Below are 144,179 nucleotides of genomic sequence, written 5' to 3'. Positions count from 1 at the left end.
AAAATATTCTGAAATGGGAACGTGCTGATAAAACCACTGGACGCTGAGTGGTCTGGCTGCCTTTTAAAGATGCCTTTTCAAAGTCTCCTGATACTTATCAAGGAAGATACAATGGATTGTGGCTCCGGCGGCCCTGAGAAGTGTCACTAGTGGAATCGGTCTTTTCAGTTGCTATGGAGTCGCAGGTTGGAAAGCCCATGAGACCGGCAGTACTCAAGCAGTGGATGGGAGAAAACCTGAATCTGCGCATAATATGGCGCTTCGGAATAATGCTGACCTAAAAACTCTTTTAAGAGGCACATAAATTATTGTCAAAACTCCTGGAGGATTTTAAGTTCCTGAGGGACTCTGGAGACGGTTACACTTTGAATTTTACAAACATCATTTTCAGGGGACTTTTGATTTTTTTAATAAATGAGTTGTTTTCGGGTAAAAGGGTAATAATTAAACATTGCAATTTTCATTTATCGCATCATTTTTATTAAAACATATTAATCTGCACTTTTATTTGTACTTTTTAGCCTTCACATATCACTGGTGGTTGCACAGAATAGCATATGTCATTCTTTCATTAATTTATAAAGTAAAGAAACCAGTCACTGTTAAGCCATTTTAACCCTATCAACGTCTACCAATGATACATGCCAATAAACTCACCACTATTTGCCCGTTTTCTTGCCTACTTACTTACAACGAGTATCTTTAAAGACTTTCATATTGGCTAAACCGTTAAATCAGTCACTGTTTAGCCATTTTGACCATGTCAACACCTACCGATGACACACTGCATAATATACCAATAAACTGACCACTATATGTTTTTTTGCCTACTTCCTTAAAACGAGTATCTTGAAAGACTTTCATATTGGCTAAACCTTTAAATCAGTAACTGTTTGGCCATTTTTACCATATTAAGATTTACTTTACTTAATATTTTACTATATTAAGTGTTACTTTGTCAAAATTTGCTTTGTGTGAGGAGACAAATAGATCAGCTTACCATAAATCAGATATAATATTCAATAAACTGGATAACCCAACAAAAATGTACAATTATTGGATGCAATTTTGATGCTCAACCCTTACAAGACCCTTATTTATACAGAAACATGCTAAACATAAACATATACAAACATATATGTAGTAATGTTTTTTCAAACTATTTATACCATGTTGTATAACCACAATTTTAGCTATGGTTAGTGTAGCAAAACACTGGTCAGTTTGAAGGTACTCATTTAAAATATTTGGGTTAATAATAACCCAACAGGCAACCCAGTGATGGGTCGTTTTGGCACCAAACTGTTGTTGGTTTATTTTAACTCAATCCATTGAGATGTTAAGATTAACCCAACAATGTGGATTACAAAAATAACTCATTTGTTGGCATATTTTGCCAAAAAGTGGCTTAACCACTATATAATAAATTATTATTATTATTATTATTATTAATATTATTGTGTTGATGTCTCAGCTGGGTAAAGGTGAAAATGACAAGAGAATGTAATTTTTTTAAATGAACATGGATGTAGAGAAAGCGTTTTTGTCCATATATATCTGAAGCGCGCGTTTGTATCATCTTTAATCTACTTTTTGACATTTTAAATTAATGCAAGCTCTAAATTTTAAATGATTAGTTTTCCTAAAATGAATTTACAACTAAAAAGAATACATATATAGTTCAAAGACTTGACTGCTGGATATTTTATTTTGTAATAGTATTGTTACATAACATTCCATTATTATAATATTATATTTGATTGTATATTAAATCATATTAATTATGTTTAAATTGTATTTACCTCTCACCATACAAAAAATGGTAGAAAACCATTTTTTTGGTATATAGTTTATAGATATAATTTATACTTCTAGATATTTATTGGGGATTTCTGGGTGCCCTAAGCAGCCACTTACTTGGCTTATAGGTAAAATCCTCCCCTAGTTAAACCTTTAATAAACTTTATAATGCAAAAACAAGTTATTTACACATTTAATACAGCTGTTCTGTGTCAGTTAAATCAGGTGACTGTTGAAATTCAAAATTTTTAACCCAACTGCTTGAGTTATTAATAAATAACCCAATAAAGGTTAAAAATAACCCCAAAAAAGCACTAAATATTTCATCAAATATATTGAGTCATCCTTGCTAAATAAATGTGTTGGCCAAACAAACAAACAAAAGTCAGCCAATATCTTCACAATATCTTCACCTACCAGCAATTATGTCGATAGAATATTTTTCTATGTACATTTGTGCATGTACTATAATTACATAGGCTCTCTGTAATAACTGATTCTTGGTTATACAGTGATCATATATTTATGCATAATGACTGTTTCCATGGCAACACCATATAACCGACCACTTTCCTAGCTACTTGTGTTCTGTCCATAAGTTATTTGTAAAAGAAAGCCAATCGATATTTTATAAACAAGCGTCGCTTAACTAGCGGGGTTAAGTAACGTTAGCATCTTAATGGAATAAGATATGTCCAGTCAGGGGGTCACTATTCTAAAATAAATCTCTTCAAGCTGGTTATGTCCTCCCATATATTCTGGCCAATCTTCTTTTCTTTATTTTTTATCTATTTTTTTGTACCCGCCATTTTTTTTTAAAAAGTATAACGTTAGGTTATCAGCTAACGTTAGCTAATCTGCGTCTTAGCCTGAACTACTTAGCATTAAAACCAAAAAGTTTGTTGCGAAATGGTTAGTTGAAACAAAATGAGTTTTTTTAAAAAATTTCGCACATATTATCAAGCTATTTTAAAGACTTATATTGATAATATTATTCCATGTCCTCTCGGAAGTCTAAAGTTTTTGGTTTGGGATCTTCAGAAGTAACGAACAAACTAGCAAACCTTCAAATGAACAGTCGATCTCACAGGGGAAAATAGAATAGCCTATTAATGAAATCCAGCTTGTGTGCCATTTATGCCTATGCATCACAAGTTTTACCTACAGAAACAGGGCAGTAAGTTGGCTATTACAAAACGTAAGCTATTTGACTTGTACATACTTACTAAAATACGGAGCAAGTTGCCAAGCTTGTCCGTACCTCACATCTCTGGCATCACCGCCTGTCAAGTGAGTCCAACAATAGAGCTACAAACTTCAGAGTTCCTTGAATTTACCGCTTTATAAAAGCAACAACAAAAACTGCATTTTGTAATAAAGAAAGTGCAGTGATAAAAACGGACGCGTGCCAGAGTGAAAACAGAGGTGCGTACTTACAGCATCCAGCGCACTTTCCCCTTTCTTTGGCTCTTTATCCTTTGTCCAGAGAAATGGAAATCTCCGTAGAAAATCTCGGGTTTGTCGAGTAGTCCGAACAGAGATGGGAGTGACCCCTTCAGCACTTCTTCAGGGGAAGAGGACTGTGTATTCCGCATGTGTGGACAGTGTTAAATGCGCAACATCGACCCGAGCGCGCAGCACACGCAGGGGAGGCTGGAAACATTTGCGCTGGATTCAGGGGCTCTTCTGACCAGCGGATCCAGCACTAGAGGGGTTTACTAACGCAGGCGGGGCCACAGTCCCTCAGCGCACCTGCATCTGGGACAAACCCGCCTGAAATGGGGTTTTGTAGGATTCATGAGTGCTGAAAAATTATTTGCCATTTAAAAATGTCTGTATTAAATGTATTATTTTATAGGATTTGTATACCAAAAATATATAGATGATAATTTTACGTTGATTCTGAGACTGCAAAAGTGCCCAAAAACGTTTGTTTTTAAACTTACTTTTAACAGCCGTAAGTCTATAGAAAAGTATAATTTATAATAAAAAAGTGGGTAGGCAGACAGACAGACAGACAGATGACATGACTGATATCCGTCTCCTCTCAGCATAAGTGATGCACTGCTGTGTTGGAAAGGATCAATTAGTAAAATCTCCTGTGGTTAATCAATACGTTGAGTCAGAAAGTTTGGTATCTGCACTCTTGTACAGTGGACTATTGAGCACCACGTCCCAATCTGAGCCAAGCACTAGAAGACTGCAATGTTCTGCGCTGATAATGAATGTGCTGCATTGTGTGCGAAATAAAGGAGCAGCGAAATAAGATTTTAATAAGCATGAATAGATTTCATAATGGAACCAAGCCTGCTCCGTGTTTCTCTTTCTTCCCCTCCCTCTCTCCCATTCCTCTCCCTTTCTCTTGTTGTCTAGATGCATTAATCACTGTAACCTCCCAGATGTCTCCACCTTCATTTGTCTTTGATTTCTCCGTCAGTCAGAAGTGGGGCAGCATCTGCAGTAATAAGTCTGGCTTCTTAACCCTCGCCCACTGTACACCCTTTACAACCCACATCGTCCAGAACCCACAAAACTGGGTCTCGGTGATATAATTGGAAACTCAGGGTGATAGAAGACATTTGAAACATACTCTAGATGAGAGTCACTTACACACCCTCATGTTGTTCCAAACCTGAATTTCTCTTTATACTCAACACATACGGAAATATTTTGAAGAATGTGGGCACAACCAAAAAGTTGCATTCTGCAGTATCAAAAATCACCAACATAGCTCATTCTGAAAACATAGCACTATACATTTCAGGAGATCACGAATTATGTAGCCAGAAGTACCTATGGCTGCATTTCGTCTTTAAAATCAACGCTATGTGGCGGTATGATGCCGTTCCTTTTCTCACAGGGTGAGAATGTGGTAAAATCTGAAAACATGGTTAAAATCAGGCGAGGGCTTTTCTTTTTCTGGATTACTTTTTAAAACTGTCGGTTGGGTTAGGGAAGAGGGTGGGCAGGTCAATTGGTGCTTTTGAAAACATCATCGGTTGGGTTTAGGGAAGGAGGATGGTGGGTCAGTCTATTAGTCAGTCAAACAATCAATAAACAGCGGCCTCTGGTGGATTTACGTGAGAACAGCAGTCACAAATAGCAGTGGCGTGAAAAATTTGAAAAAAAAAAAAAGCTTACACAGGTCCTGTCACGAAACCAAAAACTGCAAAAAAAGTAGCTCCTGGGACGTATTTGGCGCTCTCCAGAAATGGATATATTGTTTTCAGAATGAGCTTGGGTTGAAACTCACAGACAGTGCTAAGAGTTGACTGTTTTATCTTGCTTGTTATGAATGTTTAAGTTTGTGCACACATACAAATGTACAGTAGGATACTTAGAACAGCTGTGTCGACTGCATGTGTACACACAAAAAATAACTACACTGTTAACAACTTTTGTAAATTACACAGTATTTAACTGTAATATAAACTGTATTTTACTGTAGGACAGTTATGCAGTATGCTACTGTATTTTAAATTTACATTGTGTACAGTAAAGCTATACAATATTGTACCGCAAGATAAAGGGGGATGTAAATGTAAATACAGTATTTTTGCTGTTATTGATTTACAGTAAGTTACTGGTGAATAGCTGCTAGTAATTTACAGTAGATTCCACAGGAATTGGTTGACAATGTATACTTGGAATTTAACTTGCATTCACATTTTAACATTTTAAACAGTAACCAGCGAATAACCCTTGTCAGAAAAGTGGCTTATTCATAGAAATTAATACAATTTTATTCATATGAAAACATACGAATTTTAATAGGAGGTGTGCCACTAAACTCCACCCCTAACCCTAGCCCTCATTGGCAGGTGAGCAAATCATACTAAAATATACAAATGAGATCGTTCAAATTATTGCAATATACATGTGAGCTCATTCTCAAAATGTAGCCCTATATACGTTTCAGGAGATCGCAAATTATGTAGCCAGAAGTACATATGACTGCATGTAGTTTTTAAAATGAACACTACAGGGCGGTATGACGCCATTCCTTTTCTCGCTTACAGTTAATCGTTTACCTCCGTGTGGACGGCATTCCTGGTGTTACCAGTTTGTCCAGTCAGCTCGCCATGTACGTCAGTGGACCATTTTTGATTCAATATTATAAGGCCATTCATTAATTTTTTTCGGCTTACTGCCGACTTATCCAGCAACCCATAACTGGGAAACACCCATACACTCCCATAAATGGAGAATTTACGCAGCGGATGCCATTTCAGCTGCAACCTATCACTGGGAAACACTCATACACTCCCATTTACACACATACACTACAGACAATTTAGCCTACCAATATTCATCTATACCACATGTCTTTGAACTGGAGCACCTGGAGGAAACCCACACAAACACGGGGAGAACATGCAAACTCCACACAGAAACGCCAACTGACCCAGCTGAGGCTTGAACCATTGACCTTCTTGCTGTAATGCAACATCGCTACCCACTGCGCCACCGCACCGCCCATTATGAGGCCACATTATTATTTTATTTTTAAAATAAAGATGTGCAAAATATTAATAAAAAAATATTGTTTATATATAAACAATATTTTATATTTTTGTTACTGGGGTTACTGGATTTTGTTCTCTGGGAATTAATAGGATGGTTGAGGTTTACTACTATCTCATGTGAATAATAGGTTGCCCCGCCCTCACACCAGTACACACATCATCATTTTGGACCCCATTTACTGTTATGAATGAAAATGTATCATAAAGTTAACTTGAAGCGCTGTTGCAAAAGCTTGTATGGATTTAATTTTTTTTTTAATTTGGGCGGGACTTTTGTCAATTAGTAATTGATTGGATGCTTAAATGGTGGTGGTTTGCTATTGGTCAATCCCATGCAAGTGCCAGTTTGCGACATCACGGCACCAATATCATCAGAGAAGCTAAAAGAGTGAGAGGAAGGTATTATTTGGATGAAAAATAATGTTGAATTTTAACATGAGACTGAGTGGCTCAGTGGCTAGCCTTGTCGCCTCAAAGCAAGAAGGTCGCTAGTTCGAGTCCCAACTGGCTCAGTTGACATTTTTGTGTGGAGTTTGCATGTTCTCTCTGTGTTTGTGTAGGTTTCCTCCAGGTGTTCCGGTTAAATTGAATAATCTAAGTTGTCTGTATAGTCTATGTGTGTGATTGAGTGTGTATGGGTGTTTCCCAGTACTGGGTTGCAGCTGGAAGGGCATTCGCTGTGTAAAACATATACTGGATAAGTTGTCGGTTCATTCTGCTTCATTATTTATCATTCCTGATGAATAAAGGAAATAAGCCGAAGGAAAATGAACGAATAAATGAACATGAGACCAGGCATAGTTCCCTCATAAACTGAAAATTCTTTCATCAGTTACTCACCATTACTTTCAACAAACCTGTTTGAGTTTCTTTAGTCAGTTAAACACGAAAGAAGATACTTTGACAAATGCTGAAAGCCTGTAACCATTGACTTCCATAGTAATTGTTCTCTACTATGGAAGTCAATGGTGTCTAACGTTATTCAAAACAACTTCTTTTGAGTTCAAGAAAGCTCTGAAACCACTTGAGGGTGAGTAAACAGTGAGGGAATTTTCATTTTTGGGTGAACCATCCCATTAAACAGACAACATTTTAAAAAATCATGTTCTTAAACGTCTCTCAGAATGTTTCTGGTTCTTATGTAACAAGATGCTTCTAGAGGGATTTTAAGGATATTTATACAAAGTTCTGAAACAAACTGTTTCCTCGCCAAGTCAATAATAGAAGCCTCTGCGATAGTATTCTTTACCTCACATTTTTCTGCCCTAGATTGGAGGGTTTCAGCTGTGAGACGCAGTGTACTATTCTGTTGCTCAGCCGGAGAGTATCAGCTGCGCCTCTGGCCTACATTAAACTGACCTGTTTTCTTATCATCATCATCATCATCATCATATATTCAGGGCTATTGATGATCGCAGCTCAACTCCTCAGAGAGCCAGATCAAAACTGCATTACTGCTAGCTTAAACCGGATGGTTATGCGCGATCAAAATGCATTATAATTTGGTCGAAGCAGGTTTGACGCAAGTTGTTTTGCATAAATTTGTTGCAAGTTGGAACACAGATCTCAAGGGGTGGACGTGGGTAATTTCACAGCAGCAGTCTGCCATCCGGTGGCCCTGCTGAAAAATGATCTCAGACGTGCAAGAAAAGTGCAGGGGGAAAGCGTATTGAAAATATGTACAGTAAATGTGTTTATTGAGCAATTTATTGTGGCTGGAGATGCGAGTTGTTGTACAGGGGGATTTCGAGACACAAGATGCAAGAGAAGGAGGAGAGTCCAAGATGGAGGTGAATGAAGAAGAGAGGAGGGGGGTTTAGAAGCACTTCCTGTGGACAATGGAGGGTCCGGCCTCTTCGTACTCATCTTTGCTGATCCACATCTGCTGGAAAGTGGACAGGGAGGCCAGGATGGAGCCGCCAATCCAGACAGAGTATTTACGTTCAGGAGGGGCAATCATCTGGAGTGGACAGAAGAGAATTGTATTACTGTCAGCACCAATATCAAAAAACAATTATAATTACAAATGAACAAAAAATAATCATTATAACAAATGTCTAAACAATGATACCATGGACATTAAATTTAAATAATCATCGCAATTTATTATTATAATTATTTACAAAAAGAATCAATAATAATAATTATAACATAGAAAATAATTACGAATGTCAAAAATTCTATGTAGATATTTTGATATTAACTATAAGTTCCACCTATAATAATAATGATTAATAATAATTAATAATAATAATATAATTATTAATAAATTACACATACTTTTAATTATTTATAATATTATTATTAAAATATAATATAATATAATATAATATAATATAATATAATAATAACAATTCATTACAAATGTCAAAAATTCTATGTATATAATTTTATATAAAGAAATGTTTGACTATAATAATAATAATAATAATAAAATAATAATAATAAATAATAAAATAATAATAATAATAATACAAACAATAATAATAATAATAATTTATTATAAATGTCAAAAATTATATGTATATAAATTTAATATTATTAAATGTTCAACTATAAAATAATAATGATAATGATATTAATAATAATAAGACTTATTATTGACATAATTGTTATATTAATACTGAATAATAACATATTTTATTATTTATATTAATAATTATAATGTATTACAAATGTCAAAAATTCAATGTATATATTTTAATATTAACTAAATGTTCCTCCTATGTATTAATTATTATTATTATTATTATTATTATTACTATTATTAATAAATAATAAGACATACTTTGTATTATTTATAATATTTAATAATAATAAAAATATTAATAATTTGTTACAAATGTCAAAAATTCGATGTAAATAATTTTAAATTAAATAAATATTTGACTATGATAATAATTTATATTATTAATATTAATAACAATATTCTATTAAAAACTAATAATACGACATTTTTTTTATTTTTACCCATTTATAATAAAACTAATAATATTAATATTAAATATTATTATTAAATAATACCATACTTTTTATTATTTATAACCATTTATAATTTTAAAAATAACAATTAAATTAATAACATCAATTCATTATAAATGTCAAGCATTCCATATATATATAATTTAATATTAAATAAATGTTCGACAAAAATTATAATAATAATAGTAATAATAATAATAATAATAATAATAATTTATTACAAATGTCAAAAAGTCTATGTATATAATTTAATATTTATGAAATGTATAATTATAATAATAATGATACTTATTATTATTATTATTATTATTATTACTACTACTACTAATAATAATAATAATTATTATTATTATTATTTTTATATTAATATAATAATAATATAATGAATAATAACACATTTCGTTATTTATAACCATTTATAATAATAATAATAATAAACAGTAATAATTATAATAATAATAATATATTACAAATATTCACTGGATATATTTAATTATTTACTAAATATTCCTCCAATAATAATAATGATTATTATTATAATTAGTAGTAGTAGTAGTAGTATTACTGTTAATATTTTTATTATTATTAATAAATAATAATACATATTTTTTATTATTAATAATATTTAATAATTATTATAATTTATTTCAATAGTAAAAATTTAAATAAATACATAATTTATTATCATATAAATGTTTGACTATAATAATAATTATTATTATTATTATCAATGATAATATTATTAATGAATAATAACAAATATTATTATTATCAATAACCATTTATAATAATAATATTAATAATATTAATATTATTTAAAAAAAAAATAATAATGATAATAATTCAAATATGCCTTTTATAATAGGTATAATATTGTAGCATTGTCAAATAATTCCTTATTTATTATTGTATCATTAAAATATTACTAACCATCAACTATATATTTTATTTAAAAAAAAACAACTAATGACCAGGTCCAAAATGAACCAGTCCTAAACTGTACCTTGATCTTCATAGTGCTGGGAGCCAAAGCTGTGATCTCTTTCTGCATCCTGTCACCAATACCAGGGTACATGGTGGTACCACCAGACAAGACGTTGTTAGCATACAGATCCTTACGAATGTCAATGTCACACTTCATAATGCCGTTATAAGTTGTCTCATGAATACCAGCAGACTCCATACCTACAGACAACGACATTTAGAAGAAGAATGAGAGACATGAAACAGTAATCCATTCAAATACATTATACAAGATATAATGTTACTGTAATCCATTGTAGCGCATGCTACATGGCACAGATTTCATTAAACATCCACTAAAGTGTCTTTAACTGCGCAGCTTTGTTCCGTGTCTGACATAATTTCCACTGTAATATAAAGACAGGGTGGGGTATATTGAGTTGCTCATCCTCCTTAAGAAAAATTAGCCAATAGCATTTTGTTTCATTGAGCTGAAGTGTTCGGACATTAACATTAACATGAAACTAGCTTTCATTAACCTCAATTGAAAGCATTTTCACATTGTCCAAAATGCTTTTCTCTATATAGCACATTATGCGCTTCTCACTATATAGAATCGTAATGTATATTGTAATACTATAACAAACTATAAGTGTAACTGCCTTCATTTTAAATCTCCTACAGTAGCTGCCATTTGGGATGCTGACTATGTTTGTATGTGTGAAAATACCAGCCTGATCTCACAAGGAAACAACTATTTTACATTCTCTCAGTTTACTTGTTAATTCGTTCAGTCGTACAAAAATGTACGATTCTAAAAGAAGGCGTGGCACCAATCCCCACCCCTCAACTATCATTGAGGTATGAGCAAATCATACTAAAATGTGTGAATTAGATCAGTGGTTCTCAAAGTGGGGGTCGGGACCCCCCGAGGGGTCGCGGGGCAATGAAGGGGGGGGTCGCCTGGTTATTTCCAAAAATCTATTTATTTTTATTAAACCATAAGAATTAACATATTTTATCCATAACTATACTGAAAATAAAAATAGTCGTTTATAGTTACTATATACTATATAGTTACTATAGTAGCTTATAGTTACTAGTTCTATTGGATTGCGACCCCTGGGGTAATTACATTATATTAAAGGCAGCAATAGCGTCAGATGCATTTTGATTTTATAACATCAGGTTATACTTTCTGGCACATTTAAAGCACTGACACAAATTTAATTGGTGTGTCTGCGTCATTGCATGCAAGGTTTCTGTATTTATAACCACCTCAGAGGATATTGGGGGTCGCAAGTCACTGGCATTGTTATTTTGGGGGTCGCGGGCTGAAAAGTTTGGGAACCCCTGAATTAGATCATACAAATTCATGCAAATTAGCCACTAAATCAAAAGAATACGAATTATGAGATAACTGTTTTTTTTTTTTTTTTTTTTTTACTGTTAACATGTTTAGATGAACCCTAAAATTAAAATGTAAAATGTTTTTTTTTTTTAGCACAGGTTTGTTATTCTTTAGGTGAACAATTTATTTGTGCAAGTTTATCCACTGATAATAAATGTTTGTTTTAGTAATCTTCAAAGTCTGAATACTTGGATCAAATTTATACAAATCAATTAATACGACTTAGCGGCAAAATCAAAAAGTTACAAGTTAGCATGAGATAGCATTGTACATACTATGTTAACGTTTATTATTTTCTTACTGTTTAGGTGAACCCTCAGAGTGAATACTTGGTTACATGATGTGACTGAATGACCAATTTTAGCAGCGGCTTATAAGGGCGGAGCATTTCAGAAACTACAGAGCATTTGATGGACAGATGTGAATCTTAAGTGCAAAGTCAAAACAGTTCTTGATTTTTATTTACATTTCGATTGTGCATCTCTTCTAAATGAGAATTTTGTTTGGTTTTGGAACACACTAGCTTAAAGATAACCTTATAGTTATTGAAAATTAAAATGTACAATGTTTATTTTGTTAGCGCACACTGCTGTTCTTTAGGTGAAAAGTAAATTTGTGCAAGTTTATCCACTAAGAAAAAATCTTCAAAGTCTGACCATTTGCTTCAAATTCATAGGAATTCATACGAATTAATTCATACGACTTAGCGACAAAATCAAAATGATATGAGTTAGCATGAGATAACATTTGAAATACTGTGTTAATGTTTATTATTTTCTTACTGTTTAGGTCAGGGGTGTCCAAACTCGGTCCTGGAGGGCCGGTGTCCTGGCGAGTTTATCTCCAGCTTGCTTCTACACACCTGCCAGGAAGTTTCTCATATATCTAGTAAGAGCTTGATTATCTGGTTCAGGTGTGTTTGATTAGGGTTGGAGCTAAACTCTCCAGGAAACCGGCCCTTTAGAACCGAGTTTGGACACCACGGGTTTAGGTGAACCCTCAGAGTAAATGCTCGGTTAAATGATGTGACTGAATTATTCATTTCAACAGCGCCTATTAGAGGCGGAGCATTTCAGATACTAGACAGCATTGGATTGGACAGAAGATCTGAAACAGTTCTTGATTCTTATTTGCAGAAACAGGAGATTTACAATTTGAATGTGCATCTACTCTAAATGAGAATCTTGTTTGTTTTTAAAGCACACTAGCTTAAAGATTACCTTAAAGTTTGCGTAAAATTAAAACTTACAATATCTATTTTGCTAGCACACATTGCTGTTTTTTAGGTGAACAACTATTCGTGTAATCCACTGAGAATTTTTGTTTTGGTAATCTTTGATCAAAGTCTAATCATTTGCCTCTGCGTTTGAAATGGCGGCTCTTCTATGATGACATCAGTTTGATGGCTTCAGCCGCAATATTCCTAACCACGTCCCTCATACTGTTAGTTTGCTAAGAGGTTAAGATGCACAAAAGGACCACCCCCCCCCCACTAACATTTTGTTACAGTTGAAAGTACATCGACACACTAGTGTTGTCATGATACCGGAATTTGATACCAATCGGTACAGAAATTTCTAAAACGTCTATTTCCTGCTAACATTTGAGCACTGTTGAGCGCGTTCTTAAACAGCGCTGAGTTGCCGTTGTGTTCACGTGCTCAACATAAATGACTGTGATTGGCCGTGAAGGTCATCAGTTCACCGAACTCACCGCTGTTTACTGAGTGTAACTACAGATACAGGGACACTGTAGCGTTTTAAAGCTGTAAAGATCAACCGATTCATATATCAGTATGTCAGCTTATAAACAAACCAGCTGATCATTGCAGCTTTAAAATGCTCCAGTGACTGTATATCTGCGTTTACAGATGTTATGCATGTTAGCCCGAAATGGAGGTCTTTAAATTTTAACCACGAAATTAGTATCGAATTTCAGTGTTGTAAAAACACTACAACATACTAAAATATAATTCTCAGCAACTTTCGATTCACGCTTACTTTAAGACTAGCATATTGATGCTAACCCCCCAAAAAACTTTCAATTTGATTTCATGTGGACTTTAAGAGAAGAATTGCCAGTTAGCCATTGTGCTATCAGCTCTATCGGATGAAGAAACAGTGATTGATGTACAATGTCAAGACTAAGAGGCCTGTACACCATAAATAGCCCCTCAGCCTCTGGCCATTTACTGAAACACTCCTAATTAGTTCCTGACAAAAGGTGATCCGTCACCGTGTCACCTCTCGAAAAGTGCACTGTAATGGTCAAAATCTCGCCTGAAAGATGCAGTGCTTTGAATCTTTCTCAGTGGGAAGCTTGACCGCTTGCTGTGCCCGTGGATGTTGGGTTTAATTGTGTTGCTGAGCATGGGCCCATGTGCAAATGATTGAGAATTATTAATAATATGAATTTTTCATCAATGAGGATCGAGGCTTGGCATTGGCTCAAAAGGGAGAATGTATTTTAAGTGTGGGCTCCACATTTCAGCGTAGAGCCTAGGATTTTATGAATAATTGATAAAAAACAAGGCATAATGTAGGGATATTCAAAGCACTTCTGTCATTATGAAGATTCAGATCTGTAAAGGAATGTGCATGATACTGTGGAAGCACTATAGGAAGATATGCACAATTGTTTTTTGCAAGCTTGTTTTCTTAGAAACTATATGATAATGGCATTAAAAATAATTATTTATTAGAATAAATAATTTAAAAAATTGTTTGTAGGTGAAAAAAGTCCATTAATGTTTGCACAAAGCTTTGTTTTACATATATTTGAAAATAGAAAAAAAAAAAAAAAAAAAAAATATATATATATATATATATATATATATATATATATATATATATATTTATATATACATATAGTATGGGGGGAAGGAGAGGGTTTAAGTTGTGGTAATACTACCATTTTTATATGTCATTTTAACAATAAGATTTAAAAAAATAAATAAACAGGATAATTATTATTTCACAACAGGAAATTGATTATTATTATTCAATTTAGATGATAAAAGTTTGTAGAAATAAATGTTAATGTATGAATCAATAAATATCAAGAAATAGTGTGTGTACAAATCTTTAAAAAAAATAAACTATAATCATATAAAATCATTTAGATACAATCAATTGAATATATTACGAATAACTATTATATAAAAATAAAATAAAACAAAACTACATTATAAATGATAAAAAATCCGTATTCTCTATAATAATTTCTATACTTCTAATCTTTTTTAAATAGTTTATATCTTTTCAAATTCAAATTACTCATAAAATGAAAGTTTTTAATTTACAAATAAATCTTAAAACAAAATTGAGTTCTAATACTTATTAAGTTTGATGCAAGATTTTAGAAATCTAGTCGGGAAATCCATTCTAAAACAGTTGCATTGTAGGCTAATGATGATCCTACTAATGAATTCTTATTCTGGCAGTATAATTGACCACAAGTAGAAAGCATTCATTACCAAGAAGTGTAAATATGAAGCGGTGAATAGATTATGCATATTCAAATGAACCAGTGAGAAACTGACCGATGAAGGAGGGCTGGAAGAGGGTCTCAGGGCAGCGGAACCTCTCGTTACCGATGGTGATCACCTGACCGTCGGGCAACTCGTAGGACTTTTCCAGAGAGGAAGAGGAGGCGGCGGTGGCCATTTCATTCTCGAAATCTAGAGCCACGTAGCACAGCTTCTCCTTAATATCACGAACAATCTCCCTCTCGGCTGTAAAAACGAGTTAGAAAGCTATTAATCCCTAATTATGTGCCCAATTTTTTTCACAGAATATACTGACAGCCGACAGGTGGTGCTGTTTAGTCTATTTAATGTGGGGGGGGGGGGGGGGGGGGGGGGGGATAATGAGAGGGGTGTTTAATATTAATGAATAAAATGTAAAAATGTTTTAATTATTTTAAAATGGGTACAATGAGATGCCATTATTATCACAGTTCGTACATTAAATATTACAAGCCAACTTATTAGAAATAATGGTCTACTTTAAGCAGAACACAAATAACTTGATAAATAAGCTTATTCAATTCACATACTGCATCTCTTTGGACTGTGAGGGAAACCAGAGCACCCAGAGGAAACCCACGTGAACATGGGGAGAACATGCAAACTCCAAACACCAACTTGCCCAGCCGAGGCTAGAACTAGCAACCTACTTGCTGTGCGGCGACAGTGCTAACCACTAAGCCACCGTGTCGCCCCTGCTAAAGATAACGTTATATTTAAATATACTAAAAGGAACATTGTTTTAATAACAAATAGATATAACTCACAAAGCCAAACATACTTAATATTTGGAAGTAATTTCTTTCTTTTTTTTCCCAAAACAGGAAGTGCAACCCATAATTTGTAACACAGCAATCACTTCAGGAAAAAACGTGGGTATAAAGCATTAAACTTACTGTATAAAATTCGCAATCTACTAAATTAACTGTCAAAGATAAATTACCAGTAGTGACGAATGAGTAGCCTCTCTCAGTCAGGATTTTCATCAGGTAGTCAGTGAGGTCTCTGCCGGCCAAATCCAGTCTCATGATAGCATGTGGAAGGGCATAACCCTCATATACGGGCACATTGTGGGTCACGCCATCACCAGCGTCCAGCACGATACCTAGAGCAAATCATAAATGCATGAAAAACGTTCAAAAACAGACAAAAACATGCAAGTCGGTGTGGGCAATGCTAACCTGTGGTACGGCCAGAAGCGTACAGTGACAGCACAGCCTGGATGGCAACATACATAGCTGGAACGTTGAAGGTTTCAAACATGATCTGCAATACAGTGAATATATGTTTTTTTTTTTTTTTAATATTTTATTTAAAGCTTTTCACATTTTAAAGAACAAACCCCAAATCCCTCCCATGCCAGCAAATAATAATAAAGAAACATATTTGAAATGTAGATACATATGCACATGTACATCCACAACTGTACAGATACCTAATCATATTCCTCTAAAATCTATACCTGCACATATCCACAAGTTCAGTCAAATGTGAATATATGTTTAACATTGATGAAATATCGTGATTTGAAAGATGTTATGAAGACTTGCCTGGGTCATCTTCTCTCTGTTAGCTTTGGGATTTAGAGGAGCTTCAGTAAGGAGGACTGGATGTTCCTCAGGGGCCACACGGAGCTCATTGTAGAAGGTGTGATGCCAGATCTGGGTAAATAATATTGGATTTTTTCAGTACAGCATAGAGTTTTAGCTTGCAATAATGTTGTATTGCTGCCACTTTGTATTATAAAGTTTGCCCATGTCTCTACTGTCACGCAGTGTGTAGTTAGGAAAAGTGTTTGATTTTTTTCTGCTGTTTCCAAAAATTATGGCATGTGGTTTGTGCCAAAAAATGGGTTGGTTTTATTTGTTTGTACATGTTGTCATGTGTTTGCATGATGTTTGTACATCATTTTATTTATGTCATCTTGTTTTGTTGTTTACGGCATTCAGTTTGTGCCAAGATGCCGTTTGTAAGAAACCATTTTATACCTTAACCCCAAACCTATCAATGCTTTGCACTATATATTTGTCTGTTTACAGCGTATATGAGATACATTTGTATATATTGATGAGTATGGTCCTTTTTGACATTTTGTACTATTTTTAAGTAGCTTTTTCAAAAATTATGGAGATTGCTTTGTGACAAAAAAGTGTTGACTGTGTTTGTACTATATATTCTCCATGTTTACAGCTCTTTGTGTAGCCTAATAATTGAGATATGTTTGTTTGTGTTTCATCTTTTTCTGTCTTATAAGTAAAAATATTTCCGTGATAATTTAAAAAAATATATATATATGTATATATATATGGGGTTCCAATTGTGCCAAAAAAAGAGAGAATTGACTGCTTTGTATAATATGCTTATCTAGGTCTCTGTTGTTGTTTGTTGATTTTACTCAGGCTCTGATTTCTGTTCTGGAGGTAAACAATTAAAATGTTTTGTGTATAGAAATTTAAAGAACACTTTACAATATGGTTCCATTATTTAAATGTATAAGTTAACATCAATATTTGAATGCATATTTAATGAAAATAAAAATGAATATTTCTGAAGCACTTATTAGTCTTAATAAATGTTAATTTCAGCCTTCATTTACACATTATTGATATCTAAATGTGTAAATTTAAATATTGTTATTTAATTATTATTTAATTGACCTGATCTAACCTGAAGTAAAAATAAAGAGTTGCATATTTATTAACAACCATTGACAAAAGACTATTATATGTTCGTGGTTTGCTGGTAAATATATTATCTAAAATCAAATAATAAGATGTCAGTGGTTCAATTTTTAAATGAAAAATGTGTCTATTGAAGTCTATATTATGTCAAAAAGCTAAGATTTCAGGAACTGTAGATGAACACAGAATGGATTTTAAAAAGTAAATGTCTGCAATATGCCTACCAGAACTTAAAAATAATGTAATTGTTTGTTTTTGGCACAAATGAAATTCCATAAAAATCATGTGAAACCAGCCACTTACAAGGAAGTTCAACTATTTTAAGCATTGTCTGAAAAGAGTCTAATTTGTATAATATTCATAGGATTTCATTCATATGAAAATCTTGAGGCCTCCAAACCCCACCCCTAAACCTACCCCTCATTGGAGGATGAGTAAATTATACCAAAATGTATGAATGAGATTGTACAAATGAATATGAATTAGCCACTAAATCAAAAAGTTGCAACCCCCTCTAATTTCAGTTGTTTACTCAAATTTGCCACACCGATCAACAGAAAGCAGCTTAGTTTGCAGGTGACTACTACTGTATGTGAGCAGTGCTTTATACATCGCTTCTACCTTCTCCATGTCGTCCCAGTTGGTGATGATGCCATGCTCAATGGGGTATTTGAGGGTGAGGATGCCTCTCTTGCTCTGGGCCTCGTCTCCTACATAGCTGTCTTTCTGACCCATACCCACCATCACACCCTATTGGAAAGATCATAATTAAACCTGTCAGTCACAATCCATGCATTTAAGATGACCTTTTCTCCATGACTTAAAAACTGCCAATACATTTGATTCCAATACTATGGAATTTAAGGTGCTTACTAGGGCCAAACCTGCTGTTGTACAGCACACATGAAGAGTTTATTTGCAAAACAGACTCGTATATCATGTTTTCATTTTAAAACATGATAGTCATAAAATCATTATGGTTACTTTATTTTAAGGTACATAAGATTAATTAATTAATTAATTCATTCATACATTCATTCATCATAATAATGTCTTGCCAATATACCCAGATTTATCGACTTGGAGGACGCGACGGCAGCTATATTGCGCCAGACTACACACCAGCTGATTGGTGGAGAGGAGACAGAGCGATAAAGCCAATTATGATATGGGGATGGTTAGGAAGCCATGATGGACAGTGGGCAAATTTGGCCAGGATGTCAGGGCTAAACCCCTACTTTTTTCGAAGGACATCCTTGGATTTTTAACGACTAATTAAGTCAGGACCTCGGTTTAACATCTTATTCAAAAGTATAGAGGCCCCATCACTATACTGGGGTGTTAGGACCCATACAGACCACAGGTTGAGCGCCCCCTTCTGGCCTAACTAACACCACTTCCGGCAGCTATGTGGTCTACTATCCAGGTACTGAGTAGGTCACCAGGCTTGAGTGGGTGACCATGGGAGATGTGCAGAGAGCTATAGCTACTGGCAAAACTTAGACGTTTGCTTAAAAGTTACTTAGACGTTTTTAAATTAAAAAAATCTCACAAAAGTAAATTTTCTTTATTAACATATCATTTTAATTTTCTTTAGGCATTTTAAATACGTAAACTATATCTTTTAACGTATAACTGACACTCTTTTCTGCCTTTTTTCAATTTTTTTATTCCTTTTTCTGTCTTGTTGATGCATTTGAAATTCTTTTTCAATGCACTGAAAACAAAATTCATTGGATTTACTAAATATTTTTAACATAAGTGGTTGCAAAAAATTTTATGGGCTGAAATTGAACAAAAAATGAATTTTAGTAATATTCAACTTAATTTGTTTGTTTGAATTCAGTCTATATAAATTGTTTGCAACCAATTGCCTTAAAAAATGTAGTAAATCTAAAGAACCATTTATTTCAGTGTGCTATACAATGACCTGTATCCAAATGACCTTCTAGCCAATCAGAATCAAGAATCTAACAGACTTAAAAAAAAAATAGAAAAATAGGATATGGCATTACTCAATTTTTTGGTGACAAAAATAGTTTTTCCAATGCTAAACATCCACTTCCAATTTCCCATTCCATTAGTGATATTAACGCATGGTGTTAGCATTACCCTTCCAGGTCAAAGGTCAAAGTGTAAGAACTCTTGACTTAAAAGATGCTTTACTGATTGGATGTAAATAAGACTAAGCTCCAGATGGCGTAAACCAACGTATGGCGTCTCACCTGATGGCGTGGTCGGCCCACAATGGAGGGAAACACGGCTCTGGGAGCATCATCCCCAGCAAAGCCGGCCTTCACCAGACCTGAGCCATTGTCACACACCAGAGCGGTGGTCTCTTCCTCGTCGCACATGTTTGCTTAGACAGCTGAAACACACACACACATACACATACACATCCATTAAATTCACATTACATTACATTCATGTAGCACTTGAAGCTGAATGTAAGTGATTCATCTACTGGGCTTCAAAAATAAGGAGGTTTGTGTAGTGTCCTCTTTATGGGAGGCTGGCAGTGTGCTATAAATAATACATAGCTGAGCATAAAAAGCTTGTAATATTTTTATGGTGCTGCGTGTGTATTTGAAGTTGTTACAAATAAGCAGAATACGAGCATTTCTGTTGGTCCACTGTGCATATGAACTAAAGTAATGAATTATTAAAGGGATAATTCATTCAGAAATTCCGAAGCTGGTTGAAGCTATTTCATCAGGGTACCAGGAAAGATGGGGTTTAGGAGCAGTGCAATTTATAAATCACAGATTTTTAATATACACTAATGCTCAGTGTGATGTCTTTTATATCTCTCAAGGCTGTGTTTATAATATATAAAAGTATAAATTACAGTGGAATTACAGACATATATTGCAAAATAAAAGAAAGTTTTGCAAACAAAAAAAAAGTATTGAGCAAAATAAAAAAATGCAAATCTTCAAGAATCGCAAAACGAAAATAATTTTTTGAGAAATAAAAATGAATTTTGCTAACAAAATTAAAGAACTGCAAAGGGAAGATTAATTTTTGAGAAATAAAAAGGAAATTTGCAAACAAAACCAGAACTGCAAATAAAAATTTATAAAAATATTTGCAATTTAAAAAGAAAAAACTATATATATATGCATATTTGCAAAATATTTTTCTTTCATTGCCTTTATAAAACCCGTCCAGTCAATTGCAATGCTCATTTTGATTTCAACCGTGAGTTTGGAATGTTATTTTTACTTTGCACTTTGCACATTTTTTTTACGAGTTTCACTTTGTGGCCCTGATTTGATGAGGGGGTGGAGTCAAGGAAACTTTGGTCTTTATGCCATATTTATTTCTCAAAACTTAATTTTCCTTTTACAGTTCTTTATTTTTTTTTTAGCAAAATTAATTTTTATTTAAAAAAAATAAATTTTCGCTTTGCAATTTTTGGAGATTTTCACTTGTTTATTTATTTTTTGCTTAATAAAAAACATTTTAAAGCTTTTATTTTGAAAGTATACAGTTGAAGTCAGAATTATTAGCCCCACTGAAGTATTAGCCCGCTTAAATTATTAGCCCGCATATTTATTTTGATCACCCCAATTTCTGTTTAACGGAGAGCAGATTTTTTTTTACGCATTTCTAAACATAATACTTTTAATAACTTATCTCTAATAACTGATTTATTTTATCTTTGTTGTGGTGACAGTAAATAATATTTTACTAGATATTGTTCAAGACACTTCTATTCAGCTTAAAGTGACATTTAAAGCCTTAACTAAATTAATTAGGTTAACTAGGCAGGTTAGGGTAATAGGGTATATGCTGAGCTAGTGCTGTTCCCATGCTGATACACTTCCGGTGACCTGTTATTGTGAACTTTTTCTCATTTTATACTGTTCGTTATACAGCATCGATGTTGTAATGTCATTAAAATACATTCAGTTAAATAAACTTTAGCATTTATTTAGTTGCTCAGGCGTAAAACGAGACAAAAAGCTGTTTACTCACACGCACCGTCAGAATCGGCAGGCTAACGCAGAAGCTCCATTGAATATACTGGGGTAAAATAAATGCTCATATAATAAAGATATGGTGGGGGAAATGTAATTTAATGCAGTGCTTCTTGTACAAACTGAGACCCACTTTAATTCGGATATAACTCAGCTAGTGGAGATTGCTGATTTTTAAAGAAAACAGACCTTAAACGCACTGGATTTTGCATTGGCATTCAATTCGCCGGAAGCGCTCAACCCAGGTTAATGGCAAATTAAAAGTCCTATTAGCATGCTTCGGCATATACCCCATTAGGGAAGTTATTGTATAACGATGGTTTGTTCTGTAGACTATCGAAAAATAGGGGGCTAATAATTTGGATATTATATTAAAAATTTAAAACTGCTTTTGTTCAAGCCAAAATAAAACAAATAAAACTTTCTCCAGAAGAAAAAAATATTATCAGACATACTGTGAATATGTCCTTGCTCTGTTAAACATAATTTGGGAAATATTTAAAAAAGAAAAACAGTTTCAAAGGGGTTTAATAATTCTAATTTCAACTGTATATGGCCCTATATTGACTCCATAGTTATTAGAATTACGCAATTTCCTTAATATTTTTCAGCCAACTTGTTTACTTTTATTACCTTTAAAGTGAACTAATGAGTTTTTATTTAGTATTCTTCATATGTAATAGACCCTTTTTATATTTCCGGGTTTCTCAGTAGCGGAAGTCGTCATAGTTGGGAAAACTTAGAGCAAAGTGAATGGGAGTGTAAAACAAATGTTTTTTCACAATCCAATTTCCTCAAATAATAATAAAAAAAATCCTCAATGATGTTCAGAAAAAGGAAAAAAATTGTGTCAGACGGCAGCCAGACAGATGATCGTCAAATTTACTGTCCTGTCCCATAGACGCCACATTAGAAACGCCTTGCACAATCGGTAAGTAGCGTTTTGTAATTTGAAGCAAAGATGATATAATACATTCATAAATGCGTATAAATGTTCATACTTTAATATCAACGTTATAGATCTCACTTTATATTAAATGTCTGAAACTACTATAAAAGCAGTGAAATCTAATATTTAATACAAAATAGTTTTTGTATAAATGCACATTTCTGCATTTATTGTACAATTTATAACTTGCAGCCTTAAAAAAAAAAGCATTATTTACAAGTAACATTGCATTGCACTTATATTACATAACACAGAATGACTTCAACTTATTTACATAATCTGTCTCCTTTAACCAGTCTACCCATACCTCTATACCCATTGTTTTAAAGTACTGTACATGTACTTACAGGATAAACAATTATACACATAATTCATGACAACATATGTTGTTATGTTCATTATAAATAGTTTAGCTCAGTTAATAATGTTTAAACCTACTTTTTAAAAAGTTATATAAGCTGTTTAAAGTCAGTTTAATGTAAAGGGAATGTTCAAATGACTCATGTTAAATTTATTCCGCACTTAAAATGATATTCAGTTTAGTTTAAAGTAATAGTTCTCCCAAAAATTGAAATTCTACCATCATTTACTCACCCTTTACTTGTTTTAAACCTTAAGTTCGTTTCTTTTGGTAAAAACAAAATAGGATATTTTGAAAAATTGTGGAAACCTTTGACCATTGACTTCCTTAGTATTTGTTTTTCCTACTGCGTAAGTCAATAGTTACAGGTTTTCAACTTTCTTTAAAATATCTTCTTCTGTGTTCAACAAAGGAAAGAAACTTAAAAAGGTGTGGAGCCACTTGAGGGTGAAAAATATAGTGAGTAAATTTTCATTTTTGGGTGAACTGTCCCTTTCATTTGATTCAACTATAAATGTAAGGCATGTAATATTTGACATGTCGTAAATAAATTCCTTAAGCAGATTTCCAATGTTCAGCTGAACTAAGAAAAAAAAACTATCATCTGATGTCCAGTGAAAAGTAGACTCACCCGGGAGAGCTTGAAACAAGAGGCCTGGAAAACTTGCTCCCTCAAGAGCGGTTGAAAACTAAGAGAGTGAGCGGTCAGTTCACCTGCTCCCCTATTTATACAGGAGCCGCTTGACCAGCACTTGAAAACCTTAAGCCTTTTTAGGACACATTACGACCCCAGCATCACACAAAGGTGGGCCGTACCATTTGAAGACGGATGTCACAATGGAGACTGTCGACAACGCACAGTTGCATTTAATATTAGAAGGTAATTTATGGCGCTCGGGACTATTGTTGGAAAGAGAGGCGGCCAGTTCAACTGGGAGAGAATGGCATCCCAGCAGGCCGATATAAATAAGAAGCCGTGCATTGGTCATAATGGACGGATGGCCATTTGTCTGTTATCTGTCAGTTGTGAGGAACTTCTAGCTGGCCTTCAAAGGAAATCCACATTGCCGCCTCATATGGGTGTGGACGTTACACCAGGAGCACAAGCCTAACCAAATGAGGCATGATTTTCGACTCAAAAGTAAAGCATGGCCTCTAGGAAACTGACAGCGGTGCCATTTTTGTGGTTGTCTGAGTGGGTGGGCCAACAATTACGAGCGATTTGATTGCATAGTGTCGAGGGAACGGCATTGTGCTGTTGACTTTGACACGTGGCGCATTTTACGAGGGAATTTTTAACGCTGTCTTTTGTGTTGTGAGGACTCTTGGACATGTTTGATAAACTGTTAACGTGTAATTAGTACGGCTTGAAAATTAAGTCGTTTTAAGTGTAGTAGAGTGATTATGGCCTGTCCCACTTCTGAGGTCTCAACCTTCTTGACTTTCTAATAAGTCGAGTCTTACAACAACAACAACATTTGAGGTTTGGTTTATTGGGGTCAAACGTATGTCTGTTAACGTTTGTTAATTCTTAACTATAGATTAAAACCAGCTAATAGAAATAATTTTGTGCAAGTCTAAGAGTTTTTTGTTTAAAAGGGAAACTATTGATTTTTTTCTAAAGAAATTATGTATTTACAATATGTAGTTATTTACTTAGTTTAATAATTGTACAATATTTAGTAGATTTTTACCCTTTTGCATTTATTATTAAGTAAAACTATTAAAAACGTTTTCCTATAGTTGGAATATTTGGAATAAGTATATTTATATACTTGCTTACTTTCATAATGTCCCATATTTAGTAGATTTTATACCAGGGGTGCACAAACTTGTTCCTGTAGAGTTTAGCTTCAAAATTAAACACACTTGAACCATCTAATTGAGGTCTTTCTAGGTATACTGTACTAGAAACTTTCTGGCAGGTGTGTTGAAGCAAGTTGAAGCTAAACTCTCCAGGACACCAGCCATCCAGGAGAGAGTTTGAGCACCTGCTTTGTACCCTTTTACTTTTTAAATAGGCTCGTTTTACAACTTTCCTATAGAGCTAAAGAGTTGAGTTTAATTCTGAATCCATTCAGCCGATCTCCAGGTTTGATAGATGTACTTTTAGCTTTGCTTAGCATAGATCATTGAATCAGATTAGACCTTTAGCATCTCACTTAAAAATAAACAAGGAGTTTTATCAATTTTGTGGCCGGTGTTCTGTTGATTGGTCCTACCTTGCCAGATTGACCTACCTCTCAATCAAAAAGGTACAGGCCCATTGCCAGCCTGGTGAAAGTGGTGGTTCTTTTTTTCTCCAAAAGTGGACTTTTTTGTGGCTTTTTTGTGGTCCTCATTTAGGCTACAATTTAATTGTAAGATTTAAATACTGCATTTTAGTGACATTTTAAGTAATATTTTAGCTGAAATAGATTGTCGGATAGTCATCATAACCAAAAAAAGTACATTTGAAAATTCATGGATAACAACAGTAGCCAAAATAGTATTCAAATTAATTTTAATATCGGTCGCTTTTGGTGCTTCACACATTTTTATTGGTAATTTTTGTTACAAGATTTAGAATAAAGTAACTTGTGCAATATTTTCTTAATTTAAAAACAATACAGTAGCGAAAGATGACTCCACTTCATCAGATTGTATGTTTTCTTGCACAGCTGGATGTTGGACTCATGAAAAATAATTGTTAGCATTAGCCAAAACTGATTAGCTGTAGTCACATCAAAGCGACAGCCGATAGAGGATTCCGCTTGGTCTTAAAACGATGGGTTATTTTCTCTATTTATGATGGTAAAGGACAAAATAATATTTTTGTGCCTGCTGCAAACATTAAATAGCAGCAATGCTCCTTGATTATTATGTCGGAATGTGAATATAGCTAATACTTTATCAGCCTCAAAAATAGAAACTTTACATTTTCTGTTGGTTTTAGTACATGATGTAACCATAGAGTCCAGCTTTAAATAGCAAAATTATTCAATAATTTTTATATTAATCCGCTTCAAGGATCTGGAGATCAACTGAATGGATTCAAAACTGGTAAAACTTGTTGTAAAAGTTGTAAAATTAGCATTTTTTTAAAGCAAAAAGTGTGTTCCTTTTAATAAAACTATTAAATACTTTTTCAATAATTGAAATTTTGTTTAAATAAAATAAAAATAAAATAAATATATAAAACAATATTTGTGACAAGCATAACCTCTACCTCTCTTAAAAGGAACCTACTCTGCCCCTTTTTTTTCAAGACATAATATAAGTCTCTGATGCCCCTATCAGGGATTCTCAACCTTTTTCAATTTGGGGCCCACCTCCTTCGAAAACTTTCTGAAGGCGCATGTCTGACATTTTTTCTCAAACTTTGCAGAGATAAGCTTATTTTAAACCTTTATTTTTTAGCATATATATATATATATATATATATATATATATATATATATATATATATATATATGTATTTTCATTTTTTATTTCATTTTCATTTGCCCAGGTGGGCCCCAGATGAGCAATCCCAGGTGAGTCCCACATGGACAAATGAAAATAAAATAAAAAATGGAAATACATATGTACCCACCTGGGATTGCCCATGTGGGAATTCCAGAAACCTACTTGTGACCCTCATAAGCAACCTATATAGGATTTTTGTTTGTCCATGTCTAACATTTTTAATTGCGATGCTTATACTGATTTCATGGCTGCCTTTCACTCAGGACTGTTTATGTTAATGAGGGAGACATCATCATTAATGAGCGGGGTTTTCCCCTCTGATGACATGAACAAAGAGAGAATGTCAATTTAAATATTTCTGCAGACTGTTTTTATCAAGTGTGATTCTAAAAAATATAATTTATTTATCTTTACCATTAGAGGCTGGCTATATTAACACACTGCTGCCGCATAACTGTATTTAAACCATTTATAAAAGAATTTTTTGCATAATAGGTCACTTTTAACAAAGATATCCAGAAAAATGATCAGTTTTGCCTAATATTAAATTTACGCGTATTGCTAGTTATTTAAATAGAAATTAGCGACAGCTGTTTAACACTACAGATGAATCTCCTTAATATGAATGAGTGTTGAATACTGCAACATCATATCTTCTATGTCAAAAGGGCCGTCACTTGAGATAATAACAACAGTCAATCACACTGAATCCTAAGGTCAAATGTTAGTCAAAGTTTTGAGTGTGAAGGGCAGCTGGCCATTTGCATTTTTCAGTTCACAGAGAGATAATCCACAGTCTCTGAGCTCTGGGTCTCCAGAGGCCTGAAGCCTGGCATTGAGTCAGCTGGAGACCACACACTAACACACACTAACACACAGATACACACACACTTTCACAGTAGCACCACTCTGACACCTGGCATTACATTCACATTCACACGCTGACAGACTGACAGACACTTACTTACACACACACACACACACACACACACACACAAACACACACACACACACACAAACGTACATGCACAGGCACTCATATACACATACGCATACACAGACTTTATCACACATTCGCACACTTTCAACCACATGCACACAAACTCGCATGCAAACACAATTTCAAACACACATATGCTACACTCCCATAGTGTACACGCACACTCACACACCCTTTCACAAATGTTCACAAAAACACACACACTCAACTACACAACTACGTTCACAAAAACACACACACTTAACTATACATGCACATTTTCACACACAGACACACTGATACTCGTATTCATACTCACATGCTCACATTCACTTTCACACACGCATGCACATACACACGTACCACACTTTCACATAATGTACATGCAGATGCACACACACACACACTCAGGCATACATGTTCATACACACATACTGTATGCACAAACTCACTTGCGCACACACACACACACACAGAGTGATACTTATGCTCACATGCACACAAACACAGCCTACCGAACATGCAGATGCACACACACTCAGGCACACACACATTCAAACACAAACTCACATGCAGGCACACAAACACGTACTACACTCACGCACACACACACACACACACACACACACACACACACACACACACACACAGGCACACACTGACTTGCATGTGAACCATTTCAGACACAAGCAAACACAGTCTCATATACACATGTGCTCATACACACACATGCACGTTCAATCACACATACAGGGGCGGACTGGCCACAGGGAGCACTGGGACATTTCCCGGTGGCCTGCCTGACGGTCTATCTGTCTGGCATCCCATCGTGATTCTGGCCTGCTGTCTACCCACCCACCTCGCACTTTTCATAGACATCGCGCTTCTCCCCCCACTTTCATAAACATCAATTTTCATATCTGCTGGTATCTGTTATTATTTTGTCTTATGTACTGTTACACCGCCAACTTTTTTTTTTACACATCGGATGCCCTTCTAGCTGCAACCCAGTACTGGGAAACCCGAACTAGCGACCATCTTGCTGTGCCTCACAGTCTCCTTTTTTAAATATACTGTAAATAGGATATTGTTTTACAAACTGCAAATGTCGTCATTAAAGATAGACTCGAACTTGCAGACTGAACTATGCATTTACACGTCGACTGACTTCAGTGTGTGCTTATAATATATATACATAATAGTATAGTACAGAGTACAGTATAGTACATAATATTTAGCCCTCTGCTGTTTAAATGGGGTAAAACAGTACTCATTTGCTTATTCTGTACAGTTTTATGTAAACACAGTACAAGACAGAGTCAGTATAAGGCTATTCTAAATACGGGAACGTTCCGCATCTAAGATCTACAGCAGAAAAATTAATAAATTAATACAAAAAAAAAACACTGCAGGATTGCATGTAGGATTGCATGAAATATACAATAAATAAAATAATTTAGGTCAGCGTGAACCGAAGGTTGATCAGACTTTTATTTCAGTATGTTGGAGTAGTGTGGTAAAGTCTAGATCGGACACGCGGCCGGCCGGAAGTGTGATATGCACATCAATATAGCATCATTTTTAGAGACACTGTATAACAATAATTCATATTTTTACAGTACTGTGACAGTTGGATTTTAGGGTTGGGGTGGGGCTGGGTGTTAAAAAATACAATTTGTTGGGTAATTTAGTGCTGTCGCCTCACAGCAAGAAGGTCGCTGGTTCGAACCTCGGCTCAGTTGGCATTTCTGTGTGGAGTTTGCATGTTCTCCCTGCCTTCGCGTGGGTTTCCTCCGGGTGCTCCGGTTTCCCCCACAGTTCAAAGACATGCGGTACAGGTGAATTGGGTAGACTAAATTGTCCATAGTGTATGAGTGTGTGTGTGAATGTGTGTGTGGATGTTTCCCAGAGATGGGTTGTGGCTGGAAGGGCATCTGCTGCGTAAAAACTTGCTGGATAAGTTGGCGGTTCATTCCGTTGTGGCGACCTCGGATTAATAAAGGGACTAAGCCGACAAGAAAATGAATGAATGAATGAATTTAAAAGATAGCAGAAATAATACTCAGTACAACTACTGTTTTTACATTACTGTGACGGTTGGGTTTAGACTTGAGGTGGAGGTAGACATTAATAAAATACAATAAATAGAAAATTTAATAAATAATATAAGTAATTCTCGTAAACTTCTGGCCACAATCGTATCCGATCTATCAACAACCGAGTAGGCTCTGACTGTGGACTGCAAGACAGGTGCTTAACATGACTGGGCATAACTTGCATACGTTAGAGGTGTAACTTAAAGATATGGAGACCCACATGTCAAACTAATGTACACTGTAAAAAAAAAAACGTAATTTTACTGTTTATTTCTGGCAGCTGGGGTGCTGGAAAAAAAGTAAAACAATGGCCACTAAATTACAGAAATTTACTTTAAAATAACAAACATTACATTGCAGAAATGGTGAGGCAGTGGCGCAGTAGGTAGTGCTGTCGCCTCACAACAAGAAGGTCGCTGGGTCACTGGTTAGTACCTCGGCTCAGTTGCCGTTTCTGTCTGGAGTTTGATGTTCTACCTGCGTTTGCGTGGGTTTCCTCTAGGTTTCCCCCACAGTCCAAAGACATGCAGCACAGGTGAATAGGGTAGGGTAAATTGTCTGTAGTGTATGAGTGTGTGTGTGTGTGTGGATGTTTCCCAGAGATGGGTTGCGGCTGGAAGGGCATCGTAAAAACGTGCTGGATAAGTTGGCGCTTCATTCTGCTGTGGTGACCCCGGATTAATAAAGGGACTAAGCTGACAAGAAAATGAATGAATGAATGAAATTACAGAAATTTACTTACATTTAAATTTCTGGTAAATTTCTGTAATTCAACCTCTGTTATTTCAGAGTAAATTTCTGTAATTTGACGACCGCTATCTTACGTTTTTTTATCTGGCACCCTAGCTGCCGGAAATAAACTGTAAAATTACAGATTTTTTTACAGTATAAGTTGTCGGCAAAATGGTGCACGGTATATTCTATACCTACCATAGGTCTCAAAATCAATTCCTTTAGGGCCGCAGCTCTGCACAGTTTTGCTTCAGCCCTATCAAACACAGATGATCTAAATAATTGAGGTGTTCAAAACTCAGTTACAAACTCTTTCATTAGTTAGATTAGCTGTGTTTGATCAGGGTTGGAGCAAAACTGTGCTGAGCTATGGCCCTCCAGAAGTTGAGCTTGAGACCTATGCCTTAACCCAACCATCAGTTATCGCTCGTTTGTTATTTACAACAGGGGTGTCTCAGAGTAGGCTAACTGTCATGACAAACGGAGAAAGAAGTCAGCGAGTTGCATGGTGGAGTTGCTAAATGAATGTATATAATAAAAAATAAATGAATTAATTGTGAATAAATTTGGAGAAAACTCATGAAAACATTTGGTGAAAATGTTCTGTGGCAATTGTTTCCGCCATCTTGCCAACAACATCTCGTTGTGACGTATCTCGCATGGTTCAGTGGGATCTCCATAACTGCAAGTTATGCCTGTCTAACGTACTACAAGTTACGCCCTTCATCTTACGCTCCCGTCTCGCAGTCTGCAGACAGATGCACTTGAAATGTTTTATTTCTGTACTTGAGACTGAAATTGAGTATCAAGTTGGGGTGGTGATTTCTTTTTGCGCATTGTTCCTGTCGTAGCAAACTAAAGATAAAATGAGCATGGTTAACAATGTTGTGGCTTAAGCCCTCAAACTGATGTTAACAGAGAAAAAACAACACTTCAAATGTGGATGCAAAATACATAGAAAATTGCTAAAACAAACAAATTTATTTTCAGTGGGTTTACTTGCACAGAATAATTTTTCGCCTAAAGAATAACAATGAGCACTAGCAAAATAAACTTTTCACACAGACTTTTAAAAAGGTTTTACAGATAAAGCTGCTGTTTCAAACTTTGTCTTCCTAACAACACAGACAATATTTAGTGCACATTCTGTACAAGTGAGCACACAAACTTTACTGTACTGTGTGTAGGCTATGACAATAGATACTTACTACTAGCATGAATATATTAGCAGATACTGTTTGATGCTAGTTTTGGTTGAAGAGCATCGATGGCTGCTAGATCATGTGAGCGAGTTCTGCCTTTGTCTCATAGTTCACATTCCTGCTCACTAAACATAGACGCATTTATACTCAAGGCCACAATGCTGCGATATGGCATGGAGCTCAGAATGAGGTTTGCAGTGCTGTCATCGAAGAATATTTTATATGTCAGAGACGTTTCATCCTTCAGGAGACTTTCAGTTATAATGGCATTACTAACACACTGTAATCAATTTATAGTATCAATTGAGAAGAAAAACTTTAAACATATTAGCCTACAATAAAAGGATTAAAAAAAAAAAAAAAAAAAAAAAAAAATATATATATATATATATATATATATATATATATATATATATATATATATATATATATATATAAGATAGATAGATAGATAGATAAATAATACATTTAAGATTAAATAATCTATCTATCTATCTATCTATCTATCTATCTATCTATCTATCTATCTATCTATCTATCTATCTATCTATCTATCTATCTATCTATCTATCTATCTATCTATCTATCTCAATAAAAATATTGTATTGCACTGCAGTGTTTGGAGTATTAACAACAGTATGAGCATCTCCTGCTGTACTGTACTCTACTGTACTGTATATATAAATTTGCTTTTCACACAGGGCCAGAAAGCTGCATGCATATTAAATAAAGTGCCAGGAACTGCTTCTGAAGCCTGTAAAAAAGAGCTCTCACAACTGATCCAACACTAGCGCTTTGATCCAGCAGAAATACTTTGTAAATCAGATTGAAAGCATTTAATCCTTCAGGAATACTGAACGCCGGCCAGTTTACAGAAAATGACACACAAACTACAGTTATTCCGAAGTCAAGAGTGTAAATTTAGACATGTTTGTGAAGATCAATGAAGTCAAAACTAAAAAATTAGGACAAAACACAGCCAGACATATTGATGAAGACGACAGGGATGTTTTCACTGTATCCAATTAAGATATTACATGATATTGTAAAAAATATAATTTAGTTTAACTCAGAATTCATTTAATCTGACTTAAGTAAAGCAGGGAAAATACGTATTGAACATGTCACCATTTTTGTCAGAAAACATATTTGTAAAGGTGCTGCTGACTTAAAATTTTTCCAGGATGTCGGTCACAACCAAAGAAATCCGACATCTACATTACCAGGAGGATGAGGATGAGGATGAAACCAAGGTGAACATTTCAGCAAGACCATCGTTCAAAACACAGCCAAGGAAACTCAAAGGCTTGAAAAGAAAATCAAGCTGCAGAATGGCCCAGCCAATCACCTGACTTGAATCCAATAAAAAATACAAAATGAAGATCAGATTTGATAGACAAGACCCACAGAAACATCAAGATTTTTACACTCCGTCGAAGTCTGTGAAAAACTCACACCTTAGCAATTCATGTGACTTCATTCTCCATATAAGAGGTGTCTTTAAGCTGCCATCCCCAAAACAGCCTTTTATATAAAGTATTAAATAGATTTTAGTAGTTCAGTACTTTCTCCTTGTGTCATTTCATTGTTATTACATGATGCATTTTTTAGAATTCTTATATTTGTATTGTTTGAGTTTTTACCTAAATCTGATTCAATTACATGTTCACAGCTCCTTTAAAAATATTATTCCCAGGAAAAAAAAACATGATGTGTTCTTTACTTCCCCACCCGCTGTATACAGTATATGCATACCATTATGGTGTACAGTACTGTAAACCTACAGTAAATATTTCTAATAAGTAAATAATTTAATTATTTCAAGTCAAGTTTACTCAAATCAGACTTGAGTTTGAGAATGTTGATATTCTTCCAATAACTGATTAAACTCCTTCAATAACTGTAATGTAAAATAAACGAGTTCTTATTTAACGTAGTAATTTATCACTGTGATTTAAGCTGGATTTACAGAAATGTTACCAGATGGACTACATTATAACATGGTTTTATGTATTTCTAAGTCAATAAATATTACATTCTAGTCTTTACTGTAAAATAGTATCTCTGTTTAATTAAATTCTAAATGTTTATTTTTAAACATTTCAATGTTCCTTTGTGAATTTTAAAGCAGTTGATAAAAAATTCTAATTGATAGTTTTTTTTTTTTTTTTTTACATTTTTAACATTCTACAATATTTATGAAAAGTCCTTTACTGAATTTTAAAGCAAGAAAATATTGTGTAAAATTATATAAAAATTAAAAACTGAATAACAGTAAAATTACTTTTATTAATTTAACTTTTTTTTTTTACTTTTTTGCATAATAACTTAATTTTACAGTTTTTAATGTATTTTTTTACAGACACTGAAATAAGATTGAAATTTGAAAGATATATAGGCAGGCAGGCAGGCAGACAGACAGACAGACAGACAGACAGAGAGACAGACAGATAGATAGATAGATAGATAGATAGATAGATAGATAGATAGATAGATAGATAGATAGATAGATAGATAGATAGATAGATAGATAGATAGATAGATAGATAGATAGATAGATAGACAGATAGATAGATAGATACACAGAGGACTGATTTTAATGTATGCTAAAAAAATATACTATAAAACATCAAATGTAAAATTTTACTAAATTTAAAACCTTTAAAATTGTAAATTGTACTTTAACCTACAATAATTAAAAATACCCGTAAATAAAAAATTGCTAGTAAAATACAAGTAAGCGATTTTAAGGTCAGTCTGTAGAAACTCAGAAGGCGTATGGAATAAAACTGTTTATTCTTTTCACAATTTTCCCAAAAATTTCCACATCGAAAATAAAATATATTCCTTCTAAAAGTATCGTACAGCAATCAGTCAGCACTAATAAACGCTAATCCTGCAGCCTCTACCGTGTGTTAACACATCATCACACAAAGCAAATGAAATAATTAGCAGTTAATTTGAGGAATGTAATCTCTGCCGAGGCCCTTAAACAGCAGCACTGTGATGATTTATTGGGGTTAATTGAGGTTCAGTCAGAGGATGAACCCCGGTCAGGATTAAGAGCAAAAAAAATAAACACGGTTTGAATCATGTCACTGTTAAGAATAGTTCACTGCTAAGCAGCATCTGTGAACGCATGGCATCCCGCGTAAAGCTGTCCTGAGTAAATCACTCAATAAATCACAGAAAATAAGGGTTATTTCTGTATATAAATGATGCATGTGCGCATGGCCTGTGTGTCACATGTCCTGTAAACTCGCCATATGTCATGGATGATGAATTATGAATGTGCTGCTGGTTGCAGGCTGGCTTTTTCCTGGAGAAACTGTTTGATTATAGATTTTGATATATTCTAGAGCAACCGCTGCAATCTTATATGAATCTCTGAGTGCAAAATGCTCAAATATGAGGCAAAAATACAGTTTTTTAATGCTCTTTTCAGTGTTATTTGGTTGTTTGTTTCAGTCTACATTTAAAATGCACTTTGAAGTGTTTCTTTTGTTGCATTTGATCAATTTGTGTTGTCAAGATTTAGGTTATGATGCATAATTTTAAAGGCTGTTTTCTCAATGTGATTTTATCTCCAGTGGAGGGACATAAAGTTAAAGCCATACCGTTATTTATATCTACATACTGAATTTCTAACCATATACTGATTCGAATCGATTCACAATTATTAAAGAAATCATGAAATGGAAAATCTTTTTTCCCTCCTACTTCTAATAAAAATAAACAAACCGCAGGCCATGTTTTTATAGAGTGATTAGTTCTTATACCAGTGTTCCAGACAAAAATGTTTACAGTTTTCAAGCCCTTTCCATGTCCATTTTCATTTTTTTTTACAGCCGTTTACATTTTTATATATTTACATTTTCATTACATTATAGCAGATATTATAGTATAGTATAATGAAGTATAGTATAGTATAGTATATAGTATAGTATAGTCAAAGACTCTAGAATACACAAGATGTGTCACTCGTATAATTTGAAATGAGGAAAAGTGTACGGTCAATCTGGCGAGCTTGGCTAATATTTGTTGAAAATTTGATGTTTCCCCATTCAAACAGAATGCCTGAGTATACTGCCCAAGAGGCATTTCAAAGATGGCGGGCGAGTGAAATGACTGGCCCTAAAGGGACTTTGGTATAGTATTGTATTGTATCGTATAGTATTGTATAGTATAGTATTGTATAGTATAGTATTGTATAGTATAGTATTGTATAGTAGAGTATTTTATGGAAAATGTTTGATGTGCTAACATTGATTTACTGTCATTTACACTTCAACTGCCAATTCACACATCCTAAATGTGTAATCTTTTATCTTTAATTGTCATCTGTGTCATCTTTATGTGTCATTATTAAATTTTATTTGTTTTAATTATTTAATTTGTTTCATTAATTGTTCACTTAATCTCCATGGTAATCTCAATGCTTTTTGTCTGTTCTGACTGATTAATCAAAGAACACCGATAAAAAAATAATTACAAAAAGAAATATATATATATATATATATATATATATATATATATATATATATATATATATATATATATATATATATATATATATATATATATATATATATATATATATATATAGCACTTTACAAACTGTGAATTCTAATAAAATAAAATATTAATAAAATTAATAAAATCAATTTACCCGAATGAACCCTTGTTAATTATAATTTTTTTACAGCATTTTATTGATATTTTCACTGGGTTTTCAGAGTGATTACAATGTGATTAAAACAGATTGCTATAATCTCCTTTGTAAAAATGTAACTCTTATATGTCAAGTAAAACATATAACGTAGCACACAATTAATTGAAAATTTCATTTCATTTTTAAATTGAAAAATTATAATAAGTTCTAACACGTAATAATTTAGTATGGTGAGAACTATTAGTTAATATCTTTATACATTTTTTGATCTAGTTTCTTTTTCTAAGATGCTCAACATACGCAGAAGACATTTGCACATTGAATAAGCATTGTTTATTTGGTTAAAAAAATATTTTAAGGCATCCACATGATGTTTTACAGTACATTCATGAATGATTGTCCCAATTATTGCAGAATCTGGTTACATTCATTTGCATATTGTTTATGAATTGTTATTTTTACAGCTTGTTACATATTTGTTATATGTTGCACATGAAGATGAATACCTGGAAAAGGAAAAACCTTTTTAAAATCATAAACATACACATTATACCTTTAAGAGCACAGATGAGCATAAATTATCACAAATATGACAACATTTGAATTCAAATAGACTAAATAATTTCATATAATTATTATGTATATGTGTATTACATACACATATAATATGCATATATGAATTTTAAATATATAGTAAGATTACATAAATAAGCATATCATTCATTTATAATATTTTATAGAATAATAGTATACGATTAATGAATAATATTTTATAACAATAATTTATAAAGCAAATTATATGTGTGTCTGTGCATATGTGATAAACAATTCAACTAATTCATAATGTGAATGAATACATAATCAAACAAACAAACATATTGTATAAATGCTAAATTAACTAAGGAACAAAGCTACAGTTTCTGCTATGCATGTATCATTCATACTCCATAATCCATATTTAGTGTCTTTCCATTCATCAGCATCACGCCATGAAAAAACGGAAGCACATGTAGAGGATGACGATGAACGCGATCAATGTCTGATGAGGCACGTTTTCACTCATGACAGAAGGCAAATATTATCTGACCTCCAGTGCAGGTCTGTAGTGTTTGCAGAGCCCGGCGTCTGAAAGATTGCGAAAGGCCAGGCAGGTTTGGGCCCCCCAAGTCTAGACCGTAGCCTGAGAATTCATGTTTTCTTCCCCAAGTTGTCCCTGAACCAGACACGTGCATTGGTGTCCAGTTTTAGGAGGTCCATAATCCAGGCATCTTTTTCTGCCCCTTCCAGGAACTCCGACAATGAGATCTGACCTACGGATCAAGACCAGCACTGTCTTTAATTAACACTTTCACTGACCACCCACAAGCTTCTTTTAGTAGCAGGATAAGTCATATTTAGCATGTTTGGGCAAATGCATGGTAGATTCTTTATCAGTTTATTTATTTATCGATGCAGATTCTGTAGATATTTTTGAAAAGTATCTGATGGATTGGATGTGCCTGTCATTGTTCACAGAATATCATATACATAATCACATCAATTTTGTAGAACTTTACAAAATATTACTTGCAAAACAGATTTCAAAAAGTTATCCCAATCTTAATTATTTTACCAATCCTAAACACAAACATTTAAAAATATTTTAACACTTTTTGCATAATTCACACTACTAAATTGGGTGCATACAAGTCAAAAAACAGTCTTATTTAAATGACCACTTTACATGACCATTCTGTATTATGAAAATTAAATGCCTACATGACGCATTTCCATTCAATAAATTATGAATGATTAACTATAAAATAAAAAAGCCCATAAATAATCTTTAAGCCATTCATAAAATCTAACTATAATCTGATTATAAGCATTTAACAACGGAATATAATCTATTTAAGTACTAAATTTGGAATTTGGAATCTCATTACACAATTCAGATTACATGTAATTGGTTACTATAAAGAACTGTGTGTGTCTATATATATAAGAGTTTAGATGCAAAAACCTCTTCATGTTGTTTCATATTTTCTTCTAAAATTAGCATTTTTCTTCGACTCTTGTGTGTAGGCCTTGAAATGTTACTTTTATAGTGACAAATAAGTTATTTGCAAGTGAAATACTTGAACAAACATAGGAGGCTGAGAAAACTGTTCATTTTAGAAAAAAATAACTAGATGGCATATGGAGGTTTTTGCATCTAAACTCTTTATATATATATAGCCCTATTTATTTTCCCCCAATTTCTGTTTAACAGAGAAACATTTAATAGTTTTAAGTCTAAACTTAATAGTTTTAATAACTCATTTCTAATAACTGTTTTATTGGATCTTTTCCATGATGATAGTAAATAATATTTACTAGATATTTTTCAAGACACTTCTGTAAAGCTTAAAGTGACATTTAAAGGCTTAACTAGATTAATTAGGATAACTAGGCAGGTTGGAGTAATTAGGTAAGTTATTGTATAACAATAGTTTGTTCTGTAGACAATCGAAAAAATATATAGCTTAAAGTGGCTAATAATTTTGACCCTAAAAGAGTTTTTAAAAAAATGTAAAACTGCTTTTAGACAGTTAAATACAACAAATAAGACTTTCTCCAGAGGAAAAAATATTATAAGACATAAATGTACTTGCTCTGTTAAACATCATTTGGGAAATATTATTTCGTTTTATATATTAATAAGTATTTTGGTCTTACGACAACTATTTATTCGAGAAAGGGAAAATAAATACACTTACCATCATTGTTTTCATCTAAAAGTTCAAATATCCTGTCACAGATTTCCACAGGAGTCATGTTGATTCTGTTTTTCTTAAGCTTGCAAATGATCTAGAAACAAAACCAAGAGAAAAAAAAAATGTTTAAAGCAATATTACACCCAAAAAAATATATTTTTTTACACCCTCAAGCCATCTTCTGTATATATGATCTTTTTTTTCTGTCAGACAAACACAGTCTAAGTAGTTTAAACATTTATCTTGTCTATTCCATGCTCTATAATAGTGTTGGATAGTGACTTTTATGTTGAAGCTTCCAAAAGCACATAAATCCGTCATAAAAATAACCCATACACCACCAGGGGGTTTGACGAACACTGTAAACAAATGATTAGTTGACTTAGCCTAAAATAAGTGCGTAAACCTGCTGCTTTTAAAAAGATTAGTGGACTTAACTTTAAAAAGTGAGTAAACCCGTTGTCCTAAAATATAGCCTATGTATGTCCACAATACAAAAGTTATGTCAAATCAACTTCCAAGTTACAAAGGAGTTTACTCTTTTTTTTTTAAGTAAAGTTAATTTATAACTTTTAAAGCAACAGATTTACTCACTTTTCAAAATAAATAAACCCTTTTTGAAACTCTAATTCCTGACTTCTAACACAACATATGACACATCATTTAAGTTGCATTCGTAGTTTACCACTAGGAATGTTTACCACTGAAGATGGTGACAAATAAGGTAAGTACTTGCTTTGGCATTACTCTATAATGTTATACAGTATATTATTACTCTTACAATGCCACGTGCATGTGCTTATGCATCCTTTGACACAAGTTGTATACGTTTTTTGCACATAACCTGCATCAATGTTGCAATATTTATGTTATAAAAGCATTGATCTGCTACATAAGACATGCTTTAATACCCTGGCAGCATATTGGCTGGTTTTACTGCTATTATGCACTTTTGAAAGCAAAATAAAGCCACTATCCAATCCTATTATAGAGTACGGAAGACCCAGGATACTAAAACCTTGCTCATATTTCATAACCTGTCATATTTTATTTCATACTTTAATTTTTGGTTAAATAGTTACTTTAAGATAGTCCAAAATGAAGATGATTCTTACCCTTATGACATGTATAACCTCTTGTCTGTCCAACTTTCCATTCTCATCTCTATCATAGACTTTAAAAGACCATTTCAACCTGTCCTCCAGATTTCCTCTCAAAACGAGATGGACGGCGGCAACAAACTCCATAAAGTCTATGACGTTATCCTGCAAACAGTTGATTAGCTCATCATTTATGCACATAATCACAGCTTATGCATAGAAATTGCTGCTTTGTAATCAGTATTGAGAAAGTTTGTAACAATTCCTACCCTGTTTGTATCAAAGGACTTGAAGATGGTCTCCATGTACAAAGCCTCCTCTTCTGATGAGCTCTGAACGCCGAAAATCCTGCGAAATTCATGCAGATGCAGAGCTCCGCTGGGACACACTTTCATGAATCTGGTGTAAAGAGGCTGGATTTCTGTTAGCTCCACTTCTTCTTCTTCTTCATCGCTTTGATTCTGGCCCATGTTCAGTTTTTGGCCAATATGAAAAAGTGAATCTGAAAACGACCACGGCAGTCCAGGCGAATGTGTCGAGCTGCATTCTCCTCCTCACAGATAACTTGGCATAATCTGCTTATGACTAGAAACGTGTTGCCTTATACTATGAACGGACTGGTATTTTTAGATGGACTAAATCTCATTGCTCTTTGATCCGATGTGTGGAAGCTTCTCCTGGTGAAAGTTCACAGTCTACTTTTTTTCAGTGTTTCATTCTAAAGTTTGCCCTTGAGCTTGAACTTTAAGTCTGCTACTTTTAAAAAGTATGTTTATTGAGAGTGTTTTATTTGTCTGCAGTTGTTTGAGAAATTTACTAGTAATTTCCAAGTTTAATGTTCCCCAAACAATTAGTTAATTATAAAATGGTCTTGTTTTTTTTTTTTTACTATAATTGGGCCAATTACAGTGGTTTATATGAAATTAATAACAATATTAGTAAAAATTAGTAAGATATTAGTAAAAAAATATATGAATCATAATTGAAACTGAAATGTATGAAACAGAAACTGAAACGTATGAAACTGAAACATGTAAAATTGAAAGGAACTAAGAATAAATGAATGAATAATTAAAAATTTTAATAAATAACCTTCTAGACTAAAAAATAGTAGTTTACATGACATATTATATTAGCATTGTTTATAAATATGTTTCATATTGTTTACTTAACAATATATATATTGCTTACTAAATAATATAATATAATATAATATAATATAATATAATATAATATAATATAATATAATATAATATAATATAATATAATTAGCATATTATTTTTATAAATATTTTAGATCATATTATATAATTATTTATCATAATCAGATCAAATACTATAATTAATATTAAAACTTTAAATCAGTTTCAATTGAATTATTCAATTTAATTAATTATTCAATATTTACTTATATAAATAAAAAATATTATTTCTATTATTTACAAAACATGTTATTTTGATTACATTATACATGACTTAATTTAAAATAATACGTATGGTATGACGTAAAACATTGAAAGAAATATGCATCATATCTTAATGGAATAGGTGAGATTCATCAGTCTCAATCCATCTTCGGCACTGAAACTTTTATGTTCTCTGCAGCTGGCAGCACAAAAAAGTAAAAAATAAATCAAGCTAGTATCTCTCAGAGTCTCTCTAAATGATTAATTGATCATCTTGAAAGATTGATTATTCATGAAGACATAGCTGATTTAAATCAGATAGTCAACATACTCTATTACACCCATGTCACAAAACGTCTTGCGTGACTAGTTAAGTTAAGCCCTGACCGCCCATCATCTAGATTGCATTTCAGTGGAGCATATGGCGCGAGTGGGGGTTTAAAAGAGGTAAAACCATTCTCGCCATTCTTACCTTTCCTTTATCTCAAGCAGCTGTCCTAACAAGACCTTTTACCTACAGGCTAACTATAAATAACCCTTTAACAGGTTAAGCCGAGTATCAGAGTGCAGCTGCGGTCAGACAAGGTGAAGGAAATGAAAGTTAAAAGAACAACATTAAACTGCAAGGAGGTGACTATTGATATCATAAATTAATTATTAGGATTAAGGTTTTAAATAAGAAACATCCACACCTGAAAATAGAGATGGATGGATGGATGGATGGATGGATGGATGGATGGATGGATGGATGGATGGATGGATGGATGGATGGATGGATGGATGGATGGATAGATAGATAGATAGATAGATAGATAGATAGATAGATAGATAGATAGATAGATAGATAGATAGATAGATAGATAGATAGATAGATAGAATATTGCGTTTTGGATGAGTAATTTTATATTATCAGATGCTATATGATGAATATATGGAGCCAGATAAGTCCCAAAAATAATAAATTTACTAAATAACATTTTTACATGCACAATTCATTCATTCATTTTCTTTTTGGCTTAGTCCCTTTACTAATCCGGGGTCGCCAGAGCGGAATGAACTGCTAACTTATCCAGCACATGTTTCACGTAGCGGATGCCTTTCCAGTCGCAACCCATCTTTGGGAAACATCCATACACACCCATTTACACTCATACATTATGGACAATTAAGCCTACCCAATTCACCTGTACCGCATGTCTTTGGACCTACCGTGCCATTGCGTCGCCTACCGCACAATTAACAATGACTAAATCTATTTAGTTATTTTATTTTTTATTTTTTTTGCTAACACAATATATTTAATTTGCAAATTCAAAACACAATTATAATATTTATTACAATTATAATACATATTATAAATATTCAGAAATAAAAGTACATGCATATTACATTTTTATATCAATAATTACATTTTGGATTTAAAAAATGTATTTGTTGATACAAAAAATGTAGCTGTCAACAAATCAATTTTTTGATTTCAACAATGCAATTTGAATGGCATTCCATGGTGAATTTTTAACGGTGAAAATACAATTTCTGATATCAACATTTACATTTTTTTTTATCAGATATTACAATTAAATTGTTGATATCAAAAATGTTAATTTGTATATCAACAATTAGATTTTCATTTCAACAATAAAAATGTGGATATCAATAATAAAAGTTGAATTGGTCATATTAAAATAAAATTCAAAATATAATTTTAGATATCAATGCAATTTTATTATTAATATCAATTTTATTTTTTATATCAATAACTGATATTTTAGAGAATTTATACTGTTGAAGTCCATTTTATTAGCCCTTGTATGATTAGTTTTCTTTTCAAATATGCTAAGAAAATGTTGGTCTGCCGCAAGATCCCACCGAGACATCCTCTAGACGTCAATGGGGCCTATCTTTGCTGGACATTATTGGTATGGAACTTTTAACAGCGCACTTACATGAAGCTCAGTCAAAACTTGTTAAATCCTGGATTTTAGCTTTTGATATTGTCAAGTCCTTTGTTTCTTCCTTCTAATGTACAGCCTTTCTGTTTATATGGTGTTCATGTATCTCATGATGTAATAGTCATTTATTTGTACTTACCTAACTTCTAGTCTGTCTTGGCTTTACATTATTCTTTCTTTTTATATATATAACACAGCAATATTTTAACTTCTGTTATTATAGAACAAGTCTACCTGGGTGGGGAGTGAAGATTCGGGGTTGTTTTATGATATAGTCGTATGTTGTATGCTCTCTTTATTAAACAAAAACTGAAATAATAAAAACAATTGTTCACAAAAAATATATATATATTTTCAAAATTATGTTTTAACAGAGCAAGGAATTTGTCACAGTATTTCCAATAATATTTTTTTTCTTCTGGAGAAAGTCTTATTTGTTTTATTTTGGCTAGCATAAAATTTTAAAAGTTTTACATTAAAAAAAAAAAAAAAACTTTTTAAGGTCAAAATTATTAGCCCCCTTAAGCAATATTTTGTTTCGATTGTCTAAAGAACAAACCATCATTATACCATGACTTATTTTAACTTGCCTAGTTAACCTAATTAAGCCTTTAAATGTAACTTTAAGCTGAATACTAGTATCCTGAAAAATATCTAAAATATTATGTACTGTTTGCATGGCAAAAATAAAAGAAATCAGTTATTAAAACTAGAAAACAAATCTTCTCTCCCTTAAACAGAAATTGTACAAAATATACAGGGGGCTAATAATTCTAACTGTATATTTGTATCGTTATTATCCAAATGTTCTGAAATCTGCACAATTCACTTAAATGACCTACAACAAGGTGAAAACGGTGATTTTCGCAAAAAGGTGACAAGTTTGTACCCCTGGCATGTACATTTTATTAAGTAAATGTATATGTTTTGAGACTTATCTAGCTCCATAGTAATGTAGCATTCTAATTGAATATTTGCTAAACAGATCAAGTCCATTCATGCCCTCTTTTAACTGTTTCTGAATTCTGTTTTAAAAGAAAAGTTTCACTCACAGTGAACTCTGACATGGATGCAGAACCACATCAATTTCACTTCCGGCCAATAAAAGCCGAATCCACCTCCGTTTCACCTCTAGTCTTCTTTTTGATGAGGTAATATATTATTCAGCAGCATGTAAGAGGCAGTTTGTCAGAACAAACGGTGGAGACATTAAAGGTTTCTCACCTTTTCTCAGCTGTCATTACTGTCAGCGTAATCCTCTGAATCACTGTCAGAAAACACAGATCTGTAGAGCCAACGTTTTATAAAACATAAATAAAGAAGTGTAGCTAATCTGGGACATGTGTTGCTCTTAAAGGGACAGTATATTCAAAAAGAAAAATTTGCATGCAATCTAAAATGTAGGTGATTTATTTTCTACAGTACCACACTGATGCAGCTTTTTAGCTGATATTGTGGTGTTTGCTGATTCATAAAATCAAGTCAAAAAAATTATAATAGCCATGTCTCATGTAGGCATATGATTTTGATGGTATGATAACCTTGGATACAAATATTACTGCTTTATGGTATTGTGATCACTGCTCTAAAATATATATTTTTTAAAACTTTTTCCCCTTTGAACACAATATATTTTATTTTATTTTAAGAAACATTAAAAATTTTAACAAATCACGATATACCATGAAAATGGTTATTGTCCATTGCCTAGTCTCATAACAATACATTGAGTTTGTATTGTGAATTATGAAGTGATGTTGTATGTTTAGGCCTACAGCAGAGGAGGACATGTTGCATTGTTAATATGTTATATAACAAAATTATTAATAAATAGTATCACTTCACAAGTTAGTTTGTTACAGTTGTTGAAAAAGGATGAAAATGGTGGATAGAACAAAAACCGTCACATCTACATTTATTTGTCCAAAACTTTAACTTTTAGATAAAACTTTTTGATAAAAGTAGTTTTTTTAGGTAAAAATTAAACACTTTGTTTGAGTCTAAGGTTGTAAATATGATTGTTTTGCTTCTTAAACCTGAACATACAGTACAGTATCAGCTTTGTTTGCCTTTTATATGTTTTGTTGCCACTCAATAACAAAGTCAAGGAATCCATTTTTAACTGAATATCTGTTCTACTAAGTTAAAAAGTCACATACTTATACTTTGAGTTGATTAAAAGTTATTTTACAATTTAGAAAAAAGTATGTTTGAAACTCAGCTTTTGTACAATACAGTTTTTTTTTTTTTTTTTTTTACAAATAACTAGGTTTGAATATACTAAAGCACTGTTAACCAGGAACAGTTATAACAGTTAAATAATCCAAAACTACAAACAATAAGCCATAATATGTTTAAAAATCTAATTTAAATAAACTGCCTTGTTGTTGAAGCTTTAAACATCCAAATACAAAAAAGGCCTCGATATTTTGAAAAAACACAGAAAGGCTAGATATGTCACAGAAATCTTCTGTTCTGGTTTACCTGATGGAAGATGAGACGTTAAAATGTCGTCTCGGTCCCTATTGAACATTTACTGAGGTAAATTGTGCTAAAATACACCCAAAATTTCCTCCTCCTCATCATCTGAATATAATAACCTTCTGCTGCCGCCTATCGACGAACAACAGCATGATCCCTCGAATTCCGTAAACATCCCCAACGTCACTTCCGCTTACATTCGCATAAAAAACATAGCAAACGCTGTATTTATTTCGTATTAAGCGCAATTTCCATCCTACTTTCTGCGTCTCCATCAATACTGAAGTGCAGAGACGCCCTTTCCAAACCACGGCTGTATAAATAGCCTCAGTGATGAAGGTGAGTGGAGGATTTGCTTTTGTTTTGCGTGACAGTATTAAAAGCAAACCTGTTCTTACCTCATTCTGCACGAGCTCAAACTGTTGAATATTTATAATATATTTAAATACATACTTAAGCTTGTTTGGGGTGTGCCAATAACTGCGATTTCGCCGTATTGATGTCAAATTATTACCTCTGATAATGGATAAGGTTATGATGAAACCTTAAACAGGACAGCTGACATTGAGTCGATGTCTAAATATACCATCCCAACTGCGTGATTATGCAAAATATAGCCTGCTCTACGAGCTTTGCAGGTGTACTTTTGTTTGTTTTTGCTGCCAGAAAAGTTTATTTTAGTTGTGTTATAGGTGATGATGATGATGATGATGATGATAATGATGGTGATGATGATAATTATTATGGTATTTGAGTCATGTTATGTATTATATTTTGCACAGTATAACTATTAAGTAAATATGCGTTGTTTGTTATTTAAGTAAGTATTTTTATAAATGCATTTAGCATAATTTTATAAATGTCAGATAATTAATTAAAGCTTTTATATTTAAACCATGACATGTTGTCAGGAGATCTGCCATCAAGTTGATGCTCTCATGTAACTTCAAATGAAATTTTGGTATTTGTTCAAAATGGTATGTTTTAGAATTGAATAAACTACTTAATGCTACAAAAACAACATATAAAGGATACTTTGTTAATATTTTATGTGATACAGATGGTATGTTTGGTGACATACACTGTATTTTGACTTGTTTACATTGAAGCATGTTTATGTATCAACTGTACAAACTGTATCATTTTGTTAATTTAAGGGCCCAAGTACAGAGACTGAGGTGATTGAGGAAGCACCTGCTGACCCAAATAATGAAGAACTTCCACCTTATCTGCGTGAAGAACCACCTGAGGGTATGTTCTGCCTTGTTTATGCTTTCATAATGTTTTGATCTTGGTTACAACTTCGAGCATGAAGATTAATTGAATATTGTGGTAATTATTTTGATCAATAAAAATATGTTGAGTATGTGATGATGATATGGCAGTAAGAAAATGATTTATATGAAGAGATAAATAAAAAATGTATGTTTTAGGACTTTAGGACAATTTTTAAAAACTTTTTAAGGGGATGTTTAAAGAAAACAAAAGTTATTGTTGCACATTATATCGAAGCGGTTCATCTGCGGCTACTAGTTGGTTTGAGATTGGAATAGGTGTAGACATTAATTAAACACAATTGAATGGGTAAATTATTAAGTAAAAGAAAAACATCTTGTTCACTTCTTGATGCAGCTGTATTCTTTTTAGCGACATCCTTGGAGGGCTAATGTCCTGCAGATTTTAGCTCCAACGCTAATCAAACACACCTGAATAAGCTTGTAGTTGTAGTTGTAGTTGTAGTTGTAGTAGTAGTAGTAGTAGTAGTAGTAGTAGTAGCTGCTGCTCCAACCCTAATTAAACACAACCGAACAAGCTTGTAGTAGTAGTAGCTGCTGCTCCAACCCTAATCAAACACACCTGAACAAGCCAGTACTAATAGTAGTGGTAGTAGTAGCAGCTCCAACCCTAATCAAACACACCTGAACAAGCTTGTAGTAGTAGCTTCTTTTACTAAAATCAAACACACCTGAGCAAGCTTTTCGTAGTAGTAGTAGCTGCCTCTCCAACTCATAATCAACCACACCTAAACAAGCTAGTAGTAGTAGTAGTAATAATAGCATTAGTAGCTCTAACCATAATCAAACACGCCTGAACAAGCTAGTAGTAGTATCAGCGGTAGCTGCTGCTGCCCCAATCCTAATCAAACACACCTGAGCAAGATAGCGGTGGTAGTAGTAGCTCCAGCCCTAATCAAACACACATAAACAAGCTTGTAGTAGTAGCTTCAGCCCTAATCAAACACACCTGAGCAAGCTTGGAGTAGTAGTAGTAGCAGTAGCTCCAACCCTAATCAAACCCACCTGAACAAGGTAGTAGTAGTAGTAGTAGTGGTAGTAACTGCTGTACCAACTCTAATTAAACACACTTGAACAAGCTGGTAGTAGTAGTAGCTGCTACTCCAACCCTAATATAACACACCTGAACAAGCTAGTAGTCGTATCACTCCCATCATTATCATCATCATCATCGTCATAATAATCATCATCATCATCATCATCAGTAGAGTAGTATACCAGTAAAAGTATCCTACAATCTTTCAGACAACTTAGAGCTAAACTCTGCAGCACACCAGCCCCTATGTAAACCATGAAAAATGTGATTTTGTGAAATTTATAATGAGTACTACATGTTCAGTGTACAAGGGAGTATTTGACATGCAAAGCAACAAGGGTAGATTTCAGGACCAATGTTGTTGTCAGTGCGTTAAACATTTAAAAAATATAAGTTTTTGGTACACTAAATTCATCTTTAGTCATATTTTGACCTCACTGAATCATTACCTTTATCAAATGTTTATGCTTTTAGAAAATTATAATATCCAGAGCTGGATTCTTGGTCATTTCATATTTTCGAATGGAGTTCAAATGCATTTACTTTAAAGACATTTGTATATATAATAATATGTTATATATTATATTTAAATATACACTACGGTTTCAGGTTGGTGAAAAAAAATATGGCGAACTCCTATGCTCTGAAAAAAAACATAAAAACTGTCAAATGTAGAATATTATTACATTTTTAAATAGCCTTATTTTGTTTGATTTTATTATCTGTGATGATAGATATTGTTTTTTCAGCATTTTCAGCCTGAAGTGTCACAGGATTTGAAAAGAAAAATCTTACTTCTTTTTATTATCAGTATTAAAATAGTTGTACTGCTTATAGATTTTTTTCCAAGATGAATTCTTTGGGGAAAATGTGTCAACCTGCATATTGTTATTTAGATTTTGTTTTCTTTCTTTTTTTTTATACAGAATAAACTTTAAGCTTAACATCAATCTAGTTAATTTTTGCAAATAATAACAAAAGGATTAATAAAAATCCAGGTGACACAGTTGTTCAGTGGTTCGCACTGTTGCCTCACAACAAGAAGGTCGCTGGGTTGAGTCCTGGCTGAGCCAGTTGGCATTTCTGTGTGGAGTTTGCATTTTATGCTCGTGTTGGTGTCGGTTTTCTCCAGGTGCTCTAGTTTCCCCCACAGTCAGAGATATTCAGTATAGAGTGACTTGAATAAACTAAATTGGCCATAGTGCATGTGTGTAAATGAGTTTGTATGGATGTTTCCCAGTACTGGCTTGCAGCTGGAAGGGCATGCGCTATGTAAAACACATGCTGGATAAGTTAGAGGTTCATTCTGCTGTGGCGACCTCTGATTAATAAAGGGACTAAGCCGAAAAGAAAAAAAAAAAATGAATGAAGTTGGCGGTTCATTCCACTGCGGCAATCCCGATGAATAAATGGACTAAGCCAGGTAAAATGAATGAATAAAAATCCATCATTATTTATCATCTCTAGTAATGTTGTAGTAAATTATAGTGATCTGCAGAGGGCCACACTGACCAACACAACACAATGTAGGATTACAGGAGTGAAAAGTCACTCTTTTTTTAAATTGTATGAAGGTTTTAACTAGGCTTAATTCCCAAATCCATTCATCCATCCAGACTGCTTCATATAAAGTCCTGCAGGTGCCCTCTGGTACACAACTGTAGTTAATAACAGGCATGTAGGCTATTTTAATGCCTTTCATTAAGAGCTAAAGATCTCTCAGTAACCCACCATGTTTAAGTTAAAGTAGGCTTTTGTGCCCAAACCATGATCAATGTCCTCTCTTTGTTCGCGATGCTATTTGATCTTTACGTCCAGGGACGGCACAAAGAAACAAAGCCCTCTTGTCTTGTCTCTTTATAAAGAAGTCTCCTGGAGGTGAAAGCTCTGATGCCTCTGCTTGGCCAGAAACAGTCTCTTTAGTTTAAATGGCTGCATTATGTTGCTATAAATTGCTTTGGGATTCTCGGTGCCTGCTGCCCACCAGTGCATCACAGGTGATTGCATAACAGCAAATGCCTGCCCTCTAGCTTTTTTGGCTGGTGCCTTGGTGCGGATCCTGAAATAGTTTATTATATCGCTGTGATTCTGTCCTTCTTTGTTGCCGGGAACTCGCATAGATCCAAAATCTGGGACGTGCTTATTGAGTTGTTTGTTCTGATTCGGGGTGTGTTGGTTTTGTAGATGTACACAAAGGCAAAAGCTATTGCGGGTAAATCAGACTGTGTATTTTGGTGGCCATCGAGTTGAATTTTAAAGCATCATGATAAGCAAATAATAGAATGGTTTGATGTACTAGGTAATATTTCATGCATTATTAAGAAAAGTCAACAGATCATAGCTTAGCAACTAACGAATCTGTGAGAAGTCGATTGAATAAATTCTAAATAAATTAGATTGTAATGCTTTTTTTCTTGTGCAAAATATCAAACCTTTTCATGTTTTGGAATTAGTTTTTTCCCATTAACAGTATTATCGATTAGTTGTTTCAGTTAGTAAAATAGTCACAAAGTACTCAGTTCGGTAAATTAACTCACTGAATCGATTAATCAGGCTGATTAAAATACAATTTCAAATTCTGACAATTTGTTGTTTAATACTTACATTAGTAGCTTTATTGATGACTTGTTGCGTATCTTTGTTGATTCAGCAACCACTCTTACTGATTTTGTGTGGTAATTAAGCAAAAGATTGTTTATAATCAAGGTTACATCCATTATATACTTGATAAATCTAATTGAAAATGCCAGTTGTTACATGTATGTGTGCCTAATATCAAGCATTCTCATGTCTTGAATCAGGTTTGTTGTATTTTTTTCCATTGGCAATTGTATTTATAAGTTACATCACTCATTGAAAGTACTGTAGTTGTTTGCAACTAATGAATCTATGAATAATCGATTAATTGCATGATTTATTTTTTCGATTAATCGGATTGTTTTGCTAATTTTTACTTGTGCATAATATCAAGCCGCCTTATGTTCTGGAAATTGTTATTTCCCCATTACCAGTATTATCAATTAGTTGTATCGCTTATTAAAAGAGTCACAAAATACTCAGTTTACTAAATGAACTCGCTGAATCAATTAATCAGACTGTTTTAAATACAATTGCGAGTTCTTGACGAAATTTGTTGTTTAGTACTTGCATTACTAGCTTTATTGATTACTTGTTGCGTGTTTTTGTTGAGTCAGTAACCACTCTGACGGATTCTGTCTGTTAATTTAGCCAAAGAGTGGTTATAATCAAGTTTACATCCATTATATACTAGATAAATCAGACTGATTTAAATACAATTTCGAATTATTGATGTAATTTGCTGTTTAGTACTTGCATTATTGACTTGATTGGTTACTTGTTAAATATTTTTGTTGAGTCAATAACCACTTCTAACGATTCTGTGAGTTAATTTAGCAAAAGAGTGGTTATAATTTAGGTTACTTGCGTTAATATCTGATTGAAAATGTTTTTTACATGTATATGTGCATAATATTAAGCATTCTAATGTCTTGAATAAATTTTGTTGGATTTTTTCTATTGGCAATTATGTGTAAGTTACGTCACTCATTAAAAGTTCTATAATTGTTTGCAACTCACGAATCTAAGAATAATCAGTTAATCGCTTGATTATATTTTTCGATTTATCGGATTGTAATGCTAATTTTTACTTAGCCATATTATTAAGCCTTCTCATATTTTGGAATGAGTTTTTTTCATTACCAGTATTATCGATTAGTTGTATTGATTTTTAATAGAGTCAGAAAGGACTTAGTTTACTATATTAACTCACTGAATCGATTTATCAGACTGATTTAAATACAATTTCGAATGCTTGAAGAAATTTGTAGTTTAGTACTTGCATTACTAGTTTTATTGATTACTTGTTGCTTATTTTTATTGATTCTGTAACTACTCTTACCGATTCTGTAAGTCAATTTAGCAAAAAAAAAAAGTGGTTATAATCAAGTTTACATCCATTATATACTTGATTAATCTAATTGAAAATGTCTGTTACATGTATATGTGCATAATATCAAGTATTGTCATGTCTTAAATCAACATTTTTGTATTTTTTTTTCCATTGGCGTTATTAGTTGCATCACTTATTGAAAGTACTGTAATTATTTGTTTTTAAATTCAGATTCAGTGAGTTAATTTAGTAAAGCATCTATTAGACTAATTTTATTGCAAGTCTTTTAGGATTAATTAGAAGAAGCGACTTTTCATAGTTATTTATTCATAAATGAGATCATACTGCTCGCTGGATGTTTTTTTTTTTTTGCCAAATTAAAATATCCTATTTGATGAATTACATGTCCTAAAATGAACTGTTTTTTTTTTTTCATTACCTTCTTTGTAGCTTGGAACTGAGAGATCTGTGAAGCTGCATCATTTGTATTGAGTTGTTTGTTCTGGTTCAGAGCATGCTGTTTCGAGAAGCTTTTTTTTTTTTGGAGGGGTAAAACAGACTTTTTTTTTCTTTATAAAAATAGCCATTATGATAACAGGCGTTTAGGAGAAATGAGTTTTGATCTTAAGTACTCAAGTGCATTGAGCCAGTTCACAAGGAGTGGGACTATCTGGATCAGTTTTAATATCACTGAGCAAATAGCAGAAGGGATTGAAGTACAAGCAGACTGATCCTGGTTCAGTATCTCAGCAACCTCACGTAGACCATCTTTGAGTTTTAAAGCCCAGAATGCCGCATTCTGTCATGGTGCAGAGTGAAATACGTTTGTCTGCATTTGTGTGGAAGCGAACCAAACCCAATTCACCTTAACTTTGATATAACATAGCATAGCATAAAATAACATAACATATCATATCATAATTATATAGGGTACCAACATAGCATAAAAAAACATAACATAGCATATCATAATAATATAGTATAACAACTTAGCATAGCACAACATAACATAGCACAGCATAACATAACCAAACATAGCATTTTATAATAATATAGCATAACAACATAACATTGCAGAACATAGCATAGGAAAACAGCATAGAATAACATTTCATATTTTAATAATATAGCATAAAAACATAACAGAATATAGCATTGCATAATAGCATAAAATAACATAACATAGTATAGCACATCATAACAATATAGCATTACAACTTAGCATAACAGTATAGCTTAACATAACATAACACAGCATAGCATAACATAAACAAACATAGCATGTCATAATAATATAGCATGACATAGCATAGCATAACAGCATAAAATAACATAACATACATAGCATAGCAGAACAGCATAGCAAAACATATAGCATAACACAACATAGCTAAACATAGCATATCATAATAATATAGCATAACAACATAGCATAGCAGAACATAGCATAGGAAAACAGCATAAAATAGCATAACATATCATAATAATATAACATTACATAGCATAGCATAACATCATAAAATAGCATACCATATCATAATAGTATAGCACAACAACATAGCAAAACAAAGCATAACATACCCAAACATAGCATATCAAAATATTATTATAACGACATAACATGGCATAACATAACAGTATAAATTAACATAACACAGCATATTATAATAATGTAGTGTAAAATAACATAGCATAGCATATAACATAACAGCATAACATAACATAGAACAACTACATAGCATAGCATAATAAAGCATAGCATATAACAAAGCATAGCATAGCATATAGCGCAACATAGCATAATAAAATAACATAGCATAACAAAGTATTTTACCGCTACTGTGTCTGAATTTTTTTTTTCACATAAACGAAATGTCTCTATTGTACTTGTTTACGTAAACTAGGCATAACCTTTTCTCGTACATTTGTTAATTCATGGAGTCAGTGTTTACTGTCAGCTTCAATAGTTGTGTCATTGTTGTTCTTTCTCTCCATTTCTTTTTCGTCTGTGAAACAAACAATGGCCCGGTTCAGTTCTGACATCTTCTGGACAAATTAGTATTGAAAATAATGATTCAAAGCACATGTGTGAGCTGTACATACAATAAAAGGTTTAACAATAATTGCAGTAATATTGCTTACAAGTCACTGATTTAAAATGTAGCAGACATCCCAAGTCTCCCAGAGGTATCGCGCAAATGCATGGATGCCCCCCCTCTTTTCAGGCACATACTATCCCGAGAATTCAACCCCATATCCCATGGAATTGACTTTTCCCAGCTTGGGATGTCTGATGTAGGCTTTTGATTTTCTTCATATAAAAGATTATGTTTCTAGTACTATTCTTCCCGCTTCCCTGATTTCACTAGAAACTTCACATTCATTTGCATTAGAATCTGCATTTTGATTTAGTCCATTATATAACAGTCATGTTTTAGTACCAAACCCTACTGATCAGTGTAATTCATTTTTTACATTTCTGAAAAGTCTAGGAAGAGCAGCTCATTTTTGTCTGTGTCAATTTGTTTTATGAAAGGTTAAGTATGAATAAACTATGAATAAAATAATAAAGCTGGAATCTTCTCATTTTGAGATTTTATCAAATTGCATTGATACTTGTGTTGTTAACACGGTTTGTATTAAGTAAAATTATTTTGCCGAAAAAAATCAGCACAGGTAGATCTAACCCTCTAATCATGATAAGCAACAGTCGAGCTGGGTTGAAAAATTGTTTGAGAAATCAATTCTGCATCAAGACTGAGATTTTCAAAATGCATCGCTATTCTCCCTTGAATCAATTGTGAGATTAGTTTTTGGGATGCTCTAGACTAGTTTTTAATAGTACGCTCAAATATTCATGAGGAAAAGTTGGCTTTTTAAGTTATGAAATTAATATAAACTGCTCACTATGGACAATTAGTTTAATGAAATTTAGTTTAAATGTTTGCTAACTTTCTGAATGACCATTTAGGTTAAAGTGGTACTCATAAGGAATTGGATGCAAGCTGCCATTTGTATAGAATAAAGAGGCATCTCTTCGTCTCGAGAGAACAGTGATGCATTTTAAAAATCTCAGAATCGTTGCACAGTCAATTTCTCGAACGATTTTTTTGCCACTGCGTAAACTCTTTCCAGGGCCAAAGCCCTGCACAGTTTAGTTCCAACCCTGCTCCAACATACTTACTTGTGGGTTTTAAACAAGTCTAATGGACTCGATTAGTTTGATCATGTGTGTTTAATTAAGATTGGTACTAAACTATTTAGAGCTATAGCCCTTTAGGAATTGAGTTTGACACCTGTGCTTTAGGGTAGTGGTCCCCAACCAAGGCTACAATAAACCATATTCTCAGAGGATAACAAGCTGACAAAACATTGCTGTAACTCTAATACAAGTTTTATTTATCCTGTACATTCATTTATTGTAAATCTCTGTTCATATCTAATACAACCTGTATATAATGTTCATAATACATCCATCTGTAAATATCACCATAGTTTTTCTATAACTGCACTTTTTAACTTGTACCTGTACCCTGCACTTATTGCTATTGCACTGCTGGTTAGACCTAAACTGCATTTCGTTGCATTGAACTTGTACATGTGTAATGACAATAAAGTTGAATCTAATCTAAAAAAATCTAATTTATGGAAAAATTTACAAAGCACTGCAGTGTTTGGGTGTTGTGTGTATGAAAGCTGATAAGTCAGTTTTTGTCAATCGACTTGCAGTGCGCATCTGGAAAGCGCGGGTGCGTCTCACCACTTGAAGGTGCAAGCTGCACTCCTACCTTGGGAATAACAAATTTGCGCAAACTAGAATAGCGAAATGCGAATGGCCCCTAAAATGGCCGCTGTCATTTGCCGTTTCCAGCAGTTGATCTTCTTGTACAGACATACTGGATTCACCTGATTTGTTGACAAATGGGTTGCGGATATATTCCTTGGCAGTTTTCAGGTCCTTTACTGGGCCTTTTCCCTTTTCTAAAGAACCTTTCAAAGAAGTTTCTTAAACATTTTGCTGCTTGTGGGTTAAATTCGGGCACTCAAGTGGGTGCTCAAAATGTAAGCAAGAGAATACAAAGATAAAAGATTTTTTTTTAATAAAAAAAATTTTTCTGACTCACACAATAGATAAAACAGAAATAATTATTGATTTCTTGTGCAGTCCGGTACCAATTCATCCACGAACTGGTACCAGTCTGCAGCCCAGTGGTTGAGGAGCACTGCTCTTGGGTGTTTGGCCTGGTTCATTGCTGAAATCTTGTGGATGAACTAAGTAACTAATTAGTGCAAAAACGATTCAAAGCACATGTGCAAGCTGCTAATACTTCATATGAACAATTTGAAAAATCTAGCTGCACGCCTACATCAAACAGATTTAACAGTTATTGCAAATTGCAGTTATATTATGTACAGGTTAATGATTTCTAAATGAATTTATAGTAAAGCAAGTTTACAATCCTCTACTTCTCGCTTCTGATTTTAATCGACAGCTCAGGCACTGGACTGTCAGGCATGAAACTTGCCAAGAAACCAGGTATGTATTGTAACAAGCAAGCAAGCTTTATTTCCTGATGTTGGAGAGTCCCTTTAGGGTGTTTGGTCGTCTGAGGTCAGACACAGTCACAGAGGATTTGGAGCGGAACCAGACAGACTAGCCCACATGCTAATATTCATGTGGAAAAATGCAGGCAAAATGGAGCTGTCCTCCCTGAGGTGTTCAGTGCTGCTGCAGACACTGTACGTTTTACAGACGTTTCTTCTGTTGATGCAACATTTGCACCTGATTTTTTTTTATTTTTTATCCCCAAGCCTGTACTGTTACCTCATCTGTAAATGTCAAATGCGAGGACCGAATGAAAGGCAAGGTGGTAATCTTTAGCAAATTACGGGTGGTGAACGTAGTTGTTTCACAATTATGTCCTTTGTGTGTTTTAGTGCGGCGGCGAAATTCAATCAAGGTTAGATTGTCAAGCCCTGTCGGTGTGATTGCACTTTATATTTTCTGAGCGAGCTGACTGGAACTGACGTAAACCTGGGAAACATAATGCCATAGGTTCATTCTGTTTGCTAATTCGAGATTCTGTTGATCGTGCGCATCAGAGGCGATCATTTAGACATCCGTGTTTGTTTGTCATGTAAAATATCAGCTAACTTGACATTTTGACAGAGAAATTGCAGTTCTTCCTTGACTTGCATTGCATATGGTTGGTTACGTTCATTCAGGCTGGGATTGAAGATTGATGACTGTATTTATTAGCAGGTGTGAGTCTCCGTTGTCTTGGAATGCCTGTAACCGTGGCAACCAATAACTGTAGTAAGTGTCTCTAAACACGTTGAGTTGCATCTTTATGGATTTATTTTGGATTTCATCCTCACAGGTGGTAGGCCAAAAACCTTGTTTTTCGGTGTTTTGCCTCAAGCTTTGATCGAGCTTGATAACACAATTTTTGAAAAATGTCAAATTGTGGTCTTGTTAAAAAATATCTAACAGCAAACAAATGATTATTCAAAAGAATTTAAACACAAAATACAACTTTAAATTAGTGGTTCACTCCACTTTGGTGTTTACAGCTAGTTTTGAGTTACTACACTGTAACATATGCAGGGTTTCACACCATTCATGTTGTACCAACACAAATCGATTAAGTTAACTTAACACTGTTAATAAATTTATGTGGATTGAACATAAAAAAATAAGTTGTTACAATGAAATGTCAAGAATTGAGTTGTGTTAAATTTAAATTCATCTCATTTTAATTAAGTAGTTTAAACAAGTATAAACTTATTTTCTGAGTGTAATGCTGTTTTTGTTGTCTAAAAATAGTTTTATTGTTCACACATGGCAGCAGAGTGGCTCAGTGGTTAGTACTGTTGCCTCACAGCAAGAAGGTCGCTGATTCGAGTCCTGGCTGGGCCAGTTGGTGTTCAGATGGTGTCCCTGTGTTCGCGTGGGTGTTCTCCGGGTGCTCCAGTTTTCCCACAGTCCAAAGACATGTGCTATTGGTGAATTGGCTAAACAAAATTGTCTGTAGTGTATGAGTGCAAGTGTGAATCCGAGAGTGTATGGGTGTGTCCCAGTACTGGGTTGCAGCTGGAAGGGCATCCGCTGTATAAAATATATGCCGGAATAGATGGCGGTTCATTCCACTGTGGCGATCTCTGAAATAGAGACTAAGCCAAAGAAAAATTAATGAATGTTCTCACATGCAGCCCAAGAAGATGACTCCAAAGTATGATTGTTATTTTTCTTTATTAAATATGTAGTGATTAAAAAGAATTTGATCTTATCACACTTAATTCTGAGAGCAAATTAATGAGCAAAATTATTTATTTGAAGGATTTATTATAGCTTTAGCTTATGTCAATAGCCAATAAAAGTGCAAAGAAACATAAGTTTGAGTGTGAATAGTATGTTTTACTAATCATATTTTGAGCATATTGCCAAGTCTATGATTGATGTCAATAAGTCAATAAATGAGTTTTGTTTGCTCATCACAAATCAGAAGAAATAGAGTGGACATTCTGCCATCATTTACTTAACCCACAAAATATATAGTTTTAAAGGGAACCAATAATGAAAATCAAGTTTTATAAGCTGTTTGAACAGATCTGTTTGTTTGTGCATTGTCATATTGAGGTGATAATATCACAAGTCTTTTAAAAAATTTCCTGACACTAAAATAGGACCCAAATCCCAGTGATTTTGAGGCCCACCGCAACGGTACATAAGAGTGTGGTTTCCCGGCACACGGAATTGATTGACAGGCACCATGTTTCTATAATAACACAGGTCCACAGAATTTTTTATTTATTTTTTTGCAAATAAAGTGGAATTAATATATTTGCTACAACTTTAAAATGTTTTAAATACAGTGCATGTTTGTAATAAAGACAGTAAAATTGTTATGTAATTCTTAATATCAGAATTACATAAAAATGGTGTCCGTAAACGCTAATAGGTGCATGTGTACTACAAATAGCATTAGTGTGAGACTCATCATTTCAGAAAGGCTTGAAAAAACTCCACCACAAATACATGACATAAACTTACTTGGTGTTTTTGGCTAATGAGCTGTATTTCAGCTTCACCCGAGCCTGTCTCTATCACTGACTGCTGTTTATCTGACATAATGCATAATGAGAAGCAGACACGCATGTAGAAACAGTGGGCGGGGAAAAGCAGCTCATTTGCATTTAGTCATGGGCAAAAACAGCTACGATGTATTCAGACACCAAAATGGGCAGGTTCTGGAGGCTATAATAAATGATCTGATGGATATTTTGAGCTGAAACTTTACAGACCCATTCTGGACGCACCAAAGTCTTATCTTATAAGTTGGTAAATAGGTGCCGTTAATACTTTTTTCCTAATCTATATGAGCACAATATAACAGGGATGCAGATAGAAACATGAAAAACCGTATCATGACAAAGTATGACCTGTAATAATTAGTTTTTAAAAAGTGTTTTATATTTTATTCATATTTATTTTATATTTCTGCATTTTTAATCAAGTATTCTCCTTAAAATACTAAATAACGTAACAAAACGATCACATATGAATGAGTGCATTTCTGAGTATATAATTTAAAATGTAAAATGAAATGGTCACTTATATATGGTCAACATATTTAAACAATAAACTGATTGAATTTACAGAAACAATAACATATCATGATGTATATCGTTATCAGAATATGAGACAACTTATATCGCGATATGATGTTTTTGTCTTATCGCCCAACCCCACTTTAGGATAAGAAATTATTTGGTACGGTTTCATTTTTGGGTGTACTATCCCATAGATAATCTCTTTTAATTTGCTATGCAGTTGCCACTTTTTTCATACACCAAACTGTCCAGAAACGTGCCTATATTTATCACTCCAAACAGAACTGACAGCCTGTATTTTGCTCCAATGTTGTGTAGCCGCATAAGCCTTAATGCCGAGCTTTTCACATGAACTTCAACAAACCCAGCAATCTTTCTAAATCGCACTGTGCAATTACAACCCAAGGTGTGCATTTGCCTAAGAGAGCGTCTGAAATTAAATCAGTCTCGTCTGGGGAAAAAAAGCATTCGAGTTAATAATGGCTAAAAATGAGGTTTTATTGAGTTTGTGTGCTTCTGTCCTGTTTGCTTGGAGTCATGCTGCTGTTCCATCATCCTGACAGATCCAGTGCGCATGAGGGCCTCAATCTGATGTTGTGTAAAAGGATGATGGATGGAGCATCAGCCGCACCCGGCTCACGGTGCATCGTCCACCTGCGCTTCTGCCTCGCCGTTTTTATTAGGTCCCCGTTGCCCAAAAACACAGATCAACATATACGCTGATATGAGCCCCGAATGAGATGATGGATTGGTTTGACTGGCGAAATCGTGTTTAGGCTTACAACTTGTTTTTCATCTTAAGTAATGCGTTTAATTAAAAAAATAGTGTGGCCTAGATTGATTACCTACGAGTTATCAGATGGTGCGCAGTAAAAGGAATTATAGCCTGCTTTGCGAAGGTAAATTGAATTCTGGGTAATTTGGAGTAATGTGCCTGGTTGATGTTAACTGATTCTGTTGAATGTTTTTTTTTTCCTGCCATAATTGTATTTCATTTATAAGAGAATTTGCTGTACAGTTGAAGTCAGAATTATTAGCCCCCCTGAATTATTAGCCCCCTGTTTATTTCCCCCCCCAATTTCTGTTTATCAGAGAGCAGATTTTTTCATTACATTTCTAAACATAATAGTTTTAATAACTCATTTCTGATATCTGATTTATTTTATCTTTTCCATGGTGACAGTAAATAATATTTGACTAGATATTTTTAAGACAATTTTGTACAGCTTAAATTGACAAAAAAAGCTTAACTAGGTTAATTAGGTTAAGAAGGTAGGTTAGGGTAATTAGGCAAGCTATATAGCTATTTAGCTATTAAGCTAAAACAAAGCTTAAAGGGGCTAAAATTTTTGACCAAAAAAAAAAAAAACTGCTTTTATTCTTGCCAAAATAAAACAAATAAGACTTTCTCTAGAAGAAAAAATATTATCAGACATACTGTGAACATTTCCTTGCTCTGCTAAACGTCATTTAGGAAATATTTAAGAAAAAAATTAAATTAAAGGGGGGCTAATAATTCTGCATATGGTAGATTTTAATATTTAAATGGATGGTTCACCCGAAAATGAACAATCAAAAATGTTACTTCTGTTGAACAAAAGAAGGTATCCGCTTGTTAAGTGTGACGTCACACAATGCAGCTTCTGGGTCCAAGCTCTACAGTTGAAGTCAGAATTATTAGCCCCCCTTTGAATTTTATTTTTCTTTTTTTAAATATTTCTCAAATTATGTTTAATAGAGCAAGGAAATTTTCACAGCATGTCTGATAATATTTTTTCTTCTAGAGAAAGTCTTATTTGTTTTATTTCGGTTAGAATAAAAGCAGTTTTAAATTTTTAAAAAGCCATTTTAGGGACAAAATTATGCCCCTTTAAACTTTTTTTCGATAATTTACAGAACAAACCATTGTTATACAATATATTGCCATAACCTGCCTAGTTAACCTAATTAACCTAGTTAAGCCTTTAAATGTCACTTTAAGCTGTATAGAAGTGTCTTGAAAAATATCTAGTCAAATATTATTTACTGTCATCATGGCAAAGATAAAATAAATCAGTTATTAGAAATGAGTTGCTAAAACTATTATGTTTAGAAATGTGTTGAAAAAAATCTGCTCTCCATTGCTTAATATCTGATGGCCAGAAAGTGATTTATGTTTTTCATAAATTGTTAAAATATTGGTGTTTGTCATGCAGCAAGTCCAGAGATAGTTGTGTACAGCGTGATTTTAAATAAAATTCACTTCAGTGTGAGATATGACTAAAAAGTGGTCATGAACTAATATTTTAATATTAATATTTTAACATTTTTGTCATTATCACACGGCCATTAATTAATTATCACAAATTAAAAATTGCAGTAATATCTTCTGTGATTGAGTGCACATTTTTGTGTAGCTTGTCAGCGAAGTATGTCTCTGTTAAGTAAATGCTGCTCCATCTAAAATGGAGACTTACTACTGATTACAGAACCGTCTTTACTAAAAAAATACACGCACATTTGCTGTACACCCATAAAAAATGCAGTTCTGTCTTGATTTATTACTTATTATGTCTCTGCAGAAGAAATAAACTCCTACAGGTTTTAAACAACATTTAGTTGCTTGAACAATGCCAAAATTGTCATTAGCTTTGCTTAGCATTTTCTTTAAGCTAGCAAGCTAGAAAGCAAATTAACATAATTACACTTTACTTTTCAGCATATCTGTCCTTCAGTGTAGTTTTATTTAGCTATTGTTTGGTTTTTTGGGGGGTAGAGCTGGAGTTGTTTAGCTCCAGCCCCTCGAGTCTCTGCACTTAATAGCCAGAGATGAATGGATACTGTCTAGTGTAGCAAACCAGAAATGCATACCAAATAGGCACCTAGGTACACACACAAATAGATATTGTCAATTTACTTTGGACAGTGGCTGTGGGCAGCATCTGCGGGCGACGGCTCTCCACGCTCGTCCGATCACAGGGAGACATTTGTCACTTGAATGCTTTGTCACAAACCGAGGGAAATGTGAAGCTTTCTGGCCATTATATGCGCACTCATGCTGGGCCCTCAAGAGCGAAACTCAGAAGCCATCAGGACTGATGCGCATCAGCTGGCCTTACATCTGTCACAACACAGCGCAACCTGGAGCTTTCCTGAAGATTTCTTTTTTTTCTTACAGAGCAGCCTGGGATTTTGTGTCTCTTTTTGCAAGGCTTGGAATTAAGTGATTCAGGAATTCCTTGAAATGCACAGCTTTGTTCGATGTGTGACGGAATTTTAACTGACATATGAAGATGAGGGCGGGGCATAAAGTGTAGCTCCTCCTCTTGTTTGAGGTTTTTGTTATGACAAATTACATCTAATGTTAAAACAAATCAGCAAATATTATTTTTTAGGTTAAGTTTAGACAAGTTTTTAGTATGAACACTTACTCACATGTAAACAAGTGACTGATTTGAGACGCATCTAATTGACCATTTTTTTATGGCTGTGTGGGCACAGCCATTGCACTCTTTTTAGCTCGAGATTTCCAATCTCGTTCACTTCCATTGATTTTTAGATGATAAAAATCGCCTGTTATGCTGAGTGATGTTGCAAACTGAATTTTTCTTTTTGTGTTATTCTACTTTGTCTGGATAGTCATGACTTGTTTGTAAAACAAATAGTTTGACCATTTTCTGCTATTTGTTATTCCTAATTATTTCTCCCATAGGCAGCTCAATTGGTTCTTAAACAATCACAAAAAATAAATGCACTTTCGCATTGCAGAATAAGGTCATTAGTGGCAGGATACAAGATACATTTAGGCCCAATTCCAATTCTACCCATTAGCCCTTCCTCTTACCACATGAAGGGGTAGGAGTGTCCCAATTCTCTTTAGCTTGAAGGCGTAGGGCTAAGAGGAAGGGCTACTGTAGATACCCCTTGAACCATAGATTTTTCAGGACCACATTCGAAACCTAGAGGTACGAAAATTTCTCAGAATGCACCGTCTACAAAGGCAGCATGGCTGCACACTGAACTCAGGAGATGCACAAATTAGTATTTTGTTTTTGTCTTTTTTTTTTTTTTTTTTTTACAACAAACAAGCACATGTTTTAATACATTCATAACCGCATTCTTTAAGTTTTTATCTTGCTTTTACAAAAAAAGTCAAAATAAAAACTTCTAAATTTCGCTATCTATAATCCGTAACAATATTTCCTGTATAGCAGTCTCACAACATTCTGTCATGAATGCCCTGTTAGAAAAGTCTAGTGGCTGGAAATAACATTTTTGCTCTGCCAAGTATAGCGTTAATGTTGATTTTGTGTTTACATGGATAAATATGGCCAGGGTGTAAATGCACAGTACAGTTATGAGCTTATTGCCACATTATATCGTTATTATAATTTGATATATTTGCTTTCGGTGATAAATATCAAAAAATAACGCAACTGACACTCACGCCTGCTGTAGGTATTCCAGTCTCATATGAAGCTAGAGATTACGATGACGTGGGCTGGTGTTGCGATGGTTCCCATTTCTTAGGGGTACATTTTGAAGCCCTTCCCCTTCACGCACTGTTTCAAGGGCTAAGGGAAAGGTGTAGGGGTACAATTATAGAATCGGGATTGGGACTTAAGATACTAGAGAGCTTTTGATTGGTTAGAAGATTTGACTAGAAGCTGAAATGCAGAGTGATGTCACAAAAGTTGTTCAGTTTTATTTGCTGGATGTCTTGATGTGTATTTTGGTGCTGTTTTGGAGCATACTTGCTTATGGATAATATCAGGACTAACATATTGATACTAGCATCCAAAAAAACGTTTAATAGAAAACCGGATTTTCAAAAAAAAAAAAAAAACTTATACAGCTTGAAAAATAACTATTAATAAATTAATAAATGAAAAATGTTTTTTATCAAATTTATTTTATTTGTTTATTTAGTGATAAAAACGATTTAAAAGTCATTTAAGCTAACCATGCTAACGTTAATTTGAGTAAAAATCCAGTACAAAACCGAAAACTATGTTTTATTATAAAATGTAATTTATTTCTATGATGTAAAGCTGAATTTGTAGCATCACTTCTTTTTGCGTAATACAATCCTTAAATTGATGCTTGATTAAAAAATCACATATTTACCATACGTTTTATAAGTAAGTTCCTGTAATTCGGGTAAATATATTTACCTTACAATATACACTCACCGGCTATTTTATTAGGTACACTTTACTAGTGTCGGGTTGGACCCCTTTTTGCCTTCAAAACTGGCTTAATCCTTTGTGGCATAGATTCAACAAGGTACTGGAACTGTTCCTAAGAGATTTTGGTCCATATTGACATCATAGCATAGAAAACTATTTCTTGCCCTTAATGTTTATGGTTCATGTCATTCAAAAAGTCACAAGGAAAGGACCTTTCGTAAAAGTGATAATCTACATAATATTCAGAGAAACAATCTGAGTATGAAGCAACTGAGAGGGGAAAGGCAGAAACTTGTCACATTCGCACAGTTTGGATTTAATTTGAGAAAGGCAAAGGCCGTCTCTGACCCGCATGCGACCATGCTTTTCACATCCAATTATTTCCCCTGTCATGACGAGCAGAAATGATTTTTTTTTTTTTTGTGGAAGAGGAGCATAATGGCGTGTGAAATGACAGGTTGAGTGAATGTGTCTCTCTTCACATCTGACAGTCGCTCTCCACCAGCTTTTTGGCAAAGAACAATGAAAAGCAGCAAGGAGCCGACTTGCCATCTGTAGTATGACTGGTAAATTATGACACTTCATTACAGCTTCCTCTTCCTCACGTTCTCTGTTCTCTTGCTCTGTTTTTTTATTTTTTTACATTCTCTCTGTGTCTTCGCTCTCTGACACCTCAGTACCGTGTTGCTCACTGTAATTCGGGACACCAAAGGCTCACGGCTCCACTTTCTGACATGTACACGGTCATTAATGTGTGTCTCGTGCTGTTTCGATGTCAATTGCTTAGTGGTTACTTACTAGTCCCAACTGAATAGAAGGCACCCACTAGTCTTCATGATATTCTGATACTGGTTTCTTGTGTATTGGGACTTTTTTGTTCAGTATAATTATTTTTATTCTTGCCGTTTATTGAATGCATTTAAATGTAGTTATTTATTACAATTTAAATAAAATAATAGTTTTTTGTATTGCCTGTTTTAAATTATTTTAATGTATACTTGGTCATGTATTTTTGTGGTTGTGCGTGAAAATCCCAGTAGATCAGCAGTTTCTGAAATACTTAAAACAGCCCATCTGGCACCAACAACCATGCCACATTCAAAGTCGCTTAAATAATTGAGGACACCAAAAAGCTCACAGCTCCATTTTCTGACATGTACACGTTCATTAATGTGTGTCTCGTGCTGTTTTGATGTAAATTGCTTGGTGGTTACTTACTTGTCCCAACTGAATAGAAGGCACCCACTAGTCTTTATTTTATTCTTGCCGTTTAATGAATGCATTTAAATGTAGTGATTTATTACAATTTAGGTTATAAGCTAATTTTTATTTTATTTTTTGTATTTCTTGTTTTAAATTACGTTAATGTATACTTGGTCATGTATTTTTGTGGTTGTGTGTGAACACCCCGTAGATCAGCATTTTCTGAAATACTTAAAACAGCCCATCTGGCACCAACAATCATGCCACATTCAAAGTCACTTAAATAATTTAGGACACCAAAAATCTCACTGCTCCATTTTTTGACATATAAATGGTCATTAATATGCGATTTGTGCTGTTTCAATGTCAATTGCTTGGTGGTTATATACTAGTCCCAACTGAAAAGAAGGCATTCACTAGTCTTCATGATATTCTGATGCTGGTCTCTTGTTTATTATGACTTTTAATATTACGCCGCCCTCACTATTCAGCCTAGGTCACCTCTATGGATGTGTTAATTTATTTAATAATAATTTATTTATTTAATTTATTTAATGTATTTTACTCGATTCATGTTTTGTTATTATTTGGTTTTTGCAAATATACACATTCAAAAATTCATTATTAATTGTTTTAAGATTTAGCATAATTGTTTAAATATATTTATTGGACATATTAAAGTGTTATATATAATTATATTATTATATTAGAAATATTTTAATAAAAATAAATATATAATAATAAAATATAACATTATTAATACTATTTAGGCATTATATTTTATTTAATATTTACTGATAATACTCTAATTTACATTGTGTACATTCATCAGAAGCCTACTTGCATTAATGTGAATGAAATTCTTGCATTTCCAGGCAATCATGTTTCCACTCCAGTCTAAGCTGCTTTTGATATTGAAACTCCTACCATAAGCCTGAGGCAAAAAAAAAAAAAAAAAAAAGCACTGAGCAACATCTGTCCCCTCGAATATGAAAGAATAATAAAGTTATTTTGTGCACGCCTCGGCCACGGTCAGCAGAATATCTCTCATTGGCGTGTTGTTGCACACTAGCTATCATTGCAAATCCCTTCTCTGCAAAACCAACAGTCAACTAAACAAACAAACCAACAAAAAAAAGCAGTGGGGGTGAACTGGGGGTTTGCCTGCAATGAATTATTTACGGTTTTACCTTGACAATTCTGTACACCATCTGCTTGATGTATAATTCAACAGACTCGGGGTGGGACGTCCTAAATGAAGTGCTCTGCGATGAATGGCCACAGTGTTTTAGCTCTAAACATTATACTGTAAAAAGTAAACCATTGGATCAACGATTGCTTTCACTGGTTACACCAGTTTTCCCCAACTTAATATATTAATAGCTGGCTTTCTATCACTGTATTAATGTGCATTCAAAGTATTGCATAAGAAACAACTGATGGAAATGCCAAATTTCCAATAAAACCTCTTGTTTTTTATTGAAGTTTTTAGGGTCGCTTAAGATTGTTTTGAACTTGTGCAAAAAAATGGTTAATGCAAATAAGGAGAGATAGAAATGCATTTCCTGAATAAATTCAGACATAGCGAACATTACAACCACCTGACCAATCAGCTGTCTAAATTAACTTTGTCTTGTTGGTTGCTAAGTTACGAATACTACACTGTAAAAAATGAAGGAATTAAGTTAACTTGTTAGTTTTTACAAATTTAAGTTGATTGAAGATAAAACAATAAAGTTGCCCCCCCACCCCCACAAATAAAGAATTGTGTTGTTTCAGCTCGTTTACATAAGAAGTTTGAACAAACAGCAAATGTCATTTTTTTTTAAGTATGGCCATTCTAACAACTTAATGGAGATGCACCTAATTCGTATTTGAGGTTTTTTATTGAATTGTAAACTTTAATAAGATTTGTTTTTCACCCTAAGATTGAAACCCAGCTATCAGTTCTAAGCAATGGAAGGGCTATGTTTACATGACAGTGATGTCGTCAAAACCAGAAAAGTCTTTGTGTTTTGATACAGTTCCACATCTGCACAGCAACTTTTTTATAAATAAACTGCGTTTACATCTGTCTGCGAAAAACAACTGAAATCGCTGTAAGCAGTACCTTTGGGAAAGGTAACTTTGAAGACGTCATCAGCATCACTTTTGCTTTTAATTGGAAGTACAGTTGAAACCAGAAGTTTACATACAGTACACTGTATAAAAAGGCACATAACCATTTTTAAAAAGTTAGATGTAATGTGACTAAACTTTTTCTCTTTTAGGTAAGTTAGGATTATCAAATTTGTTTTTGTTATGCCTAATAGCGGAATAATGAGAGAGAGATTTTTTGAGAAATTGTTATGACTTTTCTTGAAAGTCAACATACAATAAGATTATTATGCCTCTGAAAAGCTCAGATGATGGTGTCAAGGTTTTGTAAGTTTCTGATTGGCTAACTGACAACATTTGAATTAATTGGAGGCACAACTGTAGAATAGTATTTAAGGAAAACCTCAAACACACTGCTACCTTGTGTGACAACATGGGAAAATCAACAAGCCACAATCAACAAAATGCCAGCTTACAATTTGCTAAATTACACTGGGGAAAAGAACAATTTTTGGAGACATGTCCTGTGGTGTAATGGAACTAAGATTGAACTGTTTGGCCATAATGACCAATGTTACATTTGGAGGACAAAGCGGAAAGCTTACAAGCCTAGGAACACCTTCCCATCTGTGAAGTATGGGGGCAGCAGCAGGCCCGTGCAGAGACCGTCCAAAGGGCATGTGCAGGATAAATTTATTGAAGGGGGGGTTGAAGGGGGGGGGGGGGTGTTGTTGCGCGCGTACTGAAGAGCGGTGTTGTCGGGCGCCTACTGAAGGGCAGGACCGAGGGTGTGCCGCGTCGTGGGGGCACTTTTGATCATTTTGAAAGGGCACTTTCTATCCCAGACTAAAAGGGGCATGTGCACTGCACAGGTTGAGCCCTATGTGTGCACGTGCCTGGGCAGCAGCATCATGTTGTGGGGCTGTTTTGCTGCAGGAGGGACTGGTCCACTTTACAGCATAAATGGCATCATGAAGAAAGAACTTTATGTTGAAATACAAAAGCAACATCTCAAGACATCAGACAGGAAATTAAATTTAGGTCACAAATGGGTCTTCCAAACAGACCATGACCCGAAGCATATAGCCAAATTAGTTAAAATGTGCTTTAAGGACAACAGAGTGAATGTTTTGGAGTGGCCAATCCTATAGAAAATTTGTGGGCAGAGTTGAAAAAGCTTGTGCAAGCAAGACAGCCAACAAATCTGACTCAGTTACACCAATTCTGTCTGGAGGAATGGGCCAAAATTCCTTCAAACTATTGTGAGAAGCTTGTGGAAGGAGACCCAAAACATTTGACCAAAAATATACAGTTTAAAAGCAAAGGCTAAAAAAATACCAAGGAAATATATGTAAACTTTTGACTGTCTAGAAATTAACACAAATTCTCAAAAAATGTTCTCATTATTCTGGCATTTAGAAAATGTAAAATGTTTTTTAGAGTATTTAAACTTCTGGTTTCAACTGTAAATCCTCACTTTTGCTGATGAAATGTGTGGAAACACTTACTATGTTGAACACATAATGTTTGGAAACTCTTTCAATGCTAAACACATAAACTCTACCACATACTCCATTGTTGTGTTTTTTCTTCTCGGTTTTGCCTTTAAACTACACCTTCCCAAGCACTTAAGGCAGGTTTACACTTTTGCATCAAGCGATCGCAGTGACGCACAGCGTATGCCTTGCGCATAGCCGTGCATTTATACTTCTGTGTGCTGTTGCTATGCAATAACACTTCCGAAACAGTAGCTGGCAATAGGTCATGTTATGTTCTTCTGTTTTTTGTAGGCATGTTGCAATTCAAATGTTATCTCACGGCGATTCGTAACTTTTTTTATTTTGTGGCTAATTCGTTTGAATTTGAACAATCTCATTCATACAGTTTAGTACGATTTGCTTTATATCTTCTAAGAACAGCTGGGTTTAGGCCTGGGATTTGATGCTATGCCTTCTTTTAAAAATCATACATTTTCACACAACTGAATAGAATTCATACAAATTAGCGAATTAGCCAGACAAAAAATATAATAGTTCTGTTTTCTCGTTAGATCAGGCTGGCAATTCTGCCTTTTTCTCAGATTAGCTGCTTATTTGCCAGTTAGGTAATTAAAACTAAAATTTTAAAGGTAATTAAAACTAAAATTCTGACAAGTACAATATATGTCATTTATAAAATAAATAAAATAAATAGGTAAAAACTGTCTTTTGACTATTTCTTTTCCGTTTCATATAAATTAGCATTTTAAGTCAGTTTGATGTAATAGTTAAAATGACTTGTAAGTAGTAAAGTATTTTAATTTAACTTTTAAAAATTAAGGCACATCTTTTGTTGTGCAATTGCAATTCAAAAATGTATAACTGAAAGGAATTGCATCATGAGCTGGCATCGTGCAACTAAGAAATATATTTTTTCAGCTCACCACCATTATCAGCAGTAATCAGTAGAAATATATTTTTTAAGTTGATCCATCAGTTCACTTTTTACAGTGAATGTATCCTAAACCGTTTGATGTGTGATATGAGAGATCTCCACTTTTAAAAGCGATGCTCTTTGATTTATATTTCACAGTCTGTTCCGCAAATTCCAGTTACACTTGCCGTTTCATCTACAGATATTAAGGTCCAACGTACATGGCTTTTTCTGGCATGCGCTGAGACACTTTTTTTTTCTGCGGATTGACGTGTCGTTCCTAAATCCCCAAAGCACTGAGTCTGACATGAAAAGCAGGACGGGGCAGGATCCGCGAGCCAGGTTCTCCTCCAATAGGCTCAGCGGGAGCAGGCAAGTTTTTTTTTTTTTTTTTTTTCCTCCATCTGTAGCTACTGAAGTGCAAGCGTGTGTCATCCACCTGTCAATCACATGGTGTATAGCGGCAAAATCCATCTGGGGCAAAATAGAGATGCTTTGAATTATTTGTGTCAGTGGGATGAATCTAGATCAGGGCTGGTTTTGAAGTCTGCTGACTGTAATTTTTTAAAATGTGATTTTTGTGAAAGCTTGTTTCTGCCATGAAAGGAAAAAATTAAGATAATTATGATGTTTTTATCAGAGAATTCTGACCTTTTTTTTTCATAATTTTTACTTTGGATATTCCAATGTTGTTCATAATTTCAAGCTAATTAAGTTTTTTTCATGCAAATTATCTTCCAAATCTGAGTTTGCCTCACAACTCAACCTCCACTTGAGAATTTTTTAAGATTTTTTTTTTACCTTGCTGTTGCAAAGTTTACATCTCACAGTTCATAATATTTAGTTTTTTGCCTCAGAATGACAAGTTATATACTTGCAATTGTGAAAGTGAACAAAGTCAGAATTGTAAGATACTCACCGGCCACTTTATTAGGTGCACCTTGCTAGCACCGGGTTGGACCCCCTTTTGCCTTTAGAGTTGCCTTAATCCTTTGTGGCATAGATTCAACAAGGTACTGGAAACATTCCTTAAAGCATTTGGTCCATATTGACATGATAGCATCACGCAATTGCTGCAGATTTGCTGGCTGCACATCCATTATGTGAATCTGCCGTTCCACCACATCCAAAAGGTGCTCCACTGGATTAAGAACTGGTGACTGTGGAGGCCATTTGAGTACAGTGAACTCATTGTCATGTTCAAGAAACCAGTCTAAGATGATTTGCGCTTTATAACATTGGGCTTTATGAAGTAGATATTTTCTCTTTTTCGGACCATTCTCTGTGAAAACCCCAGTAGATCAATAGTTTCTGAAATACTCAGATCTGCCTATCTGGCACCAACAACTTTGCCACGTTCAAAGTCACTTAAATCACCTTTCTTCCCCGTTCTGGTGCTTGGTTTGAACTGCAACAGATCGTCTTGACCATGTCTAAATGCGTTGAGTTGCTGCCATGTAATTGGCTGATTAGAAATTTGTGTTGATGAGCAGTTGGACAGGTGTACCTAATAAAGTGGCCGTTTAGAGTATAAATGTATGTTCTTAAAATTCTGTTTGTGTAAATTATTATTTTTTAAACCACATGACTGCAACTTAACATCAATAAATTCTGCCTATTCTTTCGGATTTGTCTCTTTTTTTTACTCTCAATTTTGCCAGTTCCAAGGTAATTTTAACTTCAGGTGTTATTGTAATTTACAAGTTTACATCCAACTAAATAATACCTCAGAAGTCTGTCTTACTAGCTGAGTATTATACAAGATTTGCAGTTTTTTTTTTCTGATTGCAAGCTTAAAGTCTATCTTGCGATTCTGAAATTCGATCTCACAATCTATTCTATCTTTAATAGATCAGAGATCAGTGTCAGAACTAAAAGTGCAGGCTTTGCTTGGAGAATCACAGAATTGCAGTCTCTGGCTAAAAGTAGCACCCGTTTTTGTCATATAACCAAGATCGAACAGTTTGTCTTTGAAGGAGTAAGATTTCATTTCGATCTGCTGTTGTAGTGGGCTGTGAACTGGAAACTACTCAGTGGGAAGCTGAAGTGAAGGCTGCTGGTAAACGGTTTGTTTTCAAAGCTGCTTTACAGAATTGATTGATGTTATTAAAGGGATTGTTCAACCAAAATTTACAGTAGTCATCATTACTTATCCTTTGGAACACGAACAGATATTTGTCAGAATGTCAGAACTGCTCTTTACAGTGAAAAAGGATGATTTACTGTACAATCACCCTTCAAATGGGTCATAAAAAGTAGTACAAATGACTAGAACTGCTCTTTACAGTGAAAATAGATGGTATACTGTACTTTCACACTTCTACAAGGTCATAAAAAGTAGTCCAAATGACTAGATTTCTGAAGACACACAATAGTTTTGTGTGAATAATGCTAAAAAGAAGTCTTTCTTTTCATAAACTGCATTTAATTATTTTTGAGCATGTGCTCTGTTTGGTTAAAAATAACATTTGTGAATTAGCCATAGCATTAGTAGCTAATCCTTGATGGCATTCTTTGCTTTGCACTAGTCCTTTTAGATGCGTCTATGTATATTTGTTAATTCATATTTGCATGTATTTCTATTAAAGTTATTTGGTCTCAGTTGATGTGTTTCGGCTGTAAAAGCGCAATCCTTCATGCTCCCTATAGAAACACTTGGAGCTCTCACACTATTAGCGAGTCCCAGAAGTCGGAGTTGTGATTGACTTTGATGGAGCATGTTTACAAAACAGGCTGTACAAGCAGAGCTGATGACTGGAATTTACAGAGATGCATAGCTTTATTTAGCAAATCCACCGCGTCGAATCAGACGGCTCATGAAAAGTCTCAAATTGTGAACAAAAATTGAATTGTTTTGAGTGAAATTGTGTTAGCTCTGTGCTAATGAGTAACATAGATAGTGTGAAGTATAGGCTAATTGTTAATAGCTTATGCTAATAGGCCAATGAAGATATTATATATGAGAGCCTGCTGAGTTATTGAAGATATTGGGAGCTGTAGGTTATAGAAAATGGTGTGTGCTAGGCTAATATGCAAATGAATATGCTATAAGTGACATTAAAGTAGTTGTATGAAAGTAGCATAAGCATGAATGAAGATTATGTAAGATAGTTGTCTAACAGATATTGTTTACAAATGCTAATGATCTAATGAATATATGAGGTGGTCTGCTGTTCTAGAAAGCTATGATAATATGCTAGAATATGACAAGCTATATTAATGACGTAAAGTTAATTAGAATAGCATACGCTAAGAGCTAATGAAAATTATGTGAGATATTAGTAGTCTTAAGATGTTGTTTAATGTACTGTAAACGTTAGATAAAATGGATGAATTAGGCTAATATGCTAATAAATATGCTGTGACGTTAAAGTGTAGTTGTATGGACGTATATAGGGTAGTAGTCTAACAGATATTGTTGACAAATGCTAGTAATGAAGATATGATATGGTCAGCTATTATAGAAAGCTAGGATAATATGTTAGTAATGAATATGACAAGCTATATGACTGATGTTATTGGAATTAAAATAGCACATGCTAAGAAAATAAGATCATGAAAACAGTGTGAGATAGTCTTAGGATGCTGTTTAATGTTCTGTGAGCTTTAGGTAATAGAACATAGTGTGCGCTAGGCTAATATGCTAATGAATACACCTTAAGTGACTTTATTGACGTATATGTGAATGAAAATAGCATAAACTGATAATTTAATGAAGATTACATTAGTACTAATTGTTAGACTAAAATAATTGTTGACAAAATACTAATAGCTAACAAAGATATAATGTGAGAGGCTAATACAGTCTTAAAGGTATTGTTAGCTGTCTAGGTTATGGCACATAATATAAGCCAGACTAAGATGCTAGTGAATATTACAAGCTGTATGATGCAAGTTAATGAAAATAATGTAAGTTAGCAGTCTTAAGATGTTGTCAGTAAATGCTAATACATTCATGAAGATCTCATGAAAAAAAAGTTATGACTTTATTGTTGTTATTAAAATCCCAGTTAGCAAAATACTCTCGGGCCAGTTCTGGCTAGATTTGCTGTCTGCTATACTCAAGCCAGATGCCTATGGAGTCACTGCCAGTTTCCGGTGATCACCTTTGTTAACGTTATTACAACTACATGTGTTGATATAACAGCAAACGCAGGCTATAATGTAAACACAAAGTGTCTAACCTTTAAATAAAGCGCAAACAGCATACATTATCCTATAATGCAAATAATCAAAGGACAAAATAAATAATGATACACATTTATTAATTGCAAGAAACAAAAAACCTAAAATCGAATAAATTATTTTTAAGTGCACAAGAATTAAGAACTTCAATATAAAAATATTAAAAAAAACACACAATAAAGACACATTGTAAACAAATTTAAGTAAACAGGAAGATTTAAAGAAAAACTTAAAACACTCAAATATTTTTAAAACAACCCCATTTTACCCAATAGACTTGAATAAAAAAATACTAGACACAAAGTACTAGACACATCTACCAGGTTGAGGTAATCTGCTTTTTAAAAACATCATAAAATTGTTAAAAAATACAAAATCAAACATTTCATTAACCTATCATGTGTTATTAATTTGTACTGAAGAAATAAAATGCACTTAAGGTGTTTGGTCATTTTTCAATGGTGACTCCCAAATGAGGAAGAATTAAAAAGCTTGTAGATGTCAGCGCTGCAATAGAAGCTGCATTCGATGACGAGCTTTTGCAATTAAGGGATTGACAAGGACTGGGTTGTAATGGAGTCTGAACATGGCCTTTTTCCCCCTGCTGGCCTGATACAGCTGCATTAAATAAATAAATAACTACCACAGAACCACTTATCGAAAAGGTCAATGTTTCCACCGGGTGCGCTAGCTTGCTAGCATCTGACCTATTGGGAGAGACACGTATGACACTTGAACCTTTGTGCTTCCTCGTCCCAGTCCTCCCAATGTTGGTTTGTTGACTTCAATAAGCAGAAAAGACCTTTTCCTGTCAATTCCGTGGAGCCGGGATCTGATAATGCATGCAAATGAGTCACTCATGCCAATATTTATATCAATGACGGGGACCATTGTGTGATTTTTAAATGCCAAAATAGTCGCTTCATGGGAACGAAAACCCATGGACAAAACCTTGGAAATCTTAACAAAGCCTTGGAAAGATGCACAAGCATGGCCTTTTCAGGGGGAAAAAAATAAATGTTAATTGAAAACACTCTTTAGATACGTCTTGTGATATTAACCTGTTCACTATTAGCTTGTATGCTACGTGTCTTGTGTTGTCAAAGATGGCATATGCAATAAAAATAGTTCAAATGCGAGCTTAGATGGAACACAAGCTTACTAAAAGCCCAAAAAAGCTTTATGAAATTCACAACCTTGCTTCTGAAACACAAAAAGCTATTTGTTTGTCTTAAAACATGCTTCTTTGCTAACTATTAACCATTATTTTACTACTACTTTTACTATGTATGACTTTTAAATGCATCATTTTGACATTATGCTAATTGTAGCATAACTTAAACAAATTATAACAGATTTGGTTCATTTTATCTCCTAATTATGTGTTTTAGTGTCACAAGTTTTTCTTGGTATGCCGTAATTTTGGTTTAGTATCTCCGTTTTTACGTTTAATACTTTCTAATTTAGATTTTTTTAATCTCAAAATTGAGTCCCCTGTTTTCACAGATTAGTCCCAGACTAAATGTAAATCTCTATAAGTTAGTTGTTAATAGTCTATGCTTATAGGCTAATGGAAATATCATGAGAAAGGCTGCTGAGTTACTGAGGATATTGGGAGCCGTAGGTTATAGAAAATGCTGTGAGCTAGGCTAGCATGCTAATAAATATGCTTCAAGTGGCGTTAAAATATAGTTGTATGAATGGAGCATGAATGGAAATTATATAGGTTAGTAAGATAGTCTAACAGATATTGTTGACACATGCTAATAATTTACTGAGGAGATGTGTCAGCTGTTATAGAAAGCTACGATAATATGCTAGTATTGCAAATGTCAAGCTATATGAATGATGTAAAGTTAATTAGAATAGCATACGCTAAAAAAAAGCTAATGAAAATAATCTGAGATAGAAGTTAGTAGTCTTAAGATGCTGTTTAATGAACTGTGAGCTTTAGGTAATAGAACATGGAGTGCACTAGGCTAATATGCTAGTGAATACACTGTAAGGGACGTTATTGACAAATATATGAATGAAAATAGCAAATCTGTCATAATCCGACCTGTTTCAGTCAATTGGTTTTTGACACCAAAAATGTATATCTTTATATAAAGTTACATTTAAAAAAATTCTGGCTTATTCTAAGGTCTGTCTGTTAAACCAGGCCCCCATGTCATAATTTTGATGTATTTATCACTTGAATATAAACTTTTAATGTCATAATTTTACCCTGCGTTCAAATTTCTGCATAACATTTACTGTAGATGTTTACTTATGTCATAAATCTGACTTCCATCATTATGACTTTTAGGGCCTGGTTTTAAAGTCACAGCTTAAACTAAGCTTGGTTTAGTTCGTAATTAAGCTAGGACATTTAAGCTATTCTTATAAATGTGTCTTAGAAAAGTAAAAGTAAAAAAAAAAAGAAAAAAGTGTCCAATTAAGTCAAGACAAGTTTGTGTTCAATTCTCTCAGTTGAAACAACTAAGACTTACATTTTTAGCCTGGGACTAGGGCTACGTCTACACTAATACAGTTAAACTGGAAAATGGCATTTTCAGCTAAAAAGGCTCTATGTCCACTCTAATGTTTTCAATTCATCCAGACTAAAACAACTGAAAATGCTTTTGTTCAATACTGCAAATGTGCAAGATGATTTTACCTGCGTCCTATCCGCCTGTTGTTTATTTACTTTCCGTCTTGTTGAAACGTTGCAGCAAAATGTTGGAACCGTCGTCTGCTTCCACCGTTGAACAATAATAAATATTAATTAATTTATTTAGAAAATAATAAACTAAATACTAAATCTGTCAAAACGGACAGCATTCAACAGATCTGCTTTACAATGTCGTCCACCTTGTTTTCTGAATTGGTCACATGACTGTTTTAAATGACTAAATTGCGTCATCATATTCGAAAGCCTCCATTTCACATCCAGGGGCCTCATTTATTAACGGTTCGTACGCACAAAAACTTTGCGTATGGCAGGTTTCATGCTCACGTTTGGATTTACTAACGATGAAATGAAAGTGAGTGTGCGTTGGTCCACGCCAGCTTCATTCCCGGAGTACGTTCATTTTTTTGTGTGTGTTTCTTTTATTTCCATTGGCGACTCCTAGAGGCAGTTGTGTTAAATTGCACTCTACAAAGTATCCGCAATGGCAGCTGTATGGGACGGGATCATCTGCATGTCTAGCAGGTATATAAGGTTTCCATACCATACAGTTGACCAGCCAAACATTAAAGCGCAACTTGCAGCGATCGCCGGTTTTCCCAATGTAATCGGAGTGATCTACTGCACGCACATTGCAATAACGATACCATCTTAAGATGAATTTGCATAGGCTACTTGAATCGGAAACATTTCCATTTAATAAATGTGCAAATAATATGTGATGCTCAAATGCGCTTAACATAATACACACACCTATAAATGATTCCTACTTGTCTTCCTTGTAATGAAGAGTAGGCAAAATCTGAAATGTAATGGGGAAAAAAGAAAAATGAGTTAATCAGATGCTGGATTCGAACCGGGTTTATGAATGATAGTGTCAAAACTACGACACTCACGCTGCTGATGTCCGCTCTCTTTAGTTTTTTGTCTCTGTCGATCAAATGGGTGGACATCACCCAACTAGCTCATTCCATCGATGCTATATCCATGCTATTTGCATTTAGCCTAAATAAACACTACAAAATTTTTCACCTTTAAATCAGACGATTTCTTTTTTAGTTCACTCACAGTGCGATGTTCAGACCCCACTGCGTTCACCGCGTCAGCTAAATTCTCCCACTCAATTTTTTTCTTTTGTTAGTAATTCCGGAGGACAAACTTGTAAATAACACCGTTTTTCTCCGGTCTACCTCCGATCCACCACATTCTGTTCAAAGTTTCTCTTTTTGCTTGCTTTTGCCATTATTTTTTCATTGGGTTTTGCCAAAGTAGAGTAATTACCATATTTATTAGGGAGAGGAGGCAGGGTAGGGGTTTTGCACCCGTGCACGTTCGCTCAGTTTCACGTTAATTTGGATGTACAGAGAGAATATGCGAGGGATTCCGCGTACGCACTGTTTCATACATCTCAGTTTTTTACTGCCTATGCAAGTAAAAGCTAGGCGTTTTCAAAGTTAACCAGTTTGGACCATGTTATTAAAAGGAAATGCTTTTCGTTTTCTAAAAAAAACTCAGTGTGGACAGAAGGCCAAAATGGAAAGAAAAATATGCGTTTTTAAGGCAAAAACGTGTTGGTGTGGACAGAGCCATAAGTTTAAAGTTTGGTTGTGAAACCAAGGGGTTAAAGTCATAATTTTGACTTAGTATGTACTAATTTTTGACATAAATAAATATTTAAGATTTTATTTAGATACTTTAAACTTGCATACTAACTTTTTATGTCAGAATTAGAATTTAATAATATTGTTTGTTTGTTTTTTTTCTTTAAATTATTTTCTGTATTTGACGTAAACGAGCTTTGTATTCAAAACCTACTGTAGCTTTTTTTTCCTATTTAAAACTGACCAAAAAGCACCAGAGGTTTAAATGCGTATTTCTATACGTGCGTCCATGTTTTTGTGATCTACTTTTCACCATTTGTCCTTTTTTTCCAATTTTCTCCCACGCCTCTTGTACTAACAGCATGTCCAGCAAGGTCCACTAGTAATTCAGTACATTCCCTTCCAGGCGGTTCTCTCGAAACCTCATTTTAACTTGACCCTTCATTGTGTTTTGCCCCAGGCGGCTCGGGCGCAGGGATTAAAAATAGAGACCTCAACAGGGACGCCACCGACACGGTTCTTGTTGGAGAACTGAATCCCGCTGGGGGTTTTTATCACTGGGGAAGGTCCGATTACCTCATTTCCTTCTCTTACTACTTCTTTTTTTTTTTTCTTACTTCCACTCCCTCTCTTTCTCTTGCTCCTTCGCTCTCGCTGTAAATCTCAGTGCCAAGTGAGGAGAACAATATTTTCACCATTATTTCTGGGCACTACAGAGAGATGATGTGGGTATTGATATGGACTCGTAAATTTCCAGGGGTGACAGATTTACGGCAGTTCACCTCTCGCTCGTGTTTGGCTTTGATTGGTTGGGAATGGATTCTTGGCTATCCAATTCAGCTTAGGTCAGACGGGTCTAAATCAAGAGGACTATATCACATGGTTTTATAGAGATGGCAGTTTGGTACATACAGGAGGCTCAATGCTGTGGTCGTACATCTATTTTCCTCTTAGAGACATGTGCCAGGCTCTGTAATTCCTGCTACTAGAAAAATACACTAAGTTTTTTGTTGTTGTTTTGGTTGTTTTTATCTATGCTAGATAGTTTTGCCTGTTGCACTGTATATTTCAGTTTAATGACTCTAAAATGTTACATGAAGACATTTATATTACTTTTTTTGTAATGACTTGTATACATCTACTTTGTAATTCCTGCAAAACAGCGAGGGAGAAATTAAGTATTGAACACGTCACCGTTTTTCTAAGAAAACATATTTGTAAAGGTGCCATTCACTTGAAATTTTTGCCAGAAGTTGTTAACAACCACATAAATACATACATGCAAAGAAAATAAATCTAATTAGTTTACAAATTAGCATATGCATAATAAAATGAAATGTTGCACGAAAAAAAGAATTGAACACATGAAGAAAGGGAAGTGCAGAAAGGCAGTGAAAGCCCAGACAGCAGCTAAAATCTCTGATTAGTTCTTTACCAACCCTCTGCCTATTTTTATTGTAAATGAATATTACCTGCATCTTTCTTATTACCTACATCCTGTGGCATGAATGACATGATTTGCATGAATGAAGTGGCGATAGTTAATGGTTTTGTGCGACTGAGACACTTAATGCGCGTTTTGCGCCTCTCGCTCGAGTTGGAAAATCTGAACTACGTGCCGCATTAACCAATCAGGAGCTTGCTGTTGTAGGGCCGTGAATATGATGTAGTGCTTGTTGTTGGTGTCCCGTGGAAAAATCCTCTTGCTGACACCGACAACAGTTCATTAAACTGGACTCTGCTCAGTCGGAAGCACCGCTGAAAGCTTCCATCATCCAGATATAGTTTCTGGAGGAGTTGATGAACTCGCAGAGCTGGGTGCACCGCTGAATGGATCTAGTGGACACGGCTCCAACTGAATTAGAACAGCCTTCCTAAAGCACATGAATGCAGCAATGAAGCTAGAGTCACCAGGCAGACAGCAGCCCTGCCTATGACATGAATCCGACTTTATTGTGAAATTAATTTGATGCGCAAATGAAGCAGATTTGATGTGTGAATGAAGCCAGAAAACTCAAAATGTTCACCCATCTACTAACGCTTGAATAGCGTGATTTATTTACCAAAAAAAACCTTTTATATTAAATACATTTCAGTAGTTTAGTACTTTTTCACTTCATTGTTATTATGCATAACTCATTTTTCAGATTTTTTTATTTTGATTTTTTTATTTATTTTTAAGTTTATGTTTGTATTATTCGGATTTTCACCAAAATCTGGTTTAATTCCATGTCCACAGCTTCTTTGGAAATATTATTCTCATGAAAAAACATCACGTGTTCAATACTTATTTTGGCCACTGTACTTTAACTTTTTTGTTGTTGTTTTTTGATTGTTTTTACCTGTGTAAGTTAGTTGTGCCTGCTGCGCTGTATTTATTTATTTATTTATTTTTTATGACTTTAAAATGTTATAATTGACTTCTATTATGTTATAACTTGTATATGATTTATTATAATGACTTAAATACATCTGTGTGTGTGCAGCATAGTGATTAACTAAAATAAAAATTATAAATAATTTGATTGAAATAAAAAAAACTAACTGAACAAGAATGCTTGCAGAGGAAAAAAACTTGCAGATAAATAGATTTTCTAGAATAATTCAAATAAAATGAATTAAAGTTATATAAACATTTATATCAATGAAAAGATATGTAAATAAAGATTAAAACATAATATTACTAAAAAAAGTAAGTAAATCAAGAATAAAAATATAACATGTTTACTAAGAACACAAGCAATGTAGTTATGTTTGTTAATGAAAAACTAATAAAGGTGACAACCACAATGATGTTCATAAAACTTTCAAATTAAAAGGAAAACTGAATGTAAAATAAATCAAAATTGTTTTGTTTAACTTTCAAACTGTAAATTAAATAACAATAATGCAATTTAAAAAAGAAAAAGAAAATTAACAATACAGTTTGATTCTAATTTTTAACATTATTACTTAACTACTTTTTTTTACTTCACTATGACAGGATTATATGATGTATTCCTCTTCAAAAATATAATTTAAAACAATTAAAAGTGTGTCACATTCAAGCATTGTGGCAGTGCAGTTCATCACTGAGCATGCAGTGCTCCAATTTCATTGAAAAATACAAGTCCAAAGACATTATTGTCTTGCATGTATGTTGCTGTATGCTAGGGCATTAAACAAACCATTTTTTTCTTGTCTTTCCTCCACAATAGATTTATCTATTATTTATGCCCTCGATAACCCCTGCATCCTTTAAAAACCCTACTGTCTGTGAAAAAAAACAAACAAACATTGCAATCGTTTCAGAACTCTGCTTGTGAACACAGCATTAGTGGTTTTATCTATAGAACTGTAAAATCACATACTTGTTCCTGTCCTTGACAGGAATATATTAAAGAGTCAATGCCAGGGTTCAAACACTAGCGAATCTTTGAAAAAATTACAAGTGTGCATAGAAGATTCTCTCAGCACATTTTTCTTTGCACTTCTTCTTTCACAATCTAAAAGTTTCTTACTTGGTCAAACTGACATTTTGAGAGACAGCAGGCAGAAACTCTGTTTTTTTCACACACACAAAGTATATGATAAAGCTAAGAAACAATTTGTTACTTTATTACTCAATTTTGAGATGTTGGCCTTTTTGGGCTTTCTTTAAAGTGTTTTTCCAGTTTTTTTTTATCTAAAGAAAACATCTAAAATACTCATAAATGTTAATTTTGCATTAATTTTGAAAGCCCAGGAAGCAGCTGAAATCTCTCAGTAGTTATAAAGCATCCCTGTTGCTGGTTTTAGTCCCAACACCTACATTACCAGATGATGAAGATGAAACCATGGAGATTTCAGCAAGACAATGATCCAAAACACAGCCACGGAAGCTCTTTACTGGTTTCAGAGAAAGGAAATAAGGCTGCTAGAATAGCCCAGCTAATCACATGACCTGAGTCCAATAGAAAAATAGCAAATAAAGGTCAGAGTTCATAAACGAGACTCACAGAACCATCTATTTAGTCTTTAATTTGAGAAATACATGCGACTCCATACTACATCCAAGGGGTATCTTGCAGCTTTCATTACCAAAAATAATCTTATACTAAGTATTAAATACATTTCAATAGTTCAGTGCTTTTAAAAGTGCTTCCTTGTGTCATTCATTGTTATTTTACAACAAATTTTTCTTAAATTTCTTTTTTCAAATTTTTTTTTTTATGTTTGGATTGTTTGGGTTTTTACAAAAATCTAACATCAACAGCTGCTTTATAAATATACAGTTGAAGTCAGAATTATTAGCCCCCCTGTTTATTTTTTCCCCCAATTTTTATTTGACGGAGTGAAGATTTTTTTCAACACATTTACAAACTTAATTGTTTTAATAGCTCATTTCTAATAACCGATTTATTTTACCTTTGCCATGATGACAGTAAATAATATTTAACTAGATATTTTTCAACATACTTCTATACAGCTTAAAGTGACATTTAAAGGTTCAGGACACCCTGGATAACTTTTTTTTATATATTAACAGATTTGTGTGTGTTAAGCATCAGTTAAGACAATGTTAGCACCTGTCAGCTTTAATTGTGGGGAAAACTGGATAATTTTGAGCTTTTGTCAGCTAATTGCAGCTTCCGGTTTTAAAATGATTTTTGGGGCGGGATCAAAATCGGCGACGTAGGGGAGTACTGCAAGTGCAATGATGACGCGTCGGTTTCTCATTATTATTCATAGCGGAGTTTTCTTATCCTATGAGAAGAGCCGGCTGCTTAATTATTCATGAGACCTGCCAGAGTCAAGCCCGAGCTGTGAGACACGTCACGGACCCACGGGCACACAGTATTTAGCCGTTCATGAAGGCTCATATGTGTTTGTTTCCATGATCCACGCGGTTTGTTGCATGTTTTCCCCCGCGATCTTGTCAGGGCCGATCATACAGCAAAGCTGTGAGCGTGCTGCTAGCAGTTTTGTCGGGAGAGCAGCACGCGAACTAGAGAATGGCGGACGCTGTCTTTTATCAGGAGTTCATTCACATTCAGACACATCACTGTGCTGCTGTGTTTGCCTAAATCCTCCAGATTACCAGCAGGGCTAATGGTTAAAATAGACAGGTCAGGAGACCTGCTGCACTGAGTCTGCTGGATAAGGGGATTGAGGGAGAAGTCCCCATTTATACGGTTTATATGAACACACTTATCTTTATAATTATATAAATTGTGGTTATGTGTATATGAAATTACGAATAACAAATGTAACAGGGCATTAAATCACTATTTATTTCTTTGCATTTTAACTTTGTAAACTATAAACTCATGCGTCTCCTCACGGTTTGTCTCATTTTGTGAACTAGCTTCGTTCGCTCACGTTCTCCCCTGCCGGCCACGCCCACTCCTGCCCGATGCTCGCGGAGCTCCACGTCCATTAATCATGCATCTTTTGAAAAAATTCTGAAGTAGACTTTAACCGAAAGTGGGGGGTGTCATGGCCCTTTAAAGGCTTGACTGGGTTAATTAGGTTAACTAGGCAGGTTAAGGTAAATAGGCAAGTTATTGTATAACGATGATTTGTTCTGACTGATTAAAACAAATAAGACTTTCTACAGAAGACAGAAGAAAAAATATTATCAGACATACTGTGAACATTTCTTTGCTCTGGTAAACGTTTGGGAAATATTTAAAAAATAAAATAAAATTCAAAGGTGGGCTAAAAATCTGACTTCAGCTGTATTTACCTGGAAAAATGACATGTTCAATATATTTTGTACCCGCTGTGTATGACAAGTCTAAGTTAGTTTAGCATTTTTTTTTTTTTTTTTTTTTGTGTCCATGTCCTTGTAGTGACACTATACACATAGACTTCTCCTATAGGAAATAAAATTGTAGCCTAACTATATGTCTGTATATAATAACTTAACTAGTTAAAGTTACTAATTAAACAATAATTATTGTAAAAAAATTAAAAAGTGCTAAGCAAAGAAACTTGGATCGAATTGATTGTTAGAAATTGTCTGGTTCATGTAGAGAGGTAATAATGTATTTTCTTTGCAAATTAAAACATGATATTTTACTAAATTTGAGATAGAAAAAAATGCTTTGAATTCTTAATGTAATCAACCAACTGGGGAAGCATGGTTACAACTATTATATTATAGTATTCTTGCGTGGGAGTTTTCTCAATTTGGTTCGGTTTTCTGCCAGTCAAGGACAACTAGACTGTACGGCTCTTTTAAAAGCTTTCGATAGACATTCGAGATCCTCCATCCAGTTTCTTTGCTCGTGTTTATTTAACTGTCGAGGCCGATAGGTAACCTTTGTTCTTAGCTTGTTGAGTGGGTTTTTTAAGCTACCGATGCTCACACTATACAGAACGAGAAAGAGTAACACAACTCCGAATATCTTAACCTTTCCATCTGAGCCTTCAAATGTCACTCTTCCCTTTCCTACATCTGACAGCAAATTGACATTTTCTGTTTGCTATAGAATCGGATTGATCTCCAAGGGTCCTGTCAGAAAAGAATAAATTGGTCATTCTTCAAAAGAAAGCAAGCCATTTATTTTTGTTGTTGTTGTTGTTTTATTTATCATTTTAGATTTGGTATATGCTTTAAAGTATTTATTAGGTATGGTTACTGTAGTATAAGCGGATTTATTAATTCTGGTTTGTTTAATTATTAGAAAACAATGCACATCCAAGCTGTAAGGGTTATCTGCAGTCTTATTATTGTAATTTGTAAAAAAAATTTATTTATTTATTTATTTATTTATTTATTATTTTTGCAATCATCAGCAGTCTGGGATTCTTTTTATTAAAGATAATCCTGAGCCGATAAACCCAGTTTTGTAATATTTAAAATTCTAATCCTCCACTTCGATATGTTGGTCTTCAGTAATTGAAAACCGTAAGAGATGATTCCCACAAACCCCCTTTTCTCCCCCTCTTCAATCAGATCCTACCAGATGTATTATCCTATTCTTTTAGGTCAGTGATCGGTTAAGCCAGATTAAGCCTCCCAGGAATGATGTGTGCATGTGTTTGTTGGGTTATGTGTGATTATTATGCTGCATATAATATTTAATGGCTTGCGTATATGCGTATTGCATGCACATTATTTAGATGCTGGTTTATCAATTGTGCTGTTATGTTTGAATGTGTTGGACTGAGATTTCCTGAACTCCCACTTTGCTGTTAATTAAAACTGTAATTTCCATTCAATGTCTAACTTTTTAGCTAATATTAGTTTCAGGTTTGTTTGCAAACAGCCAAGACCTTATTTGTATCCTGTTAGTTAGATTTTTCAATTCATTATAGCAGAGTGTGTTTTTATTTGGACTGGTTTTCTGCAGTCTGTATTGTAATTCTTGCATTGAATTACAACAGCTATCAAATTCCTGAATTGTTTCTGATACCTGCATACGCAATCAGTGGCTACATTTGGTGTAATACACTCGAAAAATATTATGCAAAATTATGTCAAATGTTGGACATTGTTATGCGCTCCATTGTGCATAAGAACACATTTACAATTGGTTTAAAAGGCATTTGAGGGTAATTATGTACTGTTTTACATAGTTTTGAATTTAATTGTAATGAGGCAAAACATTTGTTTAACTGAACAGTTTCTATGAAAATTGCATGACTTAATTAATTAATTTACATGAGATTAGATTTGGGGACAGTTAAAAGTGTTTGTCATATGAATGCGAGTTGGTCATTTGTGTCTTTTAAAATGTTTTAAGATTTATGATTATTAATGTGTTTTATTTTAGAGCTGCTTTAAAACACCATTTATATAAAAATAGCTCGTTTTTATTTGATTAAATTTCATGAATGAAGCACAATGTATGAAAATGTACAGTTCTACTTAATATCCTAAGAGAAGCCCTTCATTCATTGGAAATAATGTATGAAAATGTAAATCCAGTAAAAATCTCATTCCTTTTCGAATACGCCTCGCTGATTTTGTTCATTCAGGCTTAATGTGAAAATGAAAGAGAAAAAAACTGAAAGTGTCACAAGGCTTTAAGGTTTTGGTTGCATGGAAAGTGTAATAACATCTCCCCAGGTCCAGATGGCAGGGGTTAGGTTAAAATGGCACGTGTTCATGGAGACCTGGTGTAGAACGTTTCATATCCACCACATAAACTATCTGACAAAAGTGTTGTTATCAATTCCAGTTGAAAGAGCAACAAAAAATAACTTGACTTCTAGTTGATCATTTGGAAAAGTGTCAGAAGGTAGATTTTTCCATTGAGTCCTCTGTTGAACTGCATTCCGATCATCACAAACACTGCAGAAGACCTATTGGAACCCGCATGGACCCAAGATTCTCCCAGAAATCAGTTTGGTGATGGAAAAATCATGTTTTGTGGTTACATTCAGTATCGGGGTGTGCAAAAGATCTGCAGAGTGGATGGCAACATCAAAAGCCTCAGGTATATGTCAGCCTCTACATCAAAGTTCCTGAAAGCAAAGAAGGTCAAGGTGCTCCAGACATAAACATTATTGAGCATGTTGGGGGTAAAATGAAGGAGGAGACATTGAAGATGAATCCAAAGAATCTTGATGAACTCTGGGAGTCCTGCAAGAATACTTTCTCTGCCATTCCAGATGACCTCATTAATTGTACACCTTTATTAGTTTTTTTATAAATATTATTTGTGTCATTGCAGAGATGCATAGGTTGCCTGTATGGATGCAGTCATCCAAGCTCATGGGAGTCATACACAATATGAATTCTTTTTTCCACTGCTCTATGACTTTATATTCTATACTGCACATTATTTCTGTTAAGTGACAAAACTTTTGTCTCTGTAAAGTCAGACCTTACTGTCCTAAATAAATAATTTAAAAAAAGGCATGATCATGTTTTATTTTGGTAAAGTAAGCATAATCTAGAGGCCTTTGCCTTTCATATAAGCCACTTCTGATCAACTAGAAATCAAGTTATTATTTGTTGTTTCTAAAACAAGACTTTTGTCAGGTAGTGTATGTGTTCATAATTATGTTTGTGAATTTGCATAAAATATTTATTAAAAACATTTCTTAAATCATCTCCATATAAGGGCTTGCACTGCCTGTCTAGTATATTCTTGTCAAATATGTTGCTCTCTATCTTTTAAAAAAATAATTCTCTTTTTAAAAAAAAAAAAAACAGTTAAAGCTACGTTAAAACTGCTCTCTGCCTGCTCCAAATTCAGTCTAACAAACGCTGTGCATTTGTAATGGTTGTGTAAATGCATTCATGCCATTTTCTCCACAGTCTAAAGACATGCAGTACAGGTGAATTGGAAAGGCTAAATTGTCCGCAATGTATGAGTGTGTGGGAATGTTTCCTAGAGATGGGTTGCAGCTGGAAGGGCATCCGCTGTGTAAAACAAATGCTGTATAAGTTGGCGGGTCATTCCGCTGTGGTGACCCCAGATTAATAAAGGGACTAAGCCGAAAAGAAAATGAATGAATGAATGAATGAATAAAATTTGAAATCTAACTCAAAAATATTGTTCATTAGCTTTAAATTGTTAAAAAGGCATTAAAATGTTAATGTATGTTGTAGTTTCTCTGATTTAATTGATTTTTATATTCACTTAAAAGAGAAAACTACTCTTCCAATATCGTTTGACTGTGTGTGCAAGCAGTAACTACACCCTAATTCTGGATAGAGGAAACTGGTTGCCCCAAAAAATGTAAGTAATGTATACTAGTGTTGTCATGATACTGGAATTCGATACCAGTCGGTACTGAATTTTTTAAAACGTCCATTTCCCACTAACATTTGAGCGCTGCTGAGCACGTTCTTAAACAGCGCTAATTTGTCATTGTGTTCATGTGCTCAACAGAAACGACTGTGATTGGCCGTGAAGGTCATCAGTTCACCAAACTCACACTGTTTACTGAGTGTGACCACAGATACAGGGACACTAGAGCCACGAAGATCAGCTAGTCTGTTTATGAGCTGACTTGATCGATCCGATGATGAATTTGCTGATCTTCACGGCTTTAAAACAGCAGTTTTTTAAGAAACTGCAGGGATTTCTGGCCTTGTAGACTCAGCTTGACTTTGTTGTAGATGTAACAAAGTGATCAAAGCCTCTTTTGAACAATAATTGTGATCCGTATCAAAACATCTTGTTTAGTCTATTGAATTTGATGAGGACCAGTTATAACACCTTTCAGAGTTCAGGCAAAGAGGCAGGAACATTTTTTGGAGGAATTCTTTCAGAACTCCTACATTGGACTTGAGACCATTGGGTTGGATCTGTCGCTCAATGGCTCTTGGCTCACCCTTCATAAGATGATAGTATACTCTTGAGACTGTAAACCCATCTCGCTAGTTCACCAGGGGTGCTGTTGGGTAGGGTGAGAATGGACAAGTTGAAGTGAGATTAAAGCAAGTGAGGTAGAACAAATTCTTGGTCTGGTTCTCACACAGACTCACTTCCACTCAATCCTCTATGAGCAACATGGCATTGCTGAACAGTCTTGCATGGACATGTTGACACCTCCACTTCCTCTAATTTTGTCACCCAGCAGCAAGGTCACCAGTCCCTAGGTTTTCTTGGGGACTGATGGTGATCAGTGGCAGCTCCTTAGACCCCTTGCTGAAGACACTGACTTCTCCACAATCCAGCAAACAGCTGTGACATGCTCCCTATCCCTCCTGGCAAGCTGTCGGTGGCATTTCCTGCCAGCCTGTCCTCCAGAGTACAGTCATCCCCCTTAGCAGCAAGAACTCTTATGACAGCATTTTCCTCATTGCTCTTGGGTTTCGGCACTAAGATATCACATCTTACATTTTGAAAAAGGCGAGATCTGGCAAACAATGACCATGATATTTTAATCACAAACTAAACAACAGAACCAAACACATAGATGACACCCTCATGACTACTTCATAAACCTGGACCTAATAAATAGACCAGTTAACCCAGCATTGACAAATGCCAACAGACACGATTAGACTCTTCATCAGGTTTAGTCTGATAAGTATGTTGAGTGTCATCTGTCATCCGATTGAACATGCTTAATCTGTGCACATCAGATTATAGAATGTCTAAAGTCGTGCTGTAATTCTATGATTGTCTGTGGTTGTCTGCATCTGTTGGTGTGGTGTGAACTTGTCTTAAACTTTGGATACACACCAAGTCGAAGTCGACTAGCGGTGACAAAAACCAACTGTGTTGCCACATCGCGTCAGCTTTATCAAGCTCCATTTGGACCAAAAAGCTGCATGTAAACACACCAAACAGACCACAGCTAACTGAAACAAGAACGTACAATCTGTGCCTGCCTAATAGAATGCATCTTCCCATGCATACAGGTGGCTGTTTCTGCATTGTCATTCCCCAAATGGAAGCTTAAACTAATGCTGCATACATACAAACCATAAACAAATCTGCATTATGTGCCACTTTCACAATAGTTCTCGCTCACCACAGAGGGATTCACTTGTGCAAATACATCTGAAAATCTAATCCATATAGTTTGCAAATATTTGAAAATCCAACAAAATGACAGCTGGCTTATTTTTTGTTTGTTTCCTCATAACGTGTGTAGTTTGCTTAGCTTTGTAACTTCAGTTTTTGTTTTCGCGCTCCGATTCGTAGCTGAACAGCCAACTTGCCCTCATTCACCGTCAGGCAATTCCATATGCTGAATCCGGCGAACTCCTACTGATCTGAGCTTTAAAAGAGGTGGAGTGTGGAACAAACCAAACAGACACTCACTGAAGCTCCCAACCATCAACTTAATGTCTCGACTTTTAAGTATCCCAGACCTGGGTTGTTTATCTATACTAAGAACGCAGAGAACAGACTTGCTTTCTCGTGGAAACCTGTCTTGCCAAGTTACCCCCGAAAAATGAACTCTGAAGACTGTGAGAACACAGTGCATCTAGTGAGAAATGAGTTGCTGCGATCTTCATGTTGGTCATACGTCAAGTTTATTTGTTTAGGGCTTTTCACTTATTTAATGAGAATAAAAGCTTAACTATACAAACATTCATTCATTCATTTTTGCTTTGACTTAGTCTCTATTCTATTCTGCCAACTATTCCAGCATATGTTTTACACAGTGGATGCCCTTCCAGCCACAACCCAGTTCTGGGAAACACCCATACACACCCATTCACACACACGCACACTTCTACACTACGAACAATTTAGTTTATTCAATTCAACGATACCACGTGTCTCTGTATTGGGGGAAACCGAAGCACCCGAAAAAAAACTCACATGATCACTGGGAAAACATGCAAACTCTACACAGATACGCCAACTGGCCCAGCCAGGACTCATACCAGTGATCTTCTTGCTGTGAGGCGACAGTGCTAACAAACATATAAAATATAAAAGCATTTTTAACAAAGTGCCTGGTGCATAAAGAGAGGAAAAGTGTATCCTACAGATGGTTTGTCAAGCACACTCGCTTTCATGGAACACACTCCTGCATCCTACAGTTATGTCATCCATTGTGCATATGCTTTACTAAAAGATCATCTTTAATCTAGTTTTGAATTGAGGGAGTGTGTCTGAGCCTTGGACATTATCAGGAACACTATTCCAGAGTGTAGGAGCCATATATAAAAATGCTCAACCTCCTTTAGTGGACTTTGTTATTCTGGGTATGAAGCCATGAGTTTTGAGATCTTAAAGGGCATGATAGAACCTAGTTGGTCACATGACCTTCAGAAGATTTGACAAAAAAAAAGTAAACAATGTTTATACACTGATTTGTTTGTTTTTTTATTTTTGATATAGATATAATGTACAAAACATTTATTTGCACAATATAAATAAAACATTTTAACAATGCATTTATTTCAACAATGCATGTAAATCCATAAATAAAGCAGTATGCATCATGTTTTCAGCGTGGCTTTAGACGTGATACGTGAATATAAAGAGTTAACCAGATACAGTACAGGCTACCTGGGGGTTACAAGTAACAAAACACAATTAAATACATGTTTTGCAAGCTAGAAAAAACAAGGAGACAACTATTTCAATCGCACTTAACTACACTTTTGAAATGGGGGAAGAAAATGATCCATGAACTATGGACTGCAAGTTTCCGGCCGACGAATCCCCAGTTCCAGGGTAGATATTTGCATTAATCACCAGAATGTTTACTCGTCTTCAGTCATGATCAGTCCCACACAAACCCACACTCTGCTAGCGTTTAAAGGGAAAGGCATGTTCATGTTTTACCGGATCCGGCACTTCATATTTGGTATTGTTTCCTGTCTACGACGAAACAGGCAAAAGAGCTGGACAAAAGAAAAGTCGTTTAATTGACTCTGAGTCAAATGTGAATGTTTATTTTAATTAAGGGTCTCGGCTATATTTCTGAAATGTAAATAACAGTGAATATTGTATGATGCTGCACCCCAATTTAAGCGAGTCCTGCACTCAACAAGTCTGCATTCGATTCATCCTTGATATCAAGAACACATCTGGGTGTCTATCTTGTGTCCTCTATTCTTGTGGTCTTGAATATTAGAATTAAACTTTGTCAGTTGGTGGTGACATTATTGACCTTATTCTAAAATGCGGAAGTGCGCCTGTTTTTGCGATTGTCTTAGAACTTCCGATTCAGTTGCCTATGGGAGAAATTACTAGGAATAATAAACGGCAGAAAACGGTCAAACTACTTGCTCTACAAACAAATGTTTGCATGACTATACAGACCAAGTAGAATAATATAATAAGAAAATATCAAATTGCAACATCAAGCAGCGTAATGAGCAGTTTTTAACGTCAAAAAATGAATGGAAGTGAATGAGACCGGAAGTTTCAAGCCAAAAAGATTTAAATGGCAGTGCCCGCTCGTCGGCGGAGAATAAGGTCAATAAGGACACAAGATCACTTAAGAACACACGGAAAAACAACCCTGGTCCAAACTCTTCTTTCACTGTCCTTTTACCCTTCCAGATCTCCTCCATGGGCCTCAAGACACGTTTTCCACACAGGTGTCCCTCATTAACACTCTGTCCACCAACCTTACACCTTTTCCACAGCTCGCCTCTCTGCTTGCCACAATGAAAGTGAGAAACCCGGAGTACAGATACAGTGTCGGTACCAATAAGAACTTTGCAGGCACGTTTCATACATATTAATGCTCCTCGACATTTTATGAGAGGAAAGCAGGCTTTAGTTAAATCCGTTCATCTCTTCTCTGGTCGCATCTCGCAAATGTTTCACATCAAGACCAGGTTTGTTTATCTCGCCATGTGTCTGTTGTTGTTTATGCACATGCACATCTCTGCACACATGAGCTACGTGTGGGTCGACCTTGACGTCTTCGGGAAGTTTGTTTTTTTTCCTGTGCTATCCCATGAGATTCATCTGAAGATGCACCGCTTGTCATTCACACGGCTTCTCCGTGGCACATCGATTCAGCGGGGAGCTCATCGCGCAACCCAGACACGCGGTCCTTGACAGTATTGATTGAATGTAAAAGATATAATTTCTGTTCACAGTCCGCAGAGTATTGAGTGTGTAAATGCTAGTTGTCCGGCGGAAAGAAAGGAGTCTTTTTTTCTTGTATTCTGCCAAAGGAACAACAGAGGGGAAAGATGATGCCATTCGAACTGTGTGTGTGCGTGTGTGTGTGTGTGTGTTTTTCTGAACACATCTGCTCAGTGTATTACTCAGTGTCAGGCCTGTAGATGTGAGCTGGTTTCAAAAGGCTTCCCTGAAGCTTTAAGTTGCACATAACCATCACATAGAAGAAATATAAACAGTGCTTGCATAAATACTGTTATTTTTTTAGAGCAGGGCCTGAAACATTTGATTTCAAATTCATGGTTTGATAGCAAGTGCTCTTAACTGAAAAATTGCTCTGGATACAATAACTGTATTCAGCCTGGATTGATTCATTAAATGGTGTGTGTGTGTGTGTGTGTGTGTGTGTGTGTGTGTGTGTGTGTGTGTGTGTGTGTGTGTGTGTGTGTGTGTGTTTTGTGTGTTTGTGTGTTTGTGTGTTTGTGTGTTTGTGTGTGTGTGTGTGTGTGTGTTTGTGTGTTTGTGTGTTTGTGTGTGTGTGTGTGTGTGTGTGTGTGTGTGTGTGTGTTTTGGGCTGAAATATTGGTCTTGAATAATGTAATAAAGAAGTGCATAACAATTCTTGTTGTTTAATAGTAATCATTCTTATAATAAAAATTCTTTAATTAATTATTGAATTTGGTGACCCCTAATAAATTAGGTAATACGCCAAATGAATGAGTAATTAAAAAATTATTTAATTACTGTAAAGAGCTGTTAAATCCATTAATTTATTTAATTTATTTTCGGTTTAGTCCCTTTATTAATCAAGGGATGCAACAGTGGAATGAACCGCCTACTTATACAGCATATGCCCTTTCAGCTGCAACCCATCACTGGGAAATACCCATACACTATCATTCACACACGTACACTACAGACAATTTAGCTTACTCAATTCATCTATTGCGCATTTCCTTAGACTGTGAGGATTACCGGAGCACCTGAAGGAAACCCACACGAACATGGGGAGAACATGCAAACTCTATGCCAACTGACCCAACCAAGGCTCGAACCAGCGACCTTCTTGCTGTGAGGCGACAGCACTGCCCACTGCACCACTGCGCCACCCGATAGTTATTGTAGTATTTTATAATACATCTGGAACTTAAAACATGCCTTGTGTGTAATTAATAACAATTACTCATATATAAAACAGGAGTAATTGGTCGTTTATTCCTCTGTGGCGACCCCTGATAAATCAGGATAGTGAGTGGATATATACAGTTGAAGTCAGAATTATTAGCCCTCCTGTTTATTTTTCCCAATTTCTGTTTAACGGAGAGCAGATTTTTTCAACACATTTCTCAACATAATAGTTTTAAAAACTCATTTCTAATAACTGATTTATTTTATCTTTGCCATGATGACAGTAAATAATATTTGACTAGATATTTTTCAAGACAAAAGTGACAGTTAGGTTAATTAGCTTAACTAGGCAGGTTAGGGTAATTAGGCAAGTTATTGTATAATGATGGTTTGTTCTGTAGACTATTGGGGAAAAATAGCTTAAAAGGACTAATATTTTTGTCATTAAAATGTATTTAAAAAAATAAGAACTGCTTTTATTCTAGCTGAAATAAAGCAAATAAGACTTTTTGCAGAAGAAAAAATAATATCAGACATACAGTGAAAATTTCTTTGCTCTGTTCACCATAATTTGAGAAATATTTAAAAAAGAAAAAAGGAATCAAAGGTGGGCTATTAATTCTGACTTCAACTGTGTATGTATGTATGTATGTATATATATATATATATATATATATATATATATATATATATATATATATATATATATATATATATATATATATATGTATGTATATATATATATATGTGTGTGTGTGTGTGTGTGTGTGTGTGTGTGTGTGTGTGTGTGTGTGTGTGTGTGTGTGTGTGTGTGTGTGTGTGTGTGTGTGTGTGTGTGTGTTATATATATATAAGGGGTGTCAAAATTAATTGTTTCACTGTGAACCTTTGACCTGCTGGCTTGAGGTCATTTTTCCTCTCCTCTTGGGTGTTACAGTGATACTTCAGGATACAGACACAATGGCGTTTTTTTTTTTTTTTTTTTTTTTTCAGTGGCTAAACTGAGACAAGCCTTTATTTTCTTATTCATCAGTGTTTTTTGCCTTAAAACTCATCCATGCAAATTGTTTGTTGTTTCTTTCTTAGTCATGAGTACTCACCTGCAGTTCTTAGGGTGTTGTTGTGTGGTCTTTTGTGTCCTCTTGGATGAGCAATTCTGGGGTGATTTTAGTCAGCTGGCCACTCCTGGGTTTTCCGCCGTTCCATGTTTTTTTCTATTTATGGATAAAGGCTCTTGCTGTGGTTTACTGCAATCCTAAAACTTTAGATATGGCTTTATAACTTTTTCCAGATCTCTGATGGATCTCAATTATTGTTTCTTCTTTATTTTTGAATTTTGATCTCAGCATGAAGTCTAGCTTTTGAGGATCTTTTGATCCAGTTAACTATCCCAGGCAGATCCAATTTAAGCGATTTCTTCATTGTGAACAGGTGTGACAGCAGTCATGCAGTAATTTAATTTTACCTTTTACAATATAATTGAATATTAGTAATGATTGTTTCAAAATATATTCAATAAATTAAAGTATCTTATCATTTTAATAACATGATAGTTAACTTCTAATTGATATAAATCTCATTTAACTCTCAGGGGTCTACTGGTGTTTTGGGGCCATGGTGAAGTTTTGACATGGACTGACATTTGTGTTGTTTTCAGTATCTCAAAAACATATCAATGGCTAAAGTGTGATAACACTGTAAACAGCACAAGCTGGGCTACGATAATACCTAAGCAGCATGTTTGCAATGCCAAAGCCTCGTGGGCGTGATAGCATTAACTCTAATGAGCTCAGACTGAGAAACTAGACAGCGTTGGTTTCACTGATTACTTTATCAAACAATATTTGTTTTTAACATGCACTCGCTGCATTTAAAAGTAGACACTTTAAGCTTTCCAGAGATATATGTCTCGTGTCTGTGTGTTTTGTTTTCGCGGAGTTTCAGCCCATTTTGCTGAGGCGTTTCTAAAAACAGTTCATGGAGAGAGAAAAGACAGATTGCCTAAACTGTTTATTATCCTTGTTTTGCAAAGGCACACACGTTTGTTGTCATTGTGAGTGTACACAATAAAAACTAGACACCAAACAGATCCGATTGATGTATTGATCTTATCTGTACGATCAAAACTGAAAGTGTAATCTAAGTTCATTTCAGCTTTAAGAGGTGAAAACTTGTCAGAATGCGTATACGCAGTCTTCGACACCTGGGGGTTAAAGTTATAATTTAATTGACATTTTGTATTATAATCATTTTAACTCTTCTGTTCATCTCTTTCAGACTTGGAAAAGGACCACCCCAAGAATGAAGCAGGCGTGGTGTGGCGCGTGACCGGCGGTCTCTTCAACTTGACCAGAGGAGCGGTGGGTGCCACCCTTGGTGGAGTGGCCTGGGTGGGCAGCAAGAGCTTCGAGCTCACCAAAACAGCAGTGACGAGCGTTCCTGCCGCCGGAGTGGGACTGGTCAAAGGGGGCGTCTCAGTGGTAACAGGAGGAGTCGGTGCAGTGGGGTCTGCAGTGGCTGGTAAAGTTACACCAAAGAAAAAAGACAAGTCGGATTAGACTGGCTGACTCACTCTCAGCTTTTGTTCCATTCGGTGTGTCTGGGTGGTTTGTTCTCACTTTCAACAGGGTTGGAAACCAGGCGGCAGGTTCATTTGGCCCATTTTGTCTAATTAAGTTCATATAAAGAACTGCAACATGGTATGTAAACTCAATTCAACCAATAACTGAAAGCTACTGCAGAGGTATGTGAGGGAGAATTGGGATCTCACCTTTGCTCTAGTTTGCTTGTATGTTTGTGTGTGTTTTGAGTGTTATTAGACTAGATTTGGGAGAAAGAGGGATAGCAAACATATTTTTTAAGAAGAACAGACACTTTTACCACAAGGAAAATGTTGATAGAGAAGCTTAGTTTAATTTAATGAATATGTGATCAAACATTCCACATGTAATTAAGGTAACTGTGTGTATCATGTACAAATGTAAGTACACTTCACAGAATTGCTCCACGAACATGCTGATTTAGTTTCAAGCCCATTTTTGAACTAAATAACGGGAAAGCTCAAAAATTAAGGAAAGTATTGTTATTTTTTTATTATTATAAAAATAATTGCTCGAATTTCTCACTAGATTAATAAACTAAAGTAATGTTGGTTTTAGACAACATACTGTCAAATGCTCTTCAATTTAGGGTGTGTTCACACTTTATTTGGTTCAGATGAAAAAGGATAGATTTAGTCTTGACTAACTTAGCATTAACAGTCTGAACACAAAAACAAGCTGTTAAAATGTTGTTTTTTTACTTCTTTTTTCTTTTATCTCAATGTATAAAAGATTTTTTGAGAGAGAAGCAAGACCTGACTCTTTAGAGGTCTCAGTCCACTTGTTTGCTGTTCACATTTGACTCAGATTAACCACACTGTGTGCTTTCACACCTGCCTCATTTTCTGTAGGTGTTTGAATCACTAAAGTTCATTTTCTCATTCAGGGCGATTCATTTGAGCAGGTGTGAATACATCAAGCACACTAGAGTGTTAAACAAGTGTGGACCAGACAAGTGTACTGCTTGAAGAGGTGGTCCCGGTACCCTTTCAAATGAACACTGGAGCAGTTAGTTTGTAGTGAAAGCATGATCCGAACTTGAACAGTCCAGACTACAAAAAATATGGCACATTGATGGACTAAACCAACTGCCATAGTCAGCTGCACTGTGTATTATGGCATGAGGTAAAGTATTTGTTTACAGTGCTGTAGCAGAAGCTCCATGGTAGCAGACTTCTGAAGTGACTTGTGATGCGCCTGTGAAAACTGCGTCTGAAATTGCCTACTGCATTTGAGTTTGAATTTAATAGTATGAATGGAGCTCGTTTGTACTAGATTCTCTGTTTTGTCATCATCATGTGACTTACCTGCGTCAGTTGCATCACTTTTCTCTCGTTTATGAATTCTGTCCCAGTGCATCATGAGATAGCGTAGCTTACATTGGAAGTAGTAGGTCATCCGGGTACTTCTCACATACTGTTTTTCGAATTCCATGAATTCGGAAATACTACTCGGCTTACATAGAAGTATGCGATTTCGGACGCAGCCATTGTTTTCAAGTTGCATCTGCATTTAAGTCTTAAAATATTAGTGAGTGAAGTGCTGCATACAATCTACATAATATATGAAGCCCATGGATACAGTCATCATGGAGTCGTCTATCTATTCTTTTGTCTTCTGGCTTTTCTCTTTTTTACCTTCAGATGTTCCAGAGGAATAATCATACACAATAATTCTGACTAGTTGAAAAGCACTTTAGGCAATATGTAGGGATACACGGAATTTTTGTTCGCCGCAAAAAATTGAGTTTTTGATTTTGGAAAAGGGCTGAAAATATGAGCCAATATTCAGCGCAGTGGTTTCACAGTCCATCCAGCCATAGTCATTGCATGGAGTGATGGAGTTTTCAAATCGGACATAGAAAGCGCAGCACTATGAATCCCATTCATTTCATTCCTCCAATGAAAAGCCCAATTTATTTATTTATTTATTTATTTTATTTTTTGCTGGTGTTGACTAGAATTCAAGAGCTGCACACCTCACCAAATTTCAAAATAGCTCAATATTCAGCTCATAAACCTATACTTATCTATGCATAAACCGTACATGCTCACCGGAAAAACATGGTGCACTCAAATAACACACTGATCAGACATTTCTACGTGGTAATTATTCCTGCTGCTTGCAATGGCATTACTTTGATGGCTGATCAAATGAAGCCCCTCTACTGCTCTTTTACTCAATTACATGACAAATTATAAAAGTCTTACAAATTTATATTATTTAAAAAAAAAAAACAATAAATAATAATTACAAATCAATTTGGTTTTTCTCCTAAGTGCATCCAGAAATTTCAGTTTTGGGACAGAATTTTTATTCTGGTGCATCCCTTGAACACATCTAGCCAGTATATTGTGTGGATGTTGCCACATGTCGCGTTTTGGTTCATTTTAACTGCTTCACACCCGAGCTATCAGCGTGGTGTGAAAATAAAAATGATGCATTATTTTTTGCCTTTGGTTCAGACCAAATGAACCGAACCCCAGGTGTGAGAGCACCCTAAAAAAGCACTTCCATTAGAGTTTGTTTCAAAATAATCAAACCAGCAAAGTGTGAACACACTCTTACTATCAGAAACTGTAGCGATTATTTTAAAAACCTATTTCAGTTTATGTTTTCACAGCTAGCTCATCAAATTCATTTAAATCAGTCAAGGTAAGTGTAGAAATCTCTGAAACGACAGAAGATCACTCCAGTGTAAACATACACGACATTCAAAACGTACTGAATCTGCATCCAGAAAGGCAGTGGCTGGTGTAGAGAAAAGAAATAGTTTACATGTTGAAAAGGACACATGGGAACAGAACGCAAACCACACTGACTTAAGTTCATCAAAAACAAAAGGCAAGTCCACTTAATTTCTTCTCTTTGCGAAGCATCGTTCGTAGGTGTTTTATAACGATGCTTTATGGGCCGTACATGTGCCTGAATGTTTTGGAAGTTGTAAAAGCTCACTGTGGAGTGTTTTTAGTGTTTCAAAATAACCACAGATGTATTCCCTGCTACCCTTTTACAGCTGTTTACATCATAGAACCAGCACAATTGAAAACGTGCCGATGGAGTATTTTTTTTGTCTCCTATTTTCCCCACACTGCTTAAATGTTTGTCTATTATTTTTATTTATGCAAAAAACAGCATATGGCATATTATTATATTGTTGCAGTGCATGCTTGAAGCTCTAGTTCTCTGCTGTTAATTGTGAGTATGTATTTCTTTCTTTCTCTTTTGTTTTTTCATGTTTCTTTCTGTGTTTTTTTTTTGCTATCTACACACTTTCGGTAGGTACCCATGTCTTGAAAAATCTGTTACTCTAAACTGGACTTTTAAGACCAAGTAGATTTTTGTCTATAATAGAACTATTTTTGCTAAATTTATGCTGTATTCTACAAATAAAGCATTCTGTATTTTAGAAAAGCGGGGATTGTTTGTGTTTTATCTTACGTGTTTCTATTGTGGTGTACTCTCGAAGCACACTGAGAGAAACTGAAGGTAAACTAAACCGATTGCAGTTATATAAATGTCCAGTAGGTGGTGGGTCAAACCCACAAGTAACTATATGCGACTGCATAACATTGATAATGGTTCAAATTAGGTTTTGGGGGACAAATCCCATTATATATTTGACTTCAGTTGCAGGTCAGTGGATTTATGGACACAATTCAACGTTTAAATCAGCCTTAGAAACAATCTGCATGTGATGTGCGATACTCTCGAAGCACAGTTATTTAAAAGTCCAGTAGGTGGCAAGTCAAAACCACGTGTGGCTATATGCGACTGCACAAGAATGTTAGCAGTGAAAATATATGTTTTTAGGGGCAGAATCTCATTATATTTTTGACGTCAGTTGCGGGTCGGAGGATTTAACGGACATATTTCATCGTTTACATCAGCCCTAGAAATAATTTACTTGTGATGTGCGTTTCTCTAGAACAGAGGTGGGCAAACTCGGTCCTGGAGGGCCGGTGTACTGCACAGTTTAGCTCCAACTCTAATCAAACACACCTGCTTATAGATTTCTAGTGATCTTAAAGACACTGATTAGCATTTTTTGGTGTTTTTGATTAGTGTTGGAGCTAAACTATGCAGGACACCGGCCCTCCAGGATCAAGTTTTCCCACCCCTGCTCTAGAAGCACACTCCGAGAAACCGAAAGTAAACCTAAACCAAATGCAGTACTTTAAATCTCCAGTAGGTAGTGAATCAAAACCACAAGTAGCTATATGTGAATGCACAACAATCATAGTGCTTCAAAAATATATGTTTTGGGGGGCCGAATATCAATATGTTTTTGATGTCAGTTGCAGGTTGAAGGATTTACAGACATATTAGAAACAATCTGCATGTGATGTGCTGCTCTCGAAGCATGCTGAGAGAAACCAAAAGTAAAACTAAACTGATTGCAGTTATTTAAATGTCCAGTAGGTGGCGGGTTAAAACTATAAGTGGCTATAGACCTTTTTCATGGCTGCTGCATGGAGGGCGCCATAGCGACCAGCGTCTTCCGGTAGAATGCTAAAAACTTCCGTTTACAGCGTGTACAACTGGTAATTTGCGCTCCGAAAATGGGTTTCAATAGCGTTTTTAATGGATAACAGTGTTTTTGTGATACACAACTTAGAAATCTGTCTGTTAAAGCCGTTATAATCTGTCACATGTGGTTCAAACGCGTCAGAAATACGAGAAAAACGTTCTCCTAGTTCACGTGTCTGCCATCAGAAATACTGTGTGTGTTTGTGCGTTCCCGGCCTGTCAGCTGTTAGCTCAGCTGCTCTTTAACACACACACACACACACACACAGAGAGAGAGAGAGAGAGAGAGAGAGAGAGAGCAAACCAGAGTACTGGCATGAAACTTAACAGGTATGAAAGTCGTGCAATTTACAAAAATGACCAATAAAAGTCTGTTATTGATACTCTGCTGGCTGATTTGCTGTTCATTCTAATCGCGAACCGTTTGTGTTTTATTTCGTGTGTTGTTTTTACCACGCATTTCTTTAAGTGATCAGTCCAGGAGATGGTGCTGATGGACAACAGTATTAGTTTAAAAAGGATAAAAGCAGGTAAAATAGATTAAAACTATCATTTCAAAGCTGTCCAAATGTGACTGTTTACACGCATCAGCTGCCGACTGGAAGTTCTTCGCATTCTCCTTGCGCATACACGCAAAGCATCATGGGTAATTTTGCGTTCCAAGAAAAAGGTCTATATGCGACTGCACAACATAATAATGGTTTAAACTATGTTTTGGGGGGCCTATTCTCATTATATTTTTGACTTCAGTTTAGGAGGATTTATGAACACAATTCAACGATAACATGAGCCCTAGAAATAATTTGCACATAATGTGAGTTACTCTAGAACAGAGGTGGGCAAACTACAGCCCGCGGGGCATATGTGGCCTGCTGAACACTTTCATACAGCCCGCGAGAGATTTTTTTAAAATGCTGATTCTAAATAACGGTTTGGTTTCAGAATTAGTAAATAAATGATGCAATACAAGTGAACGCCATTTGATGATAGTATTGCATGCAGTACAGTTTATTAAAATGCACTCAACCGTTAATGACTGAAAATGAGTCAGGCAAAAAAAATGACTCTGAATGTCATGGGATTAAGAAGGAATGGACAACAAAACACTTCTTTTTGCCTGAGGGTCGACAGAGACCCCTGAGTTAAAGGGAACTCAAAACTTTTTAAATTAAAATCTTTTTTTATCGGAAATAAAGAGAGCTATTCAGTTGAGTTGGCAGGAGATTGGCATCTTTACATTAAACGTCATGTCTCCAGAATGGACAGGTCCTCATAAACCTCCTAGGGACACTGAGTCGGCGCAAAAAAAATTTATTGAGCCAGTCAGGGGGTTTATCTTCAAAAACAATTGCATGGCTCAACAACATCATTGTTCCGCTATATTAACCAAGGGCATTAGTGATTGTAGTGTCAATATTAAACGGATCATAACAGGCCAAGTTGTTTTAGGGCTTTATAACCTCGCGCAGTGTTGCAACCAGACGAAACACAAAAAAGCCATAAAAGCTTTCTCTTCTGTGAAGGGTGAAATTCAGGACACTTTGTCATGACCCACAGCCATTTGCACTATAATTTTAAGAATACTGCAAGGATCATATGTGCAAAATGTAAAACAATAAAAAAACGAACAAAAAAATAACCTGTTTGATAATAGTAAAGTGTCTGTCAGATGCACATTATTTTCACCTATTCCTCCATGAACACTTTGAATTCAGTCATTACTTTGGTTGTTTGTATGAAAGTAAAGCATATTGGAAGGCAGGGGAAATACACAACTGTTTGCCTTTGCACCACATGACCAGGATTGAAAACTCGCTGTCCAGCAATAATCGACAAAGTGACTGTATTCATTTAACTGTTATGTAAAATAAAACAATGGATCAATGACGAAAATCAACCAGTTTAAAACAATTGATACACAGAAACGGGTGGGCTTTCATCACTAGCCAGCAAGTATTTAATTTTTTTTAACAAAATATTGAAAATTAATGCATATCTGTCGATTTATCCATATTATTTGAATTTTAGAATAGCATACATGTTCAAGAACCACAACAAAATTTAAACGTATAGAAAAACATCTGGAAAATTGATCATCTTTAGCATAGCTTAGCATAAATCATTGAATTGGATTAGACCATAAGCATCTCGCTCAAAATAAATAAACTATTTTTTTTAACACCTGCTGAACATTTAACTTAAATCATATTTACCTATTTTCTGTATTATTTCAACGTTTAGAAATGGAAGCTATATAAACTCATTTTCACATTTTCTATTCATGGAAAACTGAAACGGTTAAACTGAGGACCACATGCTTTTTTTATGAGGTAAAGTTTTTCCCTTCACTTCCAAAAGTTTAACATAACATTTTACAGTAATGTTTTGATGCTGTTTATTTGTAGTTTACCTCTGTGTAAGTCATAAAAACAGTAATATGATGGTTATTCAGACGTTCATGAGTCAGCCTTGAGATAATTTAAATTCAGAACTGAATTATTTATGAAGAAAAAAAGAACAGTGAAATCTCACATATCTGTCTCTCTCCTATTGTCTCACTAATACTGGTTTATATTATTTAAATGTACCATTATAACAGCCTGTAATAATGGCATTGCTAAATCATAGCCATAGTACACAGTCTAACATCTGAAACGTTTAAGGAATATGCACTTTATTATGTGTATTGTTATTTGCTTTTGACTGTGATTCAATACAAGAATATAGTTTGCATCCTGAAATTTCTCAATCATAAAAAGGATCTGGTTGGGACCACTTTTAGCTTAGCTTAGCATAAATCATTGAATCGGATTAGACCATTAGCATTTCGCTCACAAATTAAAAATAAACTTTGCTGCTGTACCATAGCTGCAGCAGGCAAAATAAAATTACGCAGAGCCTGAAAATAATCTCAAGCTACATAACAAAATTGCGTAATACCATTGCACCTGCTGCCGACCTGGTCTGACAGCAAATTTTCTTTGATTATTACGCCAGAATGAGAGTATAGTTCTTATAGCCATATTGACTAAGAAAATAGCAACTTTTCATGTTCCCACAGTCTTAGTACACAATAAAACTACAGAAGAGTCTAGCTTTTAAATAGAAAAATGATCTAAACTCACTCACTTTCCTTTGGCTTATCCCTAATTTATCAGCGCTCAATACTGCAGAATGAACCGCCAATTACTCTAGCATATGTTTTATGTGGTGGAGGCCCTTCTACCTGCAACACAACACTGAGAGTACACAAACTCGTGAACCCCCCTGATGCTGGGAAACATCAAATTTTTTTTTAAAGCAATGTGCTAATGGTCTAACTCGATTCAATGATTTATGCTAAGCTAAGCTAAAAGTGCTTCCGCCAGACCCGGAGATCAGCCAAATGGATTCAGATATTTAAAAACTGAACTGTTTAGGTCTTGGGATCTCGTAAAATGTGCCTGTTTCAAAAAAAAAAAAAAAAAAGTGGAGTGTACTATTAAAAATGTCTTGGACACAAAGAAACTACAGAAGAGTCAACCTTTTAAATAAAAAAATTATCTATACTTGCTCTTTCCTTTTGGCTTATCTCTAATTTATCAGTGGTTGACAAAGCACATATGTGGGATATGTTTTTTACAACAGATGCCCTTCCAGATGCAACCCAGCACTGAGAGTACACTAACTTGTTAACCCCCAGTTCTGGGAAACATATCCAAACTTTTTTTTTTTTTTTTTGAAGCAAGATGCTAATGGTCTAATCTGATTTAATTATTTATGCTAAGCTAAAAGTGCCAGATCCAGAGATACGTCGAATGGATTATAAAATGTTTAACTCTAGGGGCCTTGTTAAATCAGCCTATTTCCAAAATAAGTGGAGGGTTCCTTTAAACATGTTAAGATGCTTTTGTGAAGAAGCATTATGAATCGTTATCCTCTGTAAAATCACTGTAAGTTCAAACAGAGCAAAACTCCACGTCTGCTTCATGTATAAAAGGGCAGAATCAGCTTATCAACTTTGTTGTGAGATAAAAGTCTATGGGGCTTTTTCTATCCCTCCCATTCTCTCAGGGATCGACTCTCATCACTGTGTGTGTTGAGAAAACGAGCTTCTTCAGCATAGTGCAGACTTTAAGTGGTGTGCAAAACAAATTTAAGTGGGTAATTTACACAAGAGGATCTGCTTTTAAGTAGAACTAACACCCTTGTTTTCAAACTTCAGCATCTAGCCAGCATTTTCTCTTTTTAGCTGATCTGTCCACTGCCACAGCCAACTTATTAGTGACTTTTTTTGGCAGACGATAATGGAAGATGGCTCAAATAGCCAATTACTTGTGCACTTTTGTGGGGTTAATGCAATAAAAGCTAAAGTTCACCAAACATACTGCATAACTGCGAATAGAAAGTTGTGGGGGTTATACACTTCAAGTTGCAGAATAAGCCAACAGCCAAGAGTGTGTGTGTGTGTGTGTGTGTGTGTGTGTGTGTGTGTGTGTGTGTGTGTGTGTGTGTGTGTGTGTGTGTGTGTGTGTGTGTGTGTGTGTGTGTACGCAAACGTTTATTAAGAGCATCGACCAGTTATACAAGTTTATTGTTTATTTATTTATTTGACAGGGATATAAGGACGAAAAAAGGGATTGGCAAATGCAAAACTATAGATTATTACTTGTATAGATGCATTTGCACCACAGACTGAGAGATGGTGTATTAATCACAAGGTCACGAGTTAAAGGGTTAGTTTAAATTAACATTTTGTCAACCTTTCATCAAGCCGTTCAAAACATTATTTAAAATAAAAGCTCAAAGGAAGCTGTTTTTAAATAAAATCCGAGAGATTTACTGTAAGTCCTTCCACTGAAACTCCAAATGTATCTAGCGGTTAAATCAAAGTTTTTTTTAAATGAACATTGGATCATTTTCTAATGTAGATTGTATTTAGATACAATTTTCACTATTAACATTGATCAGTGAACTCAACCATATTTGCTTGATGTGCAAGAAGAACAATCTTATTAGCTCTTGTAGAGGCTCAAATGTGACATGAGATGCACAAGGATGAACCTTATTGGTTTTTGTGCATGAAGCAAGAAAATGTTTATATGCCATTCGTTTTCACATGTTTTGTTTTAATCATAATAAACACAAACATAGTGTTTACATCAGTGGTTCTCAAACTTTTTTCAAGTACCACCTCAGAAAAAAATAGTCTCTCCAAGTACCGCCAAAATGAGCAGTATTGAAATACAGTAGCGTAGTAGGCCCAGTAAAGCAGCTACAACTCTGCACAGTTAAAAAAAAAACGTGGCAGATTACCTCAGAAATATAGGCTATGTGTCATTTATGGCATATTATATACATCATTTTTGCTAAATTTTGAAATGTTTGCAGCATGTACATGACATATTTCATTCCTCCACGTACCACTAGAAGGAAGCCGGCGTACCACTTGTGTTACACGTACCACAGTTTGAGAACCACTGGTTAACATCAATCATATGTACGTATAGGATTGGTGTGCGTTTGTACTTGTATGTACCTTGAGCCCGATGGAGCGAGTGTTTACAAGTGTCAAGTACTGTAAAGGAGCTCCAGATGAAAACTTTTGTTTTGTATTAACCTTACGATTAAATTTGTTTGACATCCGCAGGTTCCTGCCTTCGAATGAGTCAAGTTTTAGCTACACTGAACAAAAAAATCTGTTATTTTCATTTTTTTCCAAAAGCTGGGGTGCCGAAAAGAAAAACGTAAAATAACGGCAATTAAATGACAGAAATTTACCGTAAAACAACAGCTGTCATTTGACATCCGTTATTTTGTGGTAAATTTCTGTAATTTAACATCCGTTATTTTACTGTATAGTAAATTTTAGTCATTTAATTGGCGTTATTTTATGGTAAATTTTAGTCATTTAACGGGTGTTATTTTATGATAAATTTCTGTAATTTAACATCTGTTATTTTATGGTAAATTTTAGTAATTTACAGTCGTTATTTTATGGTAAATTTTAGTCATTTAACAACCGTTATTTTATGGTAAATTTCTGTCATTTAACGTCTGTTATTTTATGGTAAATTTCTGTATTTTAACATCCGTTATTTTATGGTAAATTTCTGTAATTTAACATCCGTTATTTTATGGTAAATTTTAGTCATTTAACGGGTGTTATTTAATGGTAAATTTCTGTAATTTAACATCTGTTATTTTATGGTAAATTTTTGTCATTTAACGACCGTTATTTTATGGTAAATTTCTGTAATTAAACGTAACATCCGTTATTTTATGATAAATTTCTGTAATTTAACATCTGTTATTTTATGGTAAATTTTAGTAATTTACGGTCGTTATTTTATGGTAAATTTTAGTCATTTAACAACCGTTATTTTATGGTAAATTTCTGTATTTTAACATCCGTTATTTTATGGTAAATTTCTGTAATTTAACATCCGTTATTTTATGGTAAATTTTAGTCATTTAACGGGTGTTATTTAATGGTAAATTTCTGTAATTTAACATCTGTTATTTTATGGTAAATTTTTGTTATTTAACGACCGTTATTTTATGGTAAATTTCTGTCATTTAACATCTTTTATTTCATGGTAAATTTCTGTAATTAAACGTAACATCCGTTATTTCATAGTAATTTTTTGTCTTTTAACGGCTGTTATTTTATGGTAAATTTCTGTCATTTGATGGCCGTTATTTTATGGTAAATTTCTGTCATGTAACGGCCGTTATTTTATGGAAAATTTTAGTCATTTAACGGACGTTATTTTATGGTAAATTTTTGTCTTTTAACGGCCATTATTTTATGGTAAATTTCTGTCATTTGAAAGCCTTTATTTTATGGTAAATTTCTGTAATTTAACGTCCATTTTTCATGGTAAATTTTAGTCATTTAATGGCCATTATTTTATGGTACATTTTAGTAATTTAACGGACGTTATTTTATGGTAAATTTTAGTCATTTAACGTCTGTTATTTTATGGTAAATTTCTGTATTTTAACATCCGTTATTTTATGGTAAATTTCTGTAATTTAACATCCGTTATTTTATGGTAAATTTTAGTCATTTAACGGGTGTTATTTAATGGTAAATTTCTGTAATTTAACATCTGTTATTTTATGGTAAATTTTTGTCATTTAACGACCGTTATTTTATGGTAAATTTTTGTCATTTAACATCTGTTATTTCATGGTAAATTTCTGTAATTAAACGTAACATCCGTTATTTTATGATAAATTTCTGTAATTTAACATCTGTTATTTTATGGTAAATTTTAGTAATTTACGGTCGTTATTTTATGGTAAATTTTAGTCATTTAACAACCGTTATTTTATGGTAAATTTCTGTCATTTAACGTCTGTTTTTTTATGGTGAATTTCTGTATTTTAACATCCGTTATTTTATGGTAAATTTCTGTAATTTAACATCCGTTATTTTATGGTAAATTTTAGTCATTTAACGACCGTTATTTTATGGTAAATTTCTGTCATTTAACATCTGTTATTTCATGGTAAATTTCTGTAATTAAACGTAACATCCGTTATTTCATAGTAATTTTTTGTCTTTTAACGGCTGTTATTTTATGGTAAATTTCTGTCATTTGATGGCCGTTATTTTATGGTAAATTTCTGTCATGTAACGGCCGTTATTTTATGGTAAATTTTAGTCATTTAACGGACGTTATTTTATGGTAAATTTTTGTCTTTTAACGACCATTATTTTATGGTAAATTTGAAAGCCTTTATTTTATGGTAAATTTCTGTAATTTAACGTCCATTTTTCATGGTAAATTTTAGTCATTTAATGGCCATTATTTTATGGTACATTTTAGTAATTTAACGGACGTTATTTTATGGTAAATTTTAGTCATTTGACGGCCATTGTTTTATGGTAAATTTCTGTCATTTGATGGCCGTTATTTTATAATAAATTTCTGTAATTTAACATCCATTATTTTATGGTAAATTTCTGTAATTTAACGGCCATTATTTTATGGTAAATTTCTGTAATTTAACGTCCATTATTTTATGGTAAATTTCTGTAATTTAACGGGCATTATTTTATGGTAAATTTCTGTAATTTAACGGCCATTATTTTATAGTAAATTTCAGTAATTTAACGGCCATTATTTTATGGTAAATTTCTGTAATTTAACGTCCATTATTTTATGGTAAATTTCTGTAATTTAACGCCAATTATTTTATCGTAAATTTCTGTAATTTAACGGCCATTATTTTATCGTAAATTTCTGTAATTTAACGCCAATTATTTTATGGTAAATTTCTGTAATTTAACGTCCATTATTTTATGGTAAATTTCTGTAATTTAACGTACATTATTTTATGGTAAATTTCAGTAATTTAACGTCCATTATTTTATGGTAAATTTCTGTAATTTAACGTCCATTATTTTATGGTAAATTTCAGTAATTTAACGTCCATTATTTTATGGTTCATTTCTTTAATTTAACGTCCATTATTTTGTAGTAAATTTATGTAATTTAACGTCCATTATTTCATGGTAAATTTCTGTAATTTAACAGCTGGCACCCCAGCTGCTGAAAAAAAAATTAAGGTAGCATTCAGAAAAAACAAAAACACCCGCAAAGAAACTCGACACATAGGAACATAAAAGTCTTCCTGCTATCATTTCGGAAGTGTTATTGCAGAGCAACACAACACGCATAAGTATAAATATGAGTACATGCAAGGCATGCGCCATGGTTCATGGTGATTACTTGACACAGAATTATAAAATCAGCCTCAAGCACACAAATCTTAATATGATCATAATTTATGCTTATATTAATCAATTTCCATGCCTAAAAGAAATCCAAAATGAGCACTTTTTTTTTTTTAGGATGTTTCTTGTCCTACACACTTATACACAAATAATGACTAAAAAATGCTTATAAAACGGTTCTTTTTACTTGCGCCACGTTAATGCTGTTGTAAATTACTCTATAAACAAACACTTGTGACTGTAGCTTGGCAACTATTCAACTATCTGCTTGTTTAAACTACTCATTTAAAATGAGCTAAATCAACACAATTCTTGTTTTTTTTTAGGAACACAACTTAAATGTTTTATGTTCGATCCACTTAAATTTGTAAAAATTATTAACTTAATGGTTAACTTCATCTATTTGTGTTGGGACAGCATGAAGGAATTGTGTTGAACCCTGCTTGTTTTACATTTTAATACTTTTTTTTTATTTCGTAAAAACATTTTACGCATATAGATTAACTGTTTTATAAAAGCAACAATCCATGTGAGCTGTGGTTTACAGTGAATTTATAACAACCAAGGGGGTTTTAGGCATTCCGCTCTGCGTTTTGCCTAACATCAACCCTTGGCTGTTATAAATTCACTGTGAATCACAGCTTCTCATGGGTTATTGGCTTTATTCAACACCAATGTCAGCATGTTTCTTCTCATGCAATAATGTCATGTCTATCTCCACTGTTGCTTTTCAATCCAATCAGGAGTTGACTTGTTCAATCAGTTTTGGTTGATTTAATTCTGGCTGCAGCGTTTACATGAAGCATTTCATTGAGATTTTTAAAATTTAGAAACCAACTGCAATCTGAACACAATTTACAATGTAAATGCATCGAACATTCATTTAATTCAAAAGCCTAAATTAAATCTGATCGTCATGTCACGCAATTGTGTCTCTATTTAGATATTTTTATGTACGTTTTAAAGCATCAAACATACACAGCATACTTTGATTTAACAGATGTCGAATAAAGGAATGTAAATCTCTCAGATTTTATTAAAATCTCTTTATTTGTATTTCAGAGAACTGTTATAGGTTTGAAATAGCATGAGAGTGAGTAAATGTTGACACGATTTTCATTTTGGGATGAACTAACACTTTTATGTGATGCCTATTAAGGCTATGCTTTTTGGCATTGCTAGATATTAAAGTCTGGGGGCAGTAATTTTGCAAACGAAACTCTTGCATAATTGATAATCACACTACCATTATAGTGTTCAAGTGCTTTGTAAACATTACAGCTGATTTACTAGGCCCTCATCCATCTCAAGTACAGCTTTATTGGGCAATCTTTCAAACCTTAAAGATAAAATCTCTCGTGGACACATAAGCAGAGTGATTATATATGTTTATACGCGCACCACTACATCATGAGTCAACTGTATATACTATTGCATGCCTTGCTTGCTGTAAAAATTGCAATTAGTACAGTTTTTCAGTCACAAATGTGGCATGAATGACAGTTCATCCTAATTAATGTAGACATGATTACATGTTTTTCCACACCACAAGGGGGGGCCATTTCCCCCCTGAAAGAAAAGACTACTGGACAATGTTGGTACAGTACATGACTGTGGATAATGTATATCTGATTAAATCCTTGTGTAATTTCATAGCTTCTAATTCTGCAGACACTAATCTGAAGTTAAAGATCGAACCATTAATATTCTCCATGAGGGTTAGCAGTTGTGAAAAATGTTTAGGGTTTAATAACCTGAATCCAGATTATCTAGATTATGTAAAAATCCATGAAGGATTAAACAAATTAAGGCCACTGTGTCAATCAGGGAAGAGTCATGTGCGCAAATGTCCTTCAGGTTCAGGAATAAATCTACTCGTGAAAAATACATTTGCTTTTCTACATTTATTAAAAAATAGCCTCTTTCACATACATTGAGTCGAACGATTTCCCATGAACACTGAATACAAATCCCTATGCACTGAATCAATGAAAAATTGTTATATGATGATGAGGGCAGCCTCTAAAGGATGAATAATTCCATGCATTTCATATGAAAACCTCTAAACTAACAAACTGTCGACTTTAAAAACTTGATTGCATTGGATTTCTCTGAAATAGTGTCATGGCGTTTGGCAAAAATATAACAGAAACCTTCATTGTGGCGAAACAGTGGTCATTGAGTTTTTACAACTAATTTGTAAACCAAACAATGCAAGCACACTGAAGTGCTTTTACTGTGAGTTTACTTTCTTTCTTTTTTTTTTAACCCAGGTACAGCTCCAGCACATTATGCATTCTAAAAGCAAATCAAACACGAGCATAAACCCCCAGAAAGCTCTCTGACAGTCAAGTCTTTGCACTGAGAAACAACCTGAGAAATAGTCTGACTGTGACATTCACAATTTTATTGCACGGCTGTAATTATACATGACAGCATTTTTCAGTCCCACATTGAAGAGTGTTTATCTTGAGAATAGTCTGGGTTCTTTGACTGACAAAATTTTCACATTCACTGTTGTCAAAGCAATGACCAGCATACAGAATTTCTTTGTCAATAGTGTGGTGCTCTGCTCTAATATATAAATAAGGAACGTTGCCTATCTCAATGCAATCGCCGCAATCAAGGTGAAGTTGAGATCTCTTTACAGCTAAGTGTTTTGGTTCTTGTGCTGTTCAGAAATATCATAGAGGGGGGACTGCGAGGGAGTCTCCGAAGTTACAAAAAGGTTCATAGTGCAAATGTCAGTCACATTAAGGCAAGAATATAAATGTAGAAAAATAGTTGTGCGTGCACGTGATTACCTTTGTTACAAAAAAGGTATGAAGGTTTTGTCCTCAATGAGAGAGATGGACATGTTTTTCAGCTCCTCAGGGGAGTTGACAGCTTTGTAGCCGAGCTCATCTAAAATGTGCTGACAAACAGTTTGTGTGTAATCAACTATGTCATGAGACAATTTCAACCTCCAGCTCTCTGCGTTAGCCGCCGAGTCCCTCAATGTGCCGTACTTATGCTTTGCTGACACATCGTTATTGCCTCTTGTGTTGTTATGTATCCAGTCCACCACACTTTTTTCCAGCGAAAGTCCAAGGAATTCATAAACCTCCTTGGTTTTTTGGAGTGGATTTCTGGCTAGGTCCTCGTATCTCACCAGCATGTACCGTCCTCGAAGCCACGGTGGCCGGCTTAAACCTGTGGACACCGAGTTCAGAAAGTCGTCACACACTGTCGTGAGCTGGGTCAAATCCAGGTTGTAGGGTTTACGGCCTGTGGCTCTCCAGATCCGCCATAGGCGGTAAGTGTCCCGGAAGGTTTCAATCCTCGATGATAATATTCCACGTGGGTCCCTTACCAACTGTATAACCTTCAAATTAAGCCGAGGGTCTTCAATCAGTGCCTTAAGATCGTTGACCTCCGGGATACGCACCGTTTTAATGGCCACATGCCGTCTTTCTCGGCATGATTCGGTAGCTAGGGTCAAATTAAGAGAGGCACACTTCCGAACACAATCCCCCTCTTCTATATTGCCATCATTGGGGCTGAAAGCATCACAAACCGGCATAGAACAGAGGGCTTTGCTGGCTCCACGTCGAAACAGTTTATCCGTGGTGTGGTTTGCCGGCTGCGGTTTGATGTAACTCTCTAGGAAATACAAGTCGCAGTTGTACAGGCTTCTAAGAAGGTCACGACTGGCTCCCAGCATCACTCGGCGCTCCACAGCGTATCTGCTGGGAGAAAGGTGAGGGATTAAGGTCGTTTGGACATGATAGAGTGGTTCAAAGAGATAGAACACATCTGAGTGCTGGTTGAACAACTGTCCAACGAAAGAGGAGCCGCTGCGAGTGGTTGCCAAGATGAGGATGTGAGTCTTCCTTGAGGAATTGTAATTAAAATATGGGTACTCATCACACATCCGATCGAACGACTCCACATCCTGCCCCAAACCACAGTTCAGGGGGTTAGGAACAGGGCAAATATGAAAAGGCTTGGCTGTGAAAGTCCTGATTGCTGTGTATTGGATCGCTATGGACACCAATGCAAGCAGAATCACAGCCTTCCAGGAACATTGCATGGCTGGGTAACTTCATTTAGAGGATGCAGTCTGATTTGATCCTATCCACAAAGACAAAGCTGAAAAACAAAAGATCTCAGCGTGAGTTTGAAAACCAGGAAAAAGCAGAACATGAATTTGCATTGTATATAACATTATATAACATGCTATAATAATGAGTCAATACCAGAAACAAAAAAGCATATTTTAAATTTAGGATTTAAAGATTTAAACTAGAATGACTCCTTGTTAAATTCTGGGAAAAGCAAATCTCCTTTCAACACATATTACATTACATTCTGCTTCACAATGCAAGCCTTAAGCAGTCGCTTATTGCAGTATGACACTTTGATAAACTACTTAACGTTTTAATGCAGCCAAACTCTTACAACTAAACTGCTTCCTACAGGCTTTTACACAAGCCTGAGGTATTTTGTTTTTCCCTTGGGGAAATCAGCAAAGGTTCGTGCAAACCTGCGTCTAGAATTCAGGCAGGTTTCAAAATCGCTTCTTTTCCACAAACTGGCACCAGTTCAGGCACCTGTAGAGAGATGCTTTAATTGCAATCCCTCACAATACCATATGCATGCTTATTGTGAAATGTTTGAAAGGCAGCCGTCGTCGACCGCGCGCGTCGAGTTCTGATTTACCGCAGTGCAACACAACTCGGTATTCAGTTGAAAATAAAAAAATAGCAGATCCGATCTGACTGTATAAATCAGTGAGCAACTTATTCCCCCTATTCCAGCAGAAACATTTCCGAAATCCAGTTGCCTCGAAAATATCGTCAAAATAAACACTTCGATATACTTGCCTCATATAAAGCTGTATGAGAACATGACGAAAAATTAAACAAAAGAGAAAAAAATCACCATATGCCGTGATGGCTTCGCGTAGTCGTCCCGTAACGCCCGTCATAGACGCTTTATCGCTTTAATTCATATCTCCAAATGTCGAAGGGCTCCTTATTCCCTAAAAAAACGAAGAAAAGGTCGTATATCCTCAAGCAGCCCCATTCATGCTCGGGGAAAACATTCAAAGACAGGCTCCGCGGAGAGACAACGGATGAATAAGGTATTGATGCGCATCCTCAGACATCTCTCTGTGACTAAACGCGAAACGCCGGACAGATATTTCGTTGGTTTGTCGTGAGGAGAAGACTGAAGAGAGGTGTGCCAGTTGGTCCCAGATTAAGTCAAACGTAGACAGTCCTACGAATATTCATCCCCTTCCCTCAAAACCACAGTTGACAAAGGCTGAGGGAGGGGAAAACAGCACGGGGGGAGGCAGATTTGGTTCACTATACGCGTCCTCCCTTTGAACACGTCTGTGTTCAATGCTAAAGCCTATGAACGCCGAGTTAGTTTATATGAGGTGAACTGGTGGCATCTAGAAATTTCAGTTCGCTATATTTTTGACGAAAGCATGTATTTAGGAATATATGCGAGGGCAGACACGGCCAGCTGGTGGATTTCAGTACCGACTGACTGGAAGGCTGAAGATAATTATGTAATGCCACAGTATGTTTTTAAAAATAGTGTTTTTTGTTTATTATAAGTGGGTGTAGGTTCCTCAGACCTTGTTTTTTGCTCGTAATTTGTATTTTGTTTCATATATCTTTGTTGGTTATAATAATAGTGCTGTTATTGGTTTATTAACACTTTTTAGGTGTAGTAGCCATATATTTTTAATTCCACCGTTTAATACAAATGCATTTTGTATGTATAGAGTACCTAAATGAAGCAAAACTCTGGTTAAATTGAAGTTCTAATAGTTTAAAAGAAATCATTTTTGTTGTAGTAGTTGTGTATCAATCGCCTCACAGCAAGAAAGTCGCTGGTTTGAGCCCCGGCTGGGTCAGTTGGCAATTCTGTGTGGAGTTTGCATGTTCTCCCTGTGTTTGCGTGAGTTTGTTTGTATTAGCTAAATTGTCCGTAGTGTGTTAATAGGTGTATATGGATGTTTGCCAGTGATGGGTTGCAGCTAGAAGGTTGCTGTGTAAAACATATGCTGGATAAGTTGGTGGTTCATTCCACTGTGGTGACCCCTGATTAATAAAGCGACTAAGCCGAAAACAAAACGAATGAATGAGCAGTAGCAGTAAAGCCATGGTTAATTTTTGTAAAGTTTTGTATCTCATTTAACATTAGCTACACCATAACAAATATTATTTTCTTACTGTTCTTCAAAAACTTTCCTATGTTCATCCATGGAAAACAAAGCAGAACGCTCTGACTTTTCTTGTCCATATAAGCAAATGGAAACGATTAAGTTGTAAAATTCTAAAAGGCAAGGTGTGTCCATATACTGTAAATTGTGTGTTACAATAAACCATTAAAAAAAAAAAAACTAATTCGTTTAAACATTACCGTGTCACTGAATAGAAATGTTTGTTCAGATGTGCATCAGTGCATTGAGAGCATAGCTGATCTTTAATTCACACCACAGTTCTTGATTCAATTCAAAATTGGACAATCGAAGATTGGATAAACATTGCCTGGTCTGATGAGTCTCGATTTCTGCCGTTCGGATGATAGGGTCAGAATTTGCAATCAACAACATTAAAGCATCCTGTCTTGTAACAAACAGTTCAGACTGGTGGTGTAATGGTGTGGGGGATTTTTTCTTAGCACACTTTTGGTCTGTTAGTACCAATTAAGACTTGTGTCAACGCCACAGTCTGAGTAGTGTTGCTGACCATGTCCATCCCTTTATAACCGCAGTATACCCATCTTCTGATGGCTACTTCCAGCAGGATAACAAACACACCATGTCATACAGCGCAAATCATCTCAGACTGGTTTCTTGAACATGACAATGTGTTCGCTGTACTCAAATGGCCTCCACAGTCACCAGAGCTCAATCCAATAGAGCACCTTTGGGATATGGTAGAATGGGAGATTCGCATCATGATTGTGCAGGCGACAAATCTGCAGCAACTATGTGATGCTTTCACGTCTATATGGACCAAAATCTTTGAGAAATATTTCCAGTACCTTGTTAAATCTAGAACTAAGAAGGATTAGGGCAGTTCTGAAGGCAAAAGGGGGTCCAACCCAGTACAGTAAGGTGTACCTAATAAAGTGGCCGGTGAGTGTAATTTAATATTCATTCTTTCATTCATTTTTTTGTCGACGTAGTCCCTTTATTAATGCGGGGTCGCCACAGCGGAATGAACCGCCAACTTATCCAGCAAGTTTTTACGCAGCGGATGCCCTTCCAGCCGCAACCCATCTTTGGTAATCATCCACACACACATTCACACACACACTTATACACTACGGACAATTTAGCCTACCCAATTTACCTGTACCGCATGTCTTTGGACTGTGGGGGAAACCGGAGCACCCCGAGGAAACCCACGCGAATGCAGGGAGAACATGCAAACTCCACACAGAAACGCCAACTGAGCCGAGGTTCGAACCAGCGAACTTCTTGCTGTGAGGTGACAGCACTACCTACTGTGCCACTGTCTCGCCCGTAATTTAATATATTGTCTTAAAATATAATTAACTGCTTATATGAGACTTTCATTTTGCTTTTTTCTACATATCTGAAAGAGCCTGTTTCTTTTCACTCTCGTTGTATTGAAAATGAAATAGTAATTTAATTTCACTTAATCTAGAGTGAACTATTTCTTTCAACTTCAAAGGCTTTTTAAAACCAATATCTCATCATAATTGTCATTATTTTGCATCTTGGTTTTGATCTTAGCTTCAGGATAATGCCGTTTTAAAAATGAGATGGATGAAATGAATCCTTTCATTTCTTCTGTCTAAACTTCAATCTGTAAATACCTCAGCTAAATGTGCAACCATGGAGGAACTAATACACAACTCAACATGACCACAAAGCTGCACTCTTTCATTCTTCATCTCATCTACTGTCTTTTTCCTCTCTATCCTTTCATCTGAAGCCAGACATTGGCATTTAAAATGGGGCTTTTTCCCCCAGTTCAGTGTCTTGCAATCTCAGAAATGTGAGATTACGCTTGGCTTTTTGCGAAATCGGTTTTATCTTTGTGTGCTCAACGCAACCCCAATTTCAATCAGCGTGTGTACTCAAGCATTTGAAAACGTCGGCCTGCATATCGGCGAGCCAGTAGAGGGGTGAAGATGGGTGTGTGTCCCCTTTATCCACCATGCTGAGAGCCGGTAATAAGCTTTCAAGCGCAAATGATCCTCCCCTCTCTGTCCACCGAACACTGCACTGCATCACTTATTTTCTAGCACGCTGAATTTACGGATCCTTTATGACAAGCGTGTCCAGAGAAATGAGGAAACCCGGAGCATGAAACATGATTTCAATATGCGATTGTACTGTGCAAGAGGCAGTCGAAGGGAAGCTGTAATAGACTTACGACAAACTCTGAAAGACCTCGCTTTGGCCTTTAATGAACTAGCATGAAGGCATATAATGTTTTGTTGTTGTTGTATTTCCACCACAGTCTATGGTTCTTACCAAAATTATGTTTTCCATGCAGCCACTATGTCATTTTGGCTAATTCTATACTAGCAACATGCGAATTCTGAATAAGGCTTTGTCGAAAGCTCTAAAAGGCTGTAAGAAGCAGTTTTCCAAGTACATCCAAATTAAAATTCTGCTTCTCCTCTGTCTCTGAAGGTAGTTTGTTCTCATTTAATTTTGAAGGCAGCATACTGTAGATGTGTCTTTTGCTGCCTTAGATATCCTACATTCCTGAACGTTCCAATTTTTTAGCTTCATTTTTGAGCAGCTTGGATGTCATTTTGTGTGTAAATGTACATTTTTGACCCAAATTATTCAAACTTTGATGGCATTTCTAGCGAGAAGTTAGTATTACAGTAATTAAATATACCCTAGTTATCTCCAAAATTCTCTGTATTTAGTTGTTGCAAGAAACACTTACTCTTAGAAACATCCTAATTCTAGATGAAGATAGGATAGCAACTTCATTATAGAAATGTGTTTGCACGATGGTAGCATACTAGCAACATGCTACTTGATCTTAGAAACATGCTACCAATATAGCATTTGATGTTAGAAACATGCTATCAAACTGCCAAAGATGTACAAGCAACAAGGTAAATCATGTTAGCTAGAAACATATTACCAATGTGATAAATTTATATTAGCAACATGTTTAAAACATGCTACCGACATGCTAATTTGTGTTAAAACATAGTAGAAACCTGCTACCAGTATGATATTTCATGTTAAGGATGTCAAAATGCTAAGGTTGTGCAAAAACATGTTAAATCATGTTACATATAAACATTTAATCTAGAAACATGCCACCAATGTGATCATTTATATTAACAACATGTCTAAAATATGCTACAAAGATGCTAATTTGAGTTAATTTCATTTTAGAAACATGTTATCAAAATGCTAAGGGTGTGCGAGCAACATGCTAAATCATGTTAGATAGAAAAATTCATTCTAGAAACATGTTACCTATGTGATAATTCATATTAGCAACATGCTACCAACATGTTAATTTGAGTTAAAACATTCTAGCAACATGGTAATCAATGATAGAAATACACTACCAATATGGCGTTTCATGTTAAAATATGCTATCAAAATGCTAAGGATGTGCAAGCAACATGTTAAATCATGCTAGATAAAAACATGCTACCAATGTGAAATGTTGGTACGTAAATCGCATTAGGTACATTCTATGGACTTGCTAAATCATGATAAAGATATGTTCCTAACACTATGCCTGAATAGCCTACTAGTACATGCTAAAAACATACTAAATCATGCTGCTGTTTCAAGCTAACATCAAAGTTTGTCAACAAACTAGTATAACCTTGTCAAACAAACCAAACCAAATTTCTCAACCATAATAACCTAACCTTCACCTACACAGGCTTAATGAATTTGAAAACTGAGCGTTGTCTCTGAAGGCTCATGCGTGAGTCAGGAACATTTGGGGCTCGGCTGGTCAAGGTTGTTCCTCTGCCGGATTTGGATCAGTGCCTCCAGACGAGACAGCTGACTTTATTTTGTGTAATTGAAAAGAGTTTGTGTGGGAGAGAAAGGGCTGGAAAACAGCGGGGCCGTCAAGTCTTACTCTAATTAAGACAGGAGCTGCCATGGTGCTTTCCATTACACCCAACAGCTCTGAAAACAGAAGATTAGCTGACTTTAGGACAGGCCTCGATGAGAAGAAGCAGAGCTGACGGTCTGTCAGTATTCTAAATAATACGTGTCTATTTTTATGTTTACATTTGCATTTCTTTTCTGCTAACAGAGGAGTTTGATATCATTGGACAGGTGTTGAAGTAAATATGACAGTTGTTGAAAGCAGTGGGGGTAGCGTTGCGTGTAATTGTGTTGTAATATAGCAAGAACTCAAGCTCAAGCATCTGAAAACGTCTGTCTGCATATTGTTGGAACAACCAAACAAAAAAAAAAGTAGCCCTGATTAGCCACTGTATTTTTACAGACCACAAGGGGGTGTAATTTCTCTTAAATGTCCTGAAAGGTCAAAAAAGGTAAATAAATACAGTATAGATAATAGAAATAAATAAATACTCCATTTATATTGCATAAAATAAAATATTAATAATGAATACAATTTTCCCAGTCCATATATTGTCACATCCAGCTCTAGTTTTCTTTATGCATACAAATAATGTGAACTTTATCATTGCTCACTCTTTAGGATCTTTACTCATGAATATTCATTGCTATTCCGTTTTTTATTTGTTTTTTCTGCTCTGACCCGATTGTTTGAAAGGTGGAAATAAGTGATAAGTGAATTAATTAAGCCTAATTAAAACAGCTGGTCAAAATATATGAACCTACATTAATACTCTCTATTGACAAAGCTATATGAATATCTCATACTTGTTATTATATAAAAGTTGAACAGATATCCTTGCACATTGATTGCTTTTATTACAAAAAAAAAAAGGTATTTGGTTTTGTCCTCCCCACGAAAGCAGTGTTTTTCAGCTCCTCGGGGGAGTTGACAGCTTTGTAGCCAAGCTTGTCGAAAAATTGCTGACACACAGTTTGTGTGTAATCAACTATGTCATGAGACAATTTCAACGTCCAGCTCTCTGCCAGTCTCTTGATGTGCTGCACTTATGCATTTTTCAACGCAATCCCACTCTCCCATATTGCTGAAATCTGAAATCCCGTCGCCTGAATTGTAGCTTGCCTCCTCCACTCACTGATGGAACTGGTGGTCTGAAGGGGATTGGGAAAAAATGAAAATTTTGGGGGGCTTTTGTCAAGACCAGGCTTCATGCAGGGACAACTCCATGACTTTGTTTTAAGGTCAACATGAAATAAAAATGTACTCTTGTAAAAAATAAGTATAGGCTATATGCATTAGTGTTGTCACAATACTGAATTTCAGTACCAATCATTACTAAAAATTAAAAAACATCCAAACGAAAAGGACGTTTTTAAAACTTCTGTTGCAATTGGTACCGAAATTGAGTAATGTGACAACAATAATATGCATGTGTTATAAATGATTTATCTGCCCTCATCAAATACCATATCTATCCTCCCTAGAAAGGACTTTTTGTCACTTCTGGTCACATGGAATGCCTTTAGGGCGAGGCTTTCAGGGTGTTTCTTATTTCTGCCGTACTTTCATCCATTCAGCAGTTTGCCGGCAGCTAGCTCTCTGCAACTCTCACATGGTCGCCCACTGAAGCTAAGTAGGGCTGCGTCTGGTCAGTACCTGAATGGGAAACCACATGGGAAAGCTAGGTGAATGCAGGAAGTGGTTTTAGTGAGGCCAGCAGGGGGCGCTCAATCTGTGGTCTATGTGGGTCCTAATGCCCCAGTATATTGATGGGGACGCTACTGCTCAGTGAGTATCGTCTTTCGGGATGAGACGTTAAACCATTAAAAATCCCTATGTCCTTTCAAAAGGAGTACGGGTTTAACTCTGGCATTCTGGCCAAATTTCCCACTGGCCTCCAAACCATCTCCATATAATAATTGGCTTCATCACTCTGTCTCCTCTTCACCAATTAGCTAGTCTGTGTTGTGTGGTCTGGTGCAATATGGCTGCCCTAGCATCATCCAGGTGGATGCTGCACACTGGTGGTGGATGAGGAGATGATGAGAATCACTTTGAGTGTCTAGAAAAGCGCTATATAAATGTAAAGAATTATTAGTATTATTAAGTTGGCATTTCTGTGTGGAGTTTGCATGTTCTCTCCGTGTTGACGTGGGTTTCCTCTGGGTGCTACGAGTTCCCCCACAAGTCCAAAAACGGAAAAAAAAAATTTCCCGCTCAATATTATGAGCACTGCTCCGTTTAAGCCTTCGCCATAGTAACTTAGTCATACTAATAGCGAATAGGTCATAATGACATGAGTTATTGATCCAAAAATACAGATCTGCGAATCTGTTACTAATTTTACTGAGCCTCATATTTCCATCTATTTCAAGCTACGAATATTTGAAATGACAAATCAACAGAACAAAACCGAGATATGATCACAAACTGAGCACTTGCGATCAATATACTTTACCAGCAGCTGTTTTTTATTAATCTATAGAGAGCACACAAACATACTGACAGTTATAGGGAACTTACTGTACATTGTTATAGGTCAATGATGCTAATATTCGGCACAAATCCACCAGTTTCCCCTTTCTGGCTGTTCTTTCTATGAATGAACCATGTAAAAGCACTGTCAAGCGTATTTCCTTGTCGGTTAGTAACGCTGTATTTCATTGCACAACAATTAATCTATCAGGCTTATTGGCTAAAAACAGATAAATTATAGTTCAATTTGTTATTATTAGATAATTTTTAAATTTCACCTCTCCTGCTGAGCATGAACTAAGCTGTTGAATGGTCAGCGTATGAGGCGGCTAAGTTAAGCTAGCTTCAATTTTGATTGAATTATTCTCTAATCGATCGCCTATTATGTCGTGAATTGGTTGCCTATTAAGCCGTGCCAGGCATGAAAGCTTGACAGGCGTAGCAACAGTAACTAAGGAGGGCAGGGCTTAGTGAAGGGTCCATTGGGTAGGCTAAATTTTTCGTAGTGTATGTGTGTGAATGAGTGTGTATGGATATTTCCCAGTTATGTGTTGCAGTTGGAAGGGTATCTGCTGCGTAAAACATATGATGGATAAGTTGGGGTTGTGGCGACCCCAGATTAATAAAGGGACTAAGCCGAAAAGAAAATGAATGAATGAATTAATTATTAATTTTAATATTATTATTATAATTATCATCAATCTTTCTCAATATTATAAAAAACGTCCATCCTCCAACAATCCAATGATTTTCCAAATTATCAAATCATGTACCATTCTACATGTTTTCTCATTTCAGGACAATTTCAATTGCATGCACCTCACAGTATGTGAAAAAAAGGACAATCTTTACTTCTGTTTAATAGCGACTTTAAGATTTGGGATCCATTGGTTCATTCATTTATTTTATTTTCGGCTTAGTCCCTTTATTAATCTGGGGTCGCCACATCTGAATAAATCGCCAGAACATGCAAACTCCACACAGAAATGCTAACTGACACTGCCGGAGCTCTAACCCGGTGACCTTCTTGCTGCGGGGTGATCGTACTACCCATTGCGCCACTGTGACACCTGGATCTATTGGTATTCCGGAAAAAAAGTTGACCATATTTAATGTCCTCCCTCCAGCACAGCGCATTATGGTTTGAGGAAGCACAGAGAGCATTTTAAACAGCCCGAAGCCCTTGACGAGGGAGTAATTGCCCGATCGTGTTTTCATATGTATGTGTGGAGATTCTTGGCAGCAATAAATGACTGCACAATTTTGTAATAGGTCAGTAAAAAGCACAGGGTCAAGAGCGCAGTTATGAATTATTCACAATGTCGTCTTCAAGATGAGGCCTGATGTTGTGTTGCCTCCCTTGCAAATCCCTTCAAATTTTTTTTTGACTGAATAAAATTCTCAATAGATATGTCTAGATACTCACACTACACTATAGTGTTTTTGAAGTGTATTATATTGTATACACTTACCGGCTACTTTATTAGGTACACCTGTCCAACTGCTCGTTAACGCAAGTTTCTAATCAGCCAATCACATGGCAGCAACTCAATACATTTAGGCATGTAGACATGGTCAAGACGATCTGCTGCAGTTTAAACCGAGCATCAAAAGAAAGGTGATTTAAGTGTCTTTGAACGTGGCATGGTTCTTGATGCCAGATGGGCTTGTCTGAGTATTTCAGAAACTGCTCCTCTACTGGGATTTTCACGTACAACCATCTCTTGGGTTTACAGAGAATGGTTTGAAAAAGAGAAAATATCTTGTGAGCGGCAGTTCTGTGGGCGCAAATGCCTTGTTGATGTCAGAGGAGAATGGCCAGACTGGTTTGAGTTGACAGAAAGGCCACAGTAACTCAAATAATGGGGGTGGGATGTTCCCCTCACTTTTAGAGACAGACCATTTAGAAACAGGTGATTAAGAATGTAAACTTTTGGATTTCATACAGCTGCCCCCACTCAACTACACCCCTGACAACCGAGGTCTACAGAAGAGCATCTCTGAACGTACAACACCTAGAGATGGGCTACAGCAGTAGAAGACCACACCGGGTTCCACTGCTGTCAACTAAGAACAGGAAACTAAGGCTACAATTTGCATAGGCTCACCAAAATTGGACCATAAAAGATTAGAAAAACATTGCCTGGTCTGATAAGTCTAGATTTCTGTGATATTTCTGAAATCAACACAAATAAACCAAAAGTAAGTTTCCAGTTCATTTGCAATGACAGTGACAACGTTGTCAAATAATTCTAAGTGCTCAAGTTGTACGCCATGACAGATGACTAATGTTGCCAGAAACTACAGTATTAAAACACTTAGAAAAAAGGCAGTTAAGAAGTTTGTTGCAATGGTCTTAATGAAATCCATTACCTCAGATTTTTCCACCTCAAATTTCCAAGTCAAATTACCGAAGGACTTTCATGCAAGCGGCCCCAGGTGGTGATTGTAAATGGCGTCACTTGCAGAGGAAGTGCAGTTGCCTGAGCATGCAAGTCCAAGCGTGCAAGCCTGAAGGTGCAGGTGCAAATCTGCAGCCAGACTCATGCTATTGATTTCTGCTGCGACATTCGAATGGTAGAATCAGAATTTGTCATCAACATCATGAAAGCATGGATCCATCCTGCCTTGTATCAACAATTCAGGATGGTGGTGGTAGTGTGAGGGATATTTTCTTGGCACACTTTGGTTCCATTAGTACCATTTGAGCATCAACGCCACAGCCTAACTGAGTATTGTTGGACCATGTCCATCCTTTTATACACCACAGTGTACCCATCTTCTGATGGCTACTTCCAGCAGGATAATGCGCCATCAGAATGATTTCTTGAACATGACAATGTGTTCACTGTACTCAAATGGCCTCCACAGTCCCCAGATTTCAATCCAATAGAGCACCTTTGGGATGTGGTGGAACGGAAGATTTGCATCATGGATGTGTAGTCGACAAATCTGCTGCAACTGCGTGATGCTATCATGTCAATATGGACCAAAATCTCTGCGGAATGTTTACAGTACCTTGTTGAATCTATACCATGAAGGATTAAGGCAGTTCTGTCGTCAAAAGGGGGTCCAATCCGCTATTAGTAAGGTGTACCTAATAAAGTGGCCGGTAAGTGTATATTATAGTATTTACAACTCTTTTTTTAATGAATGCTACAGCATACTGTAGTCTTAACTATAGTGAACTTATAAACTGTAATAAATACTGTAGTATGATTCAGTTTTACTAGACTGTTGTGGTAGGTAAGCTGTAGGTAAACTGTTGTGGATTTTAGTATGGTATACCCTATAGTTATAAAATAGAAAACTACAGTATTGGGCCATTTGTTTATATTATTGTAGCTCTTGTGTTACCATTGCAACAGAATTACCACAACAAATCAATTGAAGTACTTCACTATAGTATAGATTAAAAACACTATGGTATTTTTTTCACGTGGGTATTCTTGAGTCATGTTTTTCCCCCCATTTCATATGCACCTTTAGTCTTTAGACATCTTTTTTTTTTGTTGTTGTTGTTTTTTTTTTGTTTAATTTTAGTGGTGTAGAATCACTGGATATTAGATTGAATATTCGTTTGCTTTTAATCGAGAGGCTTAATTACACATCCTTGATGACTCCAGACAACTCATCCCTGTTGCTAATTAACCCCCTCACAGCCATCATGACTCTCAGAGATCACATAAATTACAGCCATCGGAAATATTATTTTTGTTCAGACGTGACTGCGTTTTCAATCGCCGTGACTTTTATGGACCGCTGATAATGATGTATGCCAAGCAAATCGCTTTAAAGTGAGAGCAATCACTTTTTCAGTTCACTGTTCTTGTGCTTTGTTTAATTGAAAGAGAGTCATTACAAAAGCCATATCAGCTCTAATCCTACAGGAACTGCAGTTAATTTGCATTTTACTGAAAGTGTCAAGTAAACAGTACAGCATGTGACATTTTCTTGCTGTGTTTACCTACGGAGCTCAAGGGTGATCTAGATTTTCTGTTGGGTCTGATCAGACTTAACTGTTTGTTCTTTTTAAACCGACAAAAAATCATAGGCTTTCATTGAAGCTGTCAAAAAAGGTGTTTAACCTATATTTGTGCAAAACCTTCAGACTTTAATTTAGCTATTGCTAGCAAAGCCTGGCAATTAACCTAGGGTGTGCTATAACAACAACATGCTAAATCATGTACATTCATGCTAAAACATGCTAGAAGCATGTCAGCAACATGATAACAATCTGCTAAACCAAGCTAAAACATTTACAAAATTGCTAGTTTATGCTTTGAAAAAAAGTCAAGCTAGTTATTGAGTTCCCCTTCGGTTGGGGAACTTCAGTGCCATGAATGGGAGGATTCGGATCAGAAGCCGCTTATCTGGAGAGTATTGAACGGGCCAATGAATGAAATTAATTGGCAGCGTAAGCTTGCGCAGGTGTGCGACATCTGCAATTATCTCAGCATATAAGCACACCTGAAGCCAGCAGACGCCATCCTTTTCGCTTCAGATCCTTTCTGAGTGAGTCGATGAGGGTTCCTCTTGCTGATCAGCACTTCAGAGCGAACGAGTGTGTCTCCCGGTCCAGAGTGGGTCTTCGCGGTGGCAGACGGTCGAGCTGGGTTACTCCCTTGCCTGCGGTTCTTTGGGTCCGGTCCTCCAGAGCGGTGCGTATAGTTGCAACTTTCCTAAAAGAGCAACACAGTCGTGCAGCACGTCCTTTTCAGGATGGCGCTCCGACTGTGCGTTTCTGGATGCGGGGGTTTCCTGTCTCCGGATGATGGACACGATCACTGCATTGCATGTTTGGGGGTCCAGCATGTTAATGCGGTGCTCGCGGGCGGTTCATGTCGTCATTGCGATGCCATGACCGTTGCACAGCTAAGATCGCAGCTAACTTTCGCAAGAGAGCGAGCCACCCCAGTTGCCTCCTGCTCTAAAAAAGCAGCGGGCGCTCGGGCAGATCTGAGGGTTTCAGCGGGAGCTAATCCGCCGCCCACGGGCTCGCGGACCTCTCGCTCCTCACGGCGCTCCATCCAAGCTTCGGGTGGTGAGAGTGATCCGTCTAACCAGATGGTAGCTCTCACACTCGCTGACACCGGAGATCAGATGTCCTCCGCGGCATCGGAGGGTGGGCTTTCACTGTCCGACGAAGATCCGGACCCGCTCGCCCCCTCCGGGCAGGTGAGCGCTGTCAAATCGGATCCTGAAGCGGACATGTTAGCCGTGCTTTCCCGGGCTGCTTCGGCCGTGGGGTTGGAGATGGTTTATCCCCCAGCTCCGCGGCCGGACCGACTAGATGGGTGCTACGTAGAGGACCAGAAGGCGAAGCCTTCGAAGCCTCTCGTCCCCTTCTTCCCGGAAGTGCACAGTAGGCTCACGCAGTCCTGGAGGGCACCTTTCTCTGCCCGTGCTGCGAGTGCCTCCGCCCTCACCGCCCTTGACGGCGGAGCTGCCAGGGGGTATGAGGCAATCCCGTCAGTGGAGCGCGCTATCGCGGTCAATCTTTGTCCGCGCGGCGCCTCTACGTGGCGGGGTTTGCCCCGCCTCCCGTCCAAAGCCTGTAGGTTGTTTGCCTCCTTCGGAGCCAGAGCTTATAAGGCTGCGGGCCAGGCTGCTTCTGCTTTGCACGCGATGGCCACCTACCAGCGCTACCAAGCGCAGGCGCTGGCCGAGCTGCACGAGGGCGGGTCCAACCCAAGCTTATTACATGAGCTGCGCACCGCGACCGACTATGCTCTTCGGACTACTAAGTCCGCCGCGTGTGCGCTGGGGAGGACGATGTCCACACTTGTGGTTCAGGAACGCCACCTCTGGCTAAACCTGGCCGATATGCGCGACGTTGACAAAGTTCGCTTTCTTGACTCGCCCATATCCCAGGCTGGCCTGTTCGGCGACACCGTCGGTGAATTCACCCAGGAATTCAAGGCGGTGAAAGAGCAGTCGGATGCGATGGGCAATGTCATCTATCGGCGTGGCCGTAAGCCCGCTCCGCCCGCCGAGCCATCCACCTCCGCTGTTCCTCGCCGAGGGCGCCCGCCAACGAGTGCTGCCCCGCCCCCGCCTGCGCCTCCGGCCAAGCGGGCGCGGCGTTCACCTCGAAAGCAGGCAGCCCCTCCTGCCCAGGGCGCCGTTAAGTCCGGTAAACGGACCGCGAAGCGTCCCTGAGACAGGCCATCCGGAGAAGAGGAAACTTGCTCTTTCCCCGCTGGAGGGCGGGGCCCCGATAACAACGGTACTTTTCAGTGCCACCAAAACATCAGTAAAAGAGCACTTTTTCCCTTCCCCGGATGTGACTGCACGAGTTCTGCCAGTCCGGGACGCGCTGCCTTCCGGCTCGCAGACTCTACGTGCTTCGCCAGTGGCTCACGAGCGCTGGGGGGACGGTCTCCCTTTCCTCAGCCCTCCAGCCCCCTCTCCGGAGTCAGGGTGCGGAGCCAGAGCGAATCGCTCTCCTCCAGCTCTTCCGCGGGACCCTCGTGCTTCCCGGATCAGCACACCCACTCCGCGCTGCCCCACCGCTGGTACGTCAGCGATTGTAGCGATGACTCCATTAGCGAGGGCTCTGCCTGCCTGGTTAGCGCGGGCCAGCCCCTCGCGGTGGCTCATACGCACAATCAGACTCGGTTACGCGATTCAGTTCGCGAAACGGCCCCCCAAGTTTACGGGCGTGTATTTCTCCAGGGTCAACCCCCTGTCCGCCCCTGTCTTGCGAGAGGAGATTGCTGCCCTCCTGGCGAAGGGTGCAATCGAGCCGGTTCCTCCAGCCGAGATGGAGAGTGGGTTTTACAGCCCATACTTCATTGTACCCAAAAAGAGCGGTGGGTCACGGCCAATCCTAGATCTGCGCATTTTGAACCGCTGTCTGCACAAGCTGCCGTTCAGAATGCTCACGCAGAGGCGCATTCTCCAATGCGTTCGTCCTCGGGATTGGTTTGCAGCCATAGACCTGAAGGACGCGTATTTCCATGTCTCCATTCTTCCACGCCACCGCCAATTTCTGCGGTTTGCGTTCGAGGGTCGAGCGTGGCAGTACAAGGTCCTCCCCTTCGGGCTCTCTCTGTCTCCGCGGGTCTTCACCAAACTCGCGGAGGGTGCCCTAGCGCCCCTTCGGCTCGCGGGCATTCGCATACTCAATTATCTCGACGACTGGCTGATTTTAGCCCACTCGCGGGAGCAATTGATTATGCACAGGGACAAGGTGCTTCGGCATCTCCGCCTACTGGGGCTTCAGGTCAACCGAGAAAAGAGCAAACTCGCCCCCGTGCAGAGGATTTCTTTTCTCGGGATGGAGCTGGACTCGATCACCATGGTAGCGCACCTCTCCGAGGAACGCGCTCGCCTGTTGCTGAACTGTCTGAGGGAGCTCGACAGCAAACTAGTGGTCCCACTGAAGTTCTTTCAGAGGCTCCTGGGGCATATGGCATCCGCAGCCGCCGTCACGCCGCTCGGGTTGCTCCATATGAGACCACTTCAGCACTGGCTTCACGATCGGGTCCCCAGACGCGCATGGCACGCGGGCACACACCGGGTCTCGGTTACTGCGCTGTGTCGCCTCGCCCTCAGCCCTTGGAACGACCCCTCGTTCCTACAGGCCGGTGTGCCTCTAGGACAGGCGTCCAGCCATGTTGTTGTTTCAACAGACGCTTCCAACACGGGTTGGGGGGCCGTGTGTCGCGGGCATGCGGCTGCGGGCCTCTGGAAGGGTGCCCAGCTGCATTGGCATATCAATCGCCTAGAGCTGTTGGCAGTGTTCCTCGCTCTCCACCGCTTTTTACCGGTGCTGGAGCGGCAACACGTGCTGGTCAGGACGGACAGTATGGCGGCGGCGGCGTATATCAACCGCATGGGGGGTATGCGCTCTCGCCGCATGTCTCAGCTCGCCCGCCGTCTGCTCCTCTGGAGTCACCCGCGGCTGAAATCGCTGCGCGCCATTCACGTCCCAGGCACGCTCAATCGTGCAGCCGATGCGCTCTCACGACAGCTGTTACGCCCTGGAGAATGGAGACTCCACCCCAAGTCTGTTCAGCTGATATGGGCGCGATTCGGGGAGGCCCAGATCGATCTGTTTGCTTCCCCCGAGAACGCTCACTGCCAGTTGTTTTTTTCCCTGACCGAGGGCTCTCTCGGCACGGATGCACTGGCCCACAGCTGGCCTCGGGGCATGCGCAAGTATGCGTTTCCCCCAGTGAGCCTGCTCGCGCAGTTTCTGTGCAAGGTCAGGGAGGACGAGGAACAGGTTCTGCTAGTTGCGCCCCTTTGGCCCAACCGGACCTGGATATCAGAGCTTTCACTCCTCGCGACGGCCCTCCCCTGGCGGATCCCTTTGAGAGAGGACCTACTCTCTCAGGGACAGGGCACCATCTGGCACCCTCGCCCCGATCTTTGGAACCTCCACGTGTGGTCCCTAGACGCGAGGAAGACTTAGGTAACCTACCGACTGCGGTGGTTAATACCATCACTCAGGCTAGAGCCCCCTCCACGAGGCGCGCCTACGCCCTGAAGTGGAGTCTATTCACTGAATGGTGCGTCTCTCGCAGAGAAGACCCTCGAAATTGCCAGATTAGTGTTGTGCTCTCTTTCCTTCAAGAGAAGTTGGACAGCAGGCTGTCGCTCTCCACTCTCAAGGTTTACGTGGCCGCCATCTCCGCTTATCATAGCGCGGTAGCTGGCGGCACCGTGGGAAAGCATAACCTGGTCATCCAGTTCCTTAGGGGTGCTAGGCGAATTAATCCATCTCGCCCCCCTCTCATGCCCTCTTGGGATCTCGCCCTCGTTCTCACGAGTCTGCGATCCGATCCCTTTGAGCCACTCGAATCAGTATCTCTAAGATTTCTGTCCCTGAAGACAGCTCTGCTGGTTGCGTTGGCCTCCATCAAGAGGGTCGGGGACCTGGAGGCATTTTCGGTCAGTGACTCGTGCCTGGAATTCGGGCCGGATTACTCTCACGTCATCCTGAGACCCCGCCCCGGTTATGTGCCCAAGGTTCCTACCACCCCCTTTAGAGATCAGGTAGTGAACCTGCAAGCGCTGCCCCCGGAGGAGGCAGACCCAGCCCTTTCTTTAATTTGTCCAGTTCGCGCTCTGCGCATTTATGTGGACCGTACTCAGAATTTTAGATCATCTGAGCAGCTCTTTGTCTGTTATGGCGGTCGGCAGCAGGGAAGTGCCGTATCAAAACAAAGATTATCCCACTGGATTGTGGATGCCATTTCACTCGCTTATTCGAGTCGAGGTCAGCCGTGTCCCCCAGGAGTTCGTGCACACTCCACTCGGAGCGTTGCATCCTCTTGGGCGCGTGCACGCGGCGCCTCTCTAACAGACATCTGTAGAGCTGCGGGCTGGGCGACACCCAACACATTTGCAAGGTTTTAAAATCTGCGAGTGGAGCCGGTTTCCTCAAGGGTATTAGGTAACCCTTTGGTGATTGAGGAGACAACTCGGTAGGGTGTTGAAACACGCTTGCGGCGCCATTCTCCCTAACACGGAGGTACGTGCGCCTTTTTTATCTGTCAGTAAAGTTCCCCGTCAGGTGAGCCCTGCAGATTCCTCCGTGGCCCCCAGCACTGACTCAGCGGAGGAGTCACTTGCTGGACCACTACGTTGTAGGTCTGCCCGCTGGTCAGCCCGCGTTTTGGGTATAGGTGCCTGCTATGCGTGATCCCCACTAGGCGATCCCATATGCTTATTCCGCCACGGTTAAGTCCCCCCCCTGGGCGGACCCGTGTCTTCCCTCTCCGCTAACCACTCTTTTGCTATGCGTACTCCCCCTTTTTAGGGCTAGTCCATAGGTAAATTCTGCCATCTATCCCCCCCTTGGGTAACGGATGGCCTCCGCAGCGTCCTCCCTATCGGGATTGCACGCTTCCCAACGTACTGTCGTATTTCCTAGAATTATCTAGATGCTCACGACTTCCCAAAAAATATATCTAAATCCGTAAAACTTCTGTTGAAGTAGGATAAATTAGGGCCAGGGACACGTTGGAGGACCGCGCCCCCCATGATGTGGGTGCGTCACGCTTGCTTGACTATCTCCTCATCGGGGGTGTTGGTAAGGTGCAGTCATTATGGCGCTTTCCATATTCTCCCATTCATGGCACTGAAGTTCCCCAACCGAAGGGGAACGTTCGAGGTTACAGAAGTAACCCTTCGTTCCCCGAGGAGGGGAACGGAAGTGCCATATTCCGTCGCCATAATGACTGTCCCTTAGCTGTTTGAAAGTCTCTTCAGCTTAAAAGGATGGCGTCTGCTGGCTTCAGGTGTGCTTATATGCTGAGATAATTGCAGATGTCGCACACCTGCGCAAGCTTACGCTGCCAATTAATTTCATTCATTGGCCCGTTCAATACTCTCCAGATAAGCGGCTTCTGATCCGAATCCTCCCATTCATGGCACTTCCGTTCCCCTCCTCGGGGAACGAAGGGTTACTTCTGTAACCTCGAACGTTATCAACATGCAAATTCATCAACGTACAAATAGTAATAGATAGTTTAACAATGGCGACACAGTAGGTAAAGCTGTCGCCTCATAGCAAGAAGGTCGCTGGTTTGAGCCTCAGCTGGGTCAGTTGGCGTTTCTATGTGGAGTTTGCATGATCTCCCTGCATTCATGTGGGTTTCCTCCGGGTGCTACAGTCCAAAGACATGCGGTACAGGTGAATTGGGTAGTCTAAATTGTCCGTAGTGTATGAGATGTGTGAATGAGTGTGTGTGGATGTTTACCAGAGATGGGTTGCGGTGGAAGGGCATCCGCTGCGTAAAAATGTGCTGGATAAGTTGGCAGTTCATTCCACTCTGGCACCCCCGGATTAATAAAGGGACTAAGTCGAAAAGAAAATAAATGAATGAATGAATAAATGAATGAATGAATTTAACGATGTTATCCTTGCTAAAAACATATTAGCGTCATTCTAGTTCATCCTAGTAATGTGTTACCAACATGCTAAATTATGCTAACCAAAGAGTCACTGTAATTCCATTAATATGTTCAAACATGCTAAATCTTCCTTATTATTTTTATAATCCACATGTAAATCTCTTTATTTTTAATTAAAATACATATATGTACACCTGTCTCTATAAATAATTATTTGGACAAAATTCTAATTCTATTCTGGCAAAAAAAAATATATATATATATATTTTTGGCAGCAATATGGTGTTCTTGGATAAATTATGTTTGTAAGAATTTAAAAGAATCATATTGTGTCATTTTATTTCAGTTTAAATGTACAATGTACAATATTATCATATGTATTTGCATGTATATTATAGTATAATTTGATCTAAATGCTGTTTTAGTAAACTAATAATCTCCTTTATTATTAACCTTGATACTGCTGCTAAACAGAAATTTAACTGACTATAAGATACTTTGCAAGTACATGTCAACTTACACTAACCATAACCCTAACCCCAACCTAACAGTCTACTTATAATTTAATGAGAGTTAGTTGGCATGTAGATGCAATGTAACTTACATTTTAAATTTAAAAACAAAGGAACCATCACAATAAAGTGTGATCATAATTTTTTTATAAAATGACACACTATATAAATTACATAATATTACTATGTTATTTAAAAGATACTATTCATAAGTTTTTGACTCTTCTAAAGCATAGAAATCCCATCATATGTTTGCAGATATTTCCGAAACATGCTAAGTGAGCATTCTTGTTTATCTGAAAAACAATGCTGAATCAGATATTCTGCTTTTAATATTTCTGTTATGCGTCTGAACGTCTGTCTTTGTACTGGTTCTTTTAACCTGCCCACTGCCACTTTAGCCAATTTTATTCCAGCACCCCGGGTTGCCTTGTTGGAAAACAGCATATTTCATTCATTCAGTCAGAAAAGCTCTCAAAGCATGCGTCCGTGACAGAAATGTGACCTCTGGTGGACAGTAGCAGACTCCTAAATAAGACGCAGATTCAGAGTTGCACATGAGGTTATTAATTAGCAAATAGTATAAATATTACAAACAGAAACATTAGGTGAGCAGGTTCCATTCTAACCCCTTGTAACAACACACTACGGGCCCTATCATACACCCGGCGCAATGTGGTGCTAGGTGGAGCGCAATAGTCTTTTACTACTTTAAGCTTGGCGCAAGGGCCATTTTGAGGCATTGCGCCACGCTGTTTAAATAACAAATGCATTTGCGCTCAAATGTGCGCCCATAGGCGTTCTGGTCTAAAAAAGCAGGCATGTTTTGGCGTGTTGCTATTTTGAGAAACTGTAAATATTCTGATCTTTAGACCAGAACAAAGTCGGTTTATTGTCTGGCGCAAAGTGCGCCTGGCTTACACACTACACACAAGATGCAATACGCAAATATCTTTACATATGAAAAAGATATAATATATTAAGGATATATATAGGATATAATAAGGATATATATAGGATATAATAAGGATATATATAGGATATAAATATAAATGAATAAAATATTACAAAACACATTAATTTCTAGCCTATATGAATTTAAAAACCACTGCCTTCATACTTTCTTCATCTCGGGAGGCTTTTTCATTTAATTTAATTTGCTTTTGTATAATGTTAATATTATTAGCAGTATTATTTATTATATCCATATTTATATTTGTTTTATTAAAAACAAGCTTAGATTTGTCCACCTGTCAGGTTTTAGACCATATGGGGCATAGAAGGTGTATTTGGAAATAGCTCAGTATTTTGACCAAACTTTGTTATTATTGTTCATTTATTCGTTTGCTGGAAATTAGAACTAAATTTAGGAATAGTTTTGAAACGAATCTTTGCGCTTAACAAACGAAATTAATTATTTATAGGCTAATTGATGCCTGTGCGGTAAGGTTTCCCTATCCACGAGAGCAAAAGCGAAAGTGAACTTACTTTACGTCATGTTAATAGCAATGCGCTTATGGCGCGACGCAGCTGGCTCTTAAAGGTAATGAGAGATGATACTCTGATTGGTTTATTCTCAAAACACACCTGTAACTCATTAAGAAAATAAACTCAACCCTTTTAGTCCATGCGCAAAGCGGATTTTCCCATCCTTAAGTTAGCAAAAAGGCGTTCTGACACGCCCTGAAAGCGTTTATACCCTGCGTTTTTCGCTCTGCGCATGGACCATAAAAATACAGCCCTATGTGTTAAGCAATTTGGCTGTTTTCACCAGACAAAACATGACAGAAATTTAAATACAGCCATTCGGAAGCAAGGAATAGTGCACCTATTGCACTCCAACGAAATGGTAAGGTTTATAATCTAATTAATACATATTAAACCTTTTAAACGTTATTACATGTACATTCTAAATCACTAATACAAGTTGGCTTTCACTAAGTCACACTTCTAAAGTTCAATTTAAAACTTTATTTTATTTTTAAGATCTGAGGTGAACTATCTCCTGCTGGTTTCAGTAGTATGGTAATAAGTGTCATGTAAAATGCTATTCAAACTCACATTGAGGTGTACCTAAGGGTGATCATTGTCAGTTTATCCTGTTGTTCAGCTGCATGCACTTTTCTAATATCTCAATTCGAGATGTTGGTTAGAACAAAAACTCCTTTTAATATGGATCATTTTCCCTCTATCGCATACCATTGTTTTTATATAGAACACTGTTTAAATCAGCCTTTAGGCTTGATAGTCACTCGCTCCTGCTGGTCCTCAATCTGGCAACCTGCTCTTGTGTGTGTTTTGATCCAGGAATGCAATACTTATTTTAACCACTGGGTGTCAAACTTACATATTGCACCTTTAAGTATTAATCCGATGGAAAATAGTATAAATAGTGCAATAAAAATGACATTCATGTGTAGACCTATTTTTGTTAAATTGACAAACATAAGTCTCATGTATCACAGTATGTTCTTTCAGTATATCCTACGCTCAGGATGAAGTGAAATCCTTTTCCCCAGAATTGTAGCACGTCTCCTCCACCTACTGATGGAACAACTCTGAAGGGGCCTTTTATGATTGGCAGAAATGAAGGGCCGAGGGTCTGTGTGGGTGTTGATCCAGATGGCATTCGGTTGCTCAGAGCACTGAACATGTCAAGTCCAGGCTACCTGAAGGACCCGAGCCTCGGGACGGGAATATCATCCTGTTCCAACTCAAAGATTTTTGCATCTGTCCTTGGTGCGCAAGAGAAAAAGACGTTGCTGGACATTTTTAATGGCCTCTTGTAATGCATTCTGCCCTTCTTCCAGGACAGTCTGTTTTGTCGAGGGGTGCACAGAGAGCATTTTAAACAGGCCGGAGACCTTGACGAGGGAGTAATTGGCTGATTGTGTTTTGATATGTATGCATGGAGATTTTCGGCTCCAGTAAATGACTGCACGGTTTTGTAATAGGTCAGTGGAAAAAAAGTACAGGGTCAAGAACAAGGTTATGAATTATTCACCGTGTTGTCTGTTGTGATGGTTGCATCTACCATTGAAAATCCCAAGCTGAATGGATTTATTTTAATATATATAAACATGTCTGGGCATGTCTGTGTATAAATGCTTCTTGATCTTTTTCATATGCGCCTCAGGTCTAGGTTAGAAGATATTGAAGGGCGATTTAATTTTGCATCACACAATCGCTGGATATGAGATTGAATAGTCGTTTGCTCTTAAACGAGAGGCTTAATTACACATCCTCGATGACTGCAGATGAAGACTCATCCCTGTTGCTAATTAACCCCCTCACAGCCATCATGACTCCCAGATCACATAAATTACAGCCATCAGAAATATTATTTTTGTTCCGACGTGACCCTGATTTCAATCGCCGTGACTTTTATGGACCGCTAATAATGATGTATGCCAAGCAAATCGCTTTAAAGTGAGAGCAATCACATTTTTCGGCCCACTGTTCTTGTGCTTTGTTTAATTGAAAGAGAGTCATTACAAAAGCCATATCAGCCCTAATGCTACAAGAACAAGAAGCGTAATGACTTCACGGCAGATAAGTGTGCCGAATATAAAGATCTGAGGGCGTTCGCTGACGTTTGATCCATGGGCGGTTTGAGCCATTAATGGAGATTCTCTGGTAATTTTCTTTCTGGTTTCAGGTCAAACAAGATCATTCCGTACAATGGTGCAAATCATGTAATTCGTAATCTTTTTGAATACTACACTTACCCCAAAATTTGGGTAAAACACAGACAATGCAAACAGCTAGGTTATTAATAAAAAAAATAATTTAAATTTGGGTTTGTTAATATTTTTACCCAAAGTTAAGATAAAAACTCACCATAACATAACATAATGTTTAAACTTTAAATTAAGAAAAAAGAATAAGGCGTAGCTAATAGTAATTTAATGAACCTAAGAAAATGGCTGGTGGGCTATTTTATTATTATTTATTTATTGTTATAATTTGGACAAACCCAACTGCTGGTTTAAAATGTTAAGTAATTTGGTGGATCCATTCAGTTCTAATTAATGTTTTAATTCAAATTACCTTGATTTAACTTCAGGTTTTATTCAGTATCAATTAATTATTAATATGTTATTTAAAAAAAAAATTTTGCAATCATGGAATCTAGGGCTGCACAATACTGTAAAAATTACACATTGCGATTTTTTTTATATTCTGCGATATATCTTGATATATGAATACAATTTCAATGGATGTGTTGAATAAATATTTGTAAAGAATCTAAAATTTTAGATCGAAAAGATTCTGGGGGGGGGTGCATAAAATATAATTCAAATTTAAGCACAATAAGTCTTGTATAATACAGGGATGGGCAGTAATTATGATACATGTATTTCAAATGCGTATTTCAACTAGAAAATAGTATTTTGTCATTTGTATTTGATAGGGATGATAAAAGGGGCTTAATATTTTGTATCAAAATACTTTAGTGTCTTGTATTTTTGTAGTTTCAAAATACAATACTTTGTAAAACGTCTACATGAAGATATCATAAAAATGTTGCCTCTAATTGGAGCTCTCTCAGATATTTGCCGAGACATGAGATTAGACTAGATTTGAATATTTATTTATATTGAAGAAGGTGGTCAATGCTTGGAGTATGGAAGCAAATTATTCTTTACATCATGGCAAAATGTACAATACAATATAATACTGTATTGACTATCTTTTTAAAAATTGAGTAGTATATTTAATGAAGAGGAAAGATGTCCGCCTAAATGTGTCAAAGTGGAATAATACACTGTAAAACCCAAAAAGTTAAGGTAACTCAAACCGTTTGAGGAAACCGACTGCAACAAACTATTTAAGTTCGAAAACGAATCCATTTGAGTTGAAGTAATGAGGTATTTACTTAACTCATTACCTTCAACACTGAATTCAAAACTCTTTTCAAATGAGTAGAAATAACTCTCAGTAAATTTTGAATTAACTACTCTCATTTCATTTGATAAAGTTGACTGTTTGGATTTACAGTATATGAAACACTAATATTTAATAATACAGCAATTCAGTCACAGACCATAGTTATATTAAAGCAATCTCACTGCAATTCGTAACTTTTTGATTTAGTGGCTAATTCATATGAATTCGTACGATCTAGTTCGTACAATTTAGTACGATTTGCTCATCACCCAATGAAGGTTGGGGTTAGGGGTGGGGTTGGATGCCACGCCTCCTTTTTAAAATCATACATTTGACTGAACTTGTACGAATTAGCCACTAAACTGACAAAACGTGAAATACTTATGTTTCCTCGTGAGATCAAGCTGGATATATACATTAGATGTCGCCTACCCTGCTGTTGTCTATTAGAAGGAATGCGTCAATAGAGCCACCATTTTAGTCCAGCGTAGCGCTCCTTTGAAATGAGTGCGGGACCAAGCCAAGGTGCACATGGACTGTGGCCATCCAGAGCCAGAGATATACGCATATACACAAATATCTATGATCGGGAGTTTTCCCAGTGGTCACTATCCAAAGATTTTTTTAAATTATGAAAAATTAAAATTTTATATCACTTTTCTACATGGATGGATGTGACCGCATAGGCATTGCCGACAAAGAGTATGTGTTTGTGTGCATGGAAATGTATTATCCTCCCTCCCTGTTTAATTTGATCTAATGTCCTGAAACACACCCCCTCTGGAGGGAGCGATTCATTTGTGAATGAATCTCCGTTATGAATGACTCGTTCATTCAGTTGACAATAATACAATATAAGTTTTTAGCACCGCAGCATCTTGTTGTCATATTTCATAACACTGTTTGCTTATTTTATTCAACAAAACTAGCATATGCCTAAAATTTAGTGCGAGTTGGTGCTACTTTGCCTTATGGTAAAGGCAGTAGATGACTGTATTCATCAATAACATTACTTGTTAAGCACAAAAGTTTATAACATACAAAAACATAAAAAAGAAATCCTACCTATGAAATGTTCTGCCTTTATGCGTTGTGTTCTTTGTTTGCTCGTTACTACACCCGTACACAGTGCTTAACTCCAGCTTTGTCACAAATGGCTCACTGTCTAATGCAGTTGGGTGACTATTGACGCATGCTCAGGGTCTCTATGTAATATCTAGTGTATATATATCTATGTATACAGACTAGTCAAAATCACCTGACTCAGGTTATACAGCATGAGCGTATATATAAAGAGTTTATTTGCGAAAGTTATTTTTAGATATCATGTTTTTATGTTGTGCATTAAAGAAATTATGTGAAAATTACATAAGGAAATTACTAAAACTGGAGTTTTTTCGTGTTCAGAAATCATATATCTTGAGTAGGCCTATTGAGTTCAATTGAGTAAAAAAAAAACTAATTTAAAAATTAATAACTATATACTGTACCTTTTTAAAATATTAGAATGTTAGGAGGTTGATTAATCATTATACAGAGATTATTTCAATTTTTCTGGCCACACAATGGGTGGAAACATTGAACAGGGTTTTCAGTATGAAATTTGTACATAAAATATACTAAATGAATAAAACAAGTAAAAAACAGATAAAGTATCTACTTATGTTAAGAGTAGAGGTAAATGAGGTGGTACAGAATCTGCTAAGACTTGCTTAGAGAAAAATCGCAATCAAATATTGTTTACTTCACTTTTAACAGCGAAGAGATTGATGGAATAGGCCTATTCATTGAAGGTTTGCAACAATAGTTCATGCTTACTTGTAAAAGTATTTAGTAGTATTTTTAAAATACAAAAATACAATATAAATTGAATAAAGAGAAATATGCAAATTAAATATACATTATTTTATTGTTTTCCGAAGAGTCAAAATGTATTCAGGTATACAGTAATTAAATAATCAAATGTAAAATAATACTGCGTAGTCTTCATTTTATAAACAACTCCATAAAATAATCATTATTCATTTTTCAAAGTTACAAATGGTACCTTTTCTTATGCCTGAATGCTTTTATAACCCTTACACAGATCTCTTGCAAATTAACAAGTTATAATCCAGACTCAACATTGCATATACTTGCGATGTGACTATTGCGAATGATATTGATGCTGAAACGATATTGTGCAGCCCTGATGGAATCTATATTTTAATGCTTACACATTAACAGTAACTACAGAGACTTCACAGTTATGTTTATTTAATTTTCTTTTGCTTTGAGTAACTAACACTGTAAAAAGAAATCCATAATTATGTGCTGACAATGCACATAAGGTAAAAAAAAAAAACTGAATAATGCGTATAACTGTGCAAATGTGCAACATGTAAAATATATTTATTTACCAATTGAAATGTTTACAAATGAGAGTTTTTAAAATCTGCAGTATCACAAAATCTACGATATACAATAAAACACAGCTTTGGTCAGGGTGTTCTCCGTCCTCCAGATTTTGTTGATTGCAGTGCTTGATGACAATGTTGGAAAGTTTATGTAATTTCAGAGTGTCTAGTGTGTTATTTACATCCCAGTGCAATCAAAGAAATGAGAAAAGTGGTTGAATGTGGACCAAAAAAACGTAATAATACGCCAGGTGTAAACTGGGATGTTCTAGTTATCCGGTCAAACATCTTAATTCGAGGTGTAAACTGGGCACTTTTATTATCAGTATTTTCTGCCAATCGAAAACTGTCATATAATATCACAAATGAAAATGCTATTTCCATGCAGAATGAATTACCCAAGGTAATTAAGTTTACCTGTTTGATGGTTAATGAATCAGAAACCTTAACTTCGATTAATTAATTCAAAATGCACTTTGTGTTATTCCACTGATGTTATTCTGTTTTCCTGTTTACTCCAAAGCGCATGACACCATATGATAAATGGCACCCAAGGTTATTTCATCAATCACTAAAATAAGGCTTTATAGTGACTTTAATGAGTGAGCAATTCATTCATCTGACGAATTAGCAGTTGGCGTATCTCTTTAATTCATGGCCATCATCATTTGTTAAATCACATTTATAGCTTATTTCATTCTTAGTTAAACGCCAGACATTTTCTTTCAATAGACTTCCTCAATAAACGAATAAAACCTGAGTTTAAACACTATATTAGATTTCCATATATGTATATACATCAAGAGACCAGGAAGGCAAAGCCATGATGGTGTTTCATGCTCCACAGTAATGATCTTCTCTCATTTGCAGTGCCCTCGCCGTGGTCTCTTTGTCTCTTGAGAAAGACTCTTGCATTACTCTTTCCCCCTAAAAAGCTTAACCTGCTTTACCTGCTGCTCCCGCAGCTGAGCTGCATGACAAAAAAAACATTTAGAGCCCCCTTAAAGATTGAGGACATTTGGGGCCGAGCATGTTTCTTTTTATAATGCACTTTTGAGAAACCAAGGGCTTTTTGTCTTGCCGAGCTAACTTAATTTCAGCTTTGCATGCAGGTTTTTCAGGCATGAAAAGAAACTTGATTTCTTAATGTGAGTCACAGTATCAGCTTTCTTCAGAAACATAATTCAAAGGCATATGTACTGTATCTAGATGAGCCTATGGCTGAATCACAGCATTGTTGATATACAGCATTGATATAAACCACATGGATATGATATGATACTGCATTTATGAAAAAACAACCAAATAGTCTTTTAAAAACACTTCTTTTCCCCATTTATAAGGATTTTTCATTATATTACGTGTCTTATAATGAAAATAAAAATAAAATGAAAAGTTGGTAGGTAAAATAAGAGGAAAATAGAATCAAGAAATCAGCATGCGTATGTCTGTATTACAACATTTGGGAACTCACATTGTTCACATTAACTTTTAGATATGCCTAAAAAAGGTTGTTGTTTTATGTTAAACTTACTATAGAGATATACACTCACTTTATTAGGTACACCTTACTAGTGCCATGTTGGACCCCATTTTGCCTTAAGATCTGACCTAATCCTTCATGTCAAAGATTTAACAAGGTACTGGAAATATTCCTCTGAAATTTTGGTCCATATTGACATGATAGCATTACCCAGTTGCTGCAGATTTTTCAGCTGCACATTCATTATGCAAATCTCCCGTTCCACCACATCCTAAAGGTGCTCTGTTGAATTAAAATCTGGTGACTGTGGAGGCCAATTGAGTACAGTAAACTCATTGTCATGTTTAGTTCAGTTTATTTGTTTACAGGATCAATGCACATTAATAAACATTACTTTAAAATGTGCCAGAATTAGCCAAGAATGGCTATTTTTCATCTGTAGACCACTTACAGAATGTTAAATAGTCACGCCTAAAATAGAAGCAGAGCATAATAACATAAAAAAATTTTCATATATAACATACAATTAAAAAAGCAAAAAACAGAAACAGACAGATGGCAGCAGAAGAGGACAAAAAGCCAAAGTCAAACAGTACAAATACGTGTCAAGAATACAGTACTAATGCTGACAATGCTGATTTGTCAATAACCCATTTTTAACATGAGACTGAAAAGAATGAAAAGTAAGTGATCTACTAATTGTTGATGGGATTGAGTTCCATTCCCTAGCAGCTTTCACTGAAAATACTGACTGACTGAATTTAGTTTTTTTGAGAGGAATAATACAATCCCCTCTTTCACCACCTCTAGTAGTTCGGTAAGCAGTCATT

At 35.9% G+C, this 144,179-nt stretch overlaps 5 protein-coding genes and 1 long non-coding RNA gene across 9 annotated transcripts in view; 1 reads left to right on the top strand and 5 right to left on the bottom strand.

Annotated features, from left to right (window-relative positions):
* The window catches only part of shank2b (SH3 and multiple ankyrin repeat domains 2b), a 237,950-nt gene extending 234,462 nt beyond the window's left edge, over window positions 1-3,488 (bottom strand). For both annotated transcript variants that reach the window (XR_012399921.1, XM_017354089.4), the window contains exon 1: window positions 3,238-3,488. The gene's annotated coding sequence lies outside the window, so the exon portion shown is untranslated. The remainder of the gene's footprint in view (window positions 1-3,237) is intronic.
* Window positions 3,489-7,995: 4,507 nt separating this feature from the next.
* On the bottom strand, window positions 7,996-23,881 carry acte1 (actin, epsilon 1). Of its 2 annotated transcripts, none has more exons than XM_073941969.1 (9): window positions 23,814-23,881; window positions 20,115-20,257; window positions 18,511-18,639; window positions 16,709-16,869; window positions 16,390-16,494; window positions 16,152-16,313; window positions 15,224-15,415; window positions 10,312-10,493; window positions 7,996-8,286 (listed from the first exon to the last, which is right to left on the bottom strand). In XM_073941969.1, exons 5-9 carry the CDS (start codon window positions 16,469-16,471, stop codon window positions 8,143-8,145), a joined length of 762 nt encoding a protein of 253 aa, XP_073798070.1. In that variant the 5' UTR covers window positions 16,472-16,494; window positions 16,709-16,869; window positions 18,511-18,639; window positions 20,115-20,257; window positions 23,814-23,881; the 3' UTR covers window positions 7,996-8,142. The 2 variants fall into 2 exon arrangements, with proteins under 2 accessions (XP_073798070.1, NP_001002074.2); NM_001002074.2 differs by having other exon boundaries at window positions 8,007-8,286; window positions 16,390-16,474; window positions 16,759-16,869.
* Window positions 23,882-37,498: 13,617 nt separating this feature from the next.
* Window positions 37,499-40,615, bottom strand: guca1g (guanylate cyclase activator 1g). The gene is given in 4 exon segments (NM_001011660.1): window positions 37,499-37,620; window positions 39,049-39,139; window positions 40,161-40,310; window positions 40,415-40,615. Coding segments are annotated over 4 exon segments (564 nt in total).
* Window positions 40,616-43,301: 2,686 nt separating this feature from the next.
* Window positions 43,302-46,163, bottom strand: LOC141380932 (uncharacterized). The gene is made up of 3 exons (XR_012400324.1): window positions 45,988-46,163; window positions 44,728-44,788; window positions 43,302-44,642 (listed from the first exon to the last, which is right to left on the bottom strand). It is a non-coding gene; the product is annotated as an uncharacterized lncRNA (long non-coding RNA).
* On the top strand, window positions 46,133-100,795 carry zgc:101566. Its single transcript, NM_001005996.2, has 3 exons — window positions 46,133-46,323; window positions 47,142-47,235; window positions 97,059-100,795. The coding sequence occupies exons 1-3, from the start codon at window positions 46,318-46,320 to the stop codon at window positions 97,337-97,339; spliced, it is 381 nt and encodes a 126-aa protein (NP_001005996.1). The 5' UTR covers window positions 46,133-46,317; the 3' UTR covers window positions 97,340-100,795.
* An 11,215-nt stretch (window positions 100,796-112,010) lies between these two features.
* Window positions 112,011-116,031, bottom strand: chst1 (carbohydrate (keratan sulfate Gal-6) sulfotransferase 1). 2 transcript variants are annotated; one of them, XM_021470479.2, is made up of 2 exons: window positions 115,505-115,941; window positions 112,011-114,770 (listed from the first exon to the last, which is right to left on the bottom strand). In XM_021470479.2, the coding sequence occupies exon 2, from the start codon at window positions 114,709-114,711 to the stop codon at window positions 113,449-113,451; it is 1,263 nt and encodes a 420-aa protein (XP_021326154.1). In that variant the 5' UTR covers window positions 114,712-114,770; window positions 115,505-115,941; the 3' UTR covers window positions 112,011-113,448. The 2 variants fall into 2 exon arrangements, with proteins under 2 accessions (XP_021326154.1, NP_001003518.2); NM_001003518.3 differs by having other exon boundaries at window positions 112,529-114,770; window positions 115,563-116,031.
* Window positions 116,032-144,179: the final 28,148 nt, after the last annotated feature.

The sequence above is a fragment of the Danio rerio genome, chromosome 25 (genome assembly GCF_049306965.1).
Source record: "Danio rerio strain Tuebingen ecotype United States chromosome 25, GRCz12tu, whole genome shotgun sequence".
Lineage (NCBI taxonomy): Eukaryota > Metazoa > Chordata > Actinopteri > Cypriniformes > Danionidae > Danio > Danio rerio.
The sequence above is the reverse complement of the archived record's forward strand: the minus strand, read 5'-3'. Positions and strand labels throughout refer to the sequence as shown.

Bases quoted from the DNA above. Each gene is read 5' to 3' on its own strand.
- acte1 (NM_001002074.2), bottom strand. From the start codon at position 20,243: ATGTGCGACGAGGAAGAGACCACCGCTCTGGTGTGTGACAATGGCTCA. The intron at 16,475-16,758 runs GCAAGTCTTCAT...ACTGTATTGCAG, and splicing joins ACAGAGAGAAGATGACCCAG to ATCATGTTTGAAACCTTCAA. The intron at 10,494-15,223 runs GTCAGTTTCTCA...CGTTGTCTGTAG, and splicing joins CTTCCAGCCCTCCTTCATCG to GTATGGAGTCTGCTGGTATT.
- zgc:101566 (NM_001005996.2), top strand. The intron at 47,236-97,058 runs GTATGTTCTGCC...CATCTCTTTCAG, and splicing joins GCGTGAAGAACCACCTGAGG to ACTTGGAAAAGGACCACCCC.
- chst1 (NM_001003518.3), bottom strand. From the start codon at position 114,711: ATGCAATGTTCCTGGAAGGCTGTGATTCTGCTTGCATTGGTGTCCATA.